A 140881-nucleotide genomic window follows, 5' to 3' on the forward strand; every position below is an offset into this window, starting at 1 on the left:
TGGGACCAGTCCTATTCAACATATTCATAAATGATCTGGAAACAGGGGTAAACAGTGAAGTGGAAAAATCTGCACATGATACAAAACTACTCAAGATAGTTAAGTCCCAGGCAGGCTGCGAAGAGCTACAAAAGGATCTCTCAAACCTTGGTGACTGGGCAACAAAATGGCAGGTGAAATTCAATGTGGATAAATGCAAAGTAATGCACATTGGAAAACATAATCCCAACTATACATATAAAATGATGGGGTCTAAATTAGCTATTACCACTCAAGAAAGATCTTGGAGTCATTGTGGAGAGTTCTCTGAAAACATCCACTCAGTGTGCAGTGACAGTTAAAAAGGTGAACAGAATGTTGGGAATCATTAAGAAAGGGATAGATATTAAGTCAGGAAATACCATGTTGCCTCTATATAAATCCCTGGTACACCCACATCTTGAATACTGCGTGCAGTTCTGGTCGCCCCATCTAAAAAAAGATATATTGGGATTGGAAAAGGTTCAGAAAAGGGCAACAAAATTATTAGGGGTATGGAACAGCTTCCATCTGAGGAGAGATTAATAAGATTGGGACTGCTCAGCTTGGAAAAGAGATGACTAAGGGAGCATATGACTGAGGTCTATAAAATCATGACTGGTGTGGAGAAAGTAAATAAGGAAGTGTTATTTACTCCTTCTCATAACACAAGAATCAGGGGTCACCCAATGAAATTAATAGGCAGCGGGTTTAAAACCAACAGAAGGAAGTATTTCTTCACACAACACAGAGTCAACCTCTGGAACTCGTTGCCAGTGGATTTTGTGAAGGCTGAAACTATAAATGGATTAAAAAAACAGTTAGCCAAGTCCCTTGAGGACAGATCCATCAATGGCTATTAGCCAAGAGGGTCGTAGATGCAACACCTAAGCCTCTGTTTGCCAGAAGCTGGGAGTGGACGACAGGGGATGGATCACTTGATGATTGCCCCTGTTCTGTTCATCTGGCAGTGACCACTATCAGCAGACAGGACACTGGGCTAGATGGACCATTGGTGTGACCCAGTATGGCCGTTCTTATGTTTCACTTCTGCCACTTACTTTGCGTAGCTGCTTTCATAGTCTCTCTGCTGCCTCAGTTTCCCCTCAGTTCCAAGGGCTGATCGCCGGCCTGCATTCTGCCCACGGGCAGACGCCTCACTGGCCTTTCACTGTGTGCCTCGCTCTGCTCTGGGGCAGCCACAGGAGCAAATCTCCCTCCTGCAGCACTTCTCCAACGGAGTCTCTCTGCCCTTTATGGAGATCAGCCGACTCCTTCCCAGCTGGGTCTGAGAACTGAAGTGGGCTGGCTGGCTCCAGTCCCCCTGGCCTTTAGAGGGGCAGGCAACCCCGTTACAAAGGGTGACCCAAGGAATTACAGACCAGTAAGCCTTGCCCCTGAACTGGGTAAACTGGACAAAATGCCCATTCAAATAGATTAACAAAACAACTGGAAGACCATGACATGATAGGGTCTGACCAGCATGGATTCGGCAAAGGAAAATACTTTATCACTAATCTCTTAGACTTCTGTGTCAATGAAGTAATGGATTCAGGAGAAAAGGTTGACTTTCAAAAGGCCTTTGACTAAGGTCCCCACAAGAGAACACGAAATAAGCCTTCAAAATTCCCTGTCAACTCAGGGAAGTGGGTGTCATCGCAGACAGTGCAATGGAAACCTCTACAAAAGCTAGCACGACATTAGGAGGCATAAGGAAAGGGACGAAGAAGAATAAGAAAAACATTTCCTTGCAATTGCGAGTCAATGGTGTAGCCCCATCTGAGCATGACATGCAGCCACCCCACGTCCCACAGGACAGCACAGAGCTGGGGGGGTTCAGAGAAGGACAAGGAGAACGCTCAAGGGCTTGGAAAAACTCTCCTGTAAAGAGAAATTAAAAGAGTGGGACTGTTACCTTAGAGACAAGATGAACAGGAGGATCCATGATAAAGGAACACAAGACAATGACTGCTCCAGAGAGCTTCCTTTGTTGTGTGCAGTGTCGGCCCCAGGAGATCAGAGACCCAGTGGGGTGGTAATACCTTTTATTGGCCAGCTGCTGTTGGGGAGAGAGACACGCTTAGGAGCTACACAGACCTGAGGAAGAGCTCGGGGTGAGCTCGAAAGCTTGTCTCTCTCCCCAACAGAAGTTGGTCCAATAAAAGATATCCCCTCCCCCACCTTGTCTGCTCTAGAGAAGGGAGGGCAAGAGAACAGAAGCTGCCGGTCTCAGAACACAAGGACAAGGAGACATTCAATGAAACTGAAAGGAGGCAACTTCAGAACTGACAAAAGGAAATACTTTTTCACATCATGTGCAGTTAGACTGTGGAACTCCCTGGCACAGGAAACCATTGAGACCAAAACCAGCACAGTTCTAAGAGACGGGATGTTCATGTGGACGAGAAGAACATCCAGAATAATAATTGTTATTTCTAACAAGAATTCCATACAGAACATTAAACCTCCTACTTCAGAGGTTAAAACAATTCCTAACTATTAGGAATTAGGATGAGCCCTAATGCAGGGGCCGATATCCCACATCTCCTATTCAGGGGTTCTTGCACCCCCCTTTGCAGCAGCTGGCAGAGGCCACTGAGAGAGAGGGAGGACCTTGAGTCGGACCCAGTCTGGCTGCTACCCTCTAGCCCTCTGGCACAGTAGCTGATTCCAAGGAGCAGTTGCAAACTTCTGTCAGCAGGTCAACCACTTCATTCGTAATTTCCTGCAGACCTCAGGGCTGTGCCCTCTGGGCCGGGGGACTTGTTGCTCTTTGATTTATCAATTTCTTCTGATATCCCCACTTCCGACACCTCGGGCTCTGGAAACACCTCATCCTTCTTACCAGAAAAGAGCCGGTCCAGAGCAGGAATCACCCCAACAGACACGAAAAGACATAGTGTCGCTTCTCAGCAATATCCTTATTCTCCACGATTGCTCCCTGGATGCCCTGCTGATAGCAGACCAGCTGGTTCGCTCACAGGCTTCCTGCGTCGCATCTACTCCAAGAGTCTCTTGTTCTTAGGTCTCTGGTTCTTTTTTTCTACTAATTCAGCTTAGCCTCCCAATTCCTTCGTACTTGTTCCCTGCTGTACGCCCGGCTCCTGCGTCCCGGCCTCTCTCGGGCTGTTTCCTTGGCTCCAGTAACCCGGGACCTGCCATTAACCAGGCGGCTCACGCATCCACGCCATTGGGCATCTCGCACATTTATTACAGCAACCTCCATGCGGCGTTTAAGGGTTTTCATTTCCTCATCTGATCAATCCCCCCATTTGAGGGAGATTCCCCTTGTCTGAAGTTCAGGGTCCCGGTCAGTCGCTGATGCCTTTCCTCCCCGAAGGACACTGACGTTAACCGCACTGCGGCTCCTACCACTTTGCAGAACACGCCTCTGGCCTGGGCACAGCAGCGTCTCACCAGCGCTGCAAGCTAGGGTGGATTGCCAGGAGGGGACTGCACACTCCCTCCCACTGCGAATTGCAGGGGCAGAGCAGACAGCCACACACCCACACCTGTGGGGGAGACAACCAATGGGGGGATGGGCACCCCCAAATGTGCTCCGCTGCTCAAACTGTGCCAGCGGGGTGAACTCCCTGACACGTGCGCGTGGCGAGCTCTCCGCTCGGCAGCAGCTCTGAGGCATTCTGCTCATCGGGGAGACAAGGGGCATCCTGGCAGGGAGGCTGTGGCCATGGTCGGTGATGGGAGAAGGCTCAGATAAGCGCTGAACTCTGACTCATGGGGGCTCATCCCTGATGGAACTCCAGAGAAATCCAGGCATAATTTGGCCCATTGTCTCTGTGGATGGCCGAAGTCATGGTGTGACTGTACTCATGGCCCCGGTTGTTGTTGGTAGCTGTAGTCACATTGGGTCTTGTGGGGGCTGTAGGTGTGTTGTGTCTGGTGACGGCTTGTGTTTGCTTTGTTGCTTGGTAGTTTTGGTCCCGGGCTTTCTGCAGGAATGGTAGTCAGGTTTGTGTGCAACTTCATCTTTTGACGGGGCGCGCGCTTCCTCGCTTTTGCATAGGATGGACGCTTGACTGTCCTGGTTAATATCAGGGGCTTTGCGGGAGCTGAACATTCTGCTCACCACTGAGACAAAACGCCCCCGGAAACCTCATTGGTGGAGGTTTTCAGGAATGAGAGACAGCTCCACGGGACGAGGGGAAGCTTCCACAAAGGCCTCTTTCCCTTGACCCCTGTCACTGCCAGCCCTGGTGGTTTGTCTCTGAGGGACCCTGTACACGGAGACCCAGAGAGGGTCCCTGCTCGGTGACCTCTCTGCCAAGCCTTGCACCCGCTAGGGTTTCCAACTGGAGCCAGTTCTGGAGGGCATGAATCAGCTTTTCACAGCTTGTTAAAAATCTTGATCCTACCTCTTGTTTTCATGCCTTTCACATCAGGAAATGAGTTTTACAACTTTTCCAGTGGGACACAGCTGGTGGCCAGGGTCATAAAGCTGAACTTTATAAATGTCTCCTGGTGGGACTGAGAGGAGACGTTAAACAGGCGAGGGAGAGAAGGAGCAACGCACAGAGCCGGGGAGAAAGGAGCCGGGGAACTTCATCGGGATTAAGAAGAGTCGAAGCACGACTGCCACAATGGCCAGGAAGGTGCAGAAGGTTGCCTGTGTCTGGGGCAGGATCTGCCTGCTGGTCTCTTTCCTCCTCCAGCTCCAGGGATCCCAGGCAAAATGTTATTTCCAAGCGCAAGGTAAGGCAGCCGTGGAGATTAAAGCTGGGATGTGCAGGTGCTGGGAGAGGCCTTCAGCTTTTTCTTGGGGTTGTCAGGGCAGTGGGAGCTCTGGGCTCCCAAGCTGCAAAGCAATAAACGAATTGGGCTGAGCCTTGGGAGCGTGCTTACAGGCCAGTGATGACTGCAGAGCAGCCCATAAACCACAGAATAGCTCCCCTGGGCCCTGGCTGAGAACCGGCCTGCTGGGCTACGGCCGAGCTGCTGCCAAGAGCCCGGCCGTGGGCAAGGAAGGCGGCCGAGGTAGTGAAGGGAAAGCGGAGGTCACAGCTCCCTGCAGGTGAACGCGGGCGCTGGGGCCTTGCCCACGGGCACAGCCGTTGGTGATCAGGAGCGACGCGTGTCTGCATCAGACCCAGGCCTCACTGTGCTCACAGCACAAGCGGAAGTGGCAGAGACTTGCCAAGAACACAAACCGGTGGAAATGTGTCTTCTCTCCGGCCCCGGCCACAGCTGCAGGGGCTTCCCGGTCTGGTAACGGAGCCTAGGCATGAGTGTGGGGCAGGGGTTACTGGCTATCTTCAGCATCACAGGGCTGGTGGGGGGGCCCTAGGGTCGCTCCCCCAGCCCCTTTCTCACATTGGGGACAGGTGGGGGGCCCTGGGGTTGCTCCCCCAGCCCCTTTCTCATGTCAGAGAGAAGGCAGCGGGCCTGGGGGTCCCCAGCCCGTCCTTACACTGCAGAGCAGCTGGGGGGCCCTGGGTCATGCTCTGGGCGGGCAGGGTCACGTGCGCTCATTGGGGGGGTTTCCTTGCAGCTCCCTGTCACTACGAGGGGAAGCAGTTCACCCTGGGGGAGTCCTGGCTCAGCACCACCTGCCTGCTCTGCACCTGCCTCCACCCCGTCGGCGTGGGCTGCTGCGAGATGTAAGTGGGGACGTGCCAGGGGAGGGTCGCTGCTGCGGTCAGTTCTATTGGGGTTTCCGCAGAAGGCCAGTCAGGGATCAGCCCCCGGTGGTGGTGCCGCGCATGCGGAGCGAGCGCCAGTCTGTGCATGTGACAAGCAAACAGGCCACACTGCAGTGCAAGCCGGAGCGTCAGCACCCAGCACCCAGCCTGCATGAGGGGTTGCAGGGCCGTGCTGGGACCTGCAGGCAATGGAAATGGCATCGTCCTTGTGCTGCCACAGCTGCACCCCACTTGTGCTGGGAGGCGCAGTCTGTGGCCGGGGCAGGTCAGACCGGGACATCGTGGGGCTGGGCTGGGGCAGTTCATGGAGGTGGCTGGGGAAGTATCACTGGCACAGGAGGTCCTGAGAGAGGCTGTCCTGTGGGGCAGCTTGGGGGCGCAGGAGCTGGGCTAGCCGTGGCCAGGCCTGGGGGAGGGAAGCGTTTCCCATTTACCTTACAGGTGAGTCAGTGGAATGCACTTAGGAGCCACCTGGCCCGGCCTGTGATCCCTCCCAATGCCCCATAGGGTCTGGGCTTTCCAGGCAGCTTCCCCCCTTCCTGCAGGATGGCTGTGGACAAAGCACCCCTCTCCCTTCTCTCCTGTCCAGCACCCAGCACCCCATCGATTTTCCAGACTGGTGCATGGCCCACTACGACTCGCAGACCTGCCAGATTTCGGTGGTGCAGAAAGCCAACCCCAGCCTACCTTGTGTGAACAGCATGGAGCGCGAGTGGGGCTCGGCCGGCACCCCGGAGCCAATGATCAACAAGGTGCTAGAGACACGGCTGAGCAGGTAGAGGCAGGGTCGTGCCTCCTCCACCCCCCATCCAGCATGAACCGCCACTGCCCCCGACAGCACATTTCTTGCATGTTCCGTCCCTGCACCACGTGCTGCGAGACGCCGCTGCAGCCACCTTCCAGGGAAACCACTAGCCGCCCAATACTGGAATAACGAACTTAATACTTACAACCTAGCGCTGCCCTGCCCCGGCTTCGCCTTTGCCTTCAGCTTCCTGAACCAAACCAGGGCTCCCCCCGCACCCCAGAGCATGCTCCACACACACTAAGGGAGGTCATGGCCCAGAGGGGGGCACACTGGGGGCAGTGGACAAGCCCCCTGCTTCCTTTTTCAAACCCCACTGAGGAAAGCCCCTGGAGCGGGAGTCCCAGCTGAGGATGGGGGGCTGGGAAGCAAGGGATGCGTGTCTGAGTGCCCTGGGTCTGTGGCCTCAGCCAGTGCAGTACCCTCAGTGCTCTGTTGGCACCAAGCAGGGCAGGGAGGAGTCCATGATGCCTTCCTGGGAGCTGGGCTCTCTCCAGGCACGCAGCCCCGCAGGGACCAGGCAGGCAGATTTCTGGCTACTGAGAGGCGGAGAGCTGCTTTTCTAACATCCCCATAGAAAGGATCGAACTCGCACAGCACTGTGGCAGCCCTCTGTTCTCCCTGCATCACCCAGGGCCTCCCCCGGCCGTGGCCAGCATCCCAGTGCGGGGCAGGGACACAGGGCCAGCGAGGGCCCTTTGCACTTACACGCCGAGTCACTGCACTTCCCCTGCCGGCCCCTTTGCCTTGGGGTGAAATGGGTGAGGCTCTGTCCTGCCTTTGGGTGTGGGGGCAAAAGCCTCCTCTGGAACCACTGCAGCCCCTGCACCCACAGCTCCCTGGGGCGGAAGGAGCCCGCCTGCACCACGTGCCGCCCCCCAGCCCTGGTGAGGCAGCAGAGCCCTGCCCGGAGGAGGCAGTGGGCTGGGGGCACGGGGTGGACCAGGCCATTCCTGGGAGTCTGACCCTCCCGGGCGAGACCTGGCAGATGGGAAGTGTGAGCCCAGGAGCCCTGCTGGAGCTCAGCGAGCTGAAGCGACCCGAGCACCAGCTGTGAGCTGGCTGCCCCGGCAGCCTGGCCCAGCCAGCACCGCATCTATGTTGTGCAGAGCCTTGTGTACGTCTTTCTGTCCTTGCAATAAAAGTATGAATTAAACCCCACGAGGGCTCTGGCCAGTGACTGTCTGGGGGAGGGGGACAGCTCCCAGTAGCGGGAAAGGGCCCCATATCACACCCCCTGCACAGAACACATGCTGTCCCTCCAACAAGGGACAGGCCAGGCCACACTCAGCAACCGGGCCGTGCTCAGAGCAGGAGGGGACATAGCAGGAACGGCCTGTGGGACAGCAAGGAAGCATCCCGCCACCAGGGCTGGGGCAGTTACAGGGATCCCCCCCCCCCTCAGGGCTGGGGCTGTTACAGGGACACCCCCCTCCCCCGCACAGGGCAGGGCTGGGGCTGTCACAGGGATCCCCCCTCCCCACACACAGGGCAGAGCTAGGTCTGTTACAAGGATCCCCCCCCCAGGGCTGGGGCATCTACAGGGATCCCCCTCTCCCCCACACAGGGCAGGGCTGGGGCTGTCACAGGGATCCCCCCTCCCCTGCACAGGGCAGGGCTGGGGCTGTCACAGGGACCCCCTTCTCCCCCCCACAGGGCAGGGCTGGGGCTGTTACAGGGATCCCCCTCTCCCCCGCACAGGGCAGGGCTGGGGCTGTCACAGGGATCCCCCAGGGCTGGGGCTGTCACAGGGATCCCCCTCCCCACACACAGGGCAGAGTTAGGGCTGTTACAGGGATCCCCTCCCCCCAGGGCTGGGGCTGTCACAGGGACCCCCCTCTCCCCCCCACAGGGCAGGGCTGGGGCTGTTACAGGGATCCCCCCTCCCCTGCACAGGGCAGGGCTGGGGCTGTCACAGGGACCCCCCTCTCCCCCCCACAGGGCAGGGCTGGGGCTGTCAGAGGGATCCCCCAGGGCTGGGGCTGTCACAGGGATCCCCCTCCCCCCACACAGGGCAGAGTTAGGGCTGTTACAGGGATCCCCTCCCCCCAGGGCTGGGGCTGTCACAGGGACCCCCCTCTCCCCCCCACAGGGCAGGGCTGGGGCTGTTACAGGGATCCCCCTCCCCAGGGCTGGGGCAGTTACAGGGACCCCCCTCTCCCCCCCCCCCAGGGCTGGGCAGTTACAGGAGACACAACACCCCCTGCCCCCCCCCGTCCCCGCGCAGAGCAGAGCCTGGGCTGTTGTAAGGACCGGGAAGGCTGTGGGCGGGGCACTCAGGTGTTTATTAATTTGCACACACAGAGCAGACCCTTTATCAGGCAGCTGGGGAAAGACCCCAGGAGCTTGGAGGGGTCGGGCCTGGCCCCGGTCCAGCACAGCGCTGGGTGCCTCAGGACTTCAGTGAAGCTGCTGCCTGCCCTGACGGGAGGGGCTCTCCCCGGGCGCAGGTCAATGGGACCCAGTGCTGTCAGCACCCGGGGGCAGGTCGGTGTGACAGCGGCACTCGGGGGCGGGGGGCGAGAGGAGTTCATTCCCGAAGCAATGGAGTTACGCTGACGTCATTGCCTGGCCCAGCCCAGGAAGAGAAGAGGCAGCACTCATCTGCCCCAGGGAGAACAGGGCCAAGAACCCAGCCTCCAGGCCAGGATCTCCTTGCTCCCAGCTCAGGTGGGGATGGCAGCTGGCCTCCTCCTTGGTCTAAGGTCCTGGAGCTGCAGCGTCGCCCTGCCTCCATGGGACCCTGGCCTCTCCTGTGGGAAGCCAGCCACGTGCAGAAGCCCAGCTTGGGTGTGCAGGGCACCTGCTGCCCCTCTGCTGGGGCTGTCCTAGGCAGGGGGGCTGCTGCGGGGCTGACTCTACCAGAGGGACTGCAGTTCCCCCGTGGGATGGACATGTCCCAGGGCTGTCGCTCCCAGCTGGGGCCAGGGACACTGGACATGTGTCAGCTGGAGATGGGGTCCTCCATGCAGTGGGGGGAGATCCCAGAGGGAATGGGCGTGGGCTTCCCAGGAGCCTGGGACGGGTAGTCACTGGAAGGGCGACCTTCTCCCTTCCCTGGGCTGGGCACAAGGTCCCACAATGGGGAGGAAGCAGCCAGGCCGCCCCTGACAGAGAGCACTGGGGTTCCTGTGCATGCCCAGGCGACCAGGAGCCTGGCTCCTGACCCAGAGAGACGCAGCTCAGGAAGGAGAGGCCAGCTAGTGCTGGGCCTAGAGCGTTGTCTCTCACACAGGCAGGGCCGCACAGCCGGCGCAGGGCCTGGTGCAGGGCTCAGAGTGGGCCTGTGCCCTGCCACTCGGCAGCTACCATCCCGAGTGGGTGGTGTGACTGGTGCCCCAGGCTCCCACCTAGGTCCTGCCCCAGCTCAGATAGTGATGGAGTTTGTGCTGGAGAACTGGGACACGTAGGAGGCCAGGACGGGATTGGTCGGCAGGACTTTGATGGGCAAGTCCCAGCTGAAGGTATCCACTTCGATTTGCTCCACCCCAGTCCAGGTGATGGTTTCCGACGGGTTCTCAGGGACCGTGTGGGCCTCCCCCGACTCTCGGGAGGTCACGAACTCAAAGTGCAGCCTCCACTTCAGAGACACTGCGGGTGAAAGGAGGGTCAGAGGCTGCGAGTGCAACGGCACCTGGATGGCAGGGGGTCCCCGCTCAGCAGCCACGTTAGCACTGGTCAGCTTGGCGAAGGGGTCCCCCTTTCTAGGACCCACTGGCACAGCTGTCCCCTCTCTGGCGCCCGGCTCTGATGGGGCTGTGCCAGCACAGGGCAGAGCAGGAGCCTTCGGGGATGGCAGTGGGGCGATGCCCACCCCCCAGTGAGTGCCAGCAGCTCCCTCCCCGGGCACTCACCAATGTTGGTGGTGAAGCCGGGCGTGGAGCTCAGCGGGACGGGGAGGCTGAAGCTGCTCCTGGCCGTATGCAGACAGGACTCCTGGTGGCGGGCGTGTGTGCTGTAGGAGACAGGCTGCCCGTGCCGCCGCTGGAACTCCTCCTGGATACTCTCCTCTGTCTGCAGGCTCACCGAGTACTGGGGAGCAGGGCACACACGTGAGGGAGGGCAGAGCCCTGGCTTTCAGACACCGCTGCGCAATCCCAGCTGAGAGCTGTGCCGAAGGCTCGGGGGGGCCTAGCTCTGAATAACTCGCAGCTCCCCCCAAGCCCAAGGCAGGACCCTGGACTGCCCAGAGGCACCCAGAGCAGCTCAGTGTCTGTGCCACTGCTGCTAGCCCAGCTGCCCACATCCCCCTGGCTGGACAATGGGACGGGCTGCCTGGCCGGGATGCAAGAGCCGCGCTCACCTGCAGACAGGGGATGTCCCCTTCCGAGAAGTTAAAGGTCCCCAGGATGTCTTCTCCAATCTTATAGACAGTCTTAAAGATCCCGAACTTGCCCACCTTGCCCCGGGTGTTGCTGATGTTATACACGTCTGCGGAGACGGAGACAGGCAGATGAGCCAGGGCTACAGCGAGTCCCCGCCTGGAACGAAGCCACAGCCCAAGAGTGCGGCTGTGCCCCTGCAGGACAGGACTCCCCCGAGGACAGCCCCCGGGGAGCATCGGGGACCCCTCAGCACACGCACTGCGCATGCTGGTTACAACAGGGCCCTGGCTGGCTATGGACAGAGATACTTTGCTCTGTTAGGGCCTTTACGTAGGCAGGGCAGCGTGGGGCAGCTGTCAGAACGCGGTGAGGCTGCCGCTGAGGAATCCAGGGAGCTGGGAATGGCAGACGAACGAGCCGCAGTGTGCACGCCGGCTGGGGACAGCGCAGAGATCGAACAGACCAGGTGCGTGCCGGAGGGGCAGGGAGGCACGGTAAGATCAAGTGGGGAACAACTTACGCAGGCTGCGCCGGGAGGTGGCTGCCATCAGCAGCTCCGTGGCCAGGTCCGCCAGCCGGGAGTCTTTCTTCACTCCCTCCTCCTCCTCCAGGAAGGGGTTCGAGGGGGCGACCACTTCGTCCTGGGGGAACTGATAATCTTTGAGCCCTGGGGAGACAGTGCAGAAAGGGTCACAGCCTGGCCGTGGGCTGGGCGCGCCCTGCCAGGAGAGGGCCACAGCGGGCCTTACCGTGCAGCACCAGCACCCGGAAGGGCACCCGCAGCAGCTTGATGGGCGAGTTCACCCGCTGGCAGCCGATGGTCAGCTTGTACACGTACTTCACCGACTGCCCCCGGAAGGAGGGCGGCCCATCCACAGGCAGCGTCTCACAGTACGAGTCTGAAACGAGAGGGGCAGGGCTCACCGTCCGTGGGGCTTACCATGGAAAGAGTTGAGCAATCTTAACTGAGGATGCCCCTGCCAGCTTTGCCTATAGGCCCTGTAACACTTCCCTATAGTCTCCCCTCACAGAACGCCTGAGCCTCACAAGCACGAGGGACTTATCCTTACAGCGCCCCCACCTGGGAGACAGGGATGTACCATCACCCCCGTTTCACAGAAGGGTAACCGAGGTGTAGTGGGGTTAGGTGAATTGGTGGTAATGGGGGACTAACTACCCAGACATCTGGGGGGAAAGTAACACAGCAAACCCCAACATTCCCAGGAACCTCTTGGAATGCACTGGGGACAACGTTTTGTTTCAGAAAGTGGAGGGAGTAACCAGGGGACAGCCATTTTAGACTTCATTCTGACCACAGGGAGGAACTGGCAACTGGGAGAAAGGGACCAGGACATGATGATTTCATGAGTCTAAGGAAAGAAAGGAGTGAGAGCAGCAGAATAAGGTCAATGAATTTCACAAAAGCCGACCTTAACAGACCCAGAGAACTGGTAGGCAAGGTCCATGGGAAGAAAATCCAACGGACAAAGGAGTTCAGGACAGCTGGCAGTTCCTCAAGGAGACAACAGTAAATGCACAACTGCAAACTAGCCCAATGCGAAGGAAACGTAGGAGAATAGTAAGAGGCCAATATGGCTCCATCGGCAGTTCTTTAACGACCTGAAAATCAAAAAGGAATCCTGCAGGAAGTGGGAACGTGGCTGAATTGCTAAGGAGGGGTACGAAAGAACAGCCCAAGCTTACAGGGACGAAATCAGGAAGGCTGAGGAAGAAAATGAGTTACACCTAGCAAGGGAGATAAATGCACGGTGAAACACCCCCTCAGGGAAGAGAACACAGTCCTTACAGGATTTCGACTCTCCGGGATCCAGGCGCAAGTCACAAAAGAGAATCTTTGGGGGTGTGGACAGGATGCACTGACCCCGCTCTCCTGAAAGGTAAAGAACAACAATTGCTGCACAGGACCAGAGCACCAGGCAAAACCAGCCCAGTGTCCCCTCTTCCCTGCTACATCCCTCCCAGACCGCGCAGTGCAGGAGGCATCCTTGCCCAGGGAGGTGACTGCTAGAGCATCTGATGTGCCCTGGAGCCGCAAGCCTGACAACTCCGAGAGTTTAATCCTAGCTGGGGTCACTGCTTTTCTGAGTCTCACTGTTTGGGGCTGAAGGCTCCTGCAGCAGAAGCTCTGTGGGGTGATGAGACAAGGTGGGAAACAGGGATTCTCTGCCCTGGCTCTCGGCATGCTACGGAGCAGCCCCCCGAGCTCTCTCAGTACCAGTCATTATTTTATCTCTCCTCAGTCTCTTACTCCGAATCCCTTCCCCACACACCGAGGCCTGGCATAACAGAGGCCAGGACAGCACTCACCTCTGTTGGGGACAAACACGGTCTCGTTCTCGGCCTGCACGTCATGCTTGCTGTCATCCGAGGGAGGCAACGCAACCCGGTTCTCGCTGGAGTGAAACTGGCAGTGAATCTGGGCACTGGCCCACGCCAGCATCTCACTGGGTGCAGAGGAGAGAGACAAGCAGTGAGACATGGGGGGACAGAGCCCAGCAGGCACCAAGTCAGGCAACACACCCAGAGGGGAGGACACAAGGGGAATCATTCTGCTCCTCATGACATCACATGCCCTGGAACCCCACTCGCTGCAGTGCTCCAGCTGCGGGTGCTGAACCCAGGCACAGGAAAGCACCTAACGTATAAAACCCGAATGGTTTGGGAGATGCCGCTCCCTATGCCATAGGATTCTGCCACAGCTCTGCCCAGCAGACCCCCAAACTACAGCCCCCTTAGTCCAGGCGCTGCTTCCGGGGGAATTCTTTATTAGACTTCGTCTTAACAGATAAAGAGCAACTGATCACAGAACTAAAAGTTAATGGTAGCTTAGGTACAAGTCATCAAGACTTGATTACATTTATAATGTGCAAGCAGAATAAAGTCCAGACCCATAATATATACGCTTGGTCTTTTAACAGGGCCAATTTCACAAAGCTGAAAACAATTATAAGCTAAATCAGCTATTGCGAAGAATTGAATCAGAAAAATTTGAGTGATAATTGGGGATCTTTTAAGGACACTTTCCCACAACTGAGGAAGACCACCACGCTGGTTAAAAAACTGACCTGGTTTAGAGAGGAAGTTAAAGACAGCTATAAAAAATTAAATAGTAATATATTACAAATGGAAGAAAGGGAAAGTTGATAGTAATGAATATAAATCAGAAAGTAGGAGTTGTAGAAAATTGACAAGGGAAGCAAAGGGACACAAGGAGACGCATCTGGGACGGAGGTCAAGATACCAACCTCCCGGCAGTAACGACCACCCTGAACCTACAAGGAGTTTGGAGCACATGGTCATTTCTTGTTCTCAAAACACTCCTTTCTGCAGTGACCTGACAGGCTGCTGAGGTGGATCCGCCACCCGGGCCCGCTTTTCTGGAGAGTGGCTGGCCGGGGCATTAGCACAACCGCTACGCTCAGTGCTTTGAGTAGCCTTACATAAGAATGGCCAGACTGGGTCAGACCAAATGTCCATCTAGCCCAGTATTCTGTCCGCCAACAGTGGCCACTGCCAGGTGCCCCAAGGGGAATGAACAGAACAGGTGATCATCAAGTGATCCATCCCCTGTCAGCCACTCCCAGCTTCTGGCAAACAGAGACATAGAAAAACAAAGCCCGAGAGCTGTCTTTGCTTTGGTTAAATATCCTCCATTGCTTTTGCACAATTGACCCTGGGGGAGAGTCTAAGTTCTGACACACAGCTTTGGCATGGATGGTACAGCTGTTGCCACAGAAGGCTGCTAGCCAGTATCTCCTGAGTGTTTAACATTATCTCCCACTTGCAATGGGAGTAACTGCCTTGCTTTGACATTTTTATCATAGTATTTCTTCTGTTTTAGTTGCTTGGCCCATAGCTCTTCGTAAGTACAGCAGAACCTCAGTGTTACAAATCCCACAGCTATGAACTGGCCAGTCAATCACACACCTCATTTGGAACCAGAAGTACACAATCAGACAGCAGCAGAGACGTAAGAAAGAAAGAAAGAAAGAAAGAAAGAAATCCAACACAGTACTGTGTTAAATATAAACTACTAAAAAATAAAGGGAAAGTTTAAAAAAAGATTTGACAACTAAGGAAACTGTTTCTGTGTTTGTTTCCTTTATATTCAGATGGTTAAAAGCAGCATTTTCCTTTTGCACAGTAAAGTTTCAAAGCTGTATTAAGTCAACGTTCAGCTGTAAACTTTTGAAAGAACCAGAACGTTTTGTCCCGAGTTACGAACATTTCAGAGTATCAGAGGGGTAGCCGTGTTAGTCTGAATCTGTAAAAAGCAACAGAGGGTCCTGTGGCACCTTTAAGACTAACAGAAGTATTGGGAGCATAAGCTTTCGTGGGTAAGAACCTCACTTCTTCAGATGCAAATAATGGAAATCTCCAGAGGCAGGTATAAGCCTCTGGAGATTTCCATTACTTGCATCTGAAGAAGTGAGGTTCTTACCCACGAAAGCTTATGCTCCGAACATTTCAGAGTTATGAACAACCTCCATTCCCAAGGAGTCATAACGCTGAGGCTCTACTGGGCTTGAGGGTGGCAGTCTTTGGCTCAAGACGCTTAGGAGATGAGGGAATTAAGGTTTCTATCCTTCCGTCCACAAGTCTCTAACTGGTGTGCTGGTGATGCTAACGAGCGCTGCGAATGCTGTAGTCGTCTGCTAGGTACAGCTCCCTTGACTCACCAGAGCTTGTTACCTCTTAATCAAGGTCCTTGCCATCTGCACTAGTTTTTCTGCTGACCCAGCTGACTGTGCATAGCATACTTGAATCGCTCTATCAAGCAGAACAGCCACAATGAGCCATTTGTGAGTTGTGACCAAGTGGGAATATTCTGTAACATTTTAATGAGTCCTAGTTGTGCCTCAGCTTCATTGTGCTGCATTGTTCCCCCGTGGGTTGGAAGGGACTGTTTGCTCTCAGAGCAGGCGGGGACACACAGGTGCGGGTATCACCAGTCCCCACATCAGTGGAGCACTTGAAAAGATAAAGGCAAATCCAATCGCTGGGACATTGACACCGAGCAACCAAAGCCCCAGGGGGATCAGGATTTCCCACCTCTCAGCAGCGAGGCTGAGCACCATTCCCCAGCTGGAGAACAAGGGACTGGGGAGGAATGAGGTGAGGATCAGAGCTGGCAGCTGGGAGGAGCCGGGACTTTCACCTGGAGTCTGACAAAGGAGATCAAAGAAAATGGGTTCCCTACAGCTTAGCTGGTCTCTGGGCTGGCCAGACTGGAGGATGCTCTAAGCCAAGGGTAGGCAACCTATGGCACGTGTGCCGAAGGCGGCACGCAAGCTGATTTTCAGTGGCACTCACACTGCCCGGGTCCTGGCCACCAGTCTGGGAGGCTCTGCATTTTAATTTAATTTTAAATGAAGCTTCTTAAACATTTTAAAAACCTTATTTACTTTACATGCAACAATAGTTTAGTTATATATTATAGACTTAGAGAAAGAGACCTTCTAAAAATGTTAAAATGTATTACTGGCACGCGATACCTTAAATTAGAGTGAATAAATGAAGACTCGGCACACCACTGCTGAAAGGTTGCCGACCCCTGCTCTAAGCGTCAGTTCTCTGGGCTAAGCTAAGGGCTCCCTGTGCTGTGTCCAGATGACTGACAGACCCGACTGTTCTGGCAGCGCTGTGCGAGTGTCACTGCAGATGCTGGGTGAGGTGCATTAATCCCTGAGGAGTGGACAAGTCTCTATCAGGGTCTGTCTCAGTGGACTTACTGAGCAGAGCTCATGGGGTAACGCAGGGGGCCTGCAGGCCCAGAGGCTCAGTCTGAGGAGGTGGAGAGGCTGCGTGACTGACCCTGGAGGAAGAGTGAGACCCTTAGGGAGCCTGGCACACTGACGGGCTCCTCCTAAAGACCGTTCCAAAGTGGGGGTGTAGCACTGATCCTGTGGATCCGTGATATGAGCCTTTCGCTCGTATTATTTCACCTGGCATCCCATGGTGAGCAAACTAGGATTTACCCTGCATTATAGGTTGTGCAGTACCAGCCTCATTTAGAGAAAACTGGAGTGGCAGTTCACCATTAAGTGGTAATCTCTTTCCTGCTTCATTCAGAGAGATTAGCGCCAACCTTGGACCATAAGAACATAAAAACAGCCATACTGGGTCAGACCAAAGGTCCGTCTAGCCCAGTATCCTGACTTCTGACACTGGCCAATGCCAAGTGCCCCAGAGGGAATGAACAGAACAGGGAATCATCAAGTGATCCATCCGCTGTCGCCCATTCTCAGCTTTTGGCAAACAGAGGCTAGGGACACCATCCCTGTCCATCCTGGCTAATAGCCATTGATGGATCTATCCTCCATGAACTTATCTAGTTCTTTTTTGAACCCTGTTATAGTCTTGGCCTTCACAACATCATCTGGCAAGGAGTTCCACAGGTTAACTGTGCGTTGTAAGGAAAAAAAACTTCCTTTTGTTTTAAATCTGCTGCCTATTAATTTAATTGGGTGACCCCTAGTTGTTGTGTTATGAGAAAGAGTAAATAACACTTCCTTATTTACTTTCTCCATACCAGTCATGATTTTATAGACCTCTATAACATTCCCCCTTAGTCATCTCTTTTCCAAGCTGAAAAGTCCCAGTCTTATTAATCTCTCCTCATATGGCAGTCATTCCATACCCCTAATCATTTTTGTTGCCCTTTTCTGAACTTTTTCCAATTCCAATACATCTTTTTTTGAAATGGGGCGACCACATCTGCACGCAGTATTCAAGATGTGGGCGTACCAGGGATTTACATAGAGGCAATATGATATTTTCTGTCCTATTATCTATCCCCTTCTTAATGATTACCAACATTCTGTTCGCTTTTTTTGCCGGCCGCTGCACACTCACTGAGTGGATGTTTCAGAGAACTATCCACAATGACTCCAAAATCATTTTCTTGAGTGGTAACAGCTAATTTAGACCCCATCATTTTAATGTAGAGTTGGAATTATGTTTTCCAATGTGCATTACTTTCCATTTAGCAACACTGAATTTCATCTGCCATTTTGTTGCCCAATTCCCTAGTTTTGTGAGAGCCTTTTGTAGCTCTTCGCAGCCTGCCTGGGACTTAACTACCTTGAGCAGTTTTGTATCATCTGCAGATTTTTCCACCTCACTGTTTACCACTTTTTCCAGATCATTTATGAATATGTTGAATAGGACTTGTCCCAGTACAGACCCCTGGGGGACACCACTATTTACCTCTCTCTATTCTGAAAACTGACCATTTATTCCTACCCTTTGTTTCCTGCCTTTTAACCAGTTTCTCATTCCTGAGAGGACCTTCCCTCTTATCCCATGACAGCTTACTTTGCTTAAGAGCCTTTGGTAAGGGACCTTGTCAAAGGCTTTCTGAAAGTCCAAGTACACTATATCCACTGGATCCCCCTTGTCCACATCCTTGTTGACCCCACGTCAGAGAATTCTAGTAGATTGGTGAGGCATAATTTCCCTTTACAAAAAAAATATTGACTCTTCCCCAACAAATTACGTTAATCTATATAAAGCAACAGAGGGTCCTGTGGCACCTTTGAGACTAACAGAAGTATTGGGAGCATAAGCTTTCGTGGGTAAGAACCTCACTTCTTCAGACTTGCATCTGAAGAAGTGAGGTTCTTACCCACGAAGAAGAAGTGAGGTTCTTACCCACGAAAGCTTATGCTCCCAATACTTCTGTTAGTCTCAAAGGTGCCACAGGACCCTCTGTTGCTTTTTACAGATTCAGACTAATACGGCTACCCCTCTGTCAATCTATATGTCTGACAATTTTGTTCTTTACTATATTTTCAACCAGTTCGCCCAGTATTGAAGTCAGGCTTTCTGGCCTATAATTGCCAGAATCACCTCTGGAGCTCTTTTTGAAAATAGGCATCACATTAGCTTATCCTCCAGTCATTTGGTACAGAAGCTGATTTAAATGATAGGTTACAAACTACAGTTAGTAGTCCTGCAATTTCACATTTGAGTTCCTTCAGAACACTTTGTGAATACTATCTGGTCCTGGTGACTTATTACTGTTTAGTTTATCATTTGTTCCAACACCTCCTCTAATGACACCTCAATGTGGGACATTTCCTCAGATTTGTCACCTAAAAAGAACAGGTCCGGTTTGGGAATCTACCTCACATCCTCAGCCATGAAGACCGATGCAAAGAATTCATTTAGTTTCTCTGCAATGGCCTTATCGTCCTTGAGTGCTCCTTTAGCATCTCGATCATCCAGTGGCTCCACTGGTTGTTTAGCAGGCTTCCTGCTTCTGATGTACTTCGAATGTTTTTTGCTATTACTTTTTGAGTCTTTGGGTAGCTGTTCTTCAAATTCTCTTTTAGCCTTCCTAATTATATTTTTATACTTCATTTGCCAGAGTTTATGCTCCTTTTATTTTGTTGTTTAGTCACGGTGGAACTTTTTAGGTTCTCTTACTATGTTTTTTAATTTGGGGTATACATTTAAGTTGAGCCTTTATTATGGTGTCTTTAAAAAATTTCCATTCAGGTTTCAGGGATTTTAATTTTGGCGCCGTACCTTTTAATTTCTGTTTAATCAACTTCCTCATTTTTGTGTAGTCCCTCTTTCTGAAATTAAATGCCACAGTGTTGGGCTGCTGTGGAGTTTTCCCTGCCACAGGGATGTTAAATTTAATTATATGATGGTCACTATTACCAAGCAGTCCAGCTCTATTCACCTCTTGAACTAGATCCTGTGTTCCATTTAGGACTAAGAATTGCCTCTCCTCTTGTGGGTTCCAGGACTAGCTGCTCCAAGAAGCCGTCATTTAAGGTGTCAGAAACTTTATCTCTGCATCCCGTCCTGAGGGGACATGTACCCAGTCAATATGGGGATAGCTGAAATCCCCCATTAGTATTGAGTTTATTTTAATAGCCTTTCTAATCTCCCCAAGCATTTCCCAGTAACTATCACCATCCTGGTTAGGTGGTCGGTAATATATCCCTAATGCTATATTCTTATTATTAGAGCGTGGAATTACTATCCATAGAGATTCTGTGGTACAGTTTGGTTCATTTAAGATTTTTACTTCATTTGATTCTACGCTTTCTTTCACATATAGTGCCACTCCCCCACTAGCACGACTTGTTTTGTCCTTATGATATATTTTGTTCCCTGGTATTACTGTATCCCACTGATTATCCTCATTCCAACATGTTTCTGTGATGCTTGTTATATCAATATCCTCATTTAATACAAGGCACTCTAGTTCACCCATCTTATGATTTAAACTTCTAGCCTTTGTATATAAGCACTTTAAAAACTTGTCACTTTTTAGCTGTCTGCTATTACATGATGTAATTGAATGGGGCTTTTTTTCATTTGACTGTTTCTCATCAGATCCTACCTGTATTTTATCATCTTCCCTCCTCTCCTCCTTACTAGGACATAGAGAATCTCCATTAATAGATCCTCCTCTTAGGGTATGTCTACACTACGAAATTAGTTCGAATTTATAGAAGCCGGTTTTATTGAAATCGGTTGTATACAGCCGATTGTGTATGTCCACACAATAAAATGCTCTAGGTGCTCTAGTCGGCAGACCGCGTCCACAGTACGAGGCTAGCGTCGACTTCCGGAGCATTGCACTATGGGTAGCTATCCCACAGCTATCCCACAGTTCCCGCAGTCTCCGCCGCCCCTTGGAATTCTGGGTTGAGATCCCAATGCCCGGATGATGCAAAACAGTGTCGCGGGCGGTTCTGGGTACATGTCGTCAGGCCCCTCCCTCCCCCGTCACAGCAACGGCAGACAATAGATTCGCGCCCTTTTATCTGGGTTAGTTACCTGGGTTACCTGTGCAGACAACATGGAGCCCGCTCAGCACAGCTGAGCTCACCGTCACCATATATCCTCTTGGTGCCGGCAGACGTGGGACTGCATTGCTACACAGCAGCAGCTGCTAACTGCCTTTTGGCAGTAGACGGTGTAGCATGAGTGATAGCCGTGGGGCTGGCAGCCGTAGGGCTGCATTGCACCAGCCCCTTCCAGGCGATGGTATATTATGACTGGTACCCGTCGTCGTCGTACTGGAGTGGCTGTCAATCATGGCCACCTGGGCAGACATGCTACTGTCTCGATGATGACGGTTACCAGTCATAATGTACTATTTTCTGCCAATTGCCCAATATTGTCTGCTAAGCACCCAGAAGAGGCCGAGGGCGATGCTGGGTGCTGGCGGACGTGGGGCTGGCAGACATGGGGCTGCATTGCTACACAGCAGCAGCCCCTTGCCTTTTGGCAGATGATGGTATATTATGATTGGTACCCATCATCATCATACTGGTATGGCTGTCACTCATGCTGCAGCGTCGGCTGCCACCTTAAGATGTAAAAAATAGATTTATTCTGTGTTCATTTGCTTCCCCTTCCTCCGTGAAATCAACGGCCTGCTAAGCCCAGGGTTTCCAGTTTAATCTTTGGGGGGACCATTCTGTGTGACAGTTGTTTGTGTTTCTCCCTGTTCCTGTACCTGTACGCCATGTCGTCACTTGGCCCTCCCTCCCTCCCTCCCTCCCTCCCGCCCTCCTTCTCCTGGTCCATCAGATACTACTTTCGCGCCTTTTTTCTGACCAGGCGCCATAGCTAGCACTGGGATCATGGAGCCCGCTCAGATCACCGCGGCAATTATGAGCACTATGAACACCACGCGCATTGTCCTGGAGTATATGCAGAGCCAGAACATGCCAAGGCGAAACCCGGACCAGGCGAGGAGGCGATTGCAGCACGGCGACGAGAGTGATGAGGAAATTGACATGGCCATAGACCTCTCACAAGGCACAGGCCCCAGCAATGTGGAAATCATGGTGTCACTGGGGCAGGTTGATACCGTGGAACGCCGATTCTGGGCCCGGGAAACAAGCACAGACTGGTGGGATCGCATCGTGCTGCAGGTATGGGACGATTCCCAGTGGCTGCGAAACTTTCGCATGCGTAAGGCCACTTTCATGGAACTTTGTGACTTGCTTTCCCCTGCCCTGAAGCGCCAGAATACCAAGATGAGAGCAGCCCTCACAGTTGAGAAGCGAGTGGCGATAGCCCTGTGGAAGCTTGCAACGCCAGACAGCTACCGGTCAGTCGGGAATCAATTTGGAGTGGGCAAATCTACGGTGGGGGCTGCTGTGATCCAATTTGCCAGGGCAATGAAAGACCTGGTGATAGCAAGGGTAGTGACTCTGGGCAACGTGCAGTCAATAGTGGATGGTTTTGCTGAAATGGGATTCCCAAACTGTGGCGGGGCCATAGACGGAACCCATATCCCTATCTTGTCACCGGAGCACCAAGCCACCGACTACGTAAACCGCAAGGGGTACTTTTCAATGCTGCTGCAAGCCCTGGTGGATCACAAGGGACGTTTCACCAACATCAACGTGGGATGGCCGGGAAAGGTACATGATGCTCGCGTCTTCAGGAACTCTGCTCTGTTTCGAAAGCTGGAGGAAGGGACTTTCTTCCCGGACCAGAAAGTGACCATTGGGGATGTTGAAATGCCTATCGTGATCCTTGGGGACCCAGCCTACCCCTTAATGCCATGGCTCATGAAGCCGTACACAGGCAGCCTGGACAGGAGTCAGGACCTGTTCAACTACAGGCTGAGCAAGTGCCGAATGGTGGTGGAATGTGCATTTGGACGTTTAAAAGCGCGCTGGCGCAGCTTACTGACTCGCTCAGACCTCAGCGAAAAGAATATCCCTATTGTTATTGCTGCTTGCTGTGCGCTCCACAATATCTGTGAGAGTAAGGGGGAGACCTTTATGGCGGGGTGGGAGGTTGAGGCAACTCGCCTGGCCGCTGATTACGCGCAGCCAGACACCAGGGCGGTTAGAGGAGCACAGCAGGGCGCGGTGCGCATCAGAGAAGCTTTGAAAACGAGTTTTGTGACTGGCCAGGCTACTGTGTGAAACTTCTGTTTGTTTCTCCTTGATGAACCCTCCAACCCCCCCCCCCGACCCGGTTCACTCTACTTCCCTGTAAACCAACCACCCCACCCCACCCTCCCCTCCCCCTTGCAGAGGCAATAAAGTCATTGTTTTTTCACATTCATGCATTCTTTATTAGTTCCTTACAGAGGTAGGGGGATAATTGCCAAGGTAGCCTGGGATGGGTGGGGGAGGAGGGATGGAAAAGGACACACTGCATTTTAAAACTTTAACTCTTATTGAAGGCCAGCCTTCTGATGCTTTGGCGATCATCTGGGGTGGAGTGACTGGGTGGACGGAGGCCCCCCCACCGTGTTCTTGGGCGTCTGGGTGAGGAGGCTATGGAACTTGGGGAGGAGGGCTGTTGGTTACACAGGGGCTGTAGCGGCGGTCTCTGCTCCTGCTGCCTTTCCTGCAACTCAACCATACGCTCGAGCATATCACTTTGATGCTCCAGCAGACGGAGCATTGCCTCTTGCCGTCTGTCTGCAAGCTGACGCCACCTATCGTCTTCAGCCCGCCACTTGCTCTGTTCTTCCCGCGATTCAGCCCGCCACCTCTCCTCTCGTTCATATTGGGCTTTTCTCATCTCCGTCATTGACTGCCTCCACGCATTCTGCTGTGCTCTATCAGCCTGGGCGGACATCTGCAGCTCCGTGAACATCTCGTCCCTCGTCTTACGTTTTCTCTTTCTAATGTTCACGAGCCTCTGCGAAGGAGAAACATTTGCAGCTGGTGGAGGAGAAGGGAGAGGTGGTTAAAAAGGACACATTTTAGGGAACAATGGGTACACTCTTTCATTACAAGGTCGCATATTTCGGCTTGCAGGCAGCCATCGTAGGCCACAGTGTTTTGGCTTTTTTAACCTTCTTAACATGCGGGAAAGGTTGCAAACAGCAGCGCATTTCCCATATCAAGGATGAATTGGGTTGTCCATTTAAAATGGGGTTTCAATGTAAAAGGAGGGGGCTGCGGTTTCCCGGTTAACATGCGGCACAAACACAAGTAAACCACCCCCCCCCACACACACACACACGATTCTCTGGGATGATCACTTCACCCCTCCCCCCCACCGCGTGGTTAACAGCGGGGAACATTTCTGGTCAGAAGAGCAGGAACGGGCGCCTCTGAATGTCCCCCTTAATAAAATCACCCCATTTCAACCAGGAGAGCTTTCTGGAGATGTCCCTGGAGGATTTCCGCCCCATCCCCATACACGTTAACAGACTTGCTTGCTTTTTTTTTGTAATGTTTACAAATATTTACAAAGTTACACTCACCAGAGGTCTCCTGTGTGCCCTGAGGGTCTTGGGTGAGTTCGGGGGTTACTGGTTCCAGGTCCAGGGTCACAAACATATCCTGGCTGTTGGGGAAACCGGTTTCTCCGCTTCCTTGCTGCTGTGAGCTACCTACAGTACCTCCATCGTCATCTTCCTCGTTCCCCGAACCGTCTTCCCTGTGTGTTTCTCCAGTGAGAGAGTCATAGCACACGGTTGGGGTAGTGGTGGCTGCACCCCCTAGGATCGCATGCAGCTCCGCGTAGTAGCGGCAAGTTTGCGGCTCTGCCCCGGACCTTCCGTTTGCTTCTCTGGCTTTGTGGTAGGCTTGCCTTAGCTCCTTAATTTTCACGCGGCACTGCTGTGTGTCCCTGTTATGGCCTCGGTCCTTCATGGCCTTGGAGATCTTTTCTAATACTTTTCCATTTCTTTTACTGCTACGGAGTTCAGCTATCACTGCTTCATCTCCCCATATGGCGAGCAGATCTCGTACCTCCCGTTCGGTCCATGCTGGAGCTCTTTTGCGATCCTGGGAGGACTCCATGACGGTTACCTGTGCTGATGAGCTCTGCGTGGTCACCTGTGCTCTCCACGCTGGGCAAACAGGAAATGAAATTCAAACCTTCGCGGGTCTTTTCCTGTCTACCTGGTCAGTGCATCTGAGTTGAGAGCGCTGTCCAGAGCGGTCACAATGAAGCACTGTGGGATAGCTCCCGGAGGCCAATAACATCGAATTCCGTCCACACTACCCCAATTCCGACCCGCAAAGGCCGGTTTTATCGCTAATCCCCTCGTCGGAGGTGGTGTAAAGAAACCGGTTTAAAGGGCCCTTTAATTCGAAAGAAAGGGCCTCGTTGTGTGGACGTGTCCAGGCTTAATTCGGTTTAACGCTGCTAAAGTCGACCTAAACCCGTAGTGTAGACCAGGCCTAAGGGATGTCTTTGTCTACACCACGTGCTCCTCCGCATCTGTCGGCTTTCCCCCAGCCCTTAGTTTAAAACCTGTTCTACGACCTTTTTAATTTTTAGTGCCAGCAATCTGGTTCCATTTTGGTTTAGGAGGAGCCCATCCTTCCTGTATAGGCTCCTCTTTTCCCAAAAGTTTCCCCAGTTCCTAATAAATCTAAACCCCTCCTCCCTACACCATCGTCTCATCCACATGTTGAGACCCTGAAGTTCCGCCTGTCTAACTGGCCCTGCGCGTGAAGCTGGAAGCATTTCAGAGAATGCTACCGTGGAGGTCCTGGATTTCAATCTCAAGGGCATTCAGGAATCGGATGCTATTTTAAGGGATCTTTAGCATTTTGTTTCCTTTATTTACTGCAGATTTCTAGACTTGGATCCTTTATCTTCAGGAGCAGCATTTATGCCTGGCTAGACAGGACATCTAGACTCTGCTCTTACACATCTCGATACCTCAATGGGCACTGTGAATTACACCTTGTATTTCCCCAGCATGTGGAGTAGATCATGAACAATGTTCTTTGCACAGAATCTCAATATGCAGCAATTTCATTTTAAAATATTTTTATTCTAAGAAGTGCCTCGGCCTTTCTGCCAACCATCCCTCTCGAATAACTGTCTCAAGTTCTTGTCTGGGTGCTCAATATGTGATTCTCACCACAGCTGGTTAGATTTTGCTTTGGAATGGGTTGTACTTGAGTCATATTTACTTCACATTCTTCTTCTTGCAAGTCTTCCACTATTCACAGGCCCTCTTGAAAGCATGTTTGCTGTAAGAAGCTTCTACTAAGACATGTCTCACATGTGATGACAGGTTTCAGAGTAGCAGCCGTGTTAGTCTGTATCCGCAAAAAGAACAGGAGTACTTGTGGCACCTTAGAGACTAACAAATATATTAGAGCATAAGCTTTCGTGGGCTACAGCCCACTTCTTCGGACTACAGTCCACGAAAGCTTATGCTCTAATATATTTGTTAGTCTCTAAGGTGCCACAAGTACTCCTGTTCCTTTCACATGTGATGGTTACTCTTGTAATTTCATGATCCTTTTCTGAATTCTAGGTGATGCTTTGCACAATGTTTTTTGTTTTGTGTCTTCCAACACTTTATGGTCTGTTTCTAAATTGACCAATTTCTGTCCATCAATATATTAATTAAATAGCGCACATAAGAACATAATAGCAGCCATACTGGGTCAGACTAAAGGTCCATTTAGCCCAGTATCCTGTCTTCCGACAGTGGGCAATGCCAGGTGCCCCAGAGGGAATGAACAGAACAGGTAATCATCAAGTGATCCATCCCCTGTCGCCCACTCCCAGCTTCTGGCAAACAGAGGCTAGGGACACCATCCCTGCCATCCTGGCTAATAGCCATTGATGGACCTATCCTCCATGAACTTACCTAGTTCTTTTTTGAACCCTATTATAGTCTTGGCCTTCACAACATCCTCTGGCAAGGAGTTCCACAAGATGACTCTGCCTTTGTTTGTTTTAAACCTGCTGCCTATTAATTTCAGTTGGTGACTCCTAGTTCTTGTCTTATGAGAAGGAGTAAGTAACACTTCCTTATTTACTTTCTCTATACCGCAGTCATAATTTTATAGATCTCTGTCGTATCCTCCCCCAGTCTTATTAATCTCTCCTCATATGAAAGCTGTTCCATACCCCTAATCATTTTTGTTGCTCTTTTCTGTATCTTTTCCATTTCCAATACAGTATATCTTTTTTGAGATGGGGCGACTACATCTGCACATAGTATTCAAGATGTGGGTGTACCATGGATTTATACAGGGCCAATGTGATATTTTCAGTCTTATTAACTATCCTTTTCTGAATGATTCCCAACATTCCACCCGCTTCTCTGAATGCCGCTGCACACAACCAAACAACTGCCAGTGTTTCTTTTTCAATTTGAGCATAGTTCTGCTAAGCTGTGCTTTCACCCTTGCTTTGGGGGAATCATCTTGCAGGAGGTGAGCCCCAAAACCACAAGCTTGCATCACCCGAGACCTCAGTCCTTTGTTAATCTGAGAGTATTTCAGAACAGGTGCTTCTGACGGTTACGTATTTCAACTGCCCAAAGCTTTTCTCTCGACACGCGTGGCCACGTCTCCAGGTGGAGCTCTGGGCAGAGCATTGAACTGTGACAAATTTGGGATGAATTTGCTCAGAAAAATTAACACTCCTACCACGGCTTTGGGGCAATTATGTACATGCAAACTGTATGTGTCCAAGTGTCACCCCCTCCCTGGCCCTTCATCCATGGCTCCTCATGGTGGTGTGCGAGGTCTCTGGCGGCAGGACTCTGGCTCTATGCTTGTGCAGTGCTCAGCACAAAGATGTCCTGATGCCAAGCGGAGCTCCTGGGTGCTCCAGTAAGTAACTATTCTGCTCTCAGTGACCGGGCCATCCCGGGGGGAACCAGCCCTTCAGGTTTAAAAGCCAGTTTAGCTTCATTCTTCCTCTGTAACCTCGTGAGTCATTTCAATCACTCCAGACTGGGGGGAAGGCCTCATCCCACCCACAGTCAGATCCTTTGCCTAGTTTATTCCCCTTGGCCAAACTGACCTGACCCTACAGGCCTGATTACTGACTAAGTCCCAGTTCGGTGGTGCCTGAGCAGAGGGGCCCGTGGGGTGGGGAAGGCTGTAAAGTGACAAGGCCACAGCATCCCCTCCTGCCCCCTTCTCCTCCCAGGACCCCGCCCTGGGCTCCTCTCTGCCCTGGCCAGGCTCGGACCCACCTCCACTCGGGGCCGGGGGGGATGCCAGGGCAGCTGGTACCTGCTGGCGGAGGTGGAGGAGGCGGAGAGAGGGTTGGTGAAGACGATCCCACACTCCAGCATCTCTCCGGCCAGGAAGACGGGCCCACGGCTCAGCTGGGCCAGAACCTCGATCATGGCTCCGGCCTGCACCTGCAACGTGCCACAGCCCCGGGCTGAATGGACACATTGGGGGGGGGGGGGGGAGACCCAACCCCCCCCACACACACTGTGCCCCGGGGGGGAGGGGGGGAGCCTGAGACTTGAGCCCCCCCACACCCCACCCTGAAACCCACCCCCCGCCACACACACACCATGCCCCGTGGGGGCAGAGACCCAAACCCCCCACACACCATACCCCGGGGGGGGTCAGAGAGCCGAACCCCCACACACACCGCGTCCCGGGGGGGCAGAGACCTGAATCCCCCCCCACACCCCCGAAACCCGAACCCCCCCCCACACACCATACCCCGGGGGGGGTCAGAGACCCGAACCCCCCCCACACACCATACCCCGGGGGGGGTCAGAGACCCGAACCCCCCCCACACACACCATACCCCGGGGGGGGTCAGAGACCCGAACCCCCCCCACACACCATACCCCGGGGGGGGTCAGAGACCCGAACCCCCCCCACACACCATACCCCGGGGGGGGTCAGAGACCCGAACCCCCCCCACACACACCATACCCCGGGGGGGGTCAGAGACCCGAACCCCCCCCACACACCATACCCCGGGGGGGGTCAGAGACCCGAACCCCCCCCCACACCATACCCCGGGGGGGAACCTGAGACCTGACTCCCCCCACCTCGCCCGGGGCGGGGGGGGGGTCAGAGACCCGAAGCCCCGCGGGCAGCCGGGCTGGGAGGGACCCAGGCGTCCGGCCGGGCCTTCGGCCAAAACGGCTACCCGGGCTTCCTGCCGTGGGGCCTGCCCCGAGCCCTGCCCCGGCGGACGCTGCCCGGGGACCCCGCTCGCTCACTCACCGGGGGGACAACAGGGACCCTCGGCGGCGGAGACAGCGACCCAGGCCCGCTCGGAAAGGCTCGGCTCCGCTCGGATTCGTTCGGGAATCTTCGGCTCCACTCGGAGAGGCTCGGGCTCCATTCGGACATCTTCCCCTCCGCTCGGAGAGGCTCGGGCTCCGCTCGGCTCCGCTCGGGAATCTTCCCCTCCGCTCGGAGACGCTCGGGCTCCGCTCGGCTCCGCTCGGGAATCTTCGGCTCCGCCCGGAGATGCTCGGGCTCCGTTCGGGAATGTTCGGGCGCCGCTCGGCCGGGTTCGCATTCCCATCTCCGCTACCCCCCGGCGGCCGAGCCGGTTGGGCTTCGGGCCGGTTTCCTCCCGAGTCCGAGTCCGAGTCCCGCCTTCCGGGGCCCGTCGAGCTCGCGCGGGGTGAGGGCGGCAGGTCAGCGCCCGCGGGCGGGGCGGGGGTGTTTGCAGACAGACAGACAGACAGACAGGTGGGGGGCGGCAGGCAGCGCTTGGGGCGGTTGCAGACGGACACACAGACAGGTACCGGGGGGGAGGGAGGTTTGCAGACAGACAGACGGACAGGTACTGAGGGAGGGAGGGTGCAGGCGGACGGACACACAGACAGGTACTGGGGGGTTTGCGGACAGACAGGTAACGGGGGGCAGGGAGTTGCGGACAGACGGACGGACAGACAGGTACCGGGGGGGAGGGGGTTGCGGACAGACGGACGGACAGACAGGTACCGGGGGGGAGGGGGTTGCGGACAGACGGACGGACAGACAGGTACCGGGGGGGAGGGAGTTGCGGACAGACGGACGGACAGACAGGTACCGGGGGGGAGGGGGTTGCGGACAGACGGACGGACAGACAGGTACCGGGGGGGAGGGAGTTGCGGACAGACGGACGGACAGACAGGTACCGGGGGGCAGGGAGTTGCGGACAGACGGACGGACAGACAGGTACCGGGGGGGAGGGGGTTGCGGACAGACGGACGGACAGACAGGTAACGGGGGGCAGGGAGTTGCGGACAGACGGACGGACAGACAGGTAACGGGGGGCAGGGAGTTGCGGACAGACGGACGGACAGACAGGTACCGGGGGGGGAGGGGGTTACAGGTGGGCTCGCACCGGCGGGGCTCGCCGAGCCCGCTGCAGAGGCAGGTGCTGCCCGCGGGGGCCGCAGCGCTGAGCTCTGCCCCGGGGCGGCCGGGAGGCGGCTGCTGCTACCGGGCGTGGGGCGGCGGCTGTTACTGGCCCCGTGTCCTGCCCCGGGCTCTGTGACGGGTGGAGGGGCCCAGGCAGGGCTGGGGCTGAGCGCACGGAGCAGCGCACCCTGAGCCGGGCACCGGAGGGGGAGGCTGCACCCTGAGCCGGGCACCGGAGGGGGAGGCTGCACCCTGAGCCGGGCACCGGAGGGGGAGGCTGCACCCTGAGCCGGGCACGGGACGAGGAAGCTGCTTGGGCAGACGGGGCGGCGATGGCAGACAGCGCCAAGCTGATGGAGCGGTTTGAGGGCACTGCCCGTGGGCACCAGGTGCCGTCGTCTGGCTGGCGGATCTGCCTGGCCCATGAGTTCGCGGAGAAGAGGAAACCCTACCAGGCCTCGGACGTCTCCGCCTCGGACGTGGTGAAACACCTGGGCCTGGGCATGCGGTAGGTGGCTCTGCCCTTCTGTGGCCATTGTGCACTTTGATGCCCCGTCGCAGTGCACCGCGATCGCTGGCCCCTTTCTCTCCCTCAGGGAATTGAATGAGCCACCCACAGGCCACCTGCCTGGTCAGTATCCTTGGGCGCTTTGCCTTGCCTTGCTTGTCTGAGAGCCCGGCACGGCCTCCCCCAGCCCTTCTCCCCGTGACCCCTGAGCGGACAGACCTGTCAGTCCTGCCAGATTGGCCGGTTCCCCCAACGTGCATCCCCCTTCGTTATCACACTTCAGTGTGTGGTCTATAGAGCAGTACAAACAACTCATTGTCTGTACAAAATTTTAGTTTGCACTGACTTTGCTTGTGCTTTGTATGTAGCTTGTTGTAAAACTAGACAAATATGTAGCTGAGTTGATGTACCCCCTAGAAGACCTCTGAGTACCCCCAGTGAGAACCACTGTCCTAGGGTATCAGTGTCAAGGATTTACTGTAGTTTATGAATGGCTTGGTTTTTCTTTGGCAGTTTGTGGTGATAAAATCTAATGTAAGGGTTAGTTATGACTGTTCTTATAAAGTGCCATGTGATTAAAATTTGTCTAGGGTCTGACACTCGTTAGACGCTCTCTTAACGACCAGAACAGCCTGAGATCCGAAATGTGTGCGATTCTGTGCTATGAATAGATGGGACATGGTCTGTTAAATTGCAGCATGTTTTTATATACATAGTTACTCAAGGGTTAAAAGTGGCTGTTGGAATGTTGACAGAGAATTACTGTTACTGATCAAGGTCCTGTCGCTACTTACCACATGTGTAGGTCTCGCTTGCTTTCCTGTGTGGACCTTGTTACTGTTGCATCTGAGCCTAGTCATTTGCCTTTTCCTCGCCTCAGCGGGGGAGATGGGGCCACGCTGTTGTCCCTGTTGTACCGTTGGGGAACTGAGGCACCGTCACAGGTCACAATGTTGGTCTGCAGCAGAGCTGGGCTCTTCCGTTCCTGGGGCCATTGCACCTGTATTTCCCCTCCGGGGCTCAGCAAGGGCACCCACCCTTGGATTCCAACTCCCAGGTGCTGCCTTTCTGGGGGGAGCCCCACATCTCTCTCTTCTGCCTGGGGTATTCCCAGGCTGCCTCGGTCCCTGCCTTCACTGTGTATCTCCCAGCAAAGAGAGTCTGCTTGCTTTCTCCTGAGACTGGTAACAGAGCGGTTGTTGCAGAGATAAGTTGTGAGACAGCACTTGCTTTATTGTTAAGGTGAAAAGCATTACAGGTCTGGCGCATCTTACGCACATTTAACATGCATGATTTCAGCTTTACGAGGTCGGCAAAAACAAACAAAAACAAAAAGAGAAAAATAACCATTTTAATACTGTACCTGTAGTGCTGGCGATTCCGCCCGCCATTCCACTCAATGTAATTTTGACTATACGCGATTTTCGCTTTACGCGCTGACTGCGGAACGTAACCCCAGCGTAAGATGCGACAGACTGTACAGAGAAAACGTAATACAAACCATAAAAGAGCCTACACGCATGCTAATGAGCTTACCAGAGCTCGTGGGGTCTGGTGTGAGCAGTCCTGTGACACCCCACCCCACCCCCTGGGGAGTCCTTGTGGCTACCGCCTACCAGTGCATCACAGCTTCAGATCAGAAGACGCACCCAGTCTCCTGGGGCCGTAGTAGGCCCAATCCTACCCTAAGGATCAGGACCCTCTGTGGCCCAGGGGTTCTGGGACTCCTGCCTGTTTGCTGGATTAGGAAGAAGGCCCTGAGCCAGTTTAAACTCGGCTATTTATCCCAAACTCTTTTCTTTGTCTGTTGGTCTCTGGAGAAGTCAGACTGAAGGAGGATTTGCATATCCCTGAGGTGGAAGGTGGGGCTATGGCTTCCACAGCTGATAACTGAAGAAGTGCATTCACATCCCCCCTTCTACTACAGCAGGTACATACAGTGTCGCAACAACACAGCTGCAGTTGCATTTTTAATGCAATGGCCTCCAAAGGGATTAACCCTAATTCTATCTGGTTTAATTTAATTCAATAATGTTTTGTTAATGTGAGCAGGTTTTTTTCCGGGCATTACAAGGTATTGTCAATCTATCACAGCAAAGTTTGCCGATGACCCACAAATTGGTGACAGTTCAGTTGTACAGACTGATCAGGATTGCATGGTTAGATGGGCTCATTTGAACAACATGTGTTTTAATACAACGAAATGCAAGGCCATAAATTTAGCAGCTAAGATTATAGGTCACATTTATAGGTTGGGGGCAATTTTGGAAAGTGGTTACTACCTGAGACAGTATTTGGTCCTGCCATGCGGGCAGGGGACTGGACTCGATGACCTCTCGAGGTCCCTTCCAGTCCTAGAATCTATGAATCTATGAATCTGAGCGTGAGCTGGGAGGGTGGTGGAATGACTAAGAGCAAACAAGATCCTTGTCTGTATAAACAGGAGAGTGGGAGTAGAGAGATGCTATCGCATCTGTATATAGCAGTGGTGAGACCATTGCTGGGCACCCTGTACGGGTCTGGTTTCCACACTTCAAAGAGGATGTTCAAGAAATGGAAGGGGTTCAAAAAAGTGCTATATATGAATGGTGTGAGGTTTGGAAAACCTGCCGGACTTTGAGACACTAAGAAAGCTCCACCTGTTTAGTTTAATAAAGAGAAAGTTAAGATCATGGTCTATGAATACTTGTATGGGTAGAAGGACTTTGATTATTAATTGAGTATTAATTGCACCCTCAGCAAGTTCAGAGATGACACTAATCTGGGGGGAGAGGTAGATACGCTGGAGAGTAGGGATAGGGTCCAGAGTGACCTAGACAAATGGGAGGATTGGGCCAAAAGAAATCTGATGAGGTTCAACAAGGACAAGTGCAGAGTCCTGCACTTAGGATGGAAGAATCCCATTCACTGTTACAGACTAGGGACCGAGTGGCTAGGCAGCAGTTCTGCAGAAAAGGACCTAGGGGTTACGGTGGATGAGAAGCTGGATATGAGTCAGCAGTGTGCCCTTGTTGCCAAGAAGGCTAACGGCATATTGGGCTGCATTAGTAGGAGCATTGCCAGCAGATCGAGGGAAATGATTATTCCCCTCTATTCGGCACTGGTGAGGCCACACCTGGAGTATTGGATCCAGTTTTGGTCCCCCCACTACAGAAAGGATGTGGACTCTCTCCAGTGGAGGGCAACGAAAATGATTCGGGGTCTGGGACACATGACTTATGAGGAGAGGCTGAGGGAACTGGGGTTATTTAGTCTGCAGAAGAGAAGAGTGAGGGGGGATTTGATAGCAGCCTTCAACTACCTGAAAGAGGGTTCCAAAGAGGATGGAGCTCGGCCGTTCTCAGTGGTGGCAGATGACAGAACAATGAGTAATGGTCTCAAGTTGCAGTGGGGGAGGTTTAGGTTGGATATTAGGAAACACTATTTCACTAGGAGGATGGTGAAGCATTGGAATGGGTTACCTAGGGAGGTGGTGGAATCTCCTTCCTTAGAGGTTTTTAAGGTCAGGCTTGACAAAGCCCTGGCTGGGATGATTTAGTTGGGAATTGGTCCTGCTTTGAGCAGGGGGTTGGACTTGATGGCCTCCTGAGGTCCCTTCCAGCCCTAATCTTCTATGATTCTATGATAGCAGAGGGCTCTTTAATCTAACGGGCAAAGGCAGAATGAGAGTCCATGGCTGGAAGCTGAAGGTAGATGAATTCGTAGTAATAAGGCAAAAATGTTTAACAGGGAGGGTAACCGACCAGTGGAACAACTTAGTGCTTGTTTCCACATACAGTGCTGAATTGCTGTAGCAAAGACGCTGCTACTCCGACGGAAGAGCGTCTCCTGTTGGTGTAGCGAATACACCCCCGGGAGAGGCGGTAGCTCTGTGGATGGGAGAAGCTCTCCGGTCACCATAGCGCTGTGCGTGCTGGGGGTTAGATCGGTAGAATGGAGCTGCTTGGTGGGGGGGAGGGGCGGGGGCGGGTTCGCATCTCTGCGTGATGTGGTTGCACCAATCTAGGCAAGTCCGGCTCCAGCATTTCTGCCGCCCCAAGCAAAAAAAAAAAAAAAAAAAAAAGCCGCGATCGGCGGCGGCAGTTCAGCGGCAGGTCCTTCGCTCCTAGAGGGAGTGAGGGACCTGCCACCCCCGAATTGCCGCAGGTGCCGCCCCCTCCCTTGGCCGCCCCAAGCACCTTGTTAAGCTGGTGCCTGGAGCCGGCCCTGAATCTAGGCCTGCAGCGTATCCTGGCCTGAGCGTGGGGCGTGCTGGGGTCTCATTCTCACACACGCTCTCACTCAGCTCTGGGCGCAGGAGTCACTCGCTGCATGAGATCGTGGCTGTGCTGTGCTGTGCAGGCGGGATGCTCGTCTCGGTCCGTTCTGCCCTTCAAATCAACGCGAGCTAGACTCGTGTCCCAGCTGTAGGCGCCTTCCCCAGCACCCATAGGAATAGCTCAGTGGTTTGAGCATTGGCCTGCTAAACCCAGGGTGGTGAGTTCAATCCTTGAGGGGGCCACTTGGGGATCTGGGACAAAATCAGTACTTGGTCCTGCTAGTGAAGGCAGGGGGCTGGACTCGATGACCTTTCAAGGTCCCTTCCAGTTCTAGGAGATGGGATATCTCCATTAATTTATTTAAACACGGTCTGGGCAACTGCCTGCCACTCAACACCTTATGGACACAGCGTTACCAAGGGGCATGCTCGGGTGAGAGCCTTGGCCTTATCTTGATACAGTGGCGAGGGCTTAGAGTGATACAATGTATCATGCACAGTGCATGTTGTAATCCCCCTAGCAGCGCGGGGCTCTGTCCCCCCCCCCCCCAGGGGGTTGCCCCCCACGAGGGGTATGGGCGTCGGTCCCCGCCAGGGCTCCAGGCTCACCTGGTTTAGACCAGAGCGCCCAGCTCAGTCCCACAGTCATGCTGAGGGCTTGAATTTCTGGTCCCACCACAGCTGAGGCACAGCTTTCGTGGCCAGCGCCGCTAAGACTGAGTGTGCGATGCTCTGTCCCGCTCCTGTCCTGCCAGGTGGGATCACCTGCGGGGGAATGAGTGCTGGACTTCTGGCTGAGGGGCTCCTAAACCTCCATACCGGGGTAGCCACTGCTGGGGGACAGGGCTGCGCTGGCCTCGCGTGGGTTACATTGTGGGTTGGTTCAGGGCACTTAGGCCCGTCATGCCTTACGCGGGGAGCGTGTGATGTGGGGCCAGTGTACGACATGCTGATTATACGTGGAGCACTTTGCATTTGTCTTCTTTAAACTTCATCCTGGTTACCTCAGACCATTTCTCCAATTTGTCCAGATCATTTTGAATTATGACCCTGTCCTCCAAAGCAGTTGCAACCCCTCCCAGTTTGGTATCATCCGCAAACTTAATAAGCGTACTTTCTATGCCAATATCTAAGTCGTTAATGAAGATATTGAACAGAGCCGGTCCCAAAACAGACCCCTGTGGTACCCCACTCGTTACGCCTTTCCAGCAGGATTGGGAACCATTAATAACAACTCTCTGAGTACGGTTATCCAGCCAGTTATGCACCCACCTTATAGTAGCCCCATCTAAATTGTATTTGCCTAGTTTATCGATAAGAATATCATGCGAGACCATATCAAATGCCTTACTAAAGTCTAGGTATACCACATTCACTGCAGTAATTCCGTATAACCCCACTCAACTCTCCCCCCAAACTTTGCTGTGGCCCCTGGCACCTCAACCCCTGCGTCCCGCAGCAGACTGACAAGTCTCAGGCTCACATGTGCTGGGATCCTGGGGAAGGACACCTGTAGGGATAGTGTGTGTGTGAACTGAGACTTTCACAAGGATCAATGTTACATTTGATTTACGCAAACAGCTGCAGAGACTGAAAGAAAATGTTATAACATTCTGGGCATCTGGCGGGTGTTGGTGTCTCACAACGGCAGGGGAGAAGGTGAAGGAGGTGTGTTTCTCACTGGTAAACATGGGTAGAGCCCTGCGTGGATACAAAATTTGTATCTGCATCCGTGATACGTGGATATCTGCAGATTTGCAGGACTCTAGATACAAATTTGTATCCGCATCCAATCTGCAAAAATGGTCTGTGGATGCGGCTATCTGCCGCTAGAAAGTGGATATCTGCTATTTGCGGGGCTTTAAACATGGGGTACTCCAGAGAGAGAGAGTGGGGTAGGGAGACCTGCAGGCAGCCTCCACCCTTCTGCTACAGCCACTCATGGCTGTATCCGTTTTGCCAGCATGCAGGAGCGGCTGCAGCATATTTTGGAAAGGGAGCAATGACACAGACTCCTGCATGGAGTTTCCCTCCAGCTGACAAGCTGTCATAGCTGCTAAATGTGGTGGGTTGCTCTTGGCCTAGTTCCTCTGATACTTTTCAACAGGGTGGATGAAAAGCAACAAAAAATTTAAAAAATCGGATTTTTTTTATTTAAATGAGATTTTTTTTGATAAAATGCTTTTTGAGGAAAAACCTATCTAAAGATAGTTTTAATTAAGATACATTATAGCTCAAAGATATTTCATCATGGAATAGGGATTATAAATTCTAATTCCATAGTATGAGATTATATATTCATGTAATGTTTAAGAAAAGTTTGGTAAATGAGTTCCAATAGTTCATGGATTAGTGACCCAATCTTATGGGGTTCCAGGGGCTTCTGTAGAGATTATTTAGGTTAATCTTTCTATCTACCCAATGGGACTCAGTGCTCCGTCTAGAGATGCTTAGTTTTGCAGTTCTCAAACTGTGGATTTGTGTCACCATAGATAACATGCTTGTTAACAGCAAAAAATGTTTTTAAATAAATGATATATAGAGGTGAGAAATAATAGACCTCAACACTCTTGTCCCTCTGCAAATTTGTGTACACAGAGTCAATCCCTTACCTCTCTCTAAAAGTGCAAAGTTTCAAAAAGTTCAATGAATAGAAGATTGTTGGGGGTGTAATAGATCTGGACAAGGAGAAGAAGTCTGGAGATAAATTTGAGAAGGGAGGGATAGGCAGTAGAAACAAAAGTGAAACTGTTTGAACAGCATATTCCAGTAGTCTTGAGGTCTTTCTGAGTGTAGCCTTCATTGGTTTGAGATCTACCATATCATTCTGTCACTAGAAGGGAAAACCTATAATGGCAGCAGGCCGTAAAAGAGACCCAGTTTGAGAATATTTTAATGAAGTTCCTCTACCTGTGGGTAAGACACGCATGCATGCAAAATGCAAATAGTGCAACAAGGAAATGCAGGGCCTGGTTGCCCGAATGAAACAACATCATGAGAAGTGTTCCTACTCAGGAGGAAGCTGCGTTGAAGATGATGAAAGGAACGTGTCTGAACATGCAGGATCTTCAGGTTAGTAAAGTTTTTTATTTCATATTTCTTTCTTAAGGACTGCCTGTCTTCCTTATGGACTATTCTTGAATTCTCATGTTTGAGCAAAAAATATAGTTGTCATCTATGGTACTATCATTTTAGATGCAGTTGTGATAAAAAATAAATAGCTGAAATAGGCAGATCTTCCTTTTACAATTTCATCTTTAAAGTAGTGCTGAGTGTCAGTGAGTGCAATGAGGAATACTAAATGAGCGGTATGGTAATAATAATTAAACACTGCATTGACTTGTTTTGTGTAGGAGAATCCATCCTCAACATACAGGATTCTGAAGACTCCACCTTCAAGATCATCATCATTTTCTATAGTTTGAGTTATCTGCCAATGATAGTGTTTGTCACATCATGTATGTCACATAGCCACAGTATATCACCTGTAGCAAAAAGGAAAAAAAAATCTCCATCATCCAGAAACAACCATAGATAAGTTTCAGAGTAGCAGCTATGTTAGTCTGTATCCGCAAAAAGAACAGGAGTATTTGTGGCACCTTAGAGACTAACAAATTTATTAGAGCATAAGCTTTCGTGGGCTACAGCCCACTTCTTCGGATGCATCCACTCTGTATGCATCTGAAGAAGTGGGCTGTAGTCCACGAAAGCTTATGCTCTAATAAATTTGTTAGTCTCTAAGGTGCCACAAGTACTCCTGTTCTTTTTATAGATAAGTTTGTGATAAGAACCAGCAGATTACAAAAAGAGGTAATTGATGAAAAAATTGTCCGGTTTGTTTATGCAACTAACTCTCCTTTCCGTATGATTGAGAACCCACACTTCATTAACATGGTTCAGTCATGAAGACCAGGATACCGTCCACCCAACAGAGCAGATGTTGCAGGCAAATTGCTGGATAAAGTGTATGAAAGAGAAATTGAGCAGTGTGCAAAAGGTCTAGCGGGTGAAATTGTTAACCTGAGTCTCAATGGGTGGAACAATGTCCACAATGATCCTGTTGTATGTGCTTGTGTGACAACAGAAGAAGGGAATGTCTTCCTTACAGAAACAATTGATACATCAGGAAATGCACACATAGCAGAATACTTACAAGAAGTAGCAGTAAAAGCTCTAACAAACTGAAAAAAAATTCAGATGTCTAGTACACAGCTTGCCCACAGACAATGCTGCAAATGTATCCAAGATAAGAAGAAATTATTTAGAAGAGAGTGAAAAGTCCCAAGCTAATAACATACGGTTGCAGTGCTCCTTTGATGCACCTCCTAGCCAAAGACCTCTGTGTTCCAGAAATAAAGGCTAATGTGGTTGAAATTGCAAAATACTTCCATAACAACCACTTTGCAGCAGCTGCTCTGAAAAAAGTGGAAGGAACCAAACTAACTCTCCCACAAGACGTGCGATGGAACTCAGTAGTGGACTGTTTTGAGCACTATATCAAGAACTGGCCTAATCTGATGACAGTTTGTGAACAAAATCGTGAAAAAATAGATGGCACTGTCACAGCCAAAGTTCTCAACATTGGGCTTAAGAGAAATGTTGAACGCATGCTGAGTACCCTGAAGCCTATTTCTGTAGCCTTGACCAAAATGCAGGGAAATAGCTGTTGAAATTTGGAAGGAACTGAGTGAGATCTTAAAAAGAGAAATATGCAATGACAGAGTTAAATTACAAGCATTAAAAAACCGAATGGGACAAGCACCATCTCCAGCTCATTTTCTTGCAAATATTCTCAATACTCGGTACCAGGGTCAAACTGTAACTGCTGAAGAAGAGGAGTTGGCTATGACATGGACATGCAGCCATCATCCCTCCAGAATGGCAACAATAATAAACTTCAGAGCTAAGGGTGAACCATTCAAGAAATAGATGTTTGCTGATGATGTTTTAAAGACAGTCACACCAGTGAACTGGTGGAAGTCGCTTGAGCACTTGGATTCAGAGACTGTTGAAGTGATAATCTCACTTTTAACAGCAGTAGCTTCTTCTGCCGGTGTAGAAAGAATATTTTCTTCCTTTGGACTAACTCATTCCAAAGTGAGAGATCATTTGGGACATGAAAACGCAGGAAAGCTTGTTTTTCTTTTCCAGATTATGAACAAACAGGAAAATGAAGGTGAAGGCAACGGAGTTAGCTGCAGAAGCCAATATTTTAAGTTTCTCATGTTGACCTGGCTGACACATTCAATTTAATTTTTTTTAAATATTTCATTTAACTATTTTAGTTAAAAACAAATTTAACAAAAACAAACCTGATTTTATAAATAAAAATAAAAAAATTAATGGAGATATCTATCTCCTAGAACTGGAAGGGACCTTGAAAGGTCATTGAGTCCAGCCCCCTGCCTTCACTAGCAGGACCAAGTACTGATTTTGCCCCAGATCCCTAAGTGGCCCCCTCAAGTACTGAGTTCATAACCCTGGGTTTAGCAGGCCAATGCTCAAACCACTGAGCTATCCCTCCCCGATTTTAAAAAACTTGAAAGTTTAACTAAATTCAAAAATTCATATGCTTGTTTTGTTAAAATATATGTTTGCTGTTGAAGAAAAAAATCCAGAATACATAACATTGTTGTTTTAGTTAAATAAAACACTTTAAAATGTCTGCCTGATGATGTTCTCCTCCTAATACAGCATGGCAAGAAAATCCTCCAAATATTAATGATTATCTGTTGAATTGGAGATAGTTCACCTCCCAATGGCTTCATAAATATCTGCTTCAATTATCTTTGGTAAATGAAATAACCAAACAATCCTTCATTTTCTGATATAGCTGTAAAACTCATCTGAAAAGTTTTCAAAATAAATCACTTTAAAAATGTGTCGTGTACCTTCTAAAAATGAAACTTACATCGATCTCTGAGTTGTGAAGAATATGTATTAAGGTTATAACCACCAACAAGAATGCACTTTTATGTAGGAATCCATGATTAAATCTAGTCTTCCTGACTAGTGATTTAAATCAATTCGATTTAAATCACATCCACCCTGCTTTTCAATGGTGATAAAATGTTAGAGATTTGGGGGTCGTGTTGAATAATCATCTGAACTTGAGCTCCCAGGAAGACACTGTGGCCAAGAGGCTAATGAGATCCTTGGATGCATACACGGGGATAGTGAGTAGGAGCAGGCAGGTGATTTTACCTCTGTGTACAGCACTAGTGAGACCACTGCTGGAAAACCGCATCCAGTTCTGGTGTCCATAATTCAAGAAGGAGGTTGATAAATTGGAGAGGTTCAGAGAAGAGCCATGAGAGTGAATAAAGGATGAGAAAACTTTCCTTCTTGTGATGAGCTGAACAGGTTGAGCTTCTCGAGTCTAACAGAGGGAAGGTTAAGGGGTGACTTGATTCCAGTCAATAAGTACCTCATGGGGAACAAAGATTGATAATAGAGAGCTCATCAATCTAGCCCAGGGGTCGGCAACGTTTGGCACGCGGCTCACCAGGGTAAGCACCCTGGTGGGCTGGGCCAGTTTATTTACCTGCTGACGCGTCAGGTTTGGCCGATCGCAGCCCTCACTCGCTGCGGTTCGCCGTCCCGGGCCAATGGGGGCGTCGGGAAGCCGCAGCCAGCACATAGCTCGCCCACGCCCCCATTGGCCTGGGATGGCGAACCGTGGCGAGTGGGGTCCGCGATTGGCCAAACCTGCCGCGTCAGGAGGTAAATAAACTGGCCCGGCCCGCTAGGGTGCTTACCCTGGTGAGCCGCGTGCCGAACGTTGCCGACCCCTGATCTAGCCAATAGAGGTAGAGCATGATCCAGGGCTGGAAATTCAGACTGGAAATAAGACACATTTTTAACAGAGAGGGGAATTAACCATTGGAACAGTTGATCAGGGGCTGCGATAGATTCTCCATCACTGACAAGTGTTAAATCCAGATGGGATGTTTTTCTAACAGAACTGCTCTAGGAATTATTTTGTGGCAGTTCTCTGGCCCGTGCCGTGCAGGGGTCAGACTGGTCCTAGGGCCTGTGTTGTGCAAATTAATGGTGTTGAACTAAAATTCATTTTCAAATTTATTTGCAAATTTAACACCATTAATCTGGGCTTGAGTAGGGACTGGGAGTGGCTGGCTCATTACAAAAACAGCTTTTTCTCTCCTGGAATTGACACCTCCTCATCTATTATTGGGAGTGGACTACATCCACCCTGATTGAATTGGCCCTGTCAACACTGGTTCTCCACTTGTGAAGTAACTCCCTGCACTTCATGTGTCAGTATATAATGCCTGCATCTGTAACTTTCACTCCATGCATCTGAAGAAGTGAGGTTTTTTACCTACGAAAGCCTATGCCCCAATAACAACAAGGAGTCTGGTGGCACCTTAAAGACTAACAGATTTATTTGGGCATAAGCTTTCGTGAGTAAAAACCTCACTTCTTCAGATGCATCCGAAGAAGTGAGGTTTTTACTCACGAAAGCTTATGCCCAAATAAATCTGTTAGTCTTTAAGGTGCCACCAGACTCCTTGTTGTTTTTGTAGATACAGACTAACACGGCTACCCCCTGATACTATGCCCCAATAAATCTGTTAGTCTGTAAGGTGCCATCGGACTCCTTGTTGTTTTTGTGGATACAGACTAACACGGCTACCCCCTGATACTTGTCCTGAACACGTTAGATTTGGCTCCGACGATCTCACAGGCTGAGTTCAGCGAGGACCTTCTTTGCATTCTTCTCTGTGGATCATAACCTGGTCCATACAGGGACCCCACGCCGCAGTTAGCAGGCTGGGAAGGGCAGGGCGGTCGTGACTACCAAAAATATGCAGAACTAGAATAGCTAACATTAAGGATATAAATAGGAGAGGGGATGGAGAGGAACAAAGTTTCCCCTCACCAGCCTGCACAGGATTCAAACGCCTTCCCCAGAAGCCGCTGGTACGGGCCTCTCTGGGGGACAGATTGCTGAGCTAGGGGGCTGTTTGTCTGCTCCAGTGTAGCCGTTTGAGTCCTGTGCCTGCCTTGTACCCGTTCGCCAGGCTGAGATCCCCTGTTCTGTTCTGTCGAGGCTGTAACCATGCTCACCAGCGTGGTGTCTGAGTGTGCAAAGCAGGGGTGAGCCCAATGCTCAGAGCCAGGGGGCTGTGTGACCTTGCACAAGACCCCTCCCCTTTCTATCATGACTAGCCCTGTTCAACCAATGGGAAGATGCCCTGGCCCGTCTCCGGGACGGGGAGGGTTCATTAGTTAACATCTGTCCAGTGCTCAGAAAGTGCTTCCCCCTCACAGGGAAAGCCCCTAAGGTCGGTTCTGCATCCCCCTGCCCTGCTTCCAAGGCCAGTGCCCTGGAGCCTTGCGGGCGGTTGCCGTGTGTTACAGCCCCAGGACCAGCGTCTCTCTGGAGTCAGGGCAGGTGAGTCCGTGGCCACGTACAACCTTGTTCAAGTCATGCCATGCAGCCTACACAGGGCCACCTGCGCAGGGTGCCCACTGAGCAGGAGGTGAATGTCTGTGTCCCCACCACTGATGGCCAGGGCATGTGTTCCTGGTTCAGTCGATACTGTATTTGCTGCTTTGGGTTTCCTGCAGCCCCTCTTCAAACGTAAGCAGCGGGCTGGAGCGAGCAGACCCAGGATTCAGTCTCTCTCTGCACATACCCAGCATCTGGTGTCTCACCCTAAATTACTATTTCCCTGCCCAGGCTCGTTCTCGTCTAACAGCCCCCTTCCCAGGCAGACGGCTCATCGTCTGCCTTTGAGGAAACCGGGCTTGTATTTTCAGTAATTACTTTTAAACAGCATTTTGGTTCTGTTTCAGATAGGAAATGCTGTCAGGCGCCGTTCCCTGGAGCATTCCACTTGTCATGGCCAGGCCTCGCTCTGGCTGTGTTCCATCTTGGACTCGTTGTGTTCCCATCTGCCTGTACACTGCAGAGCCTTCGGGTAGGGAGAAGTTATCTGATTGGCGCAGCCCAGTGCTGTACAGAGACACGTTTGCTTTAGTTATGTAGCACCTAAAGGGCACTTTACAAGTCCCATGAGGCATGGTTTGAAACTGGGATGGGCCGCATACTGTACTGGTCATGCCTGACCAACCTGATTGCCTTCTATGAGGAGACAACTGGGTCTGTGGATGAGGGGAAAGCAGTGGATGTGTTATTCCTTGACTTTAGCAAAGCTTTTGATATGGTCTCCCACAGTATTCTTGCCAGCAAGTTAAAGAAGCATGGGCTGGATGAATGGACTATAAGGTGGATAGAAAACTAGCTAGATTGTCGGGCTCAACGGGTAGTGATCAACGGCTCCATGTCTAGTTGGCAGCCGGTATCAAGCGGAGTGCCCCAAGGGTCGGTCCTGGGGCCGGTTTTGTTCAACATCTTCATTAAAGATTTGGATGATGGGATGGGTTGCACCATCAGCTAGTTTGCAGACGACACTAAGCTGGGAGGAGTGGTAGATACGCTGGATGGTAGGGATAGGGTCCGGAGTGACCTAGACAAATTGGAGAATTGGGCTAAAAGAAATCTGATGAGGTTCAACAGGGACGAGTGCAGAGTCCTGCACTTAGGAAGGAAGAATCCCATGCACCGCAACAGGCTGGGGACTGACTGGCTTTTCTATAGAAAAGGACCTGGGGATTACAGTGGACGAGAAGCTGGATATGAGTCAGGAATGTGCCCTTGTTGCCAAGAAGGCTAATGGCATATTGGGCTGCATTAGTAGGAGCATTGCCAGCTGATCGAGGGAAGTGATTATTCCCCTCTATTCGGCACTGGTGAGGCCACACCTGGAGTATTGCGTCCAGTTTTCGTCCCGCCACTACAGAAAGGACGTGGACAAATTGGAGAGAGTCCGACGGAGGGCAACAAAAATGATTAGGGGTCTGGAGCACATGACTTATGAGGAGAGGCTGAGGGAACTGGGATTGTTTAGTCTGCAGAAGAGAAGAATGAGGGGGGATTTGATAGCTGCTTTCAACTACCTGAAGCGGGTTCCAAAGAGGATGGATCTAGACTGTTCTCTGTGGTGGCAGATGACAGAACAAGGAGTAATGGTCTCAAGTTGCAGTGGGGGAGGTCTAGGCTGGATATTAGGAAACACTATTTCACTAGGAGGGTGGTGAAACACTGCAATGGGTTACCTAGGGAGGTGGTTGAATCTCCATCCTTAGAGGTTTTTAAGGTCAGGCTTCACAAAGCCCTGGCTGGGATGATTTAGTTGGGGTTGGTCCTGCTTTGAGCAGGGGATTGGACTAGATACCTCCTGAGGTTCCTTCCAACCCTGATATTCTATGAACTGTGCTTACACTAGGGTCTGCCCCAGTGCCTGGACTCTCCCGCTAGACAAAACACCACTGGTGAAGATGATAACCAGAGGGCCTGGGTGGGACAGGAGGGCAAGGTTCACATCAGCATGTGCGTACGTAACCTCCCCAGTGCCAGCAATCTGTGCCTGATCTGCAGTGTCTGGCTCGGCACTGGTCTGTCAGCTCCCTGGGCAGGGGCCAGTAATGATCTGGATCTACAAGGCCAAGTATGCAGTTGGGTCTTATCATGCCTGTCAAACCAACCTGATAGCTTTCTTTGACAGGCTAACAAGTCTTGTGGATGGGGTCAAGCGATAGATGAGGTATATCTTGACTTTACTAAAGCTTTTGATCCTGCCTCGCGTGACCTTCTCATAAACTAGGGAAATGCAATCTAGATGGAGCTACTATAAGGTGGGTGCAAAACTGGTTGGAAAACTGTTCCCAGAGAGTAGTTATCAGTGGTTCACAGTCATGCTGGAAGGGCATAACAAGTGTGGTCCCACAGGGATCAGTTCTGGGTCTGGTTCTGTACAATATCTTCATCAATGATTTAGATAATGGCTTAGAGAGTACACGGATAAAGTTTGTGGGCAATACCAAGCTGTGTGGGGTTGCAAGTGTTTTGGAGGACAGGATTAAAATTCAAAATGATCTGGACAAATTGGAGAAATGGTCTGAAGTAAATAGGATGAAATTCAATAAGGACAAATGCGAAGTACTCCATTTAGGAAGGAACAATCAGTTGCACACATACAAAATGAGAAATGACTGCCTAGGAAGGAACTGCGGAAAGGGATCTGTGGGTCATAGTGGACCACAAGCTAAATATGAAACAGTAGTGTAACGCTGTTGCAAAAAAAGCAAATATCACTTTGGGATGTATTAGCAGGAGTGTTGCAAGCACAACACAGGATGTAATTCTTCCGTTCTACTCGGTGCTGATTAGGTCTCAGCTGAAGTATTGAGTCCAGTTCTGGGCACCACATGTCAGGAAAGATGTGGACAAATTGGAGAAAGTCCAGAGAAGAGCAACAAAAATGATTAAAAGTCTAGAAAACGTGACCTATGAGGGAAGCCATTAGCCATTATTTTTGAAAACTCATGGCGATCGGGGGAGGTCCCAGATGACTGGAAAAAGGCTAATGTAGTGCCCATCTTTAAAAAAGGGAAGAAGGAGGATCCGGGGAACTACAGGCCAGTCAGCCTCACCTCAGTCCCTGGAAAAATCATGGAGCAGGTCCTCAAGGAATCAATTATGAAACATTTAGAGGAGAGGAAAGTGATCAGGAACAGTCAGCATGGATTCACGAAGGGGAAGTCGTGCCTGACTAACCTAATTGCCTTCTATGATGAGATAACTGGCTCTGTGGATGAGGGGAAAGCAGTGGATGTGTTATTTCTTGACTTTAGCAAAGCTTTTGATACTGTCTCCCACAGTATTCTTGCCACCAAGTTAAAGAAGTATGGGCTGGATGAATGGACTGTAAGGTGGATAGAAAGCTGGCTAGATCGTCGGGCTCAACGGGTAGTGATCAATGGCTCCATGTCTAGTTGGCAGCCGGTTTCAAGTGGAGTGCCCCAAGGGTCGGTCCTGGGGCCGGTTTTGTTTAATATCTTTATTAATGATCTGGAGGATGGTGTGGACTGCACTCTCAGCAAGTTTGCAGATGACACTAAACTAGGAGGCGTGGTAGATACACTAGAGGGTAGGGATCGGATACAGAGGGACCTAGACAAATTAGAGGATTGGGCAGAAAAAAACCTATGAGGTTCAACAAGGACAAGTGCAGAGTCCTGCACTTAGGACGGAAGAATCCCATGCACTGCTACAGACTAGGGACCGAATGGCTAGGTAGCAGTTCTGCTGAAAAGGACCTAGGGGTCACAGTGGACGAGAAGCTGGATATGAGTCAACAGTGTGCTCTTGTTGCCAAGAAGGCTAATGGCATTTTGGGCTGTATAAGTAGGGGCATTGCCAGCAGATCGAGGAACGTGATCGTTCCCCTTTATTCGACATTGGTGAGGCCTCATCTGGAATACTGTGTCCAGTTTTGGTCCCCACACTACAAGAAGGATGTGGAAAAATTGGAAAGAGTCCAGCGGAGGGCAACAAAAATGATTAGGGGTCTGGAGCACATGACTTATGAGGAGAGGCTGAGAGAACTGGGATTGTTTAGTCTCCAGAAGAGAAGAATGAGGGGGGATTTGATAGCAGCCTTCAACTACCTGAAGGGGGGTTCCAAAGAGGATGGAGCTCGGCTGTTCTCAGTGGTGGCAGATGACAGAACAAGGAGCAATGGTCTCAAGTTGCAGTGGGGGAGGTCCAGGTTGGATATCAGGAAAAACTATTTCACTAGGAGGGTGGTGAAACACTGGAATGCGTTACCTAGGGAGGTGGTGGAGTCTCCTTCCTTGGAGGTTTTTAAGGCCCGGCTTGACAAAGCCCTGGCTGGGATGATTTAGCTGGGAATTGGTCCTGCTTTGAGCAGGGGGTTGGACTAGATGACCTCTTGAGGTCCCTTCCAACTCTGATATTCTATGATTCTATGATTCTAAGATTGAAAAAAATGGGTTTGTTTAGTCTGGAGAAGAGAAGACTGAGAGGAGACATAACAGTTTTCATAAAAGTACATAAAAGGTTGTTACAATTGTTCTCCTGAACCTCTGAGGTTTGGACAAGAAGCAGTAAGGGAGGTTTATGTTGGACATTAGGAAAAACTTCCTAACTGTCAGGGTGGTTAAGTACTGGAATAATTGCCTAGGGAGGTTGTGGAATCTCCATCATTGGGGATTTTTAAGAGCAGGTTGGACAAACACCTGTCAGGGATGGTCTAGGAAGGATGGCAGAAGAGATGGGGTGAGCCTCTAAAGAGAGCCCCCCTTCTCCCTGCTTTCCCAGGCGGCCCATGTTACACCCAGGGTTAAAGCTGGCGGAAGAGAGAGAGAGACAGGGTGAGGGGCCGTAGAGACCCCCCAGCACCTCCCTTTAACCTCTCTCCCCGCATTCCCTGGTGCTCCGGGTGAACCCAGGGGAGTCCGGCTGCAGAGAGGGCGGTGGCTTAGTCTTGCCTTGAGTGCAGGGGACTGGACTAGATGACCTCTCGAGGTCCCTTCCAGTCCTATGATTCTATGCTAAATATGGCACTGGTGCAGCTGCCAGCGGACTCCTGTGCCCAGCTCTGGTGCCCACAGTTCCCGAAGGACATTGATAAATTGCAGACGGTTCAGAGAAGAGCCACGAGAATGATCAGAGGAGTAGAAACCTGCCTTGTAGTGACCGACTCAAAGAGCTCAATATATTTAGCTTAACAAAGAGAAGGTTAAGCGGTGACTTGACTCCAGTCTTTATGTACCTAGATGGGGAACAGAAAGACAAGGTGGGGGAGGTAATGTCTTGTATTTGACAACTTCTGTTAGTGAGAGAGAAAACTACACTGCATATATGGGGAACAAATACTGAGAATGGAGTGCTCATCTATCTAGCAAAGACAGGTACAATTTGATCCATTGGCTGAAAGCTGAAGCTAGACAACTTCAGACAGGAAATAAGGTGTACTTTCTTGTCAGTGAGGGAAATTAATGATTGGAACAGCCTGTGGAGTCTCCATCACTGACAACTTTTAAATCAAGTTGGGGTGTTTTTCTAACAGATCTGCTCTAGGAATTATTTTTGGGAAGTTCTCTGGCCCGTGCCGGGGCAGGGGGTCGGACCGGTCCTAGGGCCCGTGCCGGGGCAGGGGGTCGGACCGGTCCTAGGGCCCGTGCCGGGGCAGGGGGTCGGACCGGTCCTGTGCCGGGCAGGGGTCAGACTGGACAATCACAGTCATCCCTTCTGGCTTTGGAATCTCTGAGGTAATGACAACGAAGGCACCAGGCTGGAAATAGCCTCGTCTCCCTTTCATCCCGAGGCTCCATCGTGCTCCTTGCTCCCTACGTCCTCCCTTGGCCTCTGTGCCCTGGTCCCCTCACGGTTCTCTTGCCCTGATGGCTTCTTCTGTGTGTTCTCGGCCGGTGACTTATCCTCCCTCCTGCAGGCTCTGGGCTTGTTGCCGTCTCTCCGACGCTGGGCACTCGCCCCATGCCTCCAAGGCCTCCTGCCTCCTTCCTGGCACCAAGCAACAGAGGGTCCTGTGGCACCTGTAAGACTAACAAGTGGTGGAGGTACCATCACTAACAAGTCTTTGTTAGTCTTGAAGGTGCCACAGGACCCTCTGTTGCTTTTTACAGATTCAGACTAACACGGCTACCCCCCCTGTTACTTCCTGGCAACACGCGCTCCAGGCTTGGCTCTGTTCTTGTGGGGGACAGGAGGAGGGTGGTGCTTGGCTCTGCCCTGCCCTGGGGGCGTGGGGTGTGTCTCACTCGGCCAGACAGCGCCTTTCGAGTGTGGTGTGATCCTGCCACGTGCTGTGCTGCTGTCTGACCTGTCAGGCCGCTTAGGACCCCAGCCGACTCGTTCCCTACATTGCATGGTGGCAAGGGCAGGCGGTCCTGGGCGAGTTGGCCCAGGGCCCCTTGGGTTCCCTTCCCTTTGGACGGGCTGGGGCCGTGACCCGCTGGGGCCCTTCTCAGGTCTCCCTTCCCCTCAGCAGATATTTGCGATGGTGGTACAGGAAGACGCATGTGGAGAAGAAGTGTCCCGTCATCGACCTGTTCAACCCGCTCCCCCTGCGCCAGATCTACGGTGAGCTGTCAACTCACCCAGGAGGGAGCCGTGTGGGGGGAGCAGGGTCGATCTGGGGCACCGAAGCTGGCTGGAGTCTCCCTGGGCCTGAGGCTTGGGGAGGCAGGTGGGAAGATGCCATGGTTCCCCGAGGGCTGAGGGCTTAGGGCAGGCGGTTGTGGGTGGGGGGATGCTGGTGTGGACAGAACAGGAGACACACCAAGGCTACTGCCGTCTGGGGCTGCTGTGGGGCTACCCCGGGGGGGGGAATGTGGCAGGGCAGGTGAGTTCTGTGGGTAACCCTGAGTATGGGTGGGGGCTGCGGGGGCTACCAGAGGGGCAAGTGCTGCAGGGGTTATCCCCGGGGGTGGGTGCTGGGGCGGGTGCTGTGGGGATTACCCCAGGGGGCAGGTGTTGCAGGGCAGGTGGCTGCTGTAGGAGGTACCCTGGGCAGGTGCTGTGGGGTGGGTGGGTGCTGTGGTGGTTATCCCAGGGGAGCAGGTGCTGCGGGGGTTCACCAGCGGGCGGGTTCTGCAGGGGATTACCCTGGGGGCGGGTGGGGCTGCGGGGTTCACCAATGGGTGGGTGCCGCGGGGCGGGTGGTTCTGTGAGGGTTATCCAAGGGGGCAGGTGCTGCGGGGGTTCACTGGCGAGTGGGTGCTGCAGGGGGTACCCTGGGGGCGGGCAGGGGCTGGCTTGTGCTGCATTGAGTGCAACTCAGCCTCCCTTGCCCAGTGCATGTGCACCAAAGTCCCACTAGCCCATCTCTCCTGCCAGGCTCCTGCAGGGAGGGGTGAATCTGCTGTTTTGTCTCTCTAACAGGGTGCCCGCTGGGTGGGTTTGGGGGAGGTACCATCACACGAGGCTGGCGGGGAGAGTTCTGTCGATGGCAGTTGAATCCCGGAGTGTACCACCATAAGACAGTCGTAGCAGACCAGGTAGGTGTGTGTTTGCATTGCAGGCTGTGGCATCCTGCCGCCTGGCCCCCTGGCATGCCCTTTCCTCTGCGGGGCTTGGCACATTATCCACGTTAGGTGGTGCAGCCTGAAGGCCCAGTTCCCCCTCTGCACCCAGGAGTAAGGAAGGGACCTATGGGCATGGCTCCACCCCACCCCCTACTGCCATGCAGCCACCTCTGAGGTGGAATGTGGCAGCTGCTAGACAGCTCTGTGCAATGGGGTAGAGGAGGAGGCCAAGAGAAACTCGTGGTTCTGGCAGCGTGGGCCATGGAGCGGCTCCCAGCAGCCATGCGAGCAGGGTCACTGCTGTCCAGCCCTGGGTCGTTCACTCCTCGCACGGCTGTGCTCTGCTCCTCGCACGGCCGCTTGGGGACCGCATTTGCCAGTTATCCTGTCAGTGAGCGAGTGACAGATCAGCACAGCAATGGGAGGGGCTGGGAGCCACAGGCCCGGCCCGGGCTGCACGAGGGCTTCAGGGCTAGTGAGCACAGAGCCTGCCCAGGACGGAGCACTGGGGGACACTGGGGAACTGCCAGTTCCTTTCCCTCCTGTCCTAAACTGGCCCCATGGGCTGGCAGAGGAGTCACACCAGGATCTGGGTCTGGGCTGGGAGCCTCTGCCGAGGCCCCCGGACTGCAGGGTGGGCTGAGCCGAGACGCTGGGGTGAAGGTCCCGATGCCCGGGAAAGGGGCCCAGGGCTCTCTGCGGCGCACGCCTCGTCAGGAGCTCAGTGTCACGGCTTTGCAGTAGAGCTGACGCATCCTGTAAAACCCACAATGAGGCCTGAGGCGCCGACCCTGGCACAGGACCAAGCTTTCAGAGCCTCACCTGCACAGCAGCGGGCGTGAGGGCGGCTGCAGCAGCTCCGGGCCCCCCAGTGCCGGCAGGACACAGCCGTGCCGGGAGCCGGCCGGGCGGGAGGCTGTCCGCAGAGGTGATTAATCTGATTTGCGTTCCGTGCCGCCCAGGCCTCGGCAGGTTGAGCAGCCACGTAGCGGCTGGATGCAGGTTCCCAGCGCTCCCGTTTTCCGTGAGCTCCTCCCTCGAGGTTCTGGTGGCTCCGCTGCCGCCTCCAGCGTGACTTTGCTCCCTCCGGTGCAGGGTTCCCCCTGAGGCCTGGTTGGCTGGTCCCTGCCCAGATCTCTTGGGCAGCCTCCCTGTGAGCGCACTCGCGGCCTTCGTTCCTGCCCGGTGGATGACCATAGTCACTGCTGCATTCGAAGTGGGTTCCAAAGCCCAGCCGGGCCCCCCGCCCCTCTGAGCCAGCCCAGGGAGACGGAGGGTCTGTGGGGTGGGCAGAACTCGGGCCATTTAGGGCCTATAGGTCAAATCCAGCTCTTTGAGCTGCCCCGGGCAGCCAGTGCTGGGGAGGGTTCTGCTGCTGGAGTTGAAGCGTGCCCGGCTCCTGGGGGGGCCTGCCCAGCATTCCCATCTCTGTGCTCTCCTCCTCTCCCAGTTCACCGTCTGCTTGCGCCGGAAGGGACAGACCGTTTACCAGCAGGTCCTGTCTGTGGAGAGACCCAGCGTGCTGCAGGGCTGGAACTGGGGCTACTGCGGCCACTACGCCTTCTACCATGCCCTGTACCCGCGGGCCTGGACGGTCTACCAGCTCCCTGGGCAGGACGTGGGGCTCACCTGCCGGCAGGTCAGCCCCATCATCCCACACGACTACCAGGTGAGTCTCCCCCTTCTTCAGCCTTCATCCCTGCCTCTGTCAGGGCCTAACCCATTGTAGTCACTGTCCTCACCACGGGGGCCCGCGTCTCCCTGGCCTCGACCAGAGGGGTCAGCGCAGAGCGACACAAGGGGTTGGGAATGGACCCTGGAGTTCCCAGCTGGCAGATAAAGCAGCAGGCCTGGCGCCTGGAGGATGGTCTCAGTCACATCTGGGCACCAGGCCTGGCGCCTGGGGGATGGTCTCAGTCACATCTGGGCAGCAGGCCTGGCGCCTGGGGGATGGTCTCAGTCACATCTGGGCAGCAGGCCTGGCGCCTGGGGGATGGTCTCAGACACAGCCTGGGCAGCAGGACTAGTGCTTTGGAGTATGGCATGGGAGAGGCCTCCGTCCTGCCGCGGCCCAGATCCCTCTCATTGTGTCACCAACAGGTGTTTCCTTCTCGGCCTCTGCTTATCACTCCATTGCCTCGCCCCGTCCTTGGGGCCTGGTCTTTGGCCCTGGTTATCAGTCCCAGATCGAGGATAAGGCAGAGTGTGGCTGGGAAGTTCCTGGGGACTCTGGGTGAGAGGGGACAGCTGGAAACCTGCCTGGGGAAAGCTGCACTGACAGGCTGGGCTGTCTCCTCCCAAGGCTGGAGTGGGGTGGGGGCGATGGGCTGGTCTGCCCTGCTCCCTGCCGCAGGTACCCGGCTGTGTGCAGGGGACGTTGTTCCTTTATAAACAGAATGGGGGGAGGGTCAGAGATGGGCAGCGAGAGCAGAGAATGGTCTCCAGCAGAGAGAGAGTGGAAGTTCTGGGGCCGCTGCCTTTGAGTGTAGCTGAATCAGGGTGGGTGCGATGAAATCACAGAAGAATGATGGGGAGGGGAAGGTGCAGCAGAAGCGTCTGCTCGCCCTGTCTCGTAGCACAGGAACGAGGGAGAAAAGAAAATGCTTTCCCACATGTTGTACAAAGCAACAGAGGGTCCTGTGGCACCTTTGAGGTTCTTGCATCCGAAGAAGTGAGGTTCTTACCCATGAAAGCTTATGCTCCCAGTACTTCTGTTAGTCTCAAAGGTGCCACAGGACCCTCTGTTGCTTTTTACAGATTCAGACTAACATGGCTACCCCTCTGATACTTTACACATGTTGTACAGTTATCCTGTGGAACTCACTGCCACTGGATGGTGCTGGGGCCAAGAGCTCAGCAGGATTCAAGGAGGGATTGGACACTCATGTCGGTAACAGCGTCCAGTGTTACAAAATGAAATGCTATAAATGCGCCTGCTCCAGGATGCAGCCCAGCCTCTAGCGGGAGGCTTCCTCCAGGCAGGTTATCACAGCCTGACGCGGCGTGATGCTGACCCGGATGGAGGGTTGAGTCTGCAGCAGCCTGTGGGCTGATGGAACTGGGTCTCCTAGCTCAGGGTTCAGCGACTCCTGCGCCCACCCGGGGGCCATGATACACAGACCTGCTGCTTGGTCCAGGATACTGGACTAGATGAGCCGGGCCCCGTCTGGCAGCCTCTACGCGCCTGCGTGTCGTACAGCAGCACCACGGGGCAGTGAGTCTTACAGAGCCACAGGGAAGGGCTCAGTCCCTGCCCCAGGGGGTTGAGTCTGACTGGCCAGACGAGGGAGAAGGGAAGACAGCAGTTCAGCAGAGTGGTCTGCTGGTGACCTGCCAAAGCCGGTTAGTTCTGGGGCTTCCCCAGCCACCCCAGCAGGGCAGGAATGCTGAGGGCTGCTTGGCTCACAACTGCGGGGCTTTCTTCCTTCCTCATTTCTGTCTAAGGTTCTCCTCCCCTCCAGACTGCTCCTCCTGCCAGAGGGGGTGTGACCGGGCAGGGCACCCCAAGGTTTTCTCTCTGGCAGTTCTCACCCGCCTGCCCCCTTTTTGCACTTTGCTGTTTCTGACCCTTTGAGCTCCCCCTTTCTTACCTGTTCCCGGTACCCATCCCTGACCTAGATACAGCCCCCTTCCCACTGGGCTGTGGCCCAGCCTCGCCGCCCAGCTGTCTGCGTCGGGGGCTGCGGGGGCTCCAGGGCTTGTCTCTGGTGCTGCCCCCGCACAGGGGGCCTGGTGCCACTGTTGTTGGAGCCCATGGAGCTGTCCTTCTGCCCCAGGAAATGCTCCCAACAGCTTCTGGCTGCCCTCCCCTCCCCTCCCCATGGCCAGTCTATCAGCTGGGCCCAGCCCGGCTCACCCTCACCACGGGAGACTTCGGCAGCGATGGTGTTGATTAGCTGGAATCGCTCAGGACCAGCTGCTCCCCAGGCCGGGGAAGCTGCCGCAGAAGGAGTGTGATCCCCCAATTCCCTGACAAGTGCAGCCCCGTGTGTAATGCGGCCGAGCGCTGCCTCACTCCCGGCCTGACCTTGCCTTCCTAGCCTCGGGTCAGCCCCGTGCGTGGGCGTGCGGCTGCCTTGCTCCCAGCCTGTCCTTGCCGTCCCAGCCTCGGGTCAGCCCCATGCGTGGGCGTGCGGCTGCCCCGCTGATGTACCCGTCCCGGCGCTGCCCCGGAGAGCGCTTTGGTTTAATGGCTCCAGGCACGACACCAGTTGCCCTCAGGGCCTTTACCCCTCGTTTCCAGCACTGTGGGCATGCATCCCTGGTGCTGCTTGGTGCAGGGCTGTCCTCCGGTGGAGCCCTGTGCTCTGGGCTTTGCTGCGTCAGCCCCGTTGCTCCCCTTGCAGCGCCGCAGCCCAGCCGGCTCCTCGTGGTGCAGGGGGGATGCTCCGAGCCATTTGCCTGGCAGGCTCTGAGCTGCGTGTACCTGGCGCCTGTTTCCCCAGGACACCAGCCTACCCGTGGGAGTGTTCGTCTGGGAGCTGGAGAACAGCAGCGACGAGGCCGTGGACGTCTCCATCATGCTCACCCTGCGGAACGGCACGGGCACCAAGGAGGACAAGAGCGGGGGCCACTGGAACGAGCCCTTCAGCCTGGAGAAGGAGGGCGCGCGGGTCTCGGGAGTCCTGCTGCATCACTGCAGCCCCGTGAACCCCTACACCCTCGCCATCTCTGCCAGGGAACAGGTAGAGGGCAGGCTGGGGAGGCTGCGTGTCTCAGTGCTGGGGGATGGGGGGCACCCGCGTCTGTCCCGGGGGGCAGGATTTGGGTTCTGGGGAGGTTTGTGCCCCTCAGTCTGCCCCTGCCTGATCCCTGGTGACAGGGATCCCAGCCCCTGGCTCTCCAGCTACATGTCTGTGGGCAGGGTGGAGGGGCAGCTGCTGCAGGCCCCAGCCTTGGAGCTTAGGAGCCTGGCTTTGAACTCTGCTCTGCAGCAGCTGGGGGCCAGTGAAGCATGATGGGGCTTGGCCATTGGGCGGCCCCAGTTCCAGGGAGGGCAGGAAGGTGGGTCGTAGGCGCTAAAGGGCTCTTGCTCCCTGACATCCCCTCTGTAGGCTGGGGGATGGGTAAGACCTGGGCCTGCAGGTCCCTGGGGTGCGGGGGGAGCTGGGATTGATGGTGGGTACAGAGCTGGGGCCAGTGGGTTACCAGGACAGGAGTGGCTCTCCCTGAGATCCAGTCCTGAACACTGCCAGGGGCCTGGGCTCAGTCAGCCAGCAGGTGCTAACCCTGCTGCTAGAAACGAACGGCTCCCCCAGACTTACTGCGTCCTCCTCTTCCTCCACTAGGCTGGCACAGAAGTGACCCACTTCACAGCGTTCAACCCTGCTGGCACAGGGCAGGCGGTGTGGCAAGACCTCCTTCAGGACGGCAGGCTGGGCTCCCCGGCAGGTGAGTGATGCACGGGCCAGGTAACTCTGAGCAGAGGGGTGCACAGCTCTGCTGTCAGCGAGGCAGGGAGCTGCCAGACTGGATCTGACCCGAGGCCCACCTAGCTCTGTACTGTCCCTGCTTCAGAGGAAGGTGGGAGATCCCGCAGCAGCTGCTGTGGGATAATCGGCCTCCTACAAAGAGCTCATCCTGCTCTCTGATAGTGAGAGAGTGGTTTAAACCCTGAAGCCGGGTAGTCTTGTCAGCCACAGAAATGTCCATCTTCTCTCTTTGTCTCCTGCTAAGTTCTTGGCCTCAACACCTTCCTGTGGCAGTGAGTTCAGTAGGCTAATTGTGCACTGTGTGGACATGCATTTCCTTTGATTGGGTGTGAATTTTCCGACTTTGAATTTCATTGAATGTCCCCTTGTTCTTGTGTTCTGAGATAGGGGGAGCAGACATTCCGAAAAGGCATTAGAATATTCTCCAGCCGGTTCCTTGTGCCTCCGAAGGCACCTCCTTGCTAGTTGTTTAAATCACTGTAAGCATGAAAGAGTCAATTTTATGAATGTGTTGAGAAATGGGTCAGATTTTAAAGGTGACATCAAATAAACTAGATTTGCCAATTGTCTAAGTGTTCCAGCCAGTCTCCGACTAGAATCTAATAAGCTCATCCCTTTGAACTGAACCCAGGGAGCACTAGCGTGCTAATTTAGTGCTAGGTTCTTTTCAGGTCAACTCTTAGCATGAACAGTGTTAAATCAGGCACTTGGATATTCTCAACCAATCAACAGTTCACCCAGAAACACATCAGTGTGTGATCAACAGTTCACCAGTCAAGGGAAGACACAACCAGCATTCTAGAGATATACTGAATTTCCTCAAAGAAGGAAATTGGGTTAGTCTGGCATGATCTACCTTTGGTAACTCATGTTGCACGACATCCCCTTTTCCGTTTACCTCCAGGAATTTAATATAATTATTCTTTCCTTCTCAATTTGCTCCAAAGTCTTGCATAGTGCTGAGGTCAGACCAGATCACGATTGTCCAGATCACTTTTTTCCTCTTTTTTAATTATAGGTACAGTGTTAGCTATTCTCCAAGCATACAGTGCTAACGCCAAATGGACAGATTTATTAAAAATCCTTGCTACTGAACAAGCAATCTCATAAGCCATCTCTTTCAGTATTCTGGGATGAAAATTATCTGGTCCCCCTGATTAGAGCACATTAAGTTCTTTGATTTTTTCTTCCAGTTCAAATGTGGTCATTTCTATTTCTATACACTCCTTTCCATCAGCCATCTTGCCTTCATGTCCCGTATTATCTTAATTGAAAAAAGAGGTAAAGTATTGGGATGGCAGGGCAGAGTTTGACAGCCCTGGAAGTCCTTTCCAATTTATGTTCCTAAAGTTCATGCTTCAAGGTGTAACAAAGCGGCTTGGCAGGACACTTCTGAGAGTGTCAATTCAGGACAAATTGTTTAGAGCAGGGCAGTCACAGCCCAAGGCTGGGGGCCCTTCACTACTGAGGTACACCAAACCAGCCAGACAGAGAAGACTTCGGTCTCACCCCACTGGCTAACTATAGGTCATACAAGCAATTCCCTTAGACACTCCAGTTTCCCAAAAAGCAACAGAGTGGCACCTTTGAGACTAACAGAAGTACTGTTAGATGCACTTCTTGCATCTGAAGAAGTGAGATTCTTACCCACGAAAGCTTATGCTCCCAGTACTTCCGTTAGTCTCAAAGGTGCCACAGGACCCTCTGTTGCTTTTTACAGATTCAGACTAACACGGCTACCCCTCCAGTTTCCCAGTATCACCACCAGTGCCACTCGTTATGGGGATGAATAGTTATGAAAACCAATACCCCAGTACAAGAAAAAAGCTTCTCTCGATCCCACAGGACCAAGCCCCAGACCCAGGTCAATATACAAGTCAGATCTTACCCACAAATCACGCTGCTGCCAATCCTTTAGAATCTAAAATCTAAAGGTTTATTCATAAAAGGAAAAAGATAGAGATGAGAGTTAGAATTGGTTAAATGGAATCAATTACATACAGTAATGGCAAAGTTCTTGGTTCAGGCTTGTTTCAGGCTTGATGGGATTACTGTTGATTTAAACCAATCAAGTCTCTGGAGTACAAACATCCCAGCTTGGATGGGTTGTTCAGTCCTTTGTTCAGAGGTTCAGTTTGTAGCAAGGTTCCTCCAGAGGTCAGAAGCAGGATTGAAGACAAAATGGAGAAGATGCAGCTGCCTTTCATAGTCTCTTGCCATGTGGCTTGTGCTTCCTTTTTTTCAAACACAAGTTGCCCAGCACATGGCTTGGAAGCCTAAGGGCCTGGCTACACTTGCAAATGTAGAGCACTGGGAGTTAAACCAGCCCTCGGAGACTGCAGCAGGGAAAACGCTTGTGACGGGTTGGGTCACAGAAACCCCTTTGGGAACTGCCACCTGATGTGCTGAGACTACCCCTGAGCCCGTTTTCCCTGCCAGCTCGGGACTTCAGTGCCCTGCCTGGTTGTGCCAGACACGCTAACCTGCTACAAACACAGACCCAGGGTCTGAACCACGTCCCCCACAAGCTGCAGGCTTAACTGAAAACAGCTTAAGAAGTGCTCCTGTCTCCAGCACCCAGACACCCAGCTCCCAATGGGATCCAAACCCCAAATAAACCTGTTTTACCCTGTATAAGTGCACAAATTGTTTGCCCTCTGTAACACTGATAGAGAGAGATGTACAGCTGTCTGCTCCCCCAGGTATTAATACATACTCTGGGTTAATTAATAAGCAAAAAGTGATTTTATTAAATATAAAAAGTAGGATTTAAGTGGTTCCAAGTAATAACAGACAGAACAAATTAAGTTACCAAGCAAAATAAAATAAAACATGCAAGTCTAAGCCTAATACAGTAAGAAAACTGACGTTTCAATAGGCTTTTTTCACAGACTGGACGCCTTCCTAGTATGGGCCCAATCCTTTCCCCCGGTACAGTCCTTGTTCCAGCTCAGGTGGTAGCTAGGGGATTTCTCATGACTGTGGCCCACTTTGTTCTTTTCCACCCCCTTTTATAGCTTTGGCACAAGGTGGGAATCTTTTGTCTCTCTGGGTCCCCACCCCTCCTTCTAAATGGAAAAGCACCAGGTTTCAGATGGATTCCAGTACCAGGTGACATGGTCACATGTCCTGTGAGACCCCAGCCTCCATTCTTTCCGGCTTGACTCACAGGAAGGCTGCCTGCAAACAGAGCCATCCACAGTCAGTTGTCCTGGTTAGTGGGAGCCATCAAGATTCCAAACCACCATTAATGACCGTGATAATTTGCATAATTACAATAGGCCCTCAGAGTTGTATTTCATATTTCTAGTTTCAGATACAAGAGTGATACAGTCATACAAATAGGATGACCATACTCAATAGATTATAAGGTTTGTAATGATACCTTACAAAAGACCTTTTGCATGAAGCATATTCCAGTTACATTATATCCACTCTTATTAGCATATTTTCATAACGTCCTATGGAGTGCACCATCACAGCACTGCCGTGTGTTCACACTGCCAGTGGCAAGTGCAGTGCCGTGGCCACATTAGCAGCTCTTGCAATGCCACAGAGAGCACTGCATTGTAGCTATCCCAGCATGCAAGTGGCTGCAACGTGCTTTTCAAATGGGGTGTGTGTGTGTGACGGAGTGTGTTGTGTGTATGTGGGGGGAGAGACTGTGTTTTGGGGGGCAGAGAGTGTGTCAGCATGCTGTCTTGTAAGTTCAGATAGCAGCAGACCCCGCTCGCTCACTCTCTCTCTCTCTCTCTCTCTCTCTCTCTCTCTCACTCACACACACACACACACACACACTCACTCACTCACTCACTCACTCACTCACTCGCCTGTCTCCACTGCAGCAGCATTCCACAGTAATGGTTTGCTTTGCCCCGGAGCTGATAAGCAAAATGGAGCTTTGAAAGGGGATAGCCGCATGCTTGCAGCCGAGTTCAAAACAATGATAAGAGCGGCCACTTGATTTCAGGGGATTATGGGACATTTCCGGAGCCAATCACAGCGCAGTAATGCACCACGTCGTCCACACTGACACCCCGGCGTTTCAGCCAGGGCGCAGCAAGCTCTATGCTTCTCGTGGAGGTGAATTACCAGGAGCGCTCCAGCTGCAGAGTCCAGGTGCTCTAAGTGCCTCGCCAGTGTGCACACCTCAGGAGTTACGGTGCCCGGGACTGATTTAATGCGCTCTAACTTGCAAGTGTAGCCAAGCCCTTACAGTTCTGTCCATAGGCATGTCCCTGTGTGCCTTGCTGAGTCACAAGGTGTATCTGTCTTCTCTCAATGGGTCACTTGTATAGCTGATGGGCCTTAATGAGCCATCAAGCAGGCTAGGCAGAGCTAACGCCTAATTGTCTGGGGTGTCACCCAGAAGCGTAGCATACATAGTTTGAAATACAGACATACATATAGATCTATAACTCATCATACAAAGGCAATACAAACATATAAACAAGATTATCATATCTGGCAAATTATAACATTTTTGCAGATCTCTTACGTGGCATATCTGGCTGATTACTTCATGGGTGTTACCACGGGAGCCAACATTTGAAACAGGTATAGAGCCAACACTTATAATTTTAAATACAAAAATGATACATGCATCCAGCTAGCATAATCATAACCAGCAAATCATAACCTCCTCATTGACACCTTACTTGACCTCCTTTGTACAAGATTTGGTGCAACTATAGGACCTTGGTTGCAACAATGATCTATATAGTCACAGTTCATGTCAATAACGTCAACAGGCTTCTGCATGTCACCTGCGGGGGTCAGGAAGGAATTCTCCACCCCATGTAGTTGGGTGGAGTTTTTTTGGTTTTGTGCATTTTCCCCCTCCTTCCTCTGAAGCATCAGGGTTGGTCACGCTGGAGATGGGACACTGGACGGGTGGGCCAGGGCTCTGAGGTGGCACCGATCAGTCTCTCTCTCAGGGGCTTGGCTGGCTGGTTCTTGCTCACATGCTCAGGGTCTAGCTGGTTGCCACATGTTCCCAGGTCAGATTGGCAGGGACCATGGGGGGTTTCTATTTCCTCTGCAGTGTGTGGGCGCGGGTCCATCAGTTTCCTGCGGCGTGGGGGCCTTGGGCATGGTGCCTCTCGGCGCCTCCTGTCTTCTGCTTGTGGCATGTCACTGCCTGGTCTCCTAAGGGCTGCATGACTTTGGTCTCATTTCCGTTGTTGGGTTTAGTGGGCGGTGCTTGGTGGCCTGGGATATACTGCAGGTCAGACTAGAGATCTGGTGGACCCTTCTGGCTCTGTGAATGTACCAATGTAGTCTTGCAAGCAATTGTCACAGACAAGAGTTGAGCTCAGTAGCTACATCAAAGAACAGTGCAAGTCTCCGAGATTGCTTTGACATTTACTTGTGATCATCCATCATCGGGCTTTTGGCACTGAATGCAACTGTCCCCTTCCAGTGTTACTCCGAGGAGTAAGGACGCCATTGTCGCTAAGGCACTTCTAAGAGTGTGGCCCCTGCTGTGGGAATGGATTGCTCCCAATGGGCAGTTTACAGTATCAAAAGCAGTTGCTTAAAGGTATAGTTCAGAACTTAGTTTGCTTGGACTTGCACAGGAGGGCATGCCTCAGCATTAGGTAACATCTAAAATACGGTTACGTGAGGTCTCACTACAGAGCGCAGACTCACCAAGAGAACCCACAGCCATTGATGTTAAAGACCAGCAGGGGAAATACAAACTTTGGAATGAAATCTCACCACTAATTCTTCTCCCATTTGTGATTGGGATCCCCAGGGTGCAGCCTGGGACTGCGGGACCGCTGTGCCTCCTGAACTCTCTCCAGCCTGGGCTGTCTCTCACAATGCCTTGCTAGTGACCAGCAGCAAACCCCTCCACGTGCTGTGATCACTCAGCACAACAGCATGTGGAGCCCCACACCCAGCTAGATTGCATGAATGCTCCCAGAGCCACTCATGAATTGCACAGAGAAAGGCACCAGCCGAATCCCCCCGCAGCTCCCAGCACTGTACCGCCGGAATGTACCGCCTTGCACTGCTCAAAATGAGCGGAGCAAATTATTAATTGGTTCAGCACTTGATCAATGGAAAGTGGATGTACACCAGCCTTTGCAACCCTGAGCAGATTTACCAACCACTTCAGGCAAACTCACTGGCAAAGATAAACAATGAAACAAATGTATTCACTACAAAAGATAGTTTTTAAGTAATATTAAGTGATAGGCAAAAAGTCAGCGTTAGTTACCAAAATAAAGTAAAATATAAGCACGCAGTCTAAACTCTCAACCCTATTAGACTGGGCAACATCTAGATTAGCAGTTTTTCTCACCCCACTGGATATTGCAGTTCATAGTACGCAGGTTTCACCCTTGAAACCTGGGCCAGTCTCCTCTGTTGGAGTCTTCAGTCTTCTCAGTGTCCTTGTTGCTTGCAGCATAGGTGGGGGCAGGAGAAAAGGCCGAGCATGGGGCTGTGACAATGCGGTTCTGGCGGAGCCCAACTGAGAGTGCCAACTTAGGACAAATTGCTCAAATAGGGCAGTTACAGCCCAAGGCTGGGGTTTTTCCACCTCTAAGGCAAACCAAACCAGCCAGACTAGGAGGACTTTGGTCTCACCCCACTGGCTAACCGCAAATCTCACAAGCAATCTCCTTAGACACTCCAGTTTCCCAGTACTCCCACCAGTGCCACTCGTTATGGGGACAAATGGTTATGAAAACCAATACCCCAGTAAAAGAAAAAGGTTCTCCTGATCCCAAAGGACCAAGCCCCAGACCCAGGTCAATATACGAATCAGGTCTTACCCACAAATCACGCTGTTGCCAATCCTTTAGAATCTAAAATCTAAAGGTTTATTCATAAAAGGAAAAAGATAGAGATGAGAGTTAGAATTGGTTAAATGGAATCAATTACATACAGTAATGGCAAAGTTCTTGGATCAGGCTTGCAGCAGCGATGGAATAAACTGCAGGTTCAAATCAAGTCTCTGGAATACATCCCCCGCTGGGATGGGTCCTCAGTCCTTTGTTCAAAGCTTCAGCTTGTAGCAAAGTTCCTCCAGAGGTATGAAGCAGGATTGAAGACAAGATGGAGATGGGGCATCAGCCTTATATAGTCTTTTCCAGGTGTAAGTACACCTCTTTGTCCTTACTGTGGAAAATTACAGCAAAAATGGAGCCTGGAGTCACATGGGCCAGTCCCTGCATACTTTGCTGAGTTACAAGGCGTATCTGCCTTCTCTCAATGGGTCCATTGTATAGCTGATGGTCCTTAATGGGCCATCAAGCAGGCTAGGCAGAGCTAACACCAGTTTGTCTGGGATGTCACCCAGAAGCATAGCATAAGTTTGAAATACAGACAGTATAGAGCCAATATTCATAACTTCAGCTACAAAAGTGATACACACATATAGACAGCATAATCATAACCAGTAAACCATAACCTTGTCCTAGACACCCCATTTGACCCCCTTTATACAAGATTTGGGTGCCACTACAGGACCTTGGTTGCAACAATGATCTATATGGTCCCAGATTATATCAATAACATCACACCCCCAACGCAAAATTGATGCAGGAAGGGATGACACAAACATCACTGACTGCATCCCAAGAGCTCCCCATCCTTGGGTTTATCTCACTATGGCTAGTATCGGGGTAGGCACTATGGCTTAGCTGGCTAAAGAACAACAGAAATGGTTTATTAAAATTGTGTTTAACAACATGATTGAACCTCTTTACAAACTCAAGGTAAAACTTGGTTAGAACAATAGTGGATTGGATCTGCTCTGGCAGCATGGTTCCTGTATGTCTCATGTGATCTTGCCAAGAGCTAAAGAAAACAGCTACTTTATCCATACAAGCTCGGGCAAATGTTTGGAACCCAATTAACATAAAATAAATGCAGATATTAATGATGTTCATAGTACAGGAATCTTGGCATTTAGCCATGAAGGCAATATGGTAGCGTGCCTTAGTTTCCCTTCTCATACAGCACATTAGGTCTGGAATGTCTTTTCTCCTGTGCAAAGTTCCAATACTGTTCACAGGCATTAACTGTGAAACATTAGTATAGCAAGGCCTTTTAACATAAAGTGTGTTCTCATGTATTCCTTTTAACATGTTCAAGGGATTTTCCAACAGATTAGGAACATTGTACATTCTTACAGTTCTTGGTAATAGCAACACATTAGTTACAAAATTACCATTAGCATTAACAACAAATCCATTGCAAGTGTCCATCTACAATCATGGTTGTCATGCCACACCTTGGGCTCAATACCATTGGAGTTTGGGCATTTTAGGGTTAACCTGTGGCTTTCCTTTGCCAAATTCAGTTTTCTCTTTCCTCCTTGTCCTGCAGGATCACACCCTGATTTTTCTTGCTTACCAGAATTCACTGGCTGATGGGGTGGGCTCTCTGTGCTAACAGCTATTAGCAAGTCCTTCCCCTCCCAGCCAGACAAGTAATTTGCATTACCACAGACAGAAGCCAGTCCACCAGTTTTCATATCCTTAACTGCTATCATTTCCAAGGCTGGACTCTGTCTTAAAGAGATACCACACAAATCCAAAGAGTCTGAGGGTGAGAGTTTGCTTGCTCTCCCCTGCATCCTCAAGCATTTAGCCATAAAACTGTTCTGCTTTGAAACCCCATTAACCGAATCTGTCTTCAGACCCTGAAGCACAGACTGCTCACTTACAGAATTAGCATGGAGACATTCCTGTCCCAACACCATTGTCTTTCCAAGAAGCTGGCCACACACAACCACTTGCTTATAGGGTTGCTTAACTTTCTTAACAGCTCTTACTCCATCTGAGACCTTCTCAAAGCTACCCACACTGGATCTTTCGAAAGGAAAGTCAGTGGATCCATTCACAACAGAAAATTTCTGGCTGTTAGGAACTGAAACTTCCTTGATTAAATCACTCTCACATCCTTCAGTTGCAGGGAACTGCTTGCACAGATTACCATGAGGATTTCTTTCCCCAGGAGCTTTTCTAAGCAGCAAATCACCCCTCACAGAAATTTTGCCCTTACCCTCTTCATCTAGGGCCTGCTCTAAAGGAACACTTTCCTGAGAAACGACAGACTTTTTCCGGGTCTTACTTACATCCAGGATCACCTTTGGCCCATCAGGCAGATTTTTACACAATCCCCTTTCAGGCAAACCCATAGACTTCCTAGATAAAAGGTTAGAAACATTTCCCTTTCCTTTGCCACACACAAGTTCAGGAATCCTTTCCTTCTTGCTACAAGTTTCCACACCATCAGTAGATAACACAACCAAATCACCTTCATGCTCTCTTTGTGCCCTGGCTAGGGTATTACCCTGATTAGACAGAGTTGCTACACCCTTTACCAACCACACACTAGCAATAGGCAAAATATAAGCACCAGAATTGTCTGGTCTCTGGGATTTTGCTAAGACACTAACTGGATGCAACTTAGTTACAGTGCCAGTCTCCCCAGCAGACACAGACTTAGGACCATTCCCTTCCTGGGCTTTAGTTGAATTCAGAACCAACTCTGAGACAACTGCACTATTTTCAACCATCCCAGGCTGAAAGGCACCTTCTGTCTGCTCCACAGACAAAGACGAGCTGGAGACACCTTCTTTTTTACCAGACACACAGCTAGGGATTTCATTTCCCTTGTCCCAGCACACAGAGCCGTTCACAGACAACTGCTTGGAGACTGAGGTAGCTTCCTCCATAGGCAAGTCAATACCCCTGACAGATACAGGCACATTTCCTTCACTATCACTATTCTCCACACAGGAAACAGGTAAGGTATAAAGAAGAACAGGAGTACTTGTGGCACCTTAGAGACTAACAAATTTATTAGAGCATAAGCTTTCGTGGGCTACAACCCACTTCTTCGGAGGTAAGGTATAGGGACATTCATCTTCCACTATCCCTGCCTTCCCAAACTGCTGACTAGACAAATCCATCAGCTCACAAGGCTGCCTTGGCTTCTCCAAACTTTTCTTGCCTTCCTCTCCTTTGTCCCAGCACACAGGGCTGATTACAGACAAAGACTGGGAGAGTGGGGCAGCTTCCTTACCAGGCACCTTGCCACTCCCAACAGATAAACTGCTCTTTTTACTACACTGAGCCACTGCCAGCAAATCACAGTTACCCTTTTCAGGTTCACTTTTGCAAGCTGTACTAGCCACCAATGCATCACCCATCCAAAATCCACCCTTTCCTTCCTCAGTTAGGGCTTCCACCTGACCATCCACTTTAATCTGCTCCAGAGAAACATTTTCCTGCCCAATAAGATTTTGCTGCTCTTGATTTAACTCCAGATTCACTTCAGAGACACTAGACCGACATTCAGAAACTTCATTTACAGACAAATGGCTCTTCTCAGACAAACCTTTGGAGCAACCCTCCCCAGGCAAATCATTGCCCACAATAGACACAGGTTTAAGATTATTCCTGTCCTGTGACTGACTACCTGGACTGAACAAAGCTTTAACATTTTCCCCAATCAAAAGATCCTTAGGCAATAACTTCCTTACCCCAGCTATAACTTTATGCTTAGCACCATTCCATTCAAGGTGGATTCTGGCTAAAGGCACGCTTACAGTAAACTCATAGAGGACTACAACATTCACACTCTGATTTGGTAAATAATCTTCCTCTTTGACAAGATCTGCTTTAACCAGAGTGATGTTAGAAGCCATCATTTGCCCTAAACAGCTTTTACCATTGACTTTTACATTCTCTGTGAATTTTTCATTACCACTCCCATACAGAGCATTGGCACAAGTTATGGAGCCACTCTTTACTGAACACACAGTAAAAGCATTTACATAAAAGGTGGCAGAATTGGGGTACATTTGGTTACACCCAGACAACTGCTCAGAGTTATACAACATACCAACATTGTTATAAACTGGACTTTCAAGAGGATACAATTTCTGCTTTTCTTCCCTTGCTTTTTTGACTGGGAGCTGAAATCTTTGCACTTTTGCCTCAGCTTCTAGTTCCTGCAATCGAATTTCTGCCAGTCTTTGTTCATGCTCAAGTTGCAGTTTACTTGCTGCCTTTTGCTTTTCAATTGCTTCTGCCTTCTGATCACTGGCCATTAACAGATCTCTCAGTTCTTGATTTGTAGCTTTCTTTCTAAAGCTTATCCCCTTTTCTGAACACAAATCTTTCAGGGCTTTTTTGTCAAGGCCCTCATATGCTCTTTGCTCACCCATTGCAACTCTTCTTTAACCAACCAAACTCTCAATCCCAAAATTCAAATTTGGACAGCGTGGGGTTCTGACCCAAAGCTTAATTGACCTGGTTCTGTGGATCCAAGCACGACTACGCCACTGTGACAATGCGGTTCTGGCGGAGCCCAACTGAGAGTGCCAACTTAGGACAAATTGCTCAAATAGGGCAGTTACAGCCCAAGGCTGGGGTTTTTCCACCTCTAAGGCAAACCAAACCAGCCAGACTAGGAGGACTTTGGTCTCACCCCACTGGCTAACCGCAAATCTCACAAGCAATCTCCTTAGACACTCCAGTTTCCCAGTACTCCCACCAGTGCCACTCGTTATGGGGACAAATGGTTATGAAAACCAATACCCCAGTAAAAGAAAAAGGTTCTCCTGATCCCAAAGGACCAAGCCCCAGACCCAGGTCAATATACGAATCAGGTCTTACCCACAAATCACGCTGTTGCCAATCCTTTAGAATCTAAAATCTAAAGGTTTATTCATAAAAGGAAAAAGATAGAGATGAGAGTTAGAATTGGTTAAATGGAATCAATTACATACAGTAATGGCAAAGTTCTTGGATCAGGCTTGCAGCAGCGATGGAATAAACTGCAGGTTCAAATCAAGTCTCTGGAATACATCCCCCGCTGGGATGGGTCCTCAGTCCTTTGTTCAAAGCTTCAGCTTGTAGCAAAGTTCCTCCAGAGGTATGAAGCAGGATTGAAGACAAGATGGAGATGGGGCATCAGCCTTATATAGTCTTTTCCAGGTGTAAGTACACCTCTTTGTCCTTACTGTGGAAAATTACAGCAAAAATGGAGCCTGGAGTCACATGGGCCAGTCCCTGCATACTTTGCTGAGTTACAAGGCGTATCTGCCTTCTCTCAATGGGTCCATTGTATAGCTGATGGTCCTTAATGGGCCATCAAGCAGGCTAGGCAGAGCTAACACCAGTTTGTCTGGGATGTCACCCAGAAGCATAGCATAAGTTTGAAATACAGACAGTATAGAGCCAATATTCATAACTTCAGCTACAAAAGTGATACACACATATAGACAGCATAATCATAACCAGTAAACCATAACCTTGTCCTAGACACCCCATTTGACCCCCTTTATACAAGATTTGGGTGCCACTACAGGACCTTGGTTGCAACAATGATCTATATGGTCCCAGATTATATCAATAACATCACAGGGGCCCCCATGTCCTGTTTTATACCCTCAGTCCATGTGCTTGGAGAACACAAGTCCAGGCATGTCTGGGGGCATTGCTGAGTCCCCAGGCAAGGTTGAGCAATTCCCCTGGTGTGGCCTCATGCAGGTGAGTCATTGCATTGTAGCTCCCTTGCTGGACAGTGGCTGGTGATGGTGGTTCGACACCCGCCCGGGCATTGGTTATCCTCCTGGTTATTGTCTTTGGAGAGTTAGTATCTGTCGCTTCCCAAACCCACAGCATGTTTTAGCGGCCACCATACAACACAATTCTCATAACTTCATACGCATGAACGATACACATGTTTAGATTGAACAGTGGGTTTCAGCAGATCAGAACCTTTCCTTGATACCGTCCCAGGCCTGCTTTAGATGCAGTAGCACAGTTCTATACAGATGAGGAATGTGGGGGTTCCAGGGCCCTCCCGTGGGGTGTAGAGTGTCACACCATTAACCCTGGAACCCTCCACATGGCTGCTCTGGGGGTCCATTCTGCAGCTGCTTTGCGGGTTGATTCACCTCTTGGTCCTGTGACTCTGGATGAGGGGAGAGGCTGTCTCGGGGCTTCACTGAGATCTGGGGGTCCCACATGGTGACCTCAGTTTTATACCCTGATTCCAGGGTTTGTTAGAGGGGCCCGTTCTCATTTCTCACGGGCACTTGCCAACTGATTTCAGCTGCTGCTCTGCTGCCTCCATTGGGATCCAGTAGATGGCGCCGGTGTGTAACCCATCTCTTCGGTGCTTTTCTTACCAAGGCTTCGTATGTCTGGTTCATTTCAAGGACTGTATTTCCGTAGTCGCCCACATTGTTAATTAGAGTGTCCTCCTTCCAAAGTTACTCCCCGCTTTATATCTTTCAATATTCCTTCGTCTTTGGGTCATACAATTCCTATTTCTTCTAGAGTGCCACAATTATTTACAATGAAAACCAGCAAAGTCCCTTCTCTTCCAAATCTAATGCGCGTCCGTGTAGGCGTGCCTGGCTGTCCCTTCTTGTCAATCTCTGAGAGCGGCCACACCTCTTTGCTGCAGTCCTTCATGTGTTTTTGATCGTATAGAAGCATTTCACATGATTTAGGGCTTGCAGCAGAACAAGAGACACTATTCACACATAGGGTATGTCCACACGGCACACTCCTTTTGGGGCTGTGTATGTCTACACTGCAGCTGCTCCTCCATCTGAGGAGGCATTGCAGTTTCAAGCCCTTGTAGATAAAAAGGTGTCAATTTACAGATTCCCTCTGTTTCCCTCGGCGAAGCTTCCCGTCAGTCTGGGTTCAAGTTCAATGGTAAAAGTCTTTCTATTCTGGATGGTTTGTGGCAACCAGCAAAGGCTGCGTGGGCTGATCCAGTCTCATGTCAGTCACTCGCAACGAAAGCGGGTCAGTGAGGTCGGTTTCCCGATGAGGGTTTGTAGCGATTTCCTGTCAGCCTCCTCCTGAGGTGATAGTAATGGCAACAGCAACGCGCAGAACAAGGGAGAGCCCGTCACACTCAATGGCTTCCGACAAGGATGGTAGAAGAATGGGTTAGGGTTAGGTTGGGAAGGAAGTTATTCAGCCTCGCTTAGTATGAAACTGGCAAACTACCAAGCAGTCGTGTCTCGTTACCATGTCCTTTTCGGGGGGAAAAGTCTTGGCCGGTCTTTGCCCGAGGACTGACAAAGACAGGTGACTGTTAATACAGGAGGGCAGCGTGTAGCAGAGCATGGGCTAAGAGCTTCACTCGATGTTTGTGACTCAGTGGCAAGATCAGTTGCATCTGCAGTTCCTCTTCGCAGACATGATATTCTGCCCTTTTGCCAGAGACAAAACCTAAGAGAGAAAATCCCCCAGGTGAAGGAGATGGACTTTTTAGTGACAAAACTAACGACGTTTTAGGAGAGATAAAGGATACACGATCAACAGCAAGATGATGTAGGTCTGTTTTAGTCTTTCAGGAACCAACATTTAGATTCCTCACAGTTTTACTCCCATTATCTTTGTTGTCTTACCACACCCAAAGATGACAAGCATACCAACAACAACAAACCTGCAACTTCTCAGCAGCAGAGAAAGTCTTTAAACCGCTCATGGCATCAAGTCATTCTGCAATTTCCTTTTCTCTAGGAAATCAGAGGAGTGAGGATTGAGATCTGCCAACCGCTCAATGATACAACTGTACTTCCCCTTTTTGAATGTCCGCTTTCTCACATCTTCCATGCATGGGTCGGACAATAGTGGGCTTTAGAAATTACAGAAAAAGGTTTTACTATTCAATTCAGGGCCCTCCCGCTATCCAACACCCTCCCTCCCCACCTTTCTCTCCTCAGGGACTCCTCCCGTGAGACTATGATAAGAATAGAAATTCAGTCCCTTCTTGAAGTAGGGGCAGTCGAGGAGGTTCTCCAGGAGTACAAGAATCTGGGGTTTTATTCAAGATGTTTCCTTATACTGACAAAGGGTGGAGGACTCCATCAGATATTGGACCTAAGGAAGCTTACTGCATACGTCAGAAAGTTCCATTTCCATATGGTAATCCTGGAATCTCTCATCCCCTCACTTTCAAGTCAAGTATCAGGAGAGCCGTGTTAATCTGTATCCACAAAAACAACGAGGAGTCCGCTGGCACCTTAAAGACTAACAGATTTATTTGAGCATAAGCTTTTGTGGGTAAAAAACCCACTTCTTCAGATGCATGGAGTGAAAATGACAGATACAGGCATAAATATATATTGGACATGAAGAGAAGGGAGTTACCTTACAAGTGAAGAACCAATGCTGAAGGCCAGTTTAGTCAGGGTGGATGTTGTCCACTCCCAATAATTGATGAAGAGGTGTCAACACCAAGAGAGGGAAAATTGCTTTTGTGGTTAGCCAGCCACTCCCAGTCTCTATTCAAGCCCAAATTGATGGTGAAGTTTGCAAATGAATTGTAGCTCAGCAGTTTCTCTTTGAAGTCTGTTTTTGAAGTTTTTTTTATTGAAGGATGGCTACTTCTAAATCTGTTGTTTAGTGTCCCGGGAGCGTTCTCCAACTGGTTTTTTAATGTTATAATTCTTGATGTCAGATTTGTGTCCATTTATTCTTTTGCGTAGAGACTGTCCGGTTTGGCAAATGTACATGGCAGAGGGGCATTGTTGGCACATGATGCCATATATCACATTGGTAGATGTGCAGGTGAACAAGCCCCTGATGGCGTGGCTGATGTGGTTAGGTCCTATGATGGTGTCGCTAGAGTAGATATGCTAGAGTAGATAATCTTTCAAGTCAAGGTTGGTTTGCAGCCCTTGATTTAAAGGAGGTGTGTTTTCATAGTGTGAGGAGACCAAAACATTGCAAATACCTGCAGTTTGCCATTGGACAAGATCACTTCCAATACCAGGTTCTACCCTTTGGGCTTTCAGTGGTGCCTAGAGTCTTAACAAAACGCCTCTCTGTGGTAGTGGCTTTTCTAAGACATCAAGGAGTTTTTGTTGACCTGCTTTTGAGCAATTGGCTTCTGAAGACACCAGCCAAGGAAGTTTTGATAAGGGATTCTGCTATAGGCCTGTTTCACAATGTAAGTCTGTTAATAACTGTGAACAAATCTCTTCCATCACCTGTTCAGAGCATTCCTTTCATAGGCCCTACCCTGGAGAGAGCAGAGCTCTCCTCTCAGGGGCAGGTTTTAGAATATTCAGACTGCAATACCAGTATTTGACCAGAAACCTGTTCCGAAGGTGGTTATTTATCTGAAATTGCTGGTCCCATGGCATCAGCAACATACGTCACCCCTATGCTAGGCTCGGAATGGGGCCACCGCAGAATGGGGGGACTTAGAATTACAGCCCAACCAAAGATTGCATGTCCAGAAGAATTTGTATTCCATAAGGAGTCTGATGTCTGTGCTGCGGGGGGCTCGGACAGAAAACACGCTCAGAGGGACAGCTGGCATTGACATTCGCTTCCAATGCACCCATGTCACGGAGTCTTGGGGGACTCAGGGCCATGCACCCCCGGCCTCCTGCGATTCACCATGACTCTCAGCCAGCCAGTAAAGCAGAAGGTTTATTTGGATGACAGGAATACAGTCCAAGACAGGTCTTGCAGGCACAGACAACAGGGCCCCCCTCAGTTAGGTCCAGCTTGGGGTCCAGGGCATCCCAGCCCACCCCCCTTTGGGGGGGGGGTCAGAGCCATCTCTGCCTCCCAGCCATCTCTCCAGCTCGCTTCCAGCACTCTGCCTTCAGCGACCCCTCCCACAGCCTTTGTTCAGTTTCCCGGGCTAAGGAGTCACCTGGCCTTCAACCCCTTCCTGGGTTCTCATGTTACACACTCAGGTATGCGCCTTCGGGCAGACTCAGACTCCCATCCCCCAATGCAGACTATCCCAGTCACACTCCCCTGTCAGCATTCACAGACCACAGTAAGAACAGTCCCAGTTCGTCACAACCCACGACAGGATGGGGAGAGCACCTAGGGGAGTTGGTGGGGAGAGATGGCTGGAGCGACAGAGAGGGAGCGTTGTATTTACATGTGCTAGAACTGAGAGCAGTCTGTCTGGCCTGAGGTCCTTTCTCCCACAGACACACGAGACAAGGCAATAGGTGTTACACACAACACGACAGTGCTGTATTACCTGAGGCAGAGAGGCCTGGTTCATCTCACCTTTGCAGGGTGGCCGTAGATCTATGGGACTGGTACATTCGACCCAATGGTTACCCAAGAGGTCCTTCACCTAGCAGGCAAGGAGAACAGCAAAGTGGATGAGCTCAGCAGAGATTTGATGCAGCCACACAAATGGTCTCTGAAGGATCCAGTACTTCAAGATGTCTTTGGTCTTTGGGGGATCCAGAGAGATGTGTTCGCTGCCAGCAGGGACAGGAAGGACTTTGATTTTGCTTGAGACAAAGAATCCAATTTCAGATGCATTTCTCCTTAACTGGGGGCAGGGCCCATCCCATCCCGTGAGTTCCCCACTTCCCAGCAGTACTGGAAAGAGAGAGATCAGGACAAGGCCAACATAATTGTACCAGTCCCTGCTTGGCTCAGGCAGCAGGGGCACACAGATCTCCCTAGGGTCTCCAAGGGGAATTTCAAATGTCTGCCTGCAGGCCTGGGTTTGTTGTCACAGCAGGAAGGGAATATTTATCATCCTGGTCCTCTGGCCCTGCACCAAATGACTTGGATCGTAGGACTTTTACAGACGTGAAAAGACCTGATATGATGGACGTACAACTGATTTTCATTATTTTCATTAACTCTGGAAGTAGACGTAGATTCAGCGCCATCTACTGGATACCAGTGGGAGCAGCAGAGCAGCGGCTGAAATCAGCTGGCAAGTGCCCAGGAGAAATGAGACGGTGCCGCCCTCCCCCCCCTTCCCTCCTCCTCTGGGGTCTCGGTGCTGCGACTGCAGAGGCAGTGGACAGAGCGAGGGGCAGGGAGCTCCCTCGCGGGGAGGAGGCGCGGGAGCACTGGGGCGCTGCTCCGGGAAGGCTCCAGTGTCTGACCTGTGCAGGCCCAGCAGCGGGAGCGCGCAGACAACATGACGAATGCCAGTTATGAGTCAGCGACAGAGAGTCCTGTGGCACCTTATAGACTAACAGACCTATTGGAGCATGAGCTTTCCTGGGTGAATGCCCACTGCGTCCGTTCTGTTACGTCCAATACGTCTGTTAGTCTATAAGTGCCACAGGACTCTTTGTCACTTTTTACAGATCCAGACTAACACGGCTCCCCCTCTGATACTTGAGGTATGAGTCAGTAACCTCCATCTTATCACCCTTAGTGACTGGGTCTTCAAATCTGCGCTGACCTCTGGCACGGGCCCTGCTGTAACTCCAGCACCCGTTTATTGCCGCACTAGGGGCAGAGTTCCAATTCTGAAGGGTCTCTTTGGCTCAAATAGCCCCTCAGCCCTGCCACTAGCTGTGCCGTGTGCTCCATGCCAGGTCCCTGTTTGGCCCGTGGGGCGCCCGTCTGTGAAGCCTTTGCTGCTGGGTTTTTGTAGCATCCGTGGCACCATGAAGGACTGTCCTCCCTCTGCTTTTACTGCTAAGGCCCTTCTAGAAAGGAGCATTTTGCTAACGCTGTGTGACTGTCACTGGGGTGCTTCCCTCTCCCCTGGACGTTGAGTCTAATTAGATTGTGGTCACTGTTGCTTAGTGGCTCAGCTGCTGTCACTTCTTGAATTGGCTCCTGTGTGTTACTTAAGACAAAGTCAAGAATGGCATCAGAACGGCCAGACTGGGCCAGCCGAAAGGTCCATCTAGCCCAGTACCCCGTCTTCCAACAGCGGCCAGTGCCAGGTGCCCCAGAGGGAACGAACAGAACAGGTAACCATCAAGTGATCCATCCCCTGTCACCCATTCCCAGCTTCTGGCAAACAGGCTAGGGACACCATCCCTGCCATCCTGGCTAATAGCCATTGATGGACCTGTCCTGCATGAACTTACCTAGTTCTTTTTTGAACCCCGTTATAGTCTTGGCCTTCACGACATCCCTGGCAACAAATTCCACAGATTGTGTGTTGTGTGAAGAAATACTTCCTTTTGTTTGTTTTAAACCTGCTGCCTGTTAATTTTCATTGGGTGACCTCTGGGTCTTATGTTGTTTACCCTGTTATATAACACTTCCTTATTTACTTTCTCCAAACCATTCTTGATTTTATAGACCTCTAGCATATCCCCCGTTAGTCATCTCTTTTCCAAGCTGAACAGTCCCAGTCTTATTCATTTCTCCTCATATGGAAGCCGCTCCATACCCCTAATCATTTTTGTTGCCCTTTTTCAATTCCAATATATCTTTTTTGAGATGGGGCAACCAGAACTGCATGTAGTATTCAAGGTGTGGGTCTACCATGGATTTATATAGAGGCAATATGATATTTTCTCTTTTTTTCCTAATGATTCCCAACATTCTGTTCACTTTTTTGACTGCCGCTGCACATTGAGTGGATGTTGTCAGAGAACTCTCCACAATGACTCCAAGATCTCTTTCTTGAGTGGTAACAGCTAATTTAGACCCCGTCATTTTATAAGGATAGTTGGGATTATGTTTTCCAATGTGCATTACTTTGCATTTATCAACATTGAATTTCATCTGCCATTTTGTTGCCCAGTCACCCAGGTTTGTGAGATCCTTTTGTAGCTCTTCACAGTCTGCCTGGGACTTAACTATCTTGAGTAGTTTTGTATCATGTGCAGATTTTTCCACTTCACTGTTTACCCCTTTTTCCAGATCATTTATGAATATGTTGAATAGGACTGGGCCCAGAACAGACCCATGGGAGACACCACTATTTACCTCTCTCCATTCTGAGAACAGACCATTTATTCCTACCCTTTGTTTCCTATCTTTTAACCAGTTACTGATCCATGAGAGGACCTTCCCTCTTATCCCATGATAGCTTACTTTGCTTAAGAGCCTTTGGTGAGGAACCTTGTCAAAGACTTTCTGAAAGTCCAAGAAACTCCCAGCTACAGTACGGGAACAAATCTACATGGACACACCCCCAGAACCCCGACCAGGGGTATTCTATCTACTACCAAAGATCCATAAACCCGGAAACCCTGGACGCCCCATCATCTCAGGCATTGGTACTCTGACAGCAGGATTATCTGGCTATTTGGACACTCTCCTCAGACCCTATGCTACCAGCACTCCCAGCTATCTTCGAGACACCACCGACTTCCTGAGGAAACTACAGTGCATTGACGTTCTTCCTGAAAACACCATCCTGGCCACCATGGATGTAGAAGCACTTTATACCAATATTCCACATGAGGATGGACTACAAGCTGTCAGGAACAGTATCCCTGATGAGGCCACAGCAAGCCTGGTGGCTGAGCTTTGTGACTTTGTCCTCACCCACAACCACTTCAGATTTGGGGACAACTTATACCTTCAAGTCAGTGGCACTGCTATGGGTACCCGCATGGCCCCACAGTATGCCAACATTTTTATGGCTGACTTAGAACAACGCTTCCTCAGCTCTCGTCCCCTAGTGCCCCTCCTCTACTTGCGCTACATTGATGACATCTTCATCATATGGACCCACGGAAAGGAGGCCCTTGAAGAATTCCACCTGGACTTCAACAATTTCCACCCCACCATCAACCTCAGCCTGGACCAGTCCACACAAGAGATCCACTTCCTGGACACTACAGTACAAATAAGTGATGGTCACATAAACACCACCCTATACCGGAAACCTACTGACCGCTATACGTACCTACATGCCTCCAGCTTCCATCCAAGACACATCATACGATCCATTGTCTACAGCCAAGCCCTAAGATACAACCGAATTTGCTCCAACCCCTCAGACAGAGACAAACACCTACAAGATCTTTATCAAGCATTCGTAAAACTACAATACCCACCTGGGGAAGTGAGGAAACAGATTGACAGAGCAAGACGGGTACCCAGAAATCACCTACTACAGGACAGGCCCAACAAGGACAATAACAGAACACCACTGGCCATCACATGCAGCCCCCAGCTAAAACCTCTCCAGCGCATTATCCACGACCTACAACCTATCCTGGAAAATGATCCCTCACTCTCACAGACCTTGGGAGGCAGGCCAGTCCTTGCTTACAGACAACCCCCCAACCTGAAGCAAATACTCACCAGCAACTACGCACCACACCACAGAAACACCAACCCAGGAACCTATCCCTGTAGCAAACCTCGTTGCCTACTCTGTCCCCATATCTACTCTGGCAACAGCATCAGAGGACCCAACCACATCAGCCACACCATCAGGGGCTCATTCACCTGCACATCCACTAATGTCATATATGCCATCATGTGCCAGCAATGCCCCTCTGCCATGTACATTGGCCAAACCGGACAGTCCCTCCGCAAAAGAATAAATGGACACAAATCGGACATCAGGAATGGTAACATACACAAGCCAGTAAGTGAACACTTCAATCTCCCTGGTCATTCTATCACAGATTTAAAAGTCACTGTCATTGAACAAAAAAACTTCAGAAACAGACTTCAAAGAGAAACAGCAGAACTAAAATTCATTTGCAAATTCAACACCATTAATCTGGGCTTGAATAGGGATTGGGAGTGGCTGGCTCACTACAGAAGCAGCTTTTCCTCTCCTGGAATTGACACCTCCTCATCTATTATTGGGAGTGGACTACATCCACCCTGATTGAATTGGCCTTGTCAACACTGGTTCGCCACTTGTGAAGTAACTCCCTGCTCTCCATGTGTCTGTATATAATGCCTGCATCTGTAGCTTTCACTCTATGCATCCGAAGAAGTGAGGTTTTTACTCACGAAAGCTTATGCCCAAATAAATCTGTTAGTCTTTAAGGTGCCACCAGACTCTTTGTTGTTTTTGTATCCACTGGACCCCCTTGTCCAATGCTTGTTGACACTCTCAGAGACTTGTACTAGATTGGTGAGGCATGAATTCCTTTTTCAAAAGCTGTGTTGACTCTTCCCCAACAAATTGTGTTCACCTGTGTGTCTGACGATTCTGGTTTTTTACTATAGTTTCAACCAGTTTGCCTGGCACTGTGGTTAGGCTTACTGGCCTGTAATTGCCAGGGTCGCCTCTGGTTGGCCTTTCCTTGTAGGCACTAGAACTTGCTGTTCCAAGAAGCAGTCACTGAACATGTTTAGAAATTGTTTCTCTGCACTTTGTGCCTTTGCTCAGTTTATCAGAGGGGCCAAGTGCTGAGTCTGGACCAGCCTCGCTCCTTGCCTGAGCCTGCAGGACAGTGTGGGGCTGACGGCCGGTCCGGGGGTGAGAGTCCCAGCGTTCCCACCGTCTGCTTTTCTTACCTGACAGGGAAGGGCAGCCTCACCGAGAAGGGGGAGGTGACTGCAGCAGCTGTCTGTGCCACCTGCACAGTGCCGCCCCGGGGGCACAGGACACTGGAGCTGGGCATGGCCTGGGACATGCCGCGCATTCACTTTGGCTCAAAGGAGAAGCTACATCTCAGGTACGTGCCCAGATCCCCCGTGTGCTTCCAGGCACAGCTGCCACCCACCAGACGGAGCTGCGTGCCGTGTGCCCGGCCTTCTCTCTCCGTCACGCAACATGGACCCGGCACCTCCTCCAGGGCGGGCATCTTGCATGGTCACCGTGCCCCTGGGACACTGCCCAGCTCCCCCCACCGCACCCCCCAGCACGCGCCCCAGCCTGGTCTCACATAGCCCCAGCCGGTCCCATCAAGGAGGAGCCGTGCCTGCTGGGGCATGTGGTCTGCAGACTCCTGAGTGGTGCCCATGCCTCGGGAGAGTCTGCCCAGCAGCCTGCCGTCCCTCAGGCACCTTTGCCTGTATTGCCCATCGTTTAACTCTGAGACTCCATCGCTGGGAGTCTGGATATCAAGGTTGGGCCCCGCTCTGGCTCAGCCCAGCACTGGGCCTGGTGCAAGGGCTGCTGGGGGGGGCTGCAGCCGATGTGCTGCAGGTGCTCAGAGTGGATGGTGACACGGGTCCTTTCTGGCCTCCTGGCTGCTTGTAATGGCGCACGGCCCGTCTGGGTGCCCCAGCCTTGGGACCCCCGTCCTAGCGCCCCTCGGCCAGGCCAGCTGCAGCCGCTGCTCCTTTCCCATCCGAGCTGGGAGCCCTGCTGGGAAGCGGCAGGTGGGGATGGCTGTGCCTGGGTCAGCAGCAGTGTGTCAGGGTGACAACCTGCGCCCAGCCTGGGGAGGGGCAGTTCCCCTTCTGCAGGGTGCTAGAGCCGTGAAAGTTTCTGTACGGCACTGCCGGCACATGTGGCGCCCTGAGAGAGGGTGGGAGGGAGAGCAATGGCAGGGCCCCTACCCGAGGGGAATCCATCTCCCCCACCCCTCCCAGCAGTGCCAGGGCTGTGCTGAGAACCAGCCCTGTGGGTGGCTGGCTGGGGCAGGGGTCCCTGCCGCAGGGGGGAGCGTGCTGTCCTGTGCAGACAGGGCCAGACAGACGGCATCGGGCTGCCTCCTGCAGGCCTGCACCCAGTAACGTCTCTCCCCGCAGGCGGTACACGCGCTATTTCGGCAGCGCAGGGGACGCGTGCCCGGCCCTCTCCCACTATGCGCTCACGCACTATGAGCAGTGGGAGGAGAAGATCGAGAGCTGGCAGAGACCCATCTTGGAGAGCAGGTAGAGTAGTCACCTGGCTGGTAGCCGGGGCCATCTCCAGTGGGGGGGAGCCCCCTGGGGCCGAGGGGAGCCCCCTGTCCAGGCCTCCGACAGGGTCGGGTAGAATTGACAAGCCGCTGCTGTCACCAGGGGTCTGCAGAGTTGGTTTGTTGGTTTGGGGCAGGTTTGGCCTCCTGCCAGCAGCAGAGTGGCTCGTCGGAAAGTCCCTGCATCCCCCCAGTGGCTGGTCCTGCTGTACCCAGCTCCCGAAGTGTGGGGAGGCGCGCGTGCTGCTCCTGCGTGTGCACCAGGGCGGGTGTCTCACTGTGCTCCCCCATGCAGGGGGCCTCTGGGGGTCTCCTTTCAGAGCCTGTCACCCGGTGGGTGAGCCCCATGCCCGTGTGTGGGCAGGTGCCGGGCCCCGGGGCCGGTTGTCTCCTCACCGGTTCCCTTAGGCCAGAGCCGTGGGGCAGAGCTCCTAGCGGGGTGTCTCCATTCCTTGCTTCCCTGGCTCCGGGGCAGGGGAGGCTGCGCACACGCAGGCCCAAGGAGCCTGCTGTTGTCTGGAGAGCAGAGCCAGGCCAGGCTGGCGCTTGGCCCCTGGAAGGGCCCAGGAGCTGAGCTCCCAGCTGGCCTGAGAGGCCGGTCGCTCCTGAGCTGTGAGCGGTTCCCTCAGTGCAGCTGCTGCGGCGGGCTGGAGCCTGCGTCCCCCGCGGCCTTCTGTCCTCTCCCCCGAGGGGAGGTGGGGGTGGGCAGGTGTGTCTGAATACGCTGCCCCCCAGCTCTGTGTCTCGAGGAGGGCCGGGGGGGCCCTTCCTGGGGTCTGAGGAAGGGGCGGGTTGGGTTGTAGGGCTCCTGCCCATGAGGCCGGGCTGTGGCTCCATGAAGGGGGATCCACAGAGGCGACATATTCGCTCTCCCATCTGTCCCTCTCGCCCACAGCCACCTACCCCCCTGGTACAAGTCGGCTCTCTTCAACGAGCTCTACTTTGTGGCGGATGGCGGGACCCTGTGGCTGGAGCTGCCCCCGGAGGCCTGCGCGGAGGACGTGCAGGGCCCAGCGGGGACCGGGCTGTCCCAGATCTTCCCTGTCCTGCGGGAGTACGGAAGGTTTGCTTACTTGGAAGGTAAAGTGCAGGGCTGAGAGCCGCAGGGCGAGGGTCCCACTCACCCCTCCCAACTGAGCCTAGGGCAAGGGGCTTCTCACCCTCTGGGGCGGCCTCGCTGACCCACTTCTCTCAGGGCGCGGGGAGGGAGCAGCTTGCCCCCCCATGGAGTCCCATTGGGGGCTGCACCCCCTCGCCCAGGCCGGGGGCGCTGCCTCGCTGCTCACAGCCCCCAGGAAGGGTAAATTCCCTGCTAGGCACAGGGCCGGGGACTGGGCCCAACCCCTCGTCCCCCACTCCCCATCTTTTGTGGAGGGGTGGGGACCTCTGGTGCCCCTGCGGCCCCCTGGCAGGCTCTGCCCCCCTCACTGTGTGTGCTGGGCTTCCAGGCCAGGAGTACCGGATGTACAACACCTACGACGTTCACTTCTACGCCTCCTTCGCGCTCGCCATGCTGTGGCCCAAGCTGGAGATCAGCCTGCAGTACGACATCGGTGAGCACCCAGCCCGGGCCCCCTGGCCAGCCCAGGCCCCTCGGCAAGTTCACCGACCCCCAGCCCAGCCCCCTGGCCAGCCCGGGCCCCTCGGCAGGTTCACCGACCCCCAGCCCGGGCCCCCTGCCCAGCCCGGGCCCCTCGGCAGGTTCACTGACCCCCAGCCCAGCTCCCTGGCCAGCCCGGGACCCTCGGCGGGTTCACGGGTCCGCGGCCCAGCCTCCCGCCCCTCCCGTGCCCCTTGTCAGGCTCACTGACCCCCAGCCCGGCCCCTCAGCGGGTGCACCAGCCCCCTGCCTTGCAGCCCATCCAGCCCAGGGCACCAGCAAACTGCCACAGCCCCCTCAAGGCAGGGAGGGAGCCGGCTGACCGTGCGGCTCGGGCCGGGGAATCCTGTCTGGGCACTGGGGGTGGTTTCTGCTTCCTTTGCTGCACCCCATCAGGGCAGGGATCGAGTGTGGCCCTGGGGCCCTCAGCAGGGGCGGTCTGAGCTCACTGCTCCTGCCAAGGCCGGGGGCCGTCGCCCGTTCTGACCCGAGACACCCCGCACCTGGCACCGGGGCGAGTGGTCTCTGCAGGGATAGGGGGGCTCACCCCACTGGCCAGGGAGACCGTGGCGTGGCTGGGCCCGCCAGCTCGCTGAGGGTCTGTGTCTCCCAGCTGCTGCTGTGCTGAACGAGGACACGCAGCCCAGGCTGTACCTGATGAACGGGCAGATGGCCCAGGTGAAGCTGAAGAACGTGGTGCCCCACGACATCGGGGATCCCGGTAAGGTCTCGCCCTGGCGTGTGGCTGGGGCCAGGGCGGGGCTGTGCCTGGCAGCCCATTCTCCAGCTCAGTTATAAACGCCCCACGTGATGGGCTCACCCTGCTTAGGGTTACCATATTTCAGCAAGCAAAAAAGAGGACGGGAGGAGCCCCGCCCTAGCCCCGCCCCTGTCCTGCCCTAGCCCCGCCCCTGCCCCACCCACTTCCCGCCCCCCTCATAACCCCCAACCCTCCCCCCCCGCTCTTTGTCCCCTGACTGCCCCCTCCTGAGACCCTCTCCCCAGTCCTAACTGGCCACCTAGGACCCTACCCCCTACCTGTGCCCTGATTGCCCCAACCCTTATCCACACCCCCAGACAGAGCCCTGGGACTCCCACACCCCATCCAACCACTCCCCACCCCCTGACAGTCCCCCCCCAGAACTCCCGACCCATCTAAACCCCTCTGCTCCCTGTCCCCTGACTGCTCCGATCCCTCTCCCCACCCCTGCCCCCTGACAGCCCCCCCGAAGCTCCCAAACACCCACCCCCCACTCCTTGTCCCCTGACTGCCCCCTCCTGGGACCCCTGCTCCTAACTGCCCTCCAGAACCCCACCCCCTACCTAAGCCTCCCTGTTCCTTGTCCCCTAACTGCCCCCTCCTAAGACCCCCCCCCCAAACTGCCCCCCAGGACCCTACCCCCTACCTGTACCCTGACTGCCCAAAACCTTACCCACACCTCCCAGAAAGCCCCCCCCGAACTCCCGACCCCCCCCCCTTGACTGCCCCCCCCCAAACTCCCTGCCCCTTCTCCTGCCCCCTGGCTCCCTTGTCGTTGGCCTTCGGTTCGCCTAAGGGCTCTCTGGGAGCTTGCTGAGTCTGAGCCGTTCTCCCGGCACGCTGGGCAGCAGCGGGGGAGGAGCTCCAGCCTGCCGGAGGCGAATGCAGGGAGGGAGGGAGGGAGGGAGCTATGCTGCAGGGGAGGAGGGGGAAGTGGAGGAGGGGGTCTCTCTCGCTGTCGGAGCCCCATGTAAGTAGCACCATCCGGCTGCCCTGTTAGCCGCACGTGCTCTGCATGGGGGGAGGGAGGGAAGTCCGGACATTAACAAATTCCCCCCGGACGCTATTTTTAGTTCAAAAATCCGGACATGTCCGGGGGAATCCGGATGAATGGTAACCCTAACCCTGCTCCACAGCCAGGCCCAGCCCCACTGGGAATGTGTCCTCAGATGCAGCCAAACTGTCCCTTGGTGTGCCTGGGGGAGGTGGGAGGGGGGCAGGGAGTGGGTGGGGCAGGGAGGCCACTGCCAGGAGAGCCCTGTCACAGAGTCCCCGGGCGATGCTCTGGAACTGCTCCCCACAAAGCCAGTCAGGACTCTGGGGAGCCTCCTCTCCCTCGGAGCAGACTGTCTTCAGGGCAAGACGCTCACACGGCTTCACCTCCTGGGTCTCTCCTGGGAGCATTCAGCATATGCCCCTCCGTGCGCTTCCCACAGCGAGTCCACCCCGGCGGGGTCCTGGGGAAGCCAGAGGGTCCTGCACCCCCACTTCGCAGTCAGACGTGACTCTCAGCCAGTCAGTACAACAGAGGTTTATGAGATGACAGGAACATGGTCTAAAACAGAGCTTGTAGGTACCGAGAACGGGACCCCTCAGCCAGGTCCATTCTGGGGCCCAGCAAGCCAGACACCCCCGTCTGCTCTAACTCCTCGTCCCCAGCCAGCTCCAAACTGAAACCCCCTCCAGCCCCTCCTCCTCTGAGCTTTGTCTCTTTCCCGGGCCAGGCGGTCACCTGATCTCTTTGTTCACCTTTAGCTATTACCTTGCAGGGGGGAAGGGCCCTGGCCATTTGTTGCCAGGATACAGAGTGTTGGCCATTTACACACACTGGAGACTTAAGAAATGCATAGGGGAAACTGAGGCACCCACACAGTATTCAGAGGAAACATTAAGAACAGTCCCACTTCGTCATAGGCCCCACCACTGCTGCTAGGTTGGGGGGCGGATGCGGTGGAGGTGGGTGTGCAGTGCAGTTACAGGGATGGGGAGACCGTTCCCAGGAAGGCTCACTGCCCGGGGGGGGGGGGGCGCAGTACAGTTACAGGAGAGCTCACTGCAGGTGTTGGGGGTGCAATGCAGGTGCTGGGAGGGTGCAGTGTAGTTACAGGGGGGCTCACTGCAGGTGTGGGGTGCAATGCAGGTGTTGGGGGCGCAGTGCAGTTACAGGGGGCTCACTGAAGGTGTTGAGGGCACAGTGCAGTTACAGGAGAGCTCACTGCAGGTGCTGGGGGGCACAGTGCAGTTACAGGAGAGCTCACTGCAGGTGCTGGGGGGGGCACAGTGCAGTTACAGGGGGCTCACTGCAGGTGCTGGGGGCGCAGTGCAGTTACAGGAGGGCTCACTGCGGGTGTGTGGGGTGGAGTTACAGGAGGGCTCACTGCAGGTGCTGGGGGGCGCAGTGCAGTTACAGGCGAGCTCACTGCAGATGCTGGGGGGCACAGTGCAGTTACAGGAGGGCTCACTGCAGATGCTGGGGGGTGCAGTGCAGTTACAGGAGGACTCACTGCATAGTGGGTACAGTGCAGTTACAGTGGGGGTGACGGGGAAGCCCCCATAGGCAGGGCTGCTGAGAGCTGCTCTCTCCCTGCTCAGAGGACGAGCCGTGGCAGCGGGTCAATGCCTACCTGATCCACGACACGGCCGGCTGGAAGGACCTGAACCTGAAGTTCGTGCTGCAGGTGTACCGCGACTACTACCTGACCCAGGACACTGCCTACCTGCAGGACATGTGGCCCGTCTGCCAGGTACAGCGAGAGCCTCCGCTGGGGCTCCAAGCTCCGCCCCCTGGCTGTCCTGCATGGGAACAGAGCGCAGGGAGAGGGGAGAAGCTCCCGGCCGCCCGGCACAGGGCTGCTTCCTTGGGTGAGTGCAGCAGAGCAGCTGGGCGAAGGTCTCGGTCTCTCTCCCACAGGCTGTGATGGACTCGGAGCTGAAATTCGACACAGACGACGATGGGCTTATTGAAAACTCGGGCTTTGCTGATCAGACGTATGACGCCTGGGTGGCGACTGGAGCCAGGTGAGTGGGGCAGGGGTAGGGGCAGGGCCGGTGCAACCACTAGGCAAAAGGACAGTTACCTGTTCCGTAACTGGCGTTCTTCGAGATGTGTTGCTCCTGTCTATTCCACAGTAGGTGTGCGTGCTCGCCACATGCACCGGTGCCGGAAGTTTTTCTCTCAGCAGTACCCGTAGTGGGAGCGCCCCCCGCGACTCCTGGAGTGGCACCTTTATATCGCGCTATAAGGGGAGCCACGGGCTCCCCCCACCCTCCGTTCCTTCTTGCCAGACAACTCCGACAGAGGGGAAGGAGGGCGGGGTGTGGAATAGACAGGAGCAACACATCTCGAAGAACGCCAGTGACGGAACAGGTAACTGTCCTTTCTTCGTCGAGTGATTGCTCTTGTGTATTCCACTGTAGGTGACTCCACGCTATACCTGATGGAGGTGGGTAGGAGTTCACAGAGTCGGCAAGAAGGAACTGAGGGTGGCCGGTGCACGGGGGCCGCCACCCGCATGCATCTGCTGCAGCCTGCAGGAGCCCCGGGGGGGGAGGTCAGGCGTGCAGCTGCTCCCCACTAGCGGCGCTGCCGCCTTTGCAGGGCTGCTGCCCCCTGTGCCGCGCCGGCTCCCCCATGGCTGGGGCTCGCTGCAGCCACAAGCCAATGCTCTGGCTCTCTGGTGCCTCCGGAAGGCGGCTCCTCCCTGCCGAGCTGCTGCAGTGGCCCAAGCCCGGCAAAGCCAGTGAGTGGACTCGGGGCAGAGGCCGCCGGGGTGAGGTGGGGATGGCTCGCGGGGGGGCTGTGCGCCCTCCAGGAGAGTTCAGGGGGCGGGGAGCGGGGAACCTGGTCTGGGGAGCAGCCCCTGGGCACGGCTGGCCCCTGGGCTCTATAAAGGCTCGGTGGGATTTGCCCCTCAATTAATCGATGTGCGGGGGTGGGGGGGGCGCAAGGTGGAAGTTTCGCCTAGGGCGCAAAATATCCTTGCACTGGCCCTGGGTAGGAGCAGGCAAGCGGCCCAGGGCCAGGAGTTGGGGAGCAAGGCGGAGGTTAGGGGGCAGGGCAGAGGCAGGGCTGGCCAGGGGACTTGGTGGCTGCTGGGTCTTGATGCAGCGCTGGGCTGGGATGGGCTGGTGTCCCCCGGGCGTTATCAGCGCTGTTGGAGCACGTTACGCCTCCTGGAGAGCTGCGCCTGCACGAGCGGCTCCGTTCGGGGGCTGGCTCAGTCTGCACCCGCCGGGCCGGGCGCCCCAGTGCCCCGAGGGCAGCACTTCGCCGGAACCACGGCCCAGGACAGCCTGGGGTGCCCGGGCAGGTGGTGTCACTCAGCGCCAGGGGAGGGGTTTGCAGTCATCCCCAGTATTGCCCTGGGGCGTTTGTGCTGAGTGGCTGCTGCTGAACCCGTAAAAATGGGCCCAGCGAGAGCTGGCTGGTGGCTGGAAGGCAGCAAGTGCAGCGAGAGCCCCGTCGGGGAGCCCGGCCTGGCTCTCCGCAGACGTGCGAGTCTCTCTCCTGGCCATGCCGGCTGCGGCTCGGGGGGTAGCTGGTCTGTGGCTGCTCCAGAGCCCCTGGCGTGTCCCCCCATCCATCTCCCGCCTTCGCTCGCTGTGCGGCCAGGGTTAGCCTTCTGTTATCTGCCGTGCGCGGTGCGGAGCGTCCAGGGGCGTGGCTGGGGTGCCTGCTCGGGTCTCTGTGCCTGGCAGCATGGGGCTGCTGCTGCTCCAGCTCCCATGGGGCTGAAGGGGCAGGTTAGGGGGCTGCACTCTCTGGCGGGGGGAGGAGGGGAACATGCAGCCCCGGGGGGGAGGGGCAAGCGCTGTGAGGCTCGGGGGCTGGAGGGGGGGGGGCCCACACCCCCGGGGGGGAGGGAGACGAGCGCTGTGAGGCTCGGGGGCTGGGGGAGGGCGCAGCCCCGGGGGGGAGGGGGACGAGCGCTGTGAGGCTCGGGGGCTGGAGGGGGGGCGCAGCCCCGGGGGGGAGGGGGACGAGCGCTGTGAGGCTCGGGGGATGGAGGGGGGGCACAGCCCCGGGGGGGAGGGGGACGAGCGCTGTGAGGCTCGGGGGATGGAGGGGGGGCACAGCCCTGGGGGGCAGGGGGACGAGCGCTGTGAGGCTCGGGGGCTGGGGGAGGGCGCAGCCCCGGGGGGGAGGGGGACGAGCGCTGTGAGGCTCGGGGGCTGGAGGGGGGGCGCAGCCCCGGGGGGGAGGGGGACGAGCGCTCTGAGGCTCGGGGGCTGGAGGAGGGCGCAGCCCCGGGGGGGAGGGGGACGAGCGCTGTGAGGCTCGGGGGCTGGGGGAGGGCGCAGCCCCGGGGGGGGAGGGGGACGAGCGCTGTGAGGCTCGGGGGCTGGAGGAGGGCGCAGCCCCGGGGGGGGAGGGGGACGAGCGCTATGAGGCTCGGGGGCTGGAGGGGGGGCACAGCCCCGGGGGGGAGTGGGACGAGCGCTATGAGGCTCGGGGACTGGAGGGGGGGCACAGCCCTGGGGGGGAGGGAGAGGAGCGCTGTGAGGCTCGGGGGCTGGGGGAGGGCGCAGCCCCGGGGGGGGGAGGGGGACGAGCGCTGTGAGGCTCGGGGGCTGGAGGAGGGCGCAGCCCCGGGGGGGGGAGGGGGACGAGCGCTATGAGGCTCGGGGGCTGGAGGGGGGGCACAGCCCCGGGGGGGAGTGGGACAAGCGCTATGAGGCTCGGGGACTGGAGGGGGGGCACAGCCCTGGGGGGGAGGGAGAGGAGCGCTGTGAGGCTCGGGGGCTGGGGGAGGGCGCAGCCCCGGGGGGGAGGGGGACGAGCGCTGTGAGGCTCGGGGGCTGGAGGGGGGGGGGGCACAGCCCCGGGGGGGAGGGGGACGAGCGCTGTGAGGCTTAGGGGATGGAGGGGGGGTGCAGCCCCGGGGGGGAGGGGGACGAGCGCTGTGAGGCTCGGGGGCTGGGGGAGGGCGCAGCCCCGGGGGGGGAGGGGGACGAGCGCTGTGAGGCTCGGGGGCTGGAGGGGGGGGGGGCACAGCCTCGGCGGGGAGTGGGACGAGCGCTGTGAGGCTCGGGGGCTGGTCAGGTGGACAGGAAGTGCAGCCCGTCTCTGTCTAGGGCCCTGTAATGTGCCCGTGATGTAGCGCCAGGGCTGAGGCTGACGTGGCGGATACGTCTGGACTGGCAGCAGCGGCTCGTGCCCAAACCCGTCTCCTTTGCTTTGCAGCGCGTACTGCGGCAGCCTGTGGCTGGCAGCCGTCTGTGTGATGTGCAAGGTGGCGGGGATTGTGGGTGACAGCGAGGTCCTACAGAAATACAGCGCCATCCGAAGGAAGGGCTCGGAGGCGTTTGAGCGGCTGCTGTGGAACGGTGCGTATGGCAGGGTGCCGGGGCCCCGCGGGAGGCGCTGCGCTGACCCGCCCTCGGCCTAGGGTGCAGGCCCCCGCTCTGGGACACGGGGTGTCTGCCTCGGGCAGCGAGTGACTCCCGCCCTCTGGGGCACCGCGTGGTGTCCCCGTGGGGAGGGCGCAGTGTAAGAGGAGGGGCCGCCGGTGTCAGAGTCAGGGGCGTGACTGTCTAGCTGACTCTCTCGTCCCCACTGCAGGGAAATACTACAACTACGACAGCAGCGGGGGTCCCTTCTCCAGCACCGTCATGTCTGACCAGTGCGCCGGGCAGTGGTTCCTCCGGGCCAGCGGCCTAGACCAGGGCGAGTTCCAGGTGAGCAAAGGTTTGTCGCCACCCAGGGTGGCAGGGGTGGATTGGGAAGGCAAATCTACACATGGCACAAGGATTAGGGGAGTGGCAAGTGATGAGGACGGGGCAGCCATGCAGGGCAATCTGGATTGCGTGGGAAGCTGGGCCCATTCAAACACAATGTGGCAAATGCAAAGTCGTATTGTCACACTGTCTGGGGGATGTAGGAGCGTGGGCACCTTACTCAGGGCAGAGTGCCAGAAATAGGGCGTAAAACCCCAGACTGGCGGTGAGCACTGTACTTAGATTTCACCAGCCAAGCAACAAGTGCAAAGCCCTGATGCCAAATCAAGGAGTCATAGAATCGTAGGGACTTTGAGAGGTCTCTAGTCCAGTCCCCTGCACTCAAGGCAGGACTAAGTAATATCTAGACCATCCCTGACAGGTGTTTGTCCAAACTGCTCTTCAAAATCCCCAATGATGGAGATTCCACCACCTCCCTAGGCAATTTATTTCAGTGCTTAACCACCCTGACATTTAGGAAGTTTTTCCTAAAGTCCAACCTAAACCTCTCTTGCTGCAATTTAAGCCCATTGCTTCTTGTCCTATCCTCAGAGGTTAAGAAGAACAATTTTTCTCCCTCCTCCTTGTAACAACCTTTTATGTGCTGAAAACTGTTATGTTCCCTCTCAGTCTTCTCATCTCCAGACTAAACAAACCCAATTTTTTCAATCTTCCCGCATAGGTCATGTTTTCTAGACCTTTAATCAATTTTGTTGCTCTTCTCTGGACTTTCTCCAATTTGTCCACATCTTTCCTGCAATGCGGTGTCCAGAACTGGACACAATACTCCAGTTGAGGCCTAATCAGCTCAGAGTAGAGCAGAAGAATGACTTCTCATGTCTTGCTTACAACACACCTGTTAATACATCCCAGAATGATGTTTGCTTTTTTTTGCAACAGCATCACACTATTGACTCATATTTAGCTTGTGATCCACTATGACCCCTAGATCCCTTTCTGCCGTACTCCTTCCTAGGCAGTCTCTTCCCATTCTGTATGTGTGAAACTGATTGTTCCTTCCTGAGTGGAGTACTTTGCATTTGTCCTTATTGAATTTCATCCTATTTACTTCAGACCATTTCTCCAGTTTGTCCAGATCATTTTGAATTTTAATCCTATCCTCCAAAGCACTTGCAACCCCTCCCAGCTCATGTTCAGTTGCTCGTCCACTATGAGCCCTAAATCCCTGCAGAATCTCTGCTTTCCAGGTTAGTCCCCCAGGCTCTAGGTCTGGCCTGAATTCCTTGTTCCTAGATGTGTGTGTGACACCAGTAAGCCAAGGCCGCAGCATCAGCTGAGAACTGACAAAGCCCTAGCTGGAAGCCAGAGCATGGACTGGTAACGGGTTAAAAGGCAGGAAACAAAGGGTAGGAATAAATGATCAGTCCAGATTAGAGCAACAAACATGATTCAAGGTCTAGAAAACATGACCTATGAGGAAAGGTTAAGCAAACCCAATTTTTTTACCCTGAAGAAGAGAAGGCCGGGGGGGGGGGGGGGGGGGGGGGGGGGAGAGACAAAACAGTTTTCAAGTACATATAGGCTTGTTACAAGGAGGAGGGTTAAAAATTGTTCTCCTGAACCTCTGAGGTTGGGACAAGAAGCAGTAAGGGAGGTTTATGTTGGACATTAGGAAAAAGTTCCTAACTGTCAGGGTGGTTAAACACTGGAATAAACTGCCTAGGGAGGTGGTGGAATCTCCATCATGGGGGATTTTGAAGAGCAGGTTGGACAAACACCTGTCAGGGATGGTCTAGATCAGTGGTCACCAACCAGTCGATCGCCATCACCGGCAGCACAGTGGGGCTGCCGCTAAGACAGGCTCCCTGCCTGCCCTAGCCCCACACCGCTCCCAGAAGTGTCTAGAGCGGCCCCGGGGGTGGAGGGGCAGGAGTATCCCTCCGCGTGCTACTCCTGCCTGCAAGCACCGCCCCTGCAGCTCCCATTGGCTGGGAATGGGGACTGTGGCCAATGGGAGCTGCGGGGGCAGTGCCTGCAGAGAGGGGCAGCGCGCGGAGCCACCCACCCCCCACAGGGGCGAGTTGGCCCCTTCTGGGAGCGGCGTGGGGCCGAGGTAGGCAGGGAGACGGCCTTAGCAGCAGCCCCGCTGCACTGCCGACCGGGAGCCGCCGGAGATGAGTGCTGCCTTACGGTAAGCTGCACCCCAGCCTCTGCCCTCTCCTGGAGCTAGTACCCCATAACCCTCCTGCACCCCGAACCCCACCCCTGATCTCCTCCCAGAGTCAGAACCCCCACCCCCTCCTGCACCCCGAACCCCACCCCTGATCTCCTCCCAGAGTCAGAACCCCCACCCCCTCCTGCACCCCAAACCTCACCCCTGATCTCCTCCCAGAGTCAGAACCCCACCCCCTCCTGCACCCCAACACTCTGCCCCAGCCCAGAGCCCCCTCCTGCACCCCGAACCCCACCCTGATCTCCTCCCAGAGTCAGAACCCCCACCCCCTCCTGCACCCCAACACTCTGCCCCAGCCCAGAGCCCCCTCTTGCACCCCGAACCCCACCCCTGATCTCCTCCCAGAGTCAGAACCCCCACCCCTTCCTGCACCCCGAACCCCACCCCTGATCTCCTCCCAGAGTCAGAACCCCCACCCCCTCCTGCACCCCAACCCCACCCCTGATCTCCTCCCAGAGTCAGAACCCCCACCCCCTCCTGCACCCCAGCACTCTGCCCCAGCCCAGAGCCCCCTCCTGCACCCCGAACCCCACCCCGATCTCCTCCCAGAGTCAGAACCCCCACCCCCTCCTGCACCCCAACACTCTGCCCCAGCCCAGAGCCCCCTCCTGCACCCCAAACCCCACCCCTGATCTCCTCCCAGAGTCAGAACCCCCACCCCCCCTGCACCCCGAACCCCACCCCTGATCTCCTCCCAGAGTCAGAACCCCCACCCCCTCCTGCACCCCAACACTCTGTCACAGCCCAGAGCCCCCTCCTGCACCCCGAACCCCACCCCTGATCTCCTCCCAGAGTCAGAACCTCCACCCCCTCCTGCACCCCAACACTCTGCCCCAGCCCAGAGCCCCCTCCTGCACCCCGAACCCCACCCCTGATCTCCTCCCAGAGTCAGAACCTCCACCCCCTCCTGCACCCCAACACTCTGCCCCAGCCCAGAGCCCCCTCTTGCACCCAAACTCCCTCCAAGAGCTTGCACACCTCACCTCCTCCTGCACCCCACCCCTCTGCCCCAGGCTCAGTCTGGAGCCCCCTCCCACACTGCGAACCCCTCAGCCCCAGCCCAGAGCCCGCACCCCCTCCCAAACCCCAACCCCTGCCCCAGCCCGGTGAAAGTGAGTGAGGGTGGGGGAGAGTGAGTGACGGGGGGGGGGGGGATGGAGTGAGTGGGGCAGGGCTTTGGGGAAGGGGCAGGGTCTTGGGGAAGGGCCAGGATAGATCCTGGGTTGCACTTAAATTCAGAAAGTGAACTTGGGCATACAAAGGCTGGAGACCACTGGTCTAGATAATACTTCGTCTTGCCATGAGTGCCGGGGACTGGACGAGAGACCCCTCGAGGCCCCTCCCAGTCACACGATGCTCTGAGTTGCTCCTGCACTGCGGTGGCACACAAGGCTAATGTGATGTGTACACAGGGCAGCAGGGAGGCGCTTTTACCGCTGCACAGCGCACTGGTGCGACTGACACTGGATCCCGCAGGCACTGGCTGGAAAAAGGTGTTGAACAACTGGAGAGGGTGGGGGGAAGCCACCCCGATGGTGTGAGGGCGGGGGAGTGTCTGATGGAGAGAGGCTGAACGCACTCAGATTGAGCGGGGACTTGCCGGTGGTGTACAAGGTCAGCCTGGGGAGACGATCCCGGGCACTGCCAGGCTCTGTAATCCAGCAGGGACAGGCAGGACAAGAACCCCTGGCTAGGAGCTGAAGCCAGAGAGTTTGCGCAGCCCGGGGTGGCGGCGTGGGTAAGGCTGCCGGTGGGGGGTGGAGTCTCGCCCCCCCAGTTCAGCCAGCTGCAGAATGGGAACCTGACCCGGCAGAGGCAGCAGGCGTGGGGCTGGCACCTGGCTCTGCAACCGGCACCGGAGCCGCTGACTCGGGACGCTGGCGCAGACTCGCAGTGGCAGTGGTGGGTTCGCCGCCTCGGGGTCCTGCCATCCAGCCTGTTGCCTTTTCGCTCGGCGTTTGGCTGGGCTCAGACCAGGGGTCTCTGCTGTACAGGAGGCAGATGATGTACTGGCCCTATCTGCCGCCGCTGTCTCCGAGTGCAGGACCGGCCTCTGGGCCCTGGGTTCAGGGTGGGGCCCTGTGGGGCCGAGAGGCCTGAGGGTGTGTCTCTCCGCAGGTTTTCCCCAGGAGCCATGTTGTCAGCGCGCTGAAGACGATCTTTGAGCTGAACGTCATGGGCTTTGGCAATGGGACGATGGGAGCCGTGAACGGCATGAGGCCCGATGGGAGCCTGGACACTTCCAGCGTGCAGTCCAGCGAGGCCTGGGTTGGGGTCGTGTACGCTCTGGCTGCCACCATGATCCAGGAGGTGGGTGTGGCACGGCGCCCTCGGCACGAGCAGGCGGTGCCAGGGGACGGGCCTGACTCTCTTCTCCCTCTGCTGCAGGGCCTGGTGCAGGAGGGCTTCCACACAGCGGAGGGCTGCTACCGGACCGTGTGGGAGCGGCTGGGCATGGCCTTCCAGACGCCAGAGGCCTATTGCCAAAGGAAGCTCTTCCGCTCTCTGGCCTACATGCGCCCCCTCAGCATCTGGAGCATGCAGCTGGCCCTGGAGAGCAGAGCCGGCCAGGCCCCTGCCGCAGCAGCGCCGCGCCCGGTGCAGGAGAACTCCCTCCAGCCGTGAGGGAAGGAACCTGGGTGCATGAGCCAGAGGGAGCCGCTGGGCCCCCGCTGCAGGCCGGGGACTGTGTGGAGGCCGCTTGCCCCTTTTTAAAACCTGATTTTAATTGCTGTATCTTCCCTCCTCTCTGCACCTAGCCTGTGCCTCCCCCCAACGCGCGCCCCCCATGCTCCACAGCCTGGCTGACCCCTCAGCCCTGGGCCCCCAGCCACCTGAGCGGGGAGAGCAGCCCAGAGAGAATGAGAAGGGAGGAGCGGCGGGGGGGGCTGTGCCCAGGGTCCTTCCCCTCCCCCATGGCTCCGGGGCTTGGCCGTGCACGGGCAAATCCCCGCGGGAGGTGGGGTATCCCTATGGCCAACAGGTCTCACAGCCTCCCCCCCTTCCTGTCCTGCCTGCGGCCCCACCCAGACCCGCATGGCCGGGAGCCGCAGAGGGCGTGGAGGGGGGAGCACGTGTGTGGTGCGCACCATGCCGGCACTTAGCTGGCTCTGTTGCGGAGGGCGTGTGCACAGGCTGCCGGGTGCAGATTTCCCCTGCCCTTGCTGGCTGAGCTGCGCACCCCACATGGGGCGTTTTGTCACCACCTGTACTCGCTGCACCCGCGTGTGGGGCGTGGCGGAGCAGCATGCGCGGCCGGGCACAGACGGGCCGTGGGTGAGGGCCTGGTACGTGCTGAGCCCTCACTGCAGGGAGAACCACCCGGGACAGAAGCTTGGCAGAGGTCCCCCTGCTCTCCCCTTTCAGCAGCACGGCCCGCAGGGGAGCCGAAGACGTGGGCACTGCTGTGAGTGAGGGTGCCATTGCCCCTCCCTGGCCCAAGGGGCTGCCCAGCTGCGCTGGGTCCCTTCAGGGTGCCTGCTCCAGGCAGGGGCCACTGTGGTAACCCGTGGCAAGGCCAGTTCCCCAGCATGATCCAGCCCTGGCCCGGGGCCCGCTGCCTGGCCTCTGACAATCCTCATCCCAAACTCTTGGACGGGCGCTGTCTGTCCCCGGCCCTGCATGGCCACTGCACACGATCACAGCTGGCCCTGGGCCATGGGGCTCAGGGAAGCTGTTTTTAAATGCTGAATAATTTTAATTTAAAATCATCATAATAAAATATCATCTGCCTGTGGGCCTGTCCCTCTGCCTGGGGCTGTCCCCCCTCCGGCCCCGCCCGGGGGCCCATCCCTCTGCCTGGGGCTGTCCCCCCTCCGGCCCCGCCCGGGGGCCCGTCCCTCTGCCTGGGGCTGTCCCCCCACCGGCCCCGCCCGGGGGCCCGTCCCTCTGCCTGGGGCTGTCCCCCCCTCCGGCCCCGCCCGGGGGACCGTCCCTCTGCCTGGGCCTGTCCCCCCTCCGGCCCCGCCCGGGGGCCCGTCCCTCTGCCTGGGCCTGTCCCCCCTCCGGCCCCGCCCGGGGGCCCGTCCCTCTGCCTGGGGCTGTCCCCCCTCCGCCCGTCCCTCTGCCTGGCTCTGTCCCCCCTCCAGCAGCAGTGGCTTAGCACATGAGCCCAGTGATCCTGGCTCCTGCAAGGCAGCTGGTTTCCACCTGTGCTCCCAGGACCGCTCCCGCTCGTCTGGCCAGCAGCTGCAGTGGCCTCCAGGTCTGTGTGCACCCCAGGAGCCAGTCGTTCCTGTGCTGCGTGGCCGGCTGCGTCCGTCTGTGTCTATCTCTGCAACGCCCAGCGTGGCTCACAAACGGCCACGGCCTCTCAGTCTCTAGCGAGAGACGTTCCCTCCCTGCCCTGCAGGCTGCCCCGGCCAGCTCACGGGGCGTGGGCTGAGCCGCTGCAGGGCCCGGGTGTCAGCGCTGCCAGGGAATCGCTATGGGATCGAGGGTGAGCTCCTTGGCAGCTGGGGTCCCCCAGCCGTGAGCACGACAGCTGGAGAGCCCTGTACCAGCAGAGCACTCGGCTGTATTACATCACAGCCACATCCCCGGAGTTCCCCTGGGGCACAAACAGCTTGGGGGCTGCTCCCCAGCCTTCGGCGCCCTGCAGCTCCTGTGTCCCAGGACAGTGCCCCACCCCCTCTCGCGACTGGGTGTGTCCCACCTTCCCCTGCTGGGTTTGCACATGCTCCTAGTGTGCTCACAGCCAGCTTCCAAGCCCCCCTCCGACCCCTAAAGTCCCTGGGTGCTGCAGGCGCATGGCACCAGGACCACAGGCGCTGGGCTTGGGCTGCTGGGCCCGGGGCGGCCACCTTCCTACCAGACATGTCGACGGCTAACGCGATCCTGTGGCTGGGAGTTGCAGCTAGACCAATTCATGGCGGTAAGGCCCAAATGTTTACGATGAGGGTGACTGGCCCCTGGAACCAGTTGCCAGGGGATGCGGTGGATTCTGTCAGATGGGACGTGTGTCTGGAAGCTCGGCGCTAGTTCAGGGCAGTCATGTGCTATGCAGAGGGGCAGACTAGATCACAGGGGTCCCTTGCGACCTTACACGTTCACAGACTCCAACTTACACATGTGGGGGCAGGAGGGTAGTTTGTTCCATGGAGCTGGTTTTCGATGGCACGTGGGAGCCTGGATTTTTAGAAGAACATAAACGCTGCCACACCAGCTCAGACCCATCTATCCCACGATCCTGTCTGCTGACAGTGGCCGGTGCCAGGTGCCCCAGAGGGAATGAGCAGAACAGGGAATCATCAAGTATCAGAGGAGTGGCCGTGTTAGTCTGGATCTGTAAAAGCAGCAAAGAGTCCTGTGGCACCTTATAGACGAAGTGGGTATTCACCCACGAAAGCTCATGCTCCAATACGTCTGTTAGTCTATAAGGTGCCACAGGACTCTCTGCTGCTCTTACAGGTAATCATCAAGTGATCCATCCGCTGTCGCCCATTCCCGGCTTCTGGCAAACAGAGGTAGGGACAGAATCCCTGCCATCCTGGCTAATAGCCATTGATGGACTGATCCTCCGTGACCTTATCTAGTTCTTTTTTGAACCCTGTTATAATCTTGGCCTTCACAACAGCCTGACTCTGGCTGGTCTCTTCCCTGCCCCTCCCTCGTGCCCTTAGCGCCAGGCGGCCTTGCTGACAGGGGAGCTCTCGTCCCTTAGCCTCGTTAGCTCCTTCAGAAAACCAGCTGTTCAGATTCTAGTGCGTCACCAGCCAGGAGCTGTCCCAGCTCAGGGAGCTGCAGTGGTTCAGGGTGTGGGTACCAACCTCAGGGCAGACTGTGAAGAAACGGGCACAAACCCTAAACTGGCTGTGACGTCTATAGACTTCACCAACCAAGTGGCAAGTGTGAACTCAGGCACTACACCAGCCTAACCATGGAGTCACAGACAGCCCCCTGCAGCTGTCCGGTCTGCCTTGTCACCCAGGGGAGCCTGCCTTTGTGATAGATGGCCCCTTACACCAAAACTCAACAATATTCAGGTTACTCCCAATCTCAAAGGACCAGGCACCCCACGTCAACTGCACCCTAGATCTTACACCCAAGACAACGCTTGTAGCCAATCCTGTACTAAACGAATTAAAGAGCTAATAACGAAGAAAGCGAAATAGTGATCTGTAAGGTTAACGCAAGTAAATATAGACACACAAGTGAGTTACAAGCTCTAGGTTCCAAAAGGGGAAAGAAAGAGCAAGCGCTGTATGTCCTGTAGGGCTAGCCCAGGCCAAGCACTGGGGAGCTTTTGCTTATGCTTAGTGAACATAAAAGACACAATTCCTTCTGGTCAGGGATTATTCCCTTCCCCCACAGTTCAGGCTGATGGGATGAGTCCACCTGCACGTCTCCTCTTCAGGGAAGTGGGGGGGGCAATTAACAAAGTCTTAGTTCTTGGATGTCTCGTGATGGCTCATTGGTTTCAATGGGCCGCCTTGGTGGGCGGAGCTACCACTGTAGGAAGTTTGTTAATGCTGCTTTCCTGTTGGATGAGTCACACAGTTCCCGAGCTTTGCAAGGCAAACGCTCAGTACATGGGGTCCGGACGTTGGCAGTGAGATTACTACATGCTGTATCCGACAAGCATTTCATCACGTCTCAGCACTAAACATTCTTCTCAACTTCACATCTGTTTTAACAACATTAGCCCATAGGTGAGCCAGACTGGTCTCCAGCTGTGTATCGGTCAGTGTTCAGCTGACAGCCTAGGGGCCTTGGCATGAGCCGGCAGCTGGTCCGTCAGCGTCTCCGGCAGCTAGCCCTATGTAGGTTTATGCAGCATCCCTCACCGTGGCATCTGGGCACCCTGGTGTTTCCACTCCTAAGTCGCCATGTTACATCCCAATTGTGAGAAAACGAGCTCCTGCTCTAAGTAGCTGGAACACAGGGGGGTGGGGCACTATCCTGGGACAGAGCGTTGCTGGGTGTGTCCTACCTTCCCCTGCTGGGTTTGCACATGCTCCTAGTGTGCTCACAGCTCCTTGTCCTCAGGCTCCGAATGGAGCCCCCCAGTCCTGACTGAATATCTGGCCGTGTGCAGGGAGCTGCTGGAGCGCAGCCTGCCATTTGGCCTTGTGGGTGGTAATCAACGTCTCCATGTCTAGTTGGCAGCCGGTTTCAAGCGGAGTGCCCCAAGGGTCGGTCCTGGGGCCGGTTTTGTTCAATATCTTTATTAATGATCTGGAGGATGGTGTGGACTGCACTCTCAGCAAGTTTGCAGATGACACTAAGCTGGGAGGAGTGGTAGATATGCTGGAGGGTAGGGATAGGATACAGAGGGACCTAGACAAATTAGAGGATTGGGCCAAAAGAAACCTGATGAGGTTCAACAAGGACAAGTGCAGAGTCCTGCACTTAAGACGGAAGAATCCCATGCACTGCTACAGATTAGGGACCGAGTGGCTAGGTAGCAGTTGTGCAGAAAAGGACCTAGGGGTCACAGTGGACAAGAAGCTGGATATGAGTCAACAGTGTGCTCTTGTTGCCAAGAAGGCTAATGGCATTTTGGGATATATAAGTAGGAGGATTGCCAGCAGATCGAGGGATGTGATCATTCCCCTCTATTTGACATTGGTGAGGCCTCACCTGGAGTATTGTGTCCAGTTTTGGGCCCCACACTACAAGAAGGATGTGGAAAAATTGGAAAGAGTCCAGCGGAGGGAAACAAAAATGATTAGGGGGCGGGAGCACATGGCTTATGAGGAGAGGCTGAGGGAACTGGGATTGTTTAGTCTGCAGAAGAGAAGAATGAGGGGGGATTTGATAGCTGCTTTCAACTACCTGAAGGGGGGTTCCAAAGAGGATGGAGCTCGGCTGTTCTCAGTGGTGGCAGATGACAGAACAAGGAGCAATGGTCTCAAGTTGCAGTGGGGGAGGTCTAGGTTGGATATTAGGAAAAACTTTTTCACTAGGAGAGTGGTGAAGCACTGGAATGGGTTACCTAGGGAGGTGGTGGAGTCTCCTTCCTTAGAGGTTTTTAAGGCCCAGCTTGACAAAGCCCTGGCTGGGATGATTTAGTTGGGGATTGGTCCTGCTTTGAGCAGGGGGTTGGACTAGATACCTCCTGAGGTCCCTTCCAACCCTGATAGTCTATGAGTCTATGATCTAGTGTGAGGCTGAAATACAGGGGCCTCGGGCTCTACTGGAATGTGACTATCAGGGCCGGCTCCAGGCACCAGCTTAACAAGCAGGTGCTTGGGGCAGCCAAGGGAGAGGGGCGGCACCTGCGGCAATTCAGGGGTGGCAGGTCCCTCACTCCCTCTAGGAGCGAAGGACCTGCCGCTGAACTGCCACCGCTGATCACGGCTTTTTTTTTTTTTTTTTTTTTGCTTGGGGCAGCAGAAATGCTGGAGCCGGCCCTGGTGACTATTATTAACAGCAGCCATCAGAGGACATCCAGAACGTTCTCCTCCCAGGGTTCAGCCCCCCCTGCTCCAATCCGGACTCTCCAGTGAGGTTAATTACCCTGATGCACAGACACAGAGACCCCCCTCGGTGCCAGCTGTCACTGAGATCAAGCATCAGCATAGTCCTGCAACAGCCTCAAGCCAAGACACGGGTCACCGGAGCAGTGCCATTGGAACCGGTGAAAGTCCGGCGGGCGGCCTGAGCAGGCAGTCCACACCTCACCCTAGAAACATGGGGAAATGACAGTTCCAGGGCAGGCTCCTCAGCGTGGCATCCCGGCCTGGACCTGGAGCCCGCTGCAACCAGCAGGAGGATACACCGTGTCAGTCCATCTGTGCACCAGTCCCTCAAATGCAGCGTGACCAGTACGGCCCGTCCAAAGGCCTCCCAGGGAAGCTGGGATGTGCTCTCAGCCTGACCCTCATTAACACGTCCTGCCCCTCCTGGGTTAGCCCCCATCGCACTCCCAGGGCTAGCGGTGGCTCTGCTCCTGGGCTGCACGCGCTGAGTGCCTCTTTCCTTACCTGTCTTGCAACCGCAGCAGTGAATTCAACTCTCCCACCTGCTGCGCCGCTTCTCCTCTGCCCTGCACCCAGCAGCAGCTTGTCTCCAGCTCTGCTCCCCGGCCCCCCTCTGACCGGGGACAGCTCCGCCCAGGTTCCAGCCCCTGCATTCGCAGGGCACAGAGAGGGGAAGGGGGCCGGGGGCCCTGAGCAGCGGGGGAGGAGAGTCAAAAGAAATAAATCGTTTTAGCTGTTTGGACAATTAATTGTTTCTTTTCTAAAGCCTAACGGCTAGTACCGATTGGATAATTTCTCTATTTCTGTAGCTGAGCACAGTTGTGTGAAGGAAGTTGAGTGATTTATAATTATTTTTGAAAGGTTTCAGTGTGAGAGAATTGATTATTTACAATCCTCTGTCGGGTTATAAATACGATCACTGCACCAAGCTACAGAGGGCCCTGCCCGGGTTAGCGTTTTCCAGCATTTAGCAAGGTGACCACATTCTGGCACCTGACGATCTTTGCAGCTCACACAAATATTGAAAAATAATGGGAAAACTGGCTCCATGGGGGGTGTTTTGTTACTGGGGTGTTCATTGTTTATTCTCCAGCCCCCGTACAGGAGAGGAGTGTGTGTGTGGGGGTGAAACTCTGAGGGGAGGGAGCCAAGACAGCAGCAGGGCCCGGATGGCAGTTCCCCTGTGGTAGGAGTGAGGCGAGGGTGGGCAGCGCCAGCGTCTTCGTCTGAGCAGCCCATGCGAGGTGGCCATGTTTGTGTGAACTGAAGGTTGACTTTCAACTTGAAATTCTCATGCGCACGTTGGCAGAGGAGTGGAGGGAGGTAAAAAGTCAGTAGATAGACTGAAAAAACATGATTGGTTTTAGGTTTTGTCTTTTTTTAAATCTCAGGATGTTGGGGCCAATCTTGTGACTTTTTCAGAGTCTGACTTGTGGTTTTTGATCTCTCGAGGTTGGCAATACGGACGGACTCATGATTCTCCCACTCCTAGTCCAGGGCCTGGGCACCCTGCTCTGGTACCACCTGTTGGTCTGACTGGGCTTCAGGGCCTGCGTTTCCTCCCTTTGGGAAGCCGTGACCAGTGTGTTCACTGAGTCATTGGAACAAAACGCTACAGAAAAAGGGAGTTTCAAACAAGCCAACACGCAGATTTAGTCTCATCTAATCTTATGCTTCAGATGAGCTCAGGTAGACGGACTTTCTTCTCCAGCTGCTGGACCAGAGCTCGAGTCAGCCCACGTCCTCCAGCCAGCCCAGGGCCTCCGCTGGCTCTCAGGCCTGGGCTACACGCAGGGGTGTGAAGAATGCACATCGCCGAGTGCTGTAGCTACGCTGACCTGACCCCGGTGCAGAGGAAGCCGGGGCAATAGATGGGTGCTTCCGTCGGCCTCGGCACTGTCGAGCTGAAAACTCCCTTCCTGCAGCGCAGGCTGCGTCTACACTACAGGGCTCTGCCGGCTTAGCTACGGCACCGTGGCTACATCACTATTGTGCCCCGAGGGTCTCTGGAGCTGGTTCTCCCAGCCTGACCCACCCTGGTCTGGCTGCTCCCGAGGCTAGAACCGTTCGGGCCACTCGCTAGGCACGGCCCCTTCGTGATCCTGAAGTGAGAGCCGGTAGCTGGTATTGGAAGGGGCCTGCGCGCGTACGGAGTGCGCCATGGCCCTGGCCGCCAGAACCTGGTCTGAGCCAACCTCCCAGAGCGCCCCGGTTGGAACTTCATTCATGGGCTGGACGGTGTTAAATAGGAGGGGGCCAGTGCTGAGCCTGGCCCCCCTCCAGCTCCGCGCCTGGCTGCTGGGGAGACCCTGGTTCCAGCTCTGCAGCTGTTACTGCCTGGGACAGCGTCACATCCCCACTCATTGCCCCTGCAGCGGCAAGGGAAGAAGTGTTGGGGGGGGGAAGGGCTGTTTGGTTTGGGCTCTTGCCACAGGTTCCCCCCTCCCCCCCCCCCCCCCCCCCCCCCCCCGATAACCTGATGACAGTCGGGAATGTGGAAAGGAGCGATCGGTCCACACGGCCTCTCAGTGCCTGCCGGGGGGAGCTTGTCCCGCCCTAGGGTGGGCTGCGGGGCACTAATCGGGAGGCTGGGACTAGCCGTTAATAAAACCCAGGGCGGATTCGAGTCCTGTGCAGCTGGATGAAATGTTCGGGGGGGCAGGGGAGATCTGTGCAGGGAGCCCGGACTCATGCGCCCCGAGCAGTAACAGCCCAGCACAATGGGCTCCACTCCGGGAGGGGGTCTGGACAGCGCCCGTCTCTCTCTGCCTGCTGCTGGAGGGGCCTAAGAAACACCCTTTCACCTGCAGGACCCAGGGGGCGAAGGTTTGGTGTCACCTGGCTCAGTTCCCGGGGTGTTTGTCCCGCATCCTTCTCTGCAGCACGGGGCCTTCGCCTCACTGACAGCCATGGGCTGGCACCGGCGTCGGCCTCCCAGGAGCGCAAGAGATACCTCGGCCTCCTGCCCACGCAGGGCCTGTGGCCCCTGGATGCCCGCAGCTCTGGGCTCCCCCTCCCAGGACGTGATGGGGCCGTAGCCTGTGATGGGGACGCCTGGGAGGTGGTGACAGTCACTCTCTAGCACCTGTCCAGTCTCATTTCCTGGATCCTCGCTGGGGACAGGGCTCCTGTCCTGGGATAAGGGGGTTTCCAGACTGAGGCGGGGGGCCGAGCTGAATGTCCCCCCACATCTTTAGCAATCTCACTAGGGAAGTGCCGCTTGCAGCTCCGTAGTGATGGGCGAGTTGATAACCGTGTCCCATGCGGGGCGTCCGTGCTGACTCTTCTCTCCTGCCCCAGGACCAGCACTGATGGCTCCCGCACCCCGCAGGAGCTGCTGTGGAGAACTAGGGATGGGCAGGGCCATAGGGCAGAGACACCAGGGTCCGAAATCCCACCGGCCGCAGGGAAGGGCCACCCGCCGTTTGCCATTGGAGGAAGGGGGACTCGCTCTCTCCGTTAACAAGGGCTCGCCGGAGCCAGCTCCCTCCAGCCCAGACCCCTCTGGCCAATGCCATGCAGAGCAGGGCTGCCCTCGGTGGCACTGCCAGGCAGGCAATGAAAGGGTGGGAAAATCCTCCGGGACGAAGATGCCAAGACTCCTATGGAGGAGAGTTCACTCCTCCAGTTCCCTGGGTCTCTGGCTGCTGGGTCACCCACAGCACATATTACCCAACTGTTTGCAGCACTGCCTGGAAAAGACATCTGTTTCCTCCAGTGGGGCCTTTCCCCAGGGCAGCTGGTTCTGGTAAATTGAGTACACAAAGGGCCTGATCTGGGGCTGGAACAAGACATTTCAAAATCCCCAGGTTGCACAACAGCTGAGCGCTACCGTAACTCAGGCAGTACTTGCCAGCTGGGAACCCAAATGCTCCTCCTGTGATGTGAGCTCCCGCCCTGTTCTTAAAGGGGCAGCTGCCTTAAATCAAATGCAAATACCAAAATGAAGCAGTAAACTGAATATTAACACAGCCTCCAAACTCACTCCTGCACGCTGTGTTCTGCAATGTAAAATCACTCCAGCAAGGACACTACGGCCCTCAGGACTGCCAGAGGTTATTTATCTAATGATGAGGCCTGTGCTGTTGATCTGTGTGACGAAGTGGGACTGTTCTTAATGTTTCCTCTGAATACTGTGTGGGTGCCTCAGTTTCTGGCCGACACTCTGTCTCCTGGCAACTAATGGCCGGGCCCTTCCCCCCTGAAGGGGATGCTAAAGGTGTGGGAGAATAAAGAGATCAGGTGACCTCCTGGCCTGGGAAAGGAACAAAGCAGAGGAGGAGGGGCTGGAGGGGGTTTCAGTTTGGGGCTGGCTGGGGACTAGGAGTGAGGACAGACGTGGGTGTCTGGCTCGCGGGACCCCAGAATGGACCCGGCTGAGGGATCCAGTTCCCTGGACCTACAAGCTCTGTTTTAGACCGTATTCCTGTCATAGAATCATAGAATATCAGGGTTGGAAGGTGTCACGGAGTGTGGGGGAACTCAGGGCCCTGCAGCCCCGGCTTCCTGCGATTCACCATGACTCTCAGCCAGCCAGTAAAGCAGAAGGTTTATTTGGATGACAGGAATACAGTCCAAGACAGGTCTTGCAGGCACAGACAACAGGACCCCGCTCAGTTAGGTCCATCTTGGGGTCCCAGGGCATCCCAGCCCCAATTGCTGTTGAACAGTTAAATTAAGTGGGTTTTGTAGTGGATCCCACAAGGCTATGGAAGCTCCTGCGATTGCCCAAATTAAATCGTGTGGAGTAACTAAGGCTCCCGGGGGGATATACAATCCTTTAAAACTGCCTTGCATTGCTAAAACGGCAGCTGCTGGGGTGGTAAGTGGCCAAATGCGATTATTTAATAAAGCATGACCTGGGAAGCCTCGTGCCCAATTGGCCATTTTGGCTAAGATGCCAGCCTCCTCACGGTCCACCAATTCTGCTCCGTGTTCTAAGGCTAGCCGCCCGACCCAAACCATGGGTGCCTCATCGGCTTTTCGTTGCGTTTCCTTTAAAAACTCTTTAAGTTCAGCCTTAGTACGTGTTCGCAGTTCAGTAACCTGCGTGGTGTGGCCTGTTTGCGCATCTATTTTAGTTTTAGTTATCGCAATAGGCAAAGCTTCTGCTACAGTTTCAGATTCAGTCAATTCTGGGGCTGTTGGCAGAGCTGGATACACAGGAGTTTTAGGAGCTTCATATGGGGGTGGCAAAATTTTCTGAGAGGGACTTGGGGAGGGGGAGGTAGTGATGGGCTCTACCTTTTCTGTCTTCTCCTCATTATCATCTTTAGGAGAGCCTGGGGCTGCCTGTTTAGCTGCAAACATTGTGCCCCCGTGGAGGACAGAGCGCAGATTGAGGGCCTTACATATCATGCTAAACAGGACGGTGGAAACATCCTCAAATTTATATTCATCGGGTCGCAATTTTTTGGTTTTCTTAATTAAATCTAATTCTTTTATCATCTGGCATAGTAATCTGTGTGCTGGATCAGCAGGTATTACCCGAGGTGGGGGAATCAATTTGGAAACGGTACCTCTGGATTTTCTAACAATGCGGCTACACTCTCTCCAAAGCTGAGAGGGATCTGCAGCACCGAGGTTCTCCACAGTCTCCGTGCACTGAGGCTGTAGGGAACAATCGGCTGGCTGACACCTACAGCTCGGGTGGCACCGAAGGAGGCATCCCGAATCTGGCAGGGTTAATGGTACAGTATAGCCTTTTAGAGTTTTACCCGAGCCAAGGGAACAGATCCATTCTATTTTTGGATCAGTCGAATTTTGGCTAGTAAAAAGGTGAAACTGCAAATGTTGGAACTGTTCAGTTTCATCATCTGCGTGGTCTGCAGCGTGCCAGGGGCATGGCCCAACTCCCTTGCATCCTGTTCGTGACGCCATGTGGATTGCCACGGGCACGCAGGGGCGAAAGAAAATGCAGGCCTGTTATTTACCAGGCTGCATGTGGCAATAGACTATATTGGTAAGGGATGCAAGGAGAGTATGGGTCACGATGCAAACTGCAGACACACACACACACACACAACTAAAATTAATCAATTTAAAGTTTTATTGGGGATAATGACAAGGGGTAAGGGAGCAGCGTTCGATTAGCTAATAGAGTTAATGAAACTTAAAACACACAATGACTAAAATATCTACTAACAATATTTATAAACAAAGATGCAGCAATTAGTAATAACTGATACTTACAAATACAAACCAACGCATAACGACCGGCAAACGTAGACACTCTGTTTGAAACACGTGAGCTGAGAGAGAGGCTTCGAGGTGATCAGGCTCGGTTACGGGTGTACACAGGATACACAGGATTCGTTTTTCTTTCTCCTCTCCCTGCCTGCACATGGCAGGCAGCCCATCAAGTACCAACTATGACATCATAGAAGTGTCATAGGGGATGGGACCCAAAACCTGTGTGTGTTCGTTTCTGATTGGCACAAGCAAAGTTTACACCAAGTAGGGGAGCAGGTGCCTCAAAGTCTGGCTTCACCCCCAAAAGGTGAGGAAATGCATATTGCTATAGAATGCGTGCAACACTGAATGACAAAAGAAGAGGCCAGGGCAATACCGGTATGGGCAAGTTTTACAGGATGCAGACAGGAACTCATCTCAACAAGCCAGCCAGTAAAGCAGAAGGTTTATTTGGATGACAGGAATACAGTCCAAGACAGGTCTTGCAGGCACAGACAACAGGACCCCCCTCAGTTAGGTCCATCTTGGGGTCCCAGGGCATCCCAGCCCCCCTTGGCAGGTCAGAGCCATCTCTGCCTCCCAGCCATCTCACCAGCCAGCTTCCAAAACTCTGCCTTCAGCGACCCCTCCCACAGCCTTTGTTCAGTTTCCCGGGCCAAGGTGTCACCTGGCCTCCAACCCCTTCCTGGATTCTCATGTTACACGCTCAGGTATTCTCCTTTGGGCAGTCTCCCATCCCCCAATGCAGACTATCCTAGCCACACTTCCCTGTCAGCATTCACAGACCACAGTAAGGACAGTTCCAGTTCGTCACAGAAGGGACCTCAAGAGGTCATCTAGTCCAACCCCCTGCTCAAAGCAGGACCAATTCCCAACTAAATCATCCCAGCCAGGGCTTTGTCAAGCCGGGCCTTAAAAAATAATATCTAATAAACCTCTGTGTTACTGGCTGGCTGAGAGTCACGTCTGACTGCGAGTGGGGGTGCAGAACCCTTTGGCTTCCCCAGGACCCCACCAGGGCGGACTCGCTGTGGGAAGCGCACGGAGGGGCATATGCTGAATGCTCCCAGGAGAGACCCAGGAGGTGAAGCTGTGTGAGCTTCTTGCCCTGAAGACGGTCTGCTCCAAGGGAGAGGAGGCTCCCCAAAGTCCTGACTGGCTTTGTGGGGAGCAGTTCCAGAGCATCGCCCAGAGACTCTGTGACAACTGGTGGTAGCGGTGGGATGTACTGAACCCTGTGAATGGTGCTTCTTGCAGTAAGTGACTGGGGAGCGGTAAAACCAAGGGGGGGATAACGAGGACCAGGCGTGCTGAAGGCTCAGAGAGGGACGGTTTCAGGGGGCGATTAACCCCTAGGAGTGTGTGACCAGCGAGAAGGACTGTTGGAGTAACGGGGTCCCCCTGAGGACTGCAACGAGCAGTCTCAGGGGCAGAGGAGCTTGCCGCTTGACCCTGGGAGAGAGAAGGACTTTTGCAGTAACAGGGTCCCCTGGGGATTGCAGCGAGCGGTCCCAGAGGCGGAGGAGTCTGAAACTCGACCCTGGCAAAAAGGTGGTGACCACGAGAAGGGCTGGCACATAGGGGTTCTTCCTGGAAACCGTGGGGGAGCTGAGAGCACACAGGCCTGTGAGTCCAGAGCAACTTGGGAACCGCGGAGTGATGGCCTATCACCATCTCCATAAAAAGGACATTGTGATCCTGTGCAAAAAGAGAGGGTTACGCATTGGGAAGTTCACCAAGGCCCAGTGAATCGTGCAGCTGGAGGACGAGGACCGCTCTAAGGAGCAGATTCCTGACCCAGACGGGGCTACAAGAGGATCTGGGAGCAGCTGGAGCAGTAGCCAGGCATCCCCAAGAGTTCTGTCCCCAACCAGATGGGAGTCTTCACGATCGGGTTCCCCATCAGGGGATCGGAGACGGATGGGACTGGAGCTGAGTCCGAGAGAGCGAGAGGACTGTGAGAGAGAGCGAGAGCCCGAGGAAAAGCTGCAGGAGAAGCAGCGGCAGCATGGACTGGTGCTGGTGGAGCGGAGAGGCATAGGGGGCTCCCCAGGGGTGAGTGGGGATAGACCCCGGGTTGCCAGTTCCGCAGGGAACCTCGATACTAAATTCCTGCCCCTGGTTAAGGAGGGGGGTGATGTGGATGCCCACCACACGGCCTTCGAGCAGGTGGGTGATTTAAATCAGGGGGACCCTGCGGAAAAGCCCCGGTATCTAGCTCCCTTGCTGGGTCCCAAGGCCATAGACGCTGTCAGCCAGATGGGTGGGATGGTGGACAGGCTCCCACTCCTGGCCCTGGCCTATATGTCTGCGTGGAGTCTCCTGGGCTCAGGCCCCTCGGACCCCCAGTGGGACCGGAAGGTGGGGGTCAATGGGGAGACATGCCTGGGGTGGCGAGACCCTGGGACAGAGAGAACTGTTGTCGGGCCCCGGGGGGTGCAGCCGCAGATGCTGAGGGGCTGTGTGACCTGGGTGAAGGTCCCCGGGATGAAGGCCCTCGCCCTGCCTATGGCCCGGATCCCTGTGCAGACCCAGGAGGGGTCGGGCTGGCTGGTAGTTGGGGTTCTCCAGGATATCGGCTGTGAGGTCCTGTTGGGGGGTGACTGTGTCTCTTTGGGACAGGATCCAGGCCCCGCTCCTGTAACGGCCGAGGATTTGAATTTGAATCCAGGGAACCAATTGGCTAAGAGGGAAATGGTCAGTGAAAATGCAAATGACCTGGCTGGCAGGGGTGAGGGGCCGCTGGGCTCAGGGTACCTGCCTACCTGTAACCAGACCCCTGGGGCTGAGTGTGTTGGAGAAATGCTCCCCGCCCCCCTGCACACCGGAGGGGGGCTCATGCTGGCTCTGATGCTGTAAGGAGAGCAAGGAGCTCGCTGCCTGCCCCCACTGGGACTACAAGGACAGTGCTGGGCACGGTGGGAGCTGAGACCCCAGCTGAGTGGGGGGACACAGGCAGGGCAGGTCGGCTGCCAACCAGGTTTGCCTGGTCCAGATGTACTGCTGGGAAGTGATTACACAGCAGGGAGGGAGCTACCAGGGACAGGGCTCAGAGGGGCTGTGACCCCAGGCCCAGCCAGCGAGAGGGAGCAGGTCCCATTCCCTTCCCCAGCAGCTGAATTCCAGACCGAGCTGCAGAGGGATCCCTCCTTGGAGAAGCTGAGGGAACTTGCTGGCCACAGCACTGCAGACCCTCTTGGGGAAGGCGGCAGGGACAGAGTCCTGTGGGAGAAGGGATTCCTGTACCGGGAATGGGCTCCCCAAGGGGAAGTAGAACTGGGGGGAATTGGGAGGCAACTGGTGGTGCCCCAGGAATCCACAGGGTTCTTCCCTTTCGAGCTGCTGTATGGGAGGAAAGTGAGGGGACCCCTGGACCCGGAATGGGAGGATTGGGAGGAGAAGGGGGAAGACCCCCTGGTGGATCTCTTCCCTGGGGTGTAAAAGCAGCAAAGCGTCCTGTGGCACCTTATAGACTGACAGACGTATTGGAGCATGAGCTTTCGTGGGTGAATACCCACTTCGTCGGATGCATATAGTGGAAATTTCCAGAGGCAGGTATAAATATGCAAGCAAGAGTGAGTCAGGCTAGAGATAACGAGGTTAGTTCAATCAGGGAGGATGAGGCCCTCTTCTAGCAGTTGAGGTGTGAACACCAAGGGAGGAGAAACGGCTTTTGTAGTTGGATAGCCATTCACAGTCTTTGTTTAATCCTGAGCTGATGGTGTCAAATTTGCAGATGAACTGGAGCTCAGCAGTTTCTCTTTGGAGTCTGGTCCTGAAGTTTTTTTGCTGTAAGATGGCTACCTTTACATCTGCTATTGTGTGGCCAGGGAGGTTGAAGTGTTCTCCTACAGGTTTTTGTATATTGCCATTCCTGATATCTGACTTGTGTCCATTTATCCTCTTGCGTAGTGACTGTCCAGTTTGGCCAATGTACATAGCAGAGGGGCATTGCTGGCATATGATGGCATATATAACATTGGTGGACGTGCAGGTGAATGAGCCGGTGATGTTGTAGCTGATCTGGTTAGGTCCAGTGATGGTGTTGCTGGTGTAGATATGTGGGCAGAGTTGGCATCGAGGTTTGTTGCATGGATTGGTTCCTGAGTTAGAGTTGTTATGGTGCGGTGCGTGATTGCTGGTGAGAATATGCTTAAGGTTGGCGAGTTGTCTGTGGGCGAGGACTGGCCTGCCTCCCAAGGTCTGTGAAAGTGAGGGATCATTGTCCAGGATGGGTTGTAGATCACTGATGATGCGTTGGAGAGGTTTTAGCTGGGGACTGTAGGTGATGGCCAGTGGAGTTTTGTTGCTTTCTTTCTTGGGCTTGTCTTGCAGTAGGAGGCTTCTGGGTACACATCTGGCTCTGTTGATCTGTTTCCTTATTTCCTCATGTGGGTATCGTAGTTTTGAGAATGCTTGGTGAAGATCTTGTAGGTGTTGGTCTCTGTCTGAGGGGTTGGAGCAGATGCAGTTGTACCTCAGTGCTTGGCTGTAGACGATGGATCGTGTGGTGTGTCTCGGATGGAAGCTGGAGGCATGAAGGTAGACATAGCGGTTGGTGGGTTTTCGGTATAGGGTGGTGGTAATGTGACCGTCACTTATTTGTACTGTGGTGTCTAGGAAGTGGACCTCCCATGTAGATTGGTCCAGGCTGAGGTTGATGGTGGGGTGAAAGCTGTTGAAATCATGGTGGAATTCTTCCAGGGTCTCCTTCCCATGGGTCCAGATGATGAAGATGTCATCAATATAGCGTAGGTAGAGAAGGGGCATGAGTGGACGAGAGCTGAAGAAGCGTTGTTCCAGGTCAGACTTAAAAATGTTGGCATATTGTGGGGCCATGCGGGTGCCCATGGCGGTACCACTGGTCTGGAGGTATATATTGTCACCAAATTTTAAATAATTGTGCGTGAGGATAAAGTCACAGAGCTCAGCAACAAGTTGTGCTGTGTCATCATCAGGGATACTGTTCCTGACAGCTTGTATTCCATCTGTGTGTGGGATGTTTGTGTAGCGAGCCTCCACATCCATGGTGGCTCGGATGGTGTTTTCTGGGAGGTCACCAATGCATTGGAGTTTTCTCAGGAAATCAGTGGTGTCACGGAGATAGCTGGGAGTGATGGTGGCGTAGGGTCTGAGTAGGGAGTCCACATATCCAGACAGTCCTTCAGTGAGAGTGCCAAATCCCGAGATGATGCGGTGTCCAGGATTTCCAGGCTTGTGGATCTTGGAATAACCCCGGTCGGGGCTCTAAGGGAATGTTGATTTGTTCCTGTGTTAGTGTAGAGAGTGTCCTGATTAGATGGTGCAGTTTCTTAGTGTATTCCTCAGTGGGATCTGAGGAAAGTGGCCTATAGAATTTGGTATTGGAGAGTTGTCTGGCAGCCTCCTTCTGGTAGTCAGACCTGTTCATGATGACAACAGCACCTCCTTTATCAGCCTCTTTGATGATAATGTCAGGGTGGTTCCTGAGGCTGTGGATGGCATTGCGTTCTGTACGACTGAGGTTATGAGGCAAGCAATGTTGTTTTTCCACAATTTCTGCCTGTGCACGTCGGCGGAAGCAATCTATGTTTAGGTCCAGACTGTCATTTCAACCCTCAGGAGGAGTCCATGTAGAATTCTTCTTCTTGTGTTGTTGGTGGGAGGGTCTCTGTGTATCAGTGCGCTGTCAGTGTTATCTTGAAAGTATTCTTTGAGTTGGAGATGGCGAAAGTAGGCTTCCAGATAGCTGCAGAACTGTATCATGTTTGTGGTGGTGGCAGGGCAGAAAGAGAGTCCCCGAGATAGGACAGACTCTTCTGCTGGGTTGAGTGTGTAGTTGGATAGATTGACGATATTGCTGGGTGGGTTAGGGGTACCACTGTTGTGGTCCCATGTGGCAGGTAGGATTTTAGACAGCTTACGGTCCTTTTTCCTTTGTAGAGAGGTGAAGTGTGTAATATAGATCTCCTGTCTTATTTTAGTAAAGTCCGTTTGTGTGGAGGGTTGGTTATTTATGAGAGTCTCCAGGTTGGAGAGCTCTTTCTTGATGTTTTTCTGTTTGCTGTATAGGATGCTGATCAGGTGGTTCCTCAGTTTCTTTGATAATGTATGGCATAATCTCTCACTGTGGTCTGTGCAGTATGTAGATAGCAATGGATTTTTCACCTTCAGTCCATTTGGTATGATGTCCATCCGTTTGCATTTGGAAAGGAAGATGATATCTGTCTGTACTTGTGCAAGTTTCTTCATGAGGTTGATGGATTTCCACTCCATACGGCTAAATCATAGAATCATAGAATATCAGGGTTGGAAGGAACCTCAGAAGGTCATTTAGTCCAACCCCTGCTCAAAGCAGGACCAATTCCCAACTAAATCATCCCAGCCAGGGCTTTGTCAAGCCGGGCCTTAAAAACCTCCAAGGAAGGAGATTCTACCACCTCCCTAGGTAACACATTCCAGTGCAGTGCCGTGCATGGTGTCAAGTATCAGAGGGGTAGCCGTGTTAGTCTGGATCTGTAAAAGCAGCAAAGCGTCCTGTGGCACCTTATAGACTGACAGACGTATTGGAGCATGAGCTTTCGTGGGTGAATACCCACTTCGTCGGATGCATGTAGTGGAAATTTCCAAGGGCAGGTATAAATATGTAAGCAAGAGTGAGTCAGGTTAGAGATAATGAGATTAGTTCAATCAGGGGGGATGAGGCCCTCTTCTAGCAGTTGAAGTGTGAACACCAAGGGAGGAGAAACTGCTTTTGTAGTTGGCTAGCCATTCACAGTCTTTGTTTAATCCTGAGCTGATGGTGTCAAATTTGTAGAGGAACTGGAGCTCGGCAGTTTCTCTTTGAAGTCTGGTCCTGAAGTTTTTTTGCTGCAGGATGGCTACCTTTAAATCTGCTATTGTGTGGCCAGGGAGATTGAAGTGTTCTCCTACAGGCTTTTGTATCTCCAATCTCCCCATCAGGTGTTCTCCGTTCAGAGTCACTGGGAAAGCAGCCCAGAACCTGGAGAGAGAGGTCAAGGACATGCTGGCTTTAGATGTGATCCAGCCGTTCAACAGCCCATGGGCCTCACCCGTGGGGCTGGTCCCCAAGGGAGACAGGATGATCTGGTTTTGTGGGGACTATCGGAAGCTTAAAGCCATCACCGTGTCCGATGCCTACCCCATGCCTAGACCGGGGGAGATGGGGAACGTGGCCCTGGCGTATGTCGATGACATGTGTGTCTTTAGCCAGACCTGGGAGGAACATGTGTCCCAGGTGAAGAGGGGGCTGGGCTGCCTCAAGGAGGCAGGACTGACGGTAAAAGCCGAAAAGTGCAAGATGGAAATTGGCCCATTCCCCAGACCAAGAAACAAGTCCAGGCCTTTATCAGGATGGCGGGGTGCTACCAGAGGTTAGTACCCCACGTTAGCCCCCGAGCTGCCCCATCCCTGAGCGATGTGAGAGGGGTAAGCCAGACGAGGCGGTCTGGACCGAGGAGGGCCAGAGGGCTCTCTGTAGACTGAAGGAGATTCTAATCCAGGGCCCTGTAAATCTGGTAAACCCAGACTTTGCCAAGCCTTTTGCAGTGTTCACCAATGCCTCAGACACAGGGCTGGGCACGGTGCTGATGCAAGCCGATGTTGAGGGGGGGGAACACCCCATCGGGTACTGGAGCAAGAAACTGCTGCCCCGGGAGCAGAACTATGCGGCCTCAGAGAAGAAATGCCCGGCCATGGGGCAGGCCCTTAGAAAGCTGCAGCTGTATCTATTTGGGCCGCACTTTACTGTGTATACTGACCACTCTCCTCCAACGTGGCGACGTCACATGCAAGGGGCTGAGGCCCAGCTGCTGGGGACAGAGACACCTGTTCAGAGGGTGGCCAAGGTCCAGATGGGGGCTCTTAACCCAGAGAGCCCAAATTGCAGCCCTCCAAACTGGAGCGCTGGGAAAAGACCTAATCCCAGTTTAAACCCCAGGGGTATTGGGGTGGCAAAAGGGTACGGGCCGCATAAACCTTCCCACATGCAGCCTGCAAGCGCCATCAAGCACAACAGACCCATGCGAGGGTGTGAAACTGGAAGGGCCTGGTGTAACTCCCACCAAGGAATGGGAGAGATGATGGGACATCCATGGGAACGTTGCTGGGTTCGAACTTCCCCAGGTCACCGGCTAAAGTGACCCCACTCAGTTCGGTCTCGAAGTGGGGAGAGATGTCACGAAGTAGGACTGTTCTTAATGTTTCCTCTGAATACTGTGTGGGTGCCTCCATTTCTGGTTGACACACTGTCACCTTGCAACTAATGGCCGGGCCCTTCCCCCCCCGAAGGGGATGCTAAAGGTGTGGGAGAACAAAGAGATCAGGTGACCTCCTGGCCTGGGAAAGGAACAAAGCAGAGGAGGAGGGGCTGGAGGGGGTTTCAGTTTGGAGCTGGCTGGGGACTAGGAGTGAGGGCAGACGGGAGTGTCTGGCTCGCTGGGCCCCAGAATGGACCCGGCTGAGGGGTCCCGTTTGCTGGACCGACAAGCTCTGTTTTAGACCGTGTTCCTGTCATCTAATAAACCTCTGTGTTACTGGCTGGCTAAGACTCACGTCTGACTGCGAAGTGGGGGTGCAGGACCCTCTGGCTTCCCCAGGACCCCACCTGGGTGGACTCGCTGTGGGAAGCGCACGGAGGGGCATATGCTGAATGCTCCCAGGAGAGACCCAGGAGGTGAAGCCGTGTGAGCTGCTTGCCCTGAAGACAGTCTGCTCCGAGGGAGAGGAGGCTCCCCAGAGTCCTGACTGGCTTTGTGGGGAGCAGTTCCAGAGCATCGCCCGGGGACTCCGTGACAATCTGAATTTCCTGCCCTCAAACATCTGAGGACATATTCCTCCCACCCCCCAACGGGGGCACCAGAAGAGTGTGAATCCAAGGCCTTCAGATTCACAACATGAATCTCTTCTGCTCCAGCAATCGCTGTGACAGCTGGTGGCAGCTTGCTGTTCTTCTCAGTGCCGAGGGGGAGACAGCATCTGCTAGGCCCGTGGGTTACACAACTCTTTGTAAGATAGAGCAGGAGTGCTGGGGAGCAGGATTCCTGGGTTCTTATTCCTGGCTCTGAACAATGGGGACAAGTGGTTGCACTGGCTAGCACATAGCATTTAACTGGGCTGGGCCCGTTCCTTCGTGGGGTTCCCAGCCTCTCCTGGCGTGACCTTGTGTAAGCGCTCCGTTATCTTCTCTGCAAAGGGCGGGGGTGCTACCTGCATGCCGAAGGCTGGGGCACCAGGGGTGGGTTAATAACGGGCAGCAATATTAACTGCAGGCCATGGCAGCTGGGATTCGAGCTCCGTGAGCTTTCCCACAGAGGTGTTTGGGGACCATCTTTCCCAGCAATCAGACTATGGTGAGAGATTGTGCCACACACTCTCAAAGAAACTGCAGAACCACCAGATCAACATCCTATACAGCAAACAGAAGAAGATCTAGAATGACCTCTCAAAACTGGAGACTCTTGTAAAAAAAACCCAACCTTCCACACAAACTTCCTTGTGGCTAGACAAGCCATTTACAACACACACTTTGCTTCTCTACAGAGGAAAAAAGACACTAAACTATCTAAACTCCTACGTGTCTCAAGGGCCACAACACTGGTTCTTCTTCGAGTGCTTGCTCATATCAATTCCAGTTAGGTGTGTGCACGCGCCGCATGCACGGATGTCGGAAACTTTTCCCTCACAGCTACCTGTCAGGCTGGCTGGGGAGCCCCCTGGAGTGGTGCCGATATGGCTCTCTATTTACGACCCTGCCAGCCCAACCCCCTTCAGTTCCTTCTTGCCGCCCGTGACGGTTGTTGGAACAGTGGTCTCTTGCTCGCAAGTGCTCCACTAATCCCTAGCTCTTCCGATTATCGTTGTGTATAGTTACCCATTGTTAGTTAATTGTTCTCTTTAGTTGTTAAGCGTAGTCCTTAGCAGTTGGGGGGACTTCCCCTTCAACGAGTGCCCCACGGGGCTCCAGGACATGCCATCCCAGGACTTCAAACCCTGTAGTTCCTGCGCCAAGCCTATGCCCACGGGCGACCCCCATGACTCCTGTCTCCGCTGTCTGGGGGTAGCCCATCAGGTGGATCAGTGCAAGATCTGCAAGGCCTTTAAGCCTCGCACTAGAAAGGAGAGGGACATTCACCTGAAACAACTTCTCATGGAGTCTGCTCTCCGTCTGCCACAAGACCCAGCCCCAAGCACCTCGGTGCGAAGCGCTCCTCCGGTGGTGCCGTCCATGGCATTGAAAAAGGACTCGGCATGCCCTCCTCGGGGCCGGCAGTCTCCCGGGGCCCAGAAGCGTTCCCCTCAGCACCACTCCCTCTCGCCAGCTGCCCGCAAGAAGCAGACTATGGATAAGCCTACACAACGGCTTGATGCGGACTCTGCGCCCCCGACAGGGCACGGCGCAGACCATGGGCCTATGGCCGACAGACCCTCCGGGCCCCCGTCTCCCGGGGAAGCTCCGTGCTCCTGGACTCCCCATGGCTGCAGATGGAGGAGGTAACTCTGCCCTCCACACTGGACAGTTTTGAGGCCACTAGTGGGCTGTGACGGTGCTGCCTGTGGGAGCCAGCTGAGATCACTCAATTAGGGTGAACTGCAAACAGAACGGGGCAGACAAACCCCAAATGCTGGTGGTTATTCCAATACTTAGATTTACCAACCAGCCCAAAACAGCTTCTGTATTACCGCAGTGGTTACTCAGAAGTTCAAACGACGCAGTTCCCTTAAAGTGCCCAGCCTCAGGCCTCCGTCCAGACACACCTGTCAGATATGATGATGATTACTGAGAATCTTCTCTCATCATATAAAAGAAAAGGTTCTTCCAACCCCAAAGGATCAGCCACATACCCAGGTTCAATTATAACTTAGATCTTACCCAAAATACACACACAGCCAATTCTTATTAATTAAACTAAAATTTATTAAAAAAGAAAAGCGAGAGAGTGTTGGTTAATAGATCAATATACAGACAGACTTGAATTCAATTCTTGAGGTTCAGATACATAGTAGAGGTGAGCTTGTAGTTGCCAAAAGTACTTTTAGAAATAGTCCAGAGGTTATAGTCCAATGTCCATATTCAGGGTGACTCCAGTCAGTGACTGGGGATCTCAATCCTTATGGCTTAAGGTTTCCCCCTCTTGAAACCCAAAGCAGATCTGAGATGAAGCAGGATCATGTCCCAGGGTTCTTATACATTTCCAGCAGCCTTTCGGCCTGAGAAAACAGTAGGCTTAACTCTCCTTCTCTCAAACATCCTGGCAATTAGCACAGGGTAATTTATCCATTAAACAGTTCAGATACAGGTTACCACAACCTTCAAAGAGACATAGAGACAATAATACTATTTCCCTCAAGTGTCTTCTTAAATGTTAATATTCCTTTTTTGATCTTTGAATTAAAGCTATAGCAATAGACAAGACTTGTTTGCTTACATCACAAGCCCTGAGCAAACATCTACCCTTGAGATCTCTAACAATGCAGACTTGCATTTCAAAGCTCTATTCATTTACAGATCTTCCTAACCAGTCTCTAAAGTTCGGCCATGGGTCAGGTCAGTCTGTGTGTTAATTAACTCTTTCAGCCCTGTCACCTTTCAATGAGATATTCTATTAAACTCATAACGTCACAGGGGCTCATCGAAATGACGGCGCCCAAGTCCCTGGTCTCAAGGCCTCCACTACCTCGAGGCCCGGTACCGTCAAGAGGCAAACCAGCAATGTTTGGGCCGTCTGCCCCCAGACCAGCATCTCCACGCCGGTCTGACTCGAGGCACCAGTCTTGCAACCCTGATCCTCAGAGCCATTCCTGCTTGAGGTGGTCATTGGCTGATAGGTCTTGGTCCCGCTCGAGGTCTAGGTCCTGATCTGAGACCTCACGGCACAGCTCACGTTGACCTCGGACTGCACTCCCCAGTCCTTGTTCGACGGGCCGGCACAACTCTGCACAGTGGCACCGCTCCATGTCACGGCACCGCAGCTCACCGCGGCACCGCTCTCCATTGGAGCACCGGTCCCCAACATGGCACCAGTTGCGATAGTATTCTTGGCACCACTCCCCATTGAGGCGAAGCCCATCTTCTTGACGCTGGTCAATCTCCCGGTACCGCGCCCCACAACGGCACCGCCGGTCACCATCCAGATCCTGTCATTCTTTGAGGCACCCTTTCCGCCTGCCGTCCTGATTCCGCGCCCGGTACTGCGTCCTCGGTGCGCAGCGAGGCGCTGTCGACGAGTCGGCACCGCTCCCCTGCTAAGAAACGAGGGAAGACTCAGCGGCGCCGAGAGAAGGAGAGGGGTGAGGCCAGACCCGAGTTGGGCAGCCCACGATACCCGTCGGGACAGAGACCTCCAACTCGCGCTGAGTGGAGTAGTCCAGTCCCATCCGCGTGAGCCTCGCCTGAGGTACGCATGCCTTTGACGCCAGAGGCAGCTCAGGCCGCGCGTGATATCCTAGTGCTTCCGGTGCCGGGAGCGACGCTGCAGTCGGGCCCCCGGTCCCGTGGGAAGCCGCCCTTGGGTGCCCATCAGCCCTCCCTGGAGGTGTCGGAGGTTGAGGTACCTTCCCAGGTTGAGATGCCGAGCAGAGCCCCACGATGCACGTCCACTCTGCGTCCCGGCTCTTTGGTGAGGTCGTGACGCCGTTGGCACCGGCCCTTGTACTCAAGCGCCCGCCATCACAGAGGCCAGGCTTGCGGTGCATCCCGAGAGTCCCCGGCACTGAGGCGCCGTGGCCACGGGCACAGCAGGGAGTCCAGAGGCAGCTCCTCGGACATTTATCTCTCGACTTCCTCCAGGTCGACGTCTCGGGGCAGGAGCCGTCACAATAGAGACCGCTCCAGTCGTTCTTATGGCACTGTGCGCTCCTCCCGGACTTCGGCGTCGGCGCACAGCCGTCTCTCCCTGGGCTGCACCGCACTGCAGGAGCAACCAGCCCTACCGGCGCCCGATGCATCTCATTTCCAGTCCGTTCCCTGGCAAGGACAATAGTGCCAGTGGGCACCGTGGCCTCAAGCACCTGCGCAGCTGGGACCTTGCTCTGTGGTGGGAGCCTCTCAGGGCCACCCTGCGTCGCCTCCCCAGCACCGGGATCAGACTGTGGGCGCCGAGCCCCCGGCACCGACTCCGGCACCAGACCTGGACGTCAAGCCCACGATGCCGTCAGTTGCGGCGCCGCCTCCCTCTTCCCAAGAGGACTTCAAAGCACACCAAGAGCTGCTTAGGAGGGTGGCAGCAAACCTCGTGCTCCGGGCCGAGGAGATAGAGGAGCCCTCCGATACCCTGTTCAATGTCCTCGCCTCCTCGGTACCAGGGCGTGTGGCCCTCCCATTCCATCAAGGAGTAGCCAACACCACCACTGGCCTCTGGCAGACCCCAGCCTCTCTTGGGCCTATTTCCAAAAAGGCCGAGAGGAAGTACTTCGTCCCCACAAGGGGTCACGAGTACCTATACACCCACCCAGCTCCGAACTCCTTGGTGGTAGAGTCGGTCCAGCACCGTGAGCGGAATCGCCAGCCCGCGCCCACAGCAAAAGACAAGGACGCTTGCAGACTAGATACCTTTGGAAAAAAGGTTTATTCATCTGTGAGTTTCCAGCTCAGAGTGGCCAACCACCAGGCACTGCTGAGCCGGTACGAGTTTAATCTCTGCGGATCCCTCCCCAAGGTTGAGCCCCTTCTTCAGGACAAGGACGGGAAGGAGTTCCGGGCTCTGATCGACGAGGGTGTGGGCGCAGCCAAAGCAGCTCTCCAGGCGGCTTCGGATGCAGCGGACACAGCCGCTCGTTCGATGGCTTCCGCAGTCTCCATGCGACGGGTGTCGTGGCTCTCGCTCTCGGGACTGTCGGTCGAGTCCTAATCCATAATGCAGGACCTGCCTTTTGATGGCAAGGCCCTATTTGCGGAACAGACAGACACCCGTCTGCACGGGATGAAGGACTCCCGCACCACCCTGCAGACACTAGGCCTCTACGTCCTGCCCCCTAAGGACAAGCCCAAGCCTCAAACCTCTGCTCCTCCCGCTCAGGGCAGATACGAATCCCCGCCTAAGTGGCAGAGGGAACAAAGGTGTCGGTCCCAACGCCAATCCCGTTTGGCCCCACGGCCTGGGGCCTCGAAGGCCAAACGGCCAGGAAAACAGCGTTTTTGACTCATTGAGGAGGGTCGCTGGGCCTGTTGCCAGGGAACCCCCCACCCAGTTAATAAAGTTGCTTTTTATGAACCGTTTATCGGCCTTCCGACTGCAATGGTCCCGTATAACGTCGGACCGATGGGTCCTCAGCACCATCTCCCAAGGGTACAGGATGCAGTTTGTTTCAACCCCTCCCAACTGTCCCCCAGCCGGGCAGCCGGCCAGGGTCCTGGAGCATGTCCTCCTCCTCCGCCAGGAGGTAGAGCACCTCCTCTCCCTGGGAGTGGTGGAAAGAGTACCTCGGGAATACCAGGGCAGGGGTTTTTACTCCAGGTACTTCCTCATCCCGAAGGCGAAGGGCGGGCTTCAGCCCATCCTCGACCTGCGGAATCTCAACCAGTTCCTGGTTCATTACAAATTCCGCATGGTATCCCTAGCCTCTATTATTCCATCCCTAGACCAGGGGGATTGGTTTATTGCGCTGGACCTCCAGGATGCATATTTTCACATCCACATTTTTGAGGGTCACAGGCGTTTCCTCTGTTTCCTGGTGGGTCAGGACCACTTCCAATTTACGGTCCTCCCCTTTGGCCTCTCTACTGCCCCCAGGGTATTTACAAAGTGTGTGGTGCTGGTGGCTGCCCACCTCAGGAGGAGAGAGCTGCAGATCTTCCCCTACCTCAACGACTGGCTGCTCAAGGGCCGGTCTCAGTCTCTGGTGCAGCAGCAGATGAGTTTCCTGCTAAACACCTGTGCAGCTCTAGGCCTACTGCTAAACGAGGAGAAATCCACGTTAATCCCAGTTCAGCGCATAAGCTTTATAGGGGCACTGTTGGATTCCCGGGTGGCCATGGCCTCCCTCCCACGGGACAGATTCAAGATGTTCAGAGCTCTCATCACCTCGGTCACGGCCTTTCCGGTAACCATGGCACGAGTGTGCCTGCAAATCCTAGGCCACATAGCAGCATGCACCTTGTAGATAAATCTCTAATAATTTTCATATGACTTTGCATTGTGCCTCTTCATATAACCTTGTGGTGGGTCTACCCACGTGTGACCTCTGTTTTCATGGGACTTTGTATCAAAGCCTCATTTAGAAACTTTGCCTTGCCCTTGGTATAATATTATAGCCCCTAAGGATAGAATAAGATGGAAGAAAAATTTCTTTTTGCTAGCAGTAGAACAAGAGCTCTCCCCCACCCCCCACTCTTAATCAATTGCCCTGTTGAATGAATGAGGTGTGGATGAGCAAGGCATGGAAGGCAGCACCTCCAGATAGCCTCAACTGTTGGAGAGGGGCTGGGAGCCAGACCCAAGGACAATAAAACGTGTCAAGTAGGCTCATTAAAGACAAGCAGACATACTGACGGCCTCGGGGGTTAGAAGCAAGCACCTTCTTTTGGGCCTGGTCTACACTACGACTTTAATTCGGATTTATCAGCTTTAATTCGAATTAACCCTGTAACCGTCCACACAACGACGCCATTTAATTCGATGTAAAGGGCCCTTTAAATCGATTTCTGTACTCCACCCCAACGAGCGGAGTAGCGCCAAAATCGATTTTAGCAATTCGAATTAGGGTTAGTGTGGCCGCAATTCGATGGTATTGGCCTCCGGGAGCTATCCCACAGTGCATCATTGTGACCGCTCTGGACAGCAATCCGAACTCGGATGCACTGGCCAGGTAGACAGGAAAAGCCCCGCGAACATTTGAACTTCATTTCCTGTTTGCCCAGCGTGGAGAGCACAGGTGACCACAGATACCTCATCAGCACAGGTAACCATGCAGGCTGATAATCGAAAAAGAGCACCAGCATGGACCGTGAGGGAGGTACTGGATCTGATCGCTGTATGGGGAGAGGATTCAGTGCTTGCAGAACTTCGTTCTAAAAGACGAAATGCAAAAACTTTTGAAAAAATTTCCAAGGGCATGATGGAGAGAGGCCACAATAGGGACTCTGAGCAGTGCCGCGTGAAGGTCAAGGAGCTCAGACAAGCCTATCAAAAAACAAAGGAGGCAAACGGTCGCTCCGGGTCAGAGCCGCGGACATGCCGCTACTACGCCGAGCTGCATGCAATTCTAGGGGGGGCTGCCACCACTACCCCACCTTTGTTCGTGGATTCTGGGTCGGGGATAGTCTCGACGCCTGAGGATTCTGCCGATGGGGTAGAGGAGGAGGAGGAGGAGGATGAGCTTGCAGAGAGCACACAGCACTCCATTCTCCCCAACAGCCAGGATCTTTTTATCACCCTGACTGAAGTACCCTCCCAAGCCTCCCAAGCCAGTACCCAAGACTCTGACCCCATGGAAGGGACCTCAGGTGAGTTTACCTTTTAAAATATAAAACTTGTTTTAAAAGCAAACGGTTTTTAATGATTACTTTGCCTGACTTTGCATTCGCGGTCAGTTCAGCTACTGGAAAAGTCTGTAGCTACTGGAAAAGTCTGTTAACGTGTATGGGGATGGAGCGGAAATCCTCCAGGGACATCTCCATGAAGCTCTCCTGGAGGTACTCCGAAAGCCTTGCCAGAAGGTTTCTGGGCAGTGCATCCTTATTCCCTCCTCCATGGTAGGACACTTGACCACGCCATACTTGCAGCAAGTAATCTGGTATCATTGCCTGACAAAGCCTAGCAGCGTATGGTCCCGGTGTTTGCTGGCATTCAAGCAACATCCGTTCTTTATCTTGTTGTGTAATCCTCAGGAGAGTGATATCACTCCTGGTAACCTAGTTGAAATACGGGAACTTAATTAAGGGGACAGAGGTGGCCGTTCCTACTGGGCTGTTTGCCTGTGGCGGAAAATAAATCCTTCCCTGCAGTTAGCCAAGCGCAGATGGGAAATTGGCCCTGAGTTTTTCGCGTTTGGCTAGCAGGGATCTTCCCTGTTACCAGCCACGCGGTGGGGGGAGGGGTACCGTGATCATCCCAGAGAATTCATGGCGAGGGGGGGGGGGGTCGGCGGCGGGGGGGGTGTAGTTTGGTGCCTGCAGGGATCTTCCCTGATACCAGCCACGCGGTGGGGGGAGGGGTACCGTGATCATCCCAGAGAATTCATGGCGGGGGGGGGGTTAGTTTGTTTTCTGGTGCTGCTGAATGTTAACAGAAAAACCGCAGCACTCTACTTGCCTGAAGGGGCCCAGACAAGCCCCACCACACTGCCCCCCCCCCCCAACTGGCTGAGATTGGCCAGGCTTCTGCAGCACTCTACAAGCTATGCTTGGTATGTGGGAAAGGACGGCGCAGAAGCTTACCATGGCCGCATGCAAGCCGAATTCTGTTGCCCAGACCTGTGATCTCTAGCAGCAAAGCCACAGGCACTCAGCATTAAGAGGCAAAATGCGACCTTGCACAGAAATCACATGTGCTATGTAATGTGAACAGTGTTGGTCACCGTGAAAGAGTATAAGCATTGTTCTGCAAAATGTAGCTTTTAAAACAATTCTCTCTTTTTTCCCCTCCCTACAGCAGCAGCAAATTCCTCAAGCCTCCCTCCTCCATCCCGAAGGTTATCACAGATAAGGCGTCGTAAGAAGAAGACGCGGGAGGACATGTTTTCTGAAATTATGCAATCCAGCAGGAGTGACAGAGCTCATCTGAATGAGTGGAAGGAAACAGTTTCAAAGTATAGGAAAGAAGTCAGTGAACGTGAGGAGAGGAGGGACCAACGTGAGGAGAGGAGGGACCAACGTGAGGAGAGGAGAGACGATCGAGATGAGAGATGGCGGCAGGAAGACCAGAGGATGAAGGATGCAACGCTGGGGCTGCTCCGGCGTCTGGTGGAGGTTCAGGAACGGCTGCTGGAAAACAGACTGCCGCTTCAGCCCCTGTTCCACCCTCCCCCCTCCCCATGTTCCGTATCCTCCTCACCCAGACGTGTAAGAACGCGGGGGGGGAGGCTCCGTACACCTTCCCATTCCACCCCAGTAGACAGCCCAAGCAAAAGGCTGTCATTTTTTTAACCTTTTCTTTGTGGCTTTTTCCTTCCCAGCAATCCTCCTCCCAAATACCACCCGGGTTCCCTCCCTCTTTTTCTAATCTATTAATAAAGAATAAATGATTTTTAAATGATAGTGACTTTATTTGGTTTGAAAGAAAGCTGGGGGAAGGGGCAGGGTGGGTTCCTTACAGAAAATCAGTCAGTAAAGGGGGAGGGTTTTCATGAAGGAGAAACAAACAGATATTTCACACGGTAGCCTGGCCAGCCATGAAACTGGTTTTCAAAGCTTCTCTGATGCACAGCGCTTCCTGGTGTGATCTTCTAATCGCCCTGGTGTCTGGCTGCGCGTAATCAGCAGCCAGGCGATTTGCCTCAGCCTCCCACCCCGCCGTAAAGGTCTCCCCCTTACTTTCACAGAGATTGTGGAGCACACAGCAAGCAGAAATAACAATGGGGAGATTTCTTTGGCTGAGGTCAGAGCGAGTCAATAATGAACGCCAGCGACCTTTTAAACGGCCAAATGCACATTCTACCACCATTCTGCACTTGCTTAGCCTGTAGTTAAACAGCTCCTGACTCCTGTCCAGGCTGCCTGTGTATGGCTTCATAAGCCATGGCATTAAGGGGTAGGCTGGGTCCCCAAGAATAACTATGGGCATTTCAACATCCCCAACGGTTATTTTCTGGTCCGGAAAGTAAGTCCCTTGCTGCAGCCCTTTAAACAGAGTAGTGTTCCTGAAGACGCGAGCGTCATGAACCCTTCCCGCCCAGCCCGCGTTGATGTTGGTGAAACGTCCCTTGTGATCCACAAGTGCTTGCAGCACCATTGAAAAGTACCCCTTGCAGTTTATGTACTCGGTGGCTTGGTGCTCCGGTGACAAGATAGGGATATGGGTTCCGTCTATTGCCCCACCACAGTTAGGGAATCCCATTGCAGCAAAACCATCCACTATAGCCTGCACATTTCCCAGAGTCACTAACTTTCGTAGCAGCACCTGAGTGATTGCTTTGGCTACTTGCATCACAGCAGCCCCCACAGTAGATTTGCCCACTCCAAATTGATTCCCGACTGACCGGTAGCTGTCTGGCGTTGCAAGCTTCCACAGGGCTATCGCCACGCGCTTCTCAACTGTGAGGGCTGCTCTCATCTTGGTATTCTGGCGCTTCAGGACAGGGGAAAGCAAGTCACAAAGTTCCATGAAAGTGCCCTTACGCATGCGAAAGTTCCGCAGCCACTGGGAATCGTCCCAGACCTGCAACACTATGCGGTCCCACCAGTCTGTGCTTGTTTCCCTTGCCCAGAATCGGCGTTCCATGGATAGAATCTGCCCCATTAACAACATGATCTCCAAAGCACCGGGGCCTGTGGTTTCACTGAATTCTGTGTCCGTGTCCGTGTCCATGTCCTCATCATGCTTGTCGCTGCGCTGCCGCCGCCGCTGCCTCCTCTCCTCGTTTTTCTGGTCCTGGCTGAGCATAAACTCCACGAGAACGCGCGAGGTGTTTGCAATATTCATGAGTGCTGTCTTGACCTCAGCGGGCTCCATGCTTGCCATGGTATGGAGTCTGCAGTGTTTTTTCCCAGGAAAAAAGGCGCGAAAATGGTTGTCTGCCGTCCGTTGCTTTCATGCAGGGAGGGAGGGAGGGAGGAAGTGAGGCTGTACCCAGAACCACCTGCGACGATGTTTTTTGTCCCATCAGGCACTGGGATCTTAACCCACAATCCCAATGGGCGCGGGAGACTGCGGGAACTATGGGATAGCTATGGAATTGCTACCCACAGTGCAACGGTGCAGAAATCGACGCTAGCCCCGGTACTTGGACGCACACCACCGAATTACTGTGCTAGTGTGGCCGCACTCATTTCGACTTTATACAACCTGTTTCTCAAATCCGAATTATCTAAATTCGGATTAATCCCGTAGTGTAGACATACCCTTGGAAACACCCTCTTTGCAGCATTGGGACAACACTCAAAAGAAAGCAGCACAAAGGACCAATGGACACAGACACAGAGTTTGAATCTGGTATAAATTTGCATAAGAGAAAAGCTGCTATAAAAGTGAGGTGTCTTGCAGAGGACCCCGGGTCTCGTCTTGTCAACATGAGAGCATCGATCCGGATCGGCAGAAGCCCGGCTCCACCCCCTCCCCCATCTAACTCACCTGGCCAGTGAAGTTAAGGGGAGCAACTAATTGGTAACAACAAGACGGAGTGTGTTTGTGTGTGTGTGTGAGTGTAAGTGTAATATATTATATGCATATGATACAGTGTTAATGAATACATGTATTACTAATAAATGTGGCGTTTTGTCTTATTCCCCCTGAAAAGATCCTGTGCAGTACTTTAAGTACAACAACCTATGTGGTGCGACATGCCAGGCTTCGAATGAGGCCCCTCCAACTCTGGCTGGCCTCCCGGTATTCCCAGGCCAGGGACAACCTGGACAAGGTCGTCACAGTGCCGCCCAGGGTGCTGGCAGACCTCCAATGGTGGTCCCTCCCGAGCAACTTGCTCCGGGGTATCCCCTTCTGAGAGCCCCTTCCCTCACTAGATCTAATGTCGGACACCTCGGACCTGGGCTGGGGAGCCCACGTGGGGGATTTCAGGACCCAGGGCATGTGGTCACCAGAGGAACTAACCCTGCACATAAATGTCAGGGAGCTCAGGGCCATACGCCTGGCGTGCATGGCATTTTGCCAGCACCTTCCCTACAGGGGAAGGTGGTCAGAGTCCTCACAGACAACATGACTGCCATGTATTATGTCAACAAACAAGGGGGCATGCATTCCCGGGCCTTATGCCAGGAAGCCCAGTTCCTGTGGGAGTTTTGTATAGCCCACAGTATAATCCTGCGGGCCTTTTACCTGCCCGGCAAGAGCAACACACTTGCAGACCGCCTGAGCAGGGTGTTCTCCAAACAGCACGAGTGGTACCTGCACAGGGAGGTAGCCAGATGGATCCTCCTACAGTGGGGTACTCCCCAGGTAGACCTATTCGCCACCGCCCAGAATTGACAGTGTCCTCGATTCTGCTCCAGAGCGGGAGGGGGCGATGGGGCGATATCAGATGGTTCCTGCTCCCATGGTCGGGGCCTCTGTTGTACACCTTCCCGCCCTTCCCCCTGATAGGCAGGGTCCTACAGGAGGTGAAGTCAGACGGGGCGAGGATTATCCTCATAGCCCCGGATTGGGCCCGTCATCATTGGTACGGGACCCTACTGCAACTCTTAGCGGCCCCTCCGTGCAGGCTGCCGCTACGGCCGAACCTCCTCTCCCAGGAGGAAGGTCGCCTCCATCATCCCAACCTAGCTGCGCTCCATCTGACAGCATGGCTGCTCCGTGGTTAAATGAGGAGGAAGGGAGGTGTTCTGAGGATGTGAGAAGGGTTCTGCTGGAAAGCAGGAAACCCTCCACGCGGAGAACATACCTGGCTAAGTGGTACAGGTTCTCTAGGTGGGCGAGGGATAGAGGTTCCTCTCTCTCTTCCGCCCCTATCCAGCTTGTCCTCGATTACTTCCTGTCCCGTCAGACCCAAGGCCTCCTCCATCAGGGTGCACCTGGCAGCCATTTTGGCTTTCCACCCCCCGGTGCAGGGCCTGTCGGTATTCTTGCATCACATGATGGCCCAGTTTCTGAAAGGGTTAGATTGGGCATTCCCTTACGCCAGACCCTCGGTCCCGCTCTGGGATCTAAACCTGGTACTCTCCCGCCTCACAGGGCCTCCTTTTGAGCTGTTAGCCACGTGTTCGTGGTCCCACCTGTCGTGGAAGGTGGCGTTCTTAGTGGCCATCACCTCAGCCCGCCAGGTCTTGGAGCTCAGGGCCCTGACTTCTGAACCACCGTATACGGTCTTCCATAAGGACAAGGTTCAGCTCCGCCCTCACTCTGCTTTTTTGCCAAAGGTGGTCTCGGCTTTTCACATGGATCAGGATATTTTCCTCCTGATCCTCTGTCCTAAGCCCCATTCCTCCAATGAGGAACGGCTCCTGCACATGTTAGACGTGCGCAGAGCGCTAGCCTTTTACCTAGACAGAACCAGGCCATTTAGAAGGTCCCCCCAGCTTTTTATTGCATCGGCCGAGCGCATGAGGGGGCGACCGGTGTCCACCCAGCGGATCTCCCGCTGGATCACCTCAGGATTCGCACCTGTTACGACCTGGCAGGGATGCCCCTGCCTCCTATAGTGAAGGCTTATTCGACGAGAGCCCAGGCCTCGTCCGCGGCCTATGTGGCTCATGTCCCTATTCAGGACATCTGCAGGGCTGCTACGTGGTCCTCTGTCCACACTTTTTCATCGCACTATGCGATCGTCTCCCAAATGAGGGATGACGCCGGGTTTGGAAGGGCGGTGCTCCGCCCTGGTAACCCTTAAACCTGTACATTTAAACTCCTACCCACCTCCATCAGGTATAGCGTGGAGTCACCTACAGTGGAATACACAGGGTCAATCACTCGACGAAGAAAGGACAGTTACCTGTTCCGTCACTGGCGTTCTTCGAGATGTGTTGCTCCTGTCTATTCCACATCCCACCCTCCTTCCCCTCTGTCCGAGTTGTCTGGCAAGAAGGAACTGAGGGTGGGGGGAGCACACAGCCCCCTTTATAGCGCGATACATTGGTGCCACTCCCGGGGTCGCGGGGGGCGCTCGCACTACGGATGCTGCTAAGGGAAAACTTCCAGCACCGGTGCACGTGGCGAGCACGCACACCTATAGGGAATACACCTGAGCAACACATCTCGAAGAACGCCAGTTATGGAAGAGGTAACTCTCCTTTTCTTGTGCCTGGAGCCAGGGACCTCTGTGTGGTGCCAAGCGAGAGCATCCCTCAAACTGAACCTCCTCTGCCTCATGGAGCCTGCCCCCAGGCCAGGACCTCCCCCGTGGGACCCCCTGGAGCTCCACTCTGCAGAGCCCAGCCGGCACCCCAGGGCAGGGAGCGGGGCCCTCAGGCCAGCACAGCCCACTCCAAGCTGCGCTCACGTCACCCCCCCGGCCCCACCTGGCACACACGGGCCTGTCCAGCGAGCGGCCAAACACTTCCCACCAGCAGGGCAGGCAGCACGTGGCCAGCCACTGGCAAACACTTCTGGGAAATTTGGTTCCCTCTGCAGGAAAAACAACTTTCAAAAGCCAGCGTTTGCTCAATACCCGGCACCGCCAATGAGAGACGTCACTGGAGGTATAAATAGGAGCCTGACCAGGAGCCCCAGACACGAGTCCCTGGAAGACTCACCTGGCGTCTGCCGCTCCCAGAGACGATGGGGAAAGTCGTCTTCTCCCTGCTCCTCGCCCTGCCTCTGGTGACCCTCGGGGCCTCCTCCAATCAAAAGGTACAGGGTGGGTTGTGGGGCCGAGGGGGCTGGGCACTCGCTCTGGGGTGTCTCAGGCCGGGGCAGGGCGAGGGGCCGAGGGGGGGCTGGGTGCTGGCTTTGGGGTGTCTCAGGCCGGGGCAGGGCGAGGGGCCGAGGGGGGGCTGGGTGCTGGCTTTGGGGTGTCTCAGGCCGGGGCAGGGCGAGGGGCCGAGGGGGCTGGGCGCTGGCTCTGGGGTGTCTCAGGCCGGGGCAGGGCGAGGGGCCGAGGGGGCCGGGCACTCGCTCTGGGGTGTCTCAGGCCGGGGCAGGGCGAGGGGCCGAGGGGGGACTGGGTGCTGGCTCTGGGGTGTCTCAGGCCGGGGCAGGGAGAGGGGCCGAGGGGGCTGGGCGCTGGCTCTGGGGTGTCTCAGGCCGGGGTAGGGTGAGGGGTTGAGGGGGCTGGTTGCTCGCTCTGGGGTGTCTCAGGCCGGAGCAGGGTGAGGGGCCGAGGAGGCTGGGTGCTGGCTCTGGGGTGTCTCAGGCCGGGGCAGGGAGAGGGGCCGAGGAGGCTGGGTGCTGGCTCTGGGGTGTCTCAGGCCGGGGCAGGGTGAGGGGCCGGAGGGGCTGGGCGCTGGCTCTGGGGTGGGCAGGGACCTCCTGCTTAGGGAGGGTGGCGTGAGGGTGGGGAGAGGAACTCTCGATTTAGTCCTGAGTGGAGCGCAGGAGCTGGTCCAAGAGGTAACTATAACAGGACCACTTGGAAATAGTGACCATAATACAATAGCATTCAACATCCCTGTGGTGGGAAGAACATCTCAACAGCCCATCACTGTGGCATTTAATTTCAAAAGGGGGAACTATGCAAAAATGAGGGGGTTAGTTAAACAGAAGTTAAAAGGTACAGTGACTAAAGTGAAATCCCTGCAAGCTGCGTGGGTGCTTTTTAAAGACACCATAATAGAGGCCCAACTTCAATGTATACCCAAATTAAGAAACACAGTAAAAGAACTAAAAAAGAGCCACCGTGGCTTAACAACCATGTAAAAGAAGCAGTGAGAGATAAAAAGACTTCCTTTAAAAAGTGGAAGTCAAATCCTAGTGAGGCAAATAGAAAGGAGCATAAACGCTGCCAAATTAAGAGCAAGAATGTAATAAGAAAAGCCAAAGAGGAGTTTGAAGACCGGCTAGCCAAAAACTCCAAAGGTAATAACAAAATGTTTTTTAAGTACATCAGAAGCAGGAAGCCTGCTAAACAACCAGTGGGGCCCCTTGATGATCGAGATACAAAAGGAGCGCTTAAAGACGATAAAGTCATTGCGGAGAAACTAAATGGATTCTTTGCTTCAGTATTCACGGCTGAGGATGTTAGGGAGATTCCCAAACCTGAGCTGGCTTTTGTAGGTGACAAATCTGAGGAACTGTCACAGATTGAAGTGTCATGAGAGGAGGTTTTGGAATTAATTGATAAACTCAACATTAACAAGTCACCGGGACCAGATGGCATTCACCCAAGAGTTCTGAAAGAACTCAAATGTGAAGTTGCTGAACTATTAACTAAGGTTTGTAACCTGTCCTTTAAATCGACTTCTATACCCAATGACTGGAAGTTAGCTAATGTAACGCCAATATTTAAAAAGGGCTCTAGAGGTGATCCCGGCAATTACAGACTGGTAAGTCTAACGTCAGTACCAGGCAAATTAGTCGAAACAATAGTTAAGAATAAAATTGTCAGACACAGAGAAAAACATAAACTGTTGAGCAATCGTCAACATGGTTTCTGTAAATCGTGTCTTACTAATCTATTAGAATTCTTCGAAGGGGTCAACAAACATGTGGACAAGGGGGATCCAGTGGACATAGTGTACTTAGATTTCCAGAAAGCCTTTGACAAGGTCCCTCACCAAAGGCTCTTATGTAAATTAAGCTGCCATGGGATAAAAGGGAAGGTCCTTTCATGGACTGAGAACTGGTTAAAAGACAGGGAACAAAGGGTAGGAATAAATGGTAAATTCTCAGAATGGAGAGGGGTAACTAGTGGTGTTCCCCAAGGGTCAGTCCTCGGACCGATCCCATTCAACTTATTCATAAATGATCTGGAGGAAGGGGTAAACAGTGAGGTGGCAAAGTTTGCAGATGATACTAAACTGCTAAAGATAGTTAAGTCCAAAGCTGACTGTGAAGAACTTCAAAAATCTCACAAAACTAAGTGATTGGGCAACAAAATGGCAAATGAAATTTAATGTAGATAAATGTAAAGTAATGCACATTGGGAAAAATAACCCCAACTATACATACAATATGATGGGGGCTAATTTAGCTACAACAATTCAGGAAAAAGATCTTGGTGTCATCGTGGATAATTCTCTGAAAATGTCCACGCAGTGTGCAAAGGCGGTCAAAAAAGCAAACAGGATGTTGAGAATCATTAAAAAGGGGATAGAGAATAAGACGGAGAATATCTTATTGCCCTTATATAAATCCATGGTACGCCCTCATCTCGAATACTGCGTACAGATGTGGTCTCCTCATCTCAAAAAAGATATACTGGCACTAGAAAAGGTTCAGAAAAGGGCAACTAAAATGATTAGGGGTTTGGAACGTGTCCCATATGAGGAGAGATTACAGAGGCTAGGACTCTTCAGCTTGGAAAAGAGGAGACTAAGGGGGGATATGATAGAGGTCTATAAAATCATGAGTGATGTGCGCGAGGAGAAAAACACAGCACAGAAGGGATCTAACCCCTGAGCCAGCCAGTCCCTGCAGGTTTGGGGCAGAGAAAGAGGCTTCCCTCTGGGTCACAGGAATCCAATCACAGACCCTGCTCTGTTCCTCTCCTGGTTTGTGGGTCTGGCTCCTGCGTTCCTGGCCTGGGGGAGAGTCTGACCCTGCAGTGCTGCGGGAGGACCCGTCCTGCTGACCGTGTCCCTCTTTCAGTGCGTCCTGTCTGGATTGTGGAGGAATGAGCTGGGCTCTAACATGACCATCTCTGCCGTGAACGCCGAGGGGGGATTCACCGGTTCGTACCACACGGCGGTGACGGTCACCGACAAACGCATCCTGATGTCACCCCTGAAGGGGTCCCAGAACCGCAAGAGCCAGAGGAAGCAGCCGACCTTTGGCTTCACCGTGAGCTGGACGTTCTCAAGTACGTGGCCCGAGGGTTCGGTGCCTGGGGTGGAGGGGAACGGAGGGGAATTCAGTGCTAACCAGGCTGAAACACTTCCCCGCCCAGTCTCTGCACCATCCTCTGCTCTTCCGGCCCCTTAATGCTCAGCTCTGGCCAGTGCCGGGGCTCTGAGCCAGAACTGAACAGACCAGAAACGAGATACAAAAGTACCAACCTCTGGGGCCCGGCCCATCACTCACCCTGGGCTGTGTCTCTGAGGCCGTGTGGTCAGAGCTCCTGGGGTCCATCCTGGGCTCTGCCTGGGACTCGCGGAGGGCTCTTGGGCAGCTCTCCCATCACCTCTCCACTTGCTCACGGGGACCCTTGGGGGACCCACCTTGCCGGCTTAGCAAGTACTCTGGGGACAAGAGGCGCTGGGGGGCACCGGAACCTGCTTTGTCTCCACCCTGGCTTGTCCGCGGCAGCCTGTTGGGAGCGCTGGAGAGCTCTGCCCGTTCCAACCCCAGTGTTGCTATGAACTGTTAGTCACTGTCTGTAGTAGGTAGTGCCGAGGCCCCTGTGGCGCTAGGTGCTGTACAGACCCAGACCCTGGCTCAGCGCTCAGGAATCCCGTATGCACAGGGCACTTGTGGGCCTCCCCAGTCTGGGTGCGAGGCCTCGCTCAGCTGCACGCGCTGGGGACCATTACTGGGAACTGCCTCTTGGGGGGCTCCACAGCAGTGGGCAGGGGCTGGGGGCAGCAGGAGCGTGTCCCCCTGCAGAGGCAGGGGGCTGTGAGACACAAGGGTGGGGGGAGCCTGGAGGAGGGAGTGCAAACCAGAGCCATCCAGAGCAGACTGAGGGGTGGGAACAGAGCCTTATGGCTTACTGGGCGGATGGGGGGAGCAGGGGAACCTGAGGCAGGAACTTCCATTCAGCCTCTGCCTCCAGCCCCATCCCTCTGGGGCACCTGACAGTGGCCACTGTCGGCAGACAGGATACTGGGCTAGATGGGCCTTTGGTCTGACCCAGTCTGGCCGTTCTTATGTTCTTATGAAATGCGGCAAGTTATAAACAACTGAGAACAGGGTCTTATAATGGAAAACATCAGGCGCTCTTAACTCTAGGTGCTGCTGCCAGCTCCACCTACAACATGACTTTCTGTTCTATTCTGTAGTGGTTCCTTCCACTCCAGTCGTACTTTAAGCAAGTCCTCCTCCTTCCCTGGGGTCTGGGCTCTGTCTCTTGGGGGCCTCACTGACGTTCACTCCTGTCTGGTTCCCCCGCAGACTCGATAACCGTCTTCGTGGGCCAGTGCTTCGTGGATGATAATGGGGAGGAGATTCTGAAGACCATGTGGCTGCTGCGTGAGGAGGTCGGATCCTCCAGCGCCGACTGGAAAGCGACCAGGTGGGTGACTGGGCAGAGATTGGCCAGGAGTGAAGGGGCCGCCTGCGGAGCTGGGACTGCAGGGCCTGGGCCCATCTCTGCTCGGCGCTGTGCCAAGGGCAGGGCTGGGATCCCGGCTCCTAGCGCTGGAGATGTAGGAAAACCAGCCTGCGGGGACAGGGCAGGGCTCTCAGGCCAGAGTCACAGACCCGTGGGGACCCTTCGCCCTCCAGTGTCTCGCTGGGGGAGGATGAAGTGGTGTGAACTCGAATGCAGGTTTATTCCCCAAGGCTGCAGAGTTCTCTCAGCCCTGTCACACCCCAGGGCTGTGATCCCAGGGGCCCGAGCCAAGTCCCTCCAGGCCTGTGAGAGACTAACGGGGGAGCAGAGAGGGGGCTGGGACAGCTTGTCACTGGGGAGCAGCCCCTGGGACAGAACCATCTCCGGGGGTGCACGCGGCTGGGGCACCTGGAAGAACTGGGGGAGGCTGGATAATGAGGCTTCGGGCAGCCCTGGAAAAGCCGTTCCCTGCTGTTGCCCTGGGCCGGGCCCCAGCAAAGGCCAAGTTGCCCCATGACGCACACACTGCTGAACCCTTCCCCTCATGGGGCTGCTAGTGCCCCACGGCCCTGCCCGCCTTATGGAGGGGCCCACGGGGGGTGGGGGAGGGAGGCTGCCTGCCCTGGGGGGCACCAAGGGGAGCATTGAGCAGGCGGCTGCTGATGGGTCCCTGCCCCCAACATCCCTGCTGAGCACCACTGGGACGTGCAGCCTGCGGAGCCCCTGCCCACCCCTGGGTGCTGCTGGGTGGCTCTGAGGCTAGGCCAGTGCGGGGTGCCCACAGCCACGCTGCCTCCCTGGGCTGGCGGCTGGGTGCCCCTGTGAGGTGCAGCCTGGAGGAGGCGTTTCCCCAGGCAGCGGTGCTCAGGCAGGTGGCCTGGGAGGGGGTGTCCTTCTTTGGTCTTTTCTCCTTCTGAGGCTGATGCACTTTCTACCCCTTCCCCCCCCCCCTGCCCTGTATGGGGCAGCACCGGGCACATGGTCTGTGCTGGGCAAATAACAGGTGAGAACAAACCACAGAGGGGAAATACCAGGCGCTGATGGGCTGCTCAGTCTAGCAGGGAAAGGCAGGACAAGAACCAATGGCTGGAAGCTGAAGCCGGACAAATTCCCATCAGAAATAAGGCCCAAATGTTTAACCCTTGGAGCAAACAGGGCAGCACTGGGTTCTCCAGCTCTTCACGGGCTTCAGCTCAAACCCGGCTGCTTCTCTGGAAATGCTTCAGCCATTCCCGAGTTACTGGGCAGGGGCCGGGGGCAGTGTGGCTGCCCTGTGCTGCACAGGAGCTCAGACTGGATGAGCTGAGGGTCCCTTCTGACTAAGGGGAAGATTCTGTCCCAGGGACTTTTAGTAAAAGTCAGGGACTGGTCGTGGGCAATGAACAAACATTCATGGAAGCCTGCAACAAACAGAGAAACAAACAGAGCCTGCCAGCGCTTGCAGCTGCTCCTGCTACAGGGGCTGACCCAACCCCAGCCGCTGCGCCAGCAGGCTGGGCAGTAGCGTAGCTAGCGGGGTGCAGGGGAAGCAGCCGCTTCCCCTCACCCCTTTTCCCAAAAGCGGCGCCTTTCCAAAGGCGGCCGCTGGCCGGAGGAGCGAGGGGGGAGCACAGGCTGGCCGCCCGCAGCACAGCCAGCAGCCATGGGGGGTGGCAGGCGCGTGGCCGGAGGAGCGGGGGGCGCAGCATGCGGCCCGGCCCCACAGCCGCGGCCGGAGGAACGGGGGTGGGGCGCAGCATTGTGGCCGGAGGAGTGGGGGGAGGAGCGGTCAGCGGTGCAGCCGGAGGAGGAGCCAAGGGGAGGCGCCTTTTTTGGTTTGCTCCCCCTCCTCTTAAAAGACCCCTGTGCCGACAGCTGCTCCATCCCTGCCCCAGAAGAAGTCCTGGAGGTCACGGAAAGTCACAGAATCTGTGACCTGGCTCCGTGACAGAATTGTAGCCTTACTTCTGACTGTCACTCTATGAATCTATGAATTCTGCGCTTCCCCGCAGGGTCGGCACAAACGTTTTCACCCGGATCAAGTGATGGAACGTGGGTGAATCTGTGAGGAGCGACGGTGTCCGGTGACCCAGCAGCACCGTCATCCCACTCCGCAGCCCCAGGGCTCCTGCCTCCCCCCCCTCCCCCCCCCCCGCGTCCGGAATTGTTCTGGGGTCTCTCGAGAGCGTCTCGCCCGGCCTCAGGGCTGTTTGCTGGGCTGCAGAGGCGCCGTCTCTGTCTCCATCTCCCCTCGCTCTCCGGTTACACCCCCAGAATCGCTGCCTGCGCCCCCCACGCTGCAGTTTAGTTCCTTTCCCAGTAAAGCTCTAGCGCGGGAGGCAAATGAGTCTCGTGTTTTTATCGCTCTTGGCTCTTGGGGTGAAGCTGTTGCTGAGACGTGATTCCCACTTGCCCTCTCTGGATTCCCTGGGAGGTGCCGAATTCTCTCACCATGGCAGATGGGGATATTTGCTGCACAAATATCAGAGTGCAACAGCCGCTGCACAGCCCCTCGGAGACGCCCTTCCTGCTAAACGGCCCTTCGCTCACTCAGGCGGTTCCTGTCCAGCGCGCTCAGCCCAGGGGTTCGTTTCTCTCAGGCATCCGGCGCCGCCCACCTCGAGTTCTAGGCACCAGGAGCCAAATAAACATTTTCCATCGGAAAAACGGCTCAGTTCTGTGTGGTTCTCCCTTGAAACTCTCCACAGGTGGCGTAACGCTCGGGAGGAACCCAGCACGGGGAAAGGGACGGGCAAACCTGTGGATTAAAGCTCTGGAGATTCAAAGCCACGTGTTCCCGCCCACCCCTGACTAAAATCCCACTGCTGCTTGGATCCAATTGGAGGAGCTGGGAACCCTGCCCCCCGCCATAGAGCAGGAAGGGAGAGGCCTTGACGTGGGACCTGAGCTCATCTCCTGGGATTTGAACAGCCCATGGAGCATGGGGCTGGCTTGCCCTGTGCATAGGGTGGAGGGGTCAGTCCCTGGGTCTGGCCCACATTAACACACTGGGGCAATAATCCAAAGGGGGAGGGAGGCCTCTGGGGAGCAGGAGCTGCTCCACCTCCATGGGGGGCAGCTAGTCCCGGAAAACACAAGGGCAGAGGCAATTCTTGATTTAGTCCTAAGTGGAGCACAGGACCGGGCCCAACATGTGCATAGAGCTGAACCGCTCGGTAATAGCGACCACAATATAATTAAATGTAACATCACTGCGGGGGAGGGGGTACCAAAGAACCTCAGCACTGTAGCATTTAACTTCAGAAAGGGGAACTACACAGAAAGGAGGAGGCCAGTTAAACAGAAGTGAAAAGGAACAGTCACAAGAGTGAAATGCCTGCAAACTGCCTGGAAACTATTTAAACACCATAATAGAGGCTCAAATTAAATGTATACCCCAAATAAAAAAATTGTAAAGGGACCAAAAAAAAAAATGCCACTGTGGCTAACAGAGAAAAAGAGAAGGTTGGAGGCAAAAGGTACCTTTAAAAATTGGAAGTCAAATCCTAGTGAGAACAAGAGAAAGGAGCATCAACTCCGGCAAGTTAAGTGTAAAAGTGTAATTAGACTATAAACAATACGAAGAGCAACTAGCCAAAGACTCAAAAACTAACATCAAAAATGTGTTAAATAAATCAGAAGCAGGAAGCCTGCCAGACAATCAGTGGGGGGCACTGGACAATGGGGATGCTAAAGGAGCACCACTTCTTCTTCGTATGGCTGATGGAAATGGAGAGCAAGAACTATAATTTTACATTCACATGGTTAAGCAAATGTGACAATGCGGTTCTGGTGGAACCCAACTGAGAGCACCAACTCAGGACAGATTGCTCAAATAGGGCAGTTACAGCCCAAGGCTGGGGTTTCTTCCGCCTCTAATGCAAACCAAACCAGCCAGACTAGGAGGACTTCGGTCTCACCCCCTGGCTAACCACAAGTCTCACCAGCAATCTCCTAGACACTCCAGTTTCCCAGTATTACCACCAGTGCCACTCGTTATGGGGACAAATGGTTATGAAAACCAATACCCCAGTAAAAGAAAAAGGTTCTCCTGATCCCAAAGGACCAAGCCCCAGACCCAGGTCAACATACAAATCAGATCTTACCCACAAATCATCCTGTTGCCAATCCCTTTAGAATCTAAAATCTAAAGGTTTATTCATAAAAGGAAAAAGATAGAGATGAGAGCTAGAATTGGTTAAATGGAATCAATTACATACAGTAATGGCACAGTTCTTGGTTCAGGCTTGCAGCAGCGATGGAATAAACTGCAGGTTCAAATCAAGTCTCTGGAACATCCCCAGCTGGGATGGGTCCTCAGTCCTTTGTTCAAAGCTTCAGCTTGTAGCAAAGTTCCTCCAGAGGTAAGAAGCAGGATTGAAGACAAGATGGAGATGAGGCATCAGCCTTATATAGTCTATTCCAGGTGTAAGAACACCTCTTTGTTCTCACTGTGGAAAATTACAGCAAAATGGAGTCTGGAGTCACATGGGCCAGTCCCTGCATACTTTGCTGAGGTACAAGGCGTATCTGCCTTCTCTCAATGGGTCCATTGTATAGCTGATGGTCCTTAATGGGCCATCAAGCAGGCTAGGCAGAGCTAATCTCAGCTTGTCTGGGATGTCACCCAGAAGCATAGCATAAGTTTGCCATACAGACAGTATAGAGCCAATATTCATAACTTTGACTACAAAACTGATACACACATATAGACAGCATAATCATAACCAGTAAACCATAACCTTGTCCTAGACACCCCATTTGACCCCCTTTATACAAGATTTGGGTGCCACTACAGGACCTTGGTTGCAACAATGATCTATCTGGTCCCAGTTTATGTCAATAATGTCACAGCAAGATAACTGCATCAGGAGCAGTGTATATCTGTGATGCCTCCTTCGTATTTGTGAATTGGGCATTGACTCATTATATGATCCATGATTTGTTCTGGGTAACCAGTCGCACACTGGAGAGTCTTTAATTTTCCCTTTGTGCAGCAAATATCCCCATCTGCCATGGTTTGTGCGGATACGGGTTAGGGTTCCAATGAGCTTCGTAGGAGATTGAAGCCAGGGATCTTCTGCATCGGGTTTTTTATGAGGTATTTATTTCTGACTTCTTGTGAACTCCATTCGGCTTTCCAAGCTTCACCAGGGTTGACGTTGTGACGTTGCACTCTATATGATTTTATGAAAATATGCTAATGTAATTGGAATATGCTTCATGCAAAAGGTCTCTTGTAAGGTATCATTACAAAGCTTATAATCTATTGAGTGTGATCATCCTATTTGTATAAATGTACCACTCTTGTATCTGAACCTAGGAATATGAAATATAAATCTGAGGGCCTATTGTAATTATGCAAAGTGTGGGCCATTAATGGTGGTTTGGAATCTTGGTGACTCCCATTAACCAGGACAATTGTCTGTAGATGGCTGTGATTTACCTGTAAGTCTTCCTGTATACCTGTGTGCTAGCAAGTGGATAATGAAGTCTTACAGTGACATGTGATCATGTCACCTGAACTGGAATCCATCTTTAACCTGGTGCTTTTCCATTCAGAAGTGGGGGGGGGGAGAGAACCCAGATGGACAAAGGATTCCCACCTTATGCAAAAGATATGTAAGGGGGTGGAACAGAACAAAGGAGAGAGGAGCCATCATGAGAAATCCCCTAGCTACCACCTGAGCTGCAACAAGGGCTGTACCAGGGGAAAGGATTGTGCCCAGACTAGGAAGGCATCCAGTCTGTGAAAGAAACTTCTTGAAACATCTCTGAGGGTGAGATTTTATCTGTATTCAGTTTTATTACTGTATTAGGCTTAGACTTCTGTATTTTATTTTATTTTGCTTGGTAATTCACTTTGTTCTGTCTGTTACTACTTGGAACCACTGAAATCCTACTTTCTGTATTTAATAAAATCACTTTTTACTTATTAATTAACCCAGAGTATGTATTAATACCTGGGGGGGGGGCAAACAGCTGTGCATCTCTCTCTATCAGTGTTATAGAGGGCGAACAATTTATGAGTTTATTCTGTATAAGCTTTATACAGGGTAAAACGGATTTATTTGGGTTTTAGACCCCATTGGGCATCTGAATGTTAAAGACAGGAACACTTCTGTTAGCTGCTTTCATTCAAGTCTGCAGCTTTGGGGCAAATAATTCAGACCCTGGGTCTGTGTTAGAGCAGACTGGTGTGTTTGGCTCAGCAAGACAGGGTGCTGGGGTCCTGAGCTGGCAGGGAAAGCAGGGGCAGAAGCAGTCTTGGCACATCAGGTGGCAGCTCCCAAGGGGGTTTCGGTGATCTAACCCATCACAGTTGTATTGTTGAAGGCTAAATTCGAGGGTCCAAAAGGGCTCACATGACTTCAAGCGATGGTGAGGGACGTTGCTAAGGTCCTGGCGGATGGAAAAACATTTGTTTTCCATGATCCTCTGGAATTCCCGAAGGGTTGCAGCATCGTGGCCAATGGATGGGGGAGCAATGTGCGACAGCACCGTCAGCCAAGGTGTTGGGGTCGACTTGAGGGTTCCAGTGATGCACCACATTGCAGTGTTCAACTGGACATCAACAAGTTGAGTGTGGCTACTTCTGGTCCATACTGGTGCACAGATCTCGGCTACGGGGTAGACAAGGGCCCTTGCTGATGTCCGTAACACCGATGCTGATGGTCCCCAGCTTGTGCCTTCCAGTTTCTGGACCAAGTTGACCCTTTTCTTCATCTTGGCAGCAACCTCCTTCAGGTGGTCGTGGAAGGTTAGTGTGTGATACGGCTTCCCTCCGGGATAGGTTAGAGTGGGGTCATGTTGCACACTGTTGCCGCAGAAGGTCACTTTCAGAGTGCGCTCAGCGTTCCTGTTATCAAGATGGAATGCGGTGCTGTGGTTTTGTGAGGATTTGCCTTGAGCCTCCCTCTGCGGAAATATTCCTCCATGGTGTTTAGGCCCCCGTTCAAGGTGGACTCGAGGTCCTTGAAAGTGGCTGCTTTCATTGCCAGGTCAAGATCATCCGCATATGCAAATTTGCACGACTTCGTTGGAGGCATGTCGCTCGTGTCGACATTGAAAAGTGTCGGTGCGAGTACTGAACCTTGTGGCAGCCCGTTGTTGAGGAATTGGGGCAAACTGACTTTGTTGCCCAAGTGGACACGTGGAGCCTACTGCTCAGCATCATCCATAGCAGTTTTGTGGCAGTGGATGATCCTTGCGAGCTTCAGCAACAAGCCTTTAATCCATGTCGTAGGAAGATGATGGGTCTACAAAGCTGCACCGGTCTCAGATTTCCTCTGGAATCTGGCCTCCATGTGCGTTACAAAGGCCAAAACTTGGTCACAACAACTGCATTAAGCCGGAAAGACAAGGCCATTGCAGAGACACTAAATGAATTCTTTGCATCAGTCTTCACTGCAGCAGATGGGAAGGAGATTCCCACACCTGAGCCATTCTTTTCAGGTGACAAATCTGAGGAAATGTCCCAGATTGAGGTGTCAATAGAGGAGGTTGTGATGTTCCTGTGTGTGGAGATTAATGGAAGAAGGAGGCACACATCAGGACCCTAGGGGGGC

General features: G+C 53.8%; 4 protein-coding genes across 4 annotated transcripts; 3 read left to right on the forward strand and 1 right to left on the reverse strand.

Moving 5' to 3' along the window:
- Window positions 1–4286: 4286 nt before the first annotated feature.
- MSMP (microseminoprotein, prostate associated) lies at window positions 4287–7546 on the forward strand. Its single transcript, XM_054032776.1, has 3 exons — window positions 4287–4731; window positions 5528–5636; window positions 6268–7546. The coding sequence occupies exons 1-3, from the start codon at window positions 4620–4622 to the stop codon at window positions 6455–6457; spliced, it is 411 nt and encodes a 136-aa protein (XP_053888751.1). The 5' UTR covers window positions 4287–4619; the 3' UTR covers window positions 6458–7546.
- A 2105-nt stretch (window positions 7547–9651) lies between these two features.
- RGP1 (RGP1 homolog, RAB6A GEF complex partner 1) lies at window positions 9652–28847 on the reverse strand. Its single transcript, XM_054031996.1, has 9 exons — window positions 28745–28847; window positions 27782–27912; window positions 13137–13273; window positions 12616–12699; window positions 11558–11707; window positions 11329–11475; window positions 10787–10914; window positions 10338–10515; window positions 9652–10074 (listed from the first exon to the last, which is right to left on the reverse strand). The coding sequence occupies exons 2-9, from the start codon at window positions 27895–27897 to the stop codon at window positions 9851–9853; spliced, it is 1164 nt and encodes a 387-aa protein (XP_053887971.1). The 5' UTR covers window positions 27898–27912; window positions 28745–28847; the 3' UTR covers window positions 9652–9850.
- Window positions 28848–29838: 991 nt separating this feature from the next.
- GBA2 (glucosylceramidase beta 2) lies at window positions 29839–94546 on the forward strand. Its single transcript, XM_054032145.1, has 17 exons — window positions 29839–30386; window positions 49551–49642; window positions 50444–50559; window positions 52037–52255; window positions 55032–55271; window positions 55875–55977; window positions 78213–78366; window positions 79388–79513; window positions 80435–80619; window positions 80988–81092; window positions 81753–81860; window positions 84492–84643; window positions 84811–84917; window positions 88084–88226; window positions 88462–88577; window positions 92929–93120; window positions 93199–94546. The coding sequence occupies exons 1-17, from the start codon at window positions 30211–30213 to the stop codon at window positions 93433–93435; spliced, it is 2571 nt and encodes an 856-aa protein (XP_053888120.1). The 5' UTR covers window positions 29839–30210; the 3' UTR covers window positions 93436–94546.
- Window positions 94547–128680: 34134 nt separating this feature from the next.
- Window positions 128681–135657, forward strand: LOC128838793 (avidin-like). Its single transcript, XM_054031219.1, has 4 exons — window positions 128681–128818; window positions 131714–131924; window positions 133175–133295; window positions 135326–135657. Exons 1-4 carry the CDS (start codon window positions 128747–128749, stop codon window positions 135357–135359), a joined length of 438 nt encoding a protein of 145 aa, XP_053887194.1. The 5' UTR covers window positions 128681–128746; the 3' UTR covers window positions 135360–135657.
- Window positions 135658–140881: the final 5224 nt, after the last annotated feature.

Source organism: Malaclemys terrapin, chromosome 6 (assembly GCF_027887155.1).
Source record: "Malaclemys terrapin pileata isolate rMalTer1 chromosome 6, rMalTer1.hap1, whole genome shotgun sequence".
Lineage (NCBI taxonomy): Eukaryota > Metazoa > Chordata > Testudines > Emydidae > Malaclemys > Malaclemys terrapin.

Coding starts and splice junctions, on each gene's coding strand:
- MSMP (XM_054032776.1), top strand. CDS start 4,620: ATGGCCAGGAAGGTGCAGAAGGTTGCCTGTGTCTGGGGCAGGATCTGC. Junction 4,732..5,527: donor ATGTTATTTCCAAGCGCAAG/GTAAGGCAGCCG, acceptor GTTTCCTTGCAG/CTCCCTGTCACTACGAGGGG. Junction 5,637..6,267: donor GGCGTGGGCTGCTGCGAGAT/GTAAGTGGGGAC, acceptor TCTCCTGTCCAG/CACCCAGCACCCCATCGATT.
- RGP1 (XM_054031996.1), bottom strand. CDS start 27,897: ATGATCGAGGTTCTGGCCCAGCTGAGCCGTGGGCCCGTCTTCCTGGCC. Junction 13,274..27,781: donor TCCTCCACCTCCGCCAGCAG/GTACCAGCTGCC, acceptor CTCTGCACCCAG/TGAGATGCTGGCGTGGGCCA. Junction 12,700..13,136: donor CGTGTTTGTCCCCAACAGAG/GTGAGTGCTGTC, acceptor TTTACCTTTCAG/GAGAGCGGGGTCAGTGCATC.
- GBA2 (XM_054032145.1), top strand. CDS start 30,211: ATGGCAGACAGCGCCAAGCTGATGGAGCGGTTTGAGGGCACTGCCCGT. Junction 79,514..80,434: donor AGACCCATCTTGGAGAGCAG/GTAGAGTAGTCA, acceptor TCTCGCCCACAG/CCACCTACCCCCCTGGTACA. Junction 81,861..84,491: donor CCACGACATCGGGGATCCCG/GTAAGGTCTCGC, acceptor CTCCCTGCTCAG/AGGACGAGCCGTGGCAGCGG.
- LOC128838793 (XM_054031219.1), top strand. CDS start 128,747: ATGGGGAAAGTCGTCTTCTCCCTGCTCCTCGCCCTGCCTCTGGTGACC. Junction 128,819..131,713: donor GGGCCTCCTCCAATCAAAAG/GTACAGGGTGGG, acceptor TCCCTCTTTCAG/TGCGTCCTGTCTGGATTGTG. Junction 133,296..135,325: donor GCCGACTGGAAAGCGACCAG/GTGGGTGACTGG, acceptor GCTTCCCCGCAG/GGTCGGCACAAACGTTTTCA.